The sequence below is a fragment of the Rhinolophus sinicus genome, linkage group LG16, assembly GCF_036562045.2.
Source record: "Rhinolophus sinicus isolate RSC01 linkage group LG16, ASM3656204v1, whole genome shotgun sequence".
Lineage (NCBI taxonomy): Eukaryota > Metazoa > Chordata > Mammalia > Chiroptera > Rhinolophidae > Rhinolophus > Rhinolophus sinicus.
The window spans coordinates 30,770,227-30,914,405 of record NC_133765.1 but is presented as its reverse complement, the minus strand read 5'-3'; the positions used below and the strand labels follow the sequence as shown (position 1 = coordinate 30,914,405).

Below are 144,179 nucleotides of genomic sequence, written 5' to 3'. Positions count from 1 at the left end.
GGCAAGACTGGGACAATGGGACACAATGTACCCAGCCTTGGGCAGGTGGAAAGAGGGAGGTCAGAAAGTAGACTAAACATGTGGTTTGTCTGCTCAGCCCAATGACCTCATTGCTCCTCTCCCAATGCCCTTGGCACCCTCCTCCCTTCCCCGCCTAGCAGGCTTGGTGGACACGAAGATGTGCCTTCCAGATCCTTCTTCAAGGAAGAACTTGCTGTCCAGCTGCAGGGAGTGCCAGCAGCAGATGACCCCCAGCAACCAGCCCCTTTAGGTCTTTCTCAGCTGCAGAGAGCCACTTTGACCAATGTCATGCCCTTCTAGTGGCAACTGAGCAAAAAGGAAGATATAGATGCCTGGCCAGTTTGGCCCAATGCAGGCAACTCAGTGTCTGCTTCCAGAAAACCCAACCTGAGACACAGACGCATACGTTCTTCCAATCTCCAACCTACTCCAGCTCCGCCTACACCAACTCTTGCCAAAAGAGGTAGCATACGTCTTTTGACATAGCATGCATCCCTTCCTATTTACCTGGAGCTTAATTCCATTTTGCATGTGCGATGAAGATTGCTTTTGCCATGAATCAGTCATCACTTCTTGGGGTGGTTTGGGCTAAGAAGAGAAACGCTAGCAAGTCGCTATTAACCCAGCACCTTGCACACTCTGTGTCATTTCATCTCCACAGCAGCTTCTAGCAAGATGAGATTATCCCTGTCCTACACAGAGGAAGAAACTGAGGCTCAGAGAGGTAGAGAGAGTTATCATCAAGAGCTTCAAGTCTAGTTTTCTATTTCCAAAGACTAAGCTGAGTAACTTGGCTGCTCAAGAACATTTCTTCCAGAAAATCTGCCTAACAGGTACTTCTTGGGGTAGAAACTTGGGAAAGTGAGGTCAGAGAAAGGTAGTTAAGGGCTCAGCACTGGTGAGAGACAGCCTGAGTTCCATTCCCATGTCCATCACACGCAAGCTCTGTGACACTGGCCAGTGATGTAACCTCTCTGAGCCTCAGTCTACTCATCTGTAAAATGGAGGTGATGATAGTTCCTCCCCCAAAGTATTGTTGTGAGGACTAGGTATTTAGTTCATAGAAAGTGCTCAGATGTTCTTGGTACATTAGAAAACCTTCATGTTGGATACAGTTACTAGAGAATAATTCTTGGAGACTGACTACTCCTTTAGTTCTCAGCCTGAAGAAGGCGTGAGTCTCAGTTTATGCATCTGTAAAGAGGGATTCTTTACAGGATTCTTATAAAGGTTAAGAACTAGTATGTGTAAAGGGTCTTGGACAAAATAGCTGCTCAATAAAGAGTAGTGAGTATAATGACTAGAGTCTTTGGTTCCTTGAAAGTCTTAGAAGGTACCAAAACTGAGTCTCAACTTTTGTTCTGTATTTCCAATGGACGGACAGAATTGTTCGTTTGCCAATGTTTTGGCTTCCCGGATTAACAAAAATGTGTTTATTTCACTTCGGGTTAGAATGTTTACAACTTGTCACGGAAATGTTGATTATCCCATGGTCAGTATGGCCTCAGATCTGAGCAAGAGGGGACCCTGAGCCAGGCTCCACACTTTGGACTACGTCATGGAAATAGAAATTCTAAGTCCCCTCTGATGCCTGGGACCCGCCAGGGCTGGCTCTGCTGTCTGAGCCGAGCACTCTGGGTCTGGATGGCAACCACACAGGTCTTGTTCCCTGTGACTTCCCGTTGTGGCTCCCTCTGACCCTCTAGCCCATGTGTGAAGCAACCAGATGCCTCAGGCAGCTCCAGAACTTGCACCTCTGGGGTTATTGCAGGGCCCCAAAGCTGGTCCCTGTTCCAGGAGGGCAGCTTGGGGTACAGATCATACCCACAGGCCTGCATGATATTTTTTTCATGGTGTCATGCCACCAGAACGGTCCTGACACACTGATTTTGTGTAACTCAAATTGTTTACATGGCGAGGGCCCTGAAAAAAATATTTGGCCAAGGCTCTGTGCATTCTGGGTGCAGCCCTGCCTGTGGTGGTCCGAATTTGCAAGGGTCAGTTGTGTATTCCTTTTTACATGAAGACAATTGTCTTTAATAATATTAAATAATAGTGGGGAAGAGAAATAGGTTTTTAGGGAATTCTGATTGCTAGAAAAATAATTTCAAAACACAAAATAAACCCAACAGAAGTAAAATACAGGAAATAGACTTTGGTAGTGAGAAGTGTGGGAACCTTTGATCTAGTCCACCAACCCTTTGCCCTATGGATGGGGAAACTGAGGATAAGGGTATAGAGCCAAGTTGCCCCAAGTGCCCATGGTTATCTGGCTAGATTCTATGCTTGTGGGATGCTTGAGACTTGCTAACAAGCATGAGTAATTGATTGATAATAAAACCAGTCACCCATGGCAGGAGATGGAGTTTATAACCCTGATGCTAATGGACCCCAGAGAAGCAAAGGGTGCTGGTAACCACTTTCCCCTCCTCTCTTGGGGCTAATGGCTTTATAGAGGTCATAAACTACTGAGTATTTCAATGATGAGAGTGACTTACCTCCCTTGGCCAAATGACCCACCCTGTCTTGATTGACATGTAGGCCTGGCATTCCGTAGAGTGGCAAAAAGCAACTTTCCCTGAGCCTGTGGTCTGAACCACAAGACCCAACCCCCTGGGAATTTTCCAGATGTCTTTGGGAGTTGTAAGCTGCTGCTTGCCCATCCTGACCTAGGCAGAAATAACTCAAATTGGCAGTTTCTACAACAAATACACAGCTTGCTCCAAACTCAATTCTCAGAGAATTATCCCATCTCTACACCAAACAGTTGGGAAGGCACGGAGACCACCACTGGCCTCTTCTAGTTCTGAGGCAATGATTCAATCACACCATCATTTATTCAGCTTATTTTAATAAATGTGGTAACCAGCCTCCAAGATGGCCCCCAATGATCCCTGCCACCTGGAAATGATGTCCTTGGGTAGGACCCTCCCACACTGAATAGAGCTGACCTAGGGAATTGGTGAAATATAGTGGAAACAACAGAGTGTGACTTCTGAAACTAGGTCATAAAAGATACTACAGCTCCCCTGGTCCCCTCTTTTGGATCATTTCTCTGGGAAAGCCAGCCACCATATTGTGAGGACACTCAAGCAGCCCTGTGGAAGATCCACGGCTGACATCCCGACTACATCCTCATGAGAGATCCTAAACCAGACCCACCCAGCTAAGCCACTCCCAGATTTCTGACCCACAGAAACTGTGCGAGATAATGTTTATTGCTTTAAACTGCTAAATTTGGGGATAATTTGTTACACAACAGATATACATTTTGTGCTAGGGCCTAAAACAGGCACTAGCATACAAAAATGAAGAAAGTAAATATAGCCTCTGCCCTCTCAGAGCTCATAGCACAGAAGCAAGTCTTATAAAGGTAGTGAAGTTAGGTGGCAGTGTCAAGATTGAATGGAAGTTGGGATCTGATATTAGTGCAGTAAAAATATAATTTTCTCTAGAAAGAAAAATTAAAGCAACAGCTTTCACTTTATATTTCTGTATTGTTTGGTTACCTTTTTACACACACATGTTGTTTTTTCAGGTAATTTCTATCAAGACATCTTCCCATAAATATTTCTCATGAGAATTTAATTGACACATTTTTGGGAAAGGATTTTTGGCAACACGTATCAAAAAAACCATAAAACTGTGCCTATCCATTGACCCAGCAATTCCACTTAAATTAATTTATTATAAAGAAATACGCAGGGACATAAAAGAGTGCTCACGGCACTGTTATTCATGAGTGAAGAGAAATTGGAAATGGCCTAAATGTCAACAATAGTAACTTTGTTAAATCACTACTTAATCACAAGCCATCCATACACTGGAATCTTATGTAACGATCAAAAATGATGATGTAGCTCTACATTTATTTTCAAGGAAATATGTGCTGACATAATGCTAAGTGAGAAAGACAAGTCATACAACAGTCTATACTGTATAACTCTATTTCAATAAAAAGCATATATATTTATGCATAAAATTATTGGAAAGCTAAACCACATGTTAATAATGTTATGTCTGGGTAGAGGGATTATGCATGTATATATTTTGTTTCTTTTGGCTTGTCTGTGTTCTTTCATTTTTATTTTAAATACGTGGATTACTTCAGGAATAGAGTACCAAGTATATTTTCATTAAGGCCCCAGAATACCCATTAATTATGCTCACCTCTACTGTTCTTGGGCTGTTTGTCCTTCCCTAGGCTTCCAGGGGGACCATTCTGACTAGCCTGTCTTCCCTCCCCTTGACCATCTACTGGGACTGGGGATACTGCTGGGTCCTGGAACACAGTAGAGTATAGGGTCCCCTTCATGGTGCCCCTAACGACCCCCTCCCTTCCATTTTCTATGGGGAAGATCCACCTCTCCAGAGAGCATTGGCCCGCTGACTAACTCTGGCAAGCAGCTTCTAACTCTGGCTCCAAGGGTGGAGCACCATGAGGAGACTGATTTACTGCCCACTAAGGACCCACGCAGGAAGCAGGCCGATGGCGTTCTCCATTCGGGATGGCCCTTGAAGGATTTGTGGCTCTGGCAGAGACGCTTTTAAAGGCCATAAAGGGAGTTAAGCGATCAAGAATTTTATCCGATTGAAATGAAAGTCAGCGGGGAAGAGGCTATCTATACCTTCAAACTTGGCCAAGGTCCACCTTTCAGTAGCGGGACTCTGGCAGGAAGATTGGCGTCCTATTGCTTACCTCAAGCAAGAGACATCCACCTGGATCACTTCCATCTCTTGAGTTCCCCAACACGGCCCCTGGTTCCGGCTGAGATGCTCTTCTCCCCTGTTCCCATGACTGGTTTGACCCCAACTAACATTTCAGCGGATATTCCCATCCTTCGATTTCAGCCCCCTCTAAATAGATCCATTCATCTATTTGCCAATAAGAAGTCTGCGGCAAGACACTGCTTGTTTGGATTTTATTCTGTGGACAAGGGGTAGTTCTTCTTCCTTCCAGAGTATTGAGTGTCACCTTCACTATGGGAACGGGGCTTTCCCTGGACCATGCACTGGGCATGGCACCGGGGACAAGCCCACTTGCTCCTACAGTTGTGGGGTTTTTCTTCTAGGAAGAGATGCTAGACAAGTAAATAAGCAAGGAAGACAATTTCTGGTGGTGATTAAAGGGAAGACATGTACTCGTAAGTTGGAGAATAACTGGAACTTTCATCCAAAGCCAGAGACGAACTTTCTGAAGAGGGGCATTTGAGCCAAGACCTAAATAAGCCTGAAGCTCTTAGACCCGAGGAAAATTTTCCAACTGCCTCACCTCAGTGGCAAATTTGGGCCAGTCCTGTTCAGCCCCACCCAGGCACAGCACGTAGGGGACTTCCTGGTCCTCTGGACCAACACCCATCTCAGTGATGTTCAGGACCCCACCCGCCATCCCCACCCCCTTCCATGTCACCAGCATCTGGGACAATGACAGGAGCAGTTGCTCAGAGGAGAAAGTCTTGCTGAGACCCAGCAACATTTCAGGGCCCCGTAGCCTGGATCGTCAACGCGTGGCACACTGGATGTGGTTGAAAGCGGGTCCTGGCTGGACAGCACAAGGAAGGATAGCAGTGTGGTCCCCAGCACTCACTGGAGAGGATACTGGACAATTTCATGCTGCTCAGATCCTACCTGGCTTGTGGATGTGCCCTCAGAAGAAGGTGGATCCACCCCCTTATGTCTGTTCAGCCTCTTCCAGCTGGGTCCTCTACCCTGGGCCCCCTTCTCTCTTTCCCTCCTCAAATCCTCTGCATCTTTTCCCCTCCCTCCCAGCTTGGGCGTCCCTTTCTAACTCAGGGAATGAAAGCTCACTCGTATTCACACTAAAAAGCAAATACACTGTGTATGAGTTCCCCATTAAAAGGTATAGGATTTTGGATTTCAAAAGCCAGGGCGAGATTTCATATTCCTTCATTTTCTACCAGCTCAACTTTCCCCCAAAGAAAAGAACCTTGCTCCAGTGAGGGTAGGAAGCGGTGAAACAGGGAGCAGGCACAATCTGAAGCGTAAGAGTAAATACCAAAATACCAAAAAAATATTTGACTTAGCGTTTTAAAAATAGTAGCCCACCACAAATACACAGCATCTGCCAGGCACAGAGTTTGGGACTAGAACCACCACAGGCCTGTGGACAAGGCCCTCGCTTTCAGGAGGCTCGGGAAAAGGAAAGGGGAAGAAAGAATGGCCAGCTGTGACGCCAATCCCACAGAGTCTGGGTCACCATAGGGGGCGCTCCAGAGCAGAGACCGCTAGACAAAAATGGCCAGGCCCTATGACCCCTGTCACACTCAGCCATCATGCCTTAAAAGATGTGGCCTCAGTGGGAAGCCACAGTAGCTCTCTAAGATGCCGCAGCTGGAGGCTGTGAGCTCCTGCACTGCTCACCTCTGAACAGGAAGGCACCTCTTTGACTCTCTCACACCCTAATGAGGGCAGTTAAATGGTGCTGACTAGATCAGAAGAAGACTAAATCACCGGGCTCTTAACGCTGAGACAGCACCCCGGACCAGGAGAATCAGTAGAGGCCTGAAGGCTCAGAGAGGTCTATGGCATGGTGATGAAGTGCTTAGACCTTAAAGGTGGGCTGTGTGAGTTCAGCTCCCAGCTCTGCCACCCACTACCTGAGGAGCCTAGAATGGACGGGTGACTTTGGCTTCCTGTGTAGCCTACCCATGATAATAATAGTACCAACCGTATCACTCTACTGCAAGGATGACGGAAGTTATCTTTTTAGAAAGAGGTGACTATTTTAGAAAGCGCCGAGCAAATGCCTGGCCAGGAAACATTATTATATTAGGTAAGTGTTAGTGAATGTCCAGGTTTTAAAACAAATGAGGAGAAACAGTGCTGCAGACAGAGGGCACAGCCTGGGTACTGGCCCAGAGAACGGGAACAGCGTTGCCCAGCATGGAACCTGCATCCGTGGGCTGAATCCAGCCAAAAGGCCGGTAGATTCCACTCACGCAGTATTTAATTTGTTTTTCAGGCGTCAATTTTAAGGAAAATTACATTCTTCGGTCTTGCCAAACAGCCCACCAAGACTGTGTGATTTTTCTCTAACCTCCAGATTGACTCAAAGCTGAAACACCACGAATGCTGCCCTTCACACATCTCTCTCCAGTTAAAAGTGCCATTTCATTCCAAATGACAAGATGCGGACACACATTCTTGCTGCCACCTGTAAGAAAAATAGGGTGGGCTCCTGCGAGGTCCCCTTCCCATCCAGGGGTCACATCCTCCCTCTCTCGTGATCCCTCCACAGCAGAAGCCCCGTCTGCCTTTCCCCGGGCCAGCCGGTCATTGACCAGCCCGGTGTGGCGGTGTGGGCTGAGGACTCCGCCCGTGCCTGCCCGCCCCTCACCGGCCATGTGGAATGAGTTGCTCCCGTTTTACTCCGTAGCAGAGATGGAAATATTTCCTCCACGTCTTTGTGGAGGTTTGCGTGTGTGTGTGTGTGTGTGTGTGTGTGTGTGCGGTGGCCTGAGGCTTAACTCATAGTTCCTAGGAGCTACTGGGCTTCTCCTTCCCAGGCCAAAATCACTGGGTCCAGGATGCCCACAGCACAGGAAGGAGACCGGATAAGAGGACTGGGAAGGAGAGGTAGGTCAAGTGCAAATAATTCATGTCGAAAGGAATTCAGTTCTACCTTCTGTAACCTTAGAAAGAGCTCCCTGAAGTAGCCCCTCCTCCGTGTTGTTTACCTTGAACCTGCACCTCCAGGAGAACAATGGGAGTAACCACCATGCTTTGCACGCTTGCTATGGGCACATATACTCCTTCTAGCAACCCACTGAAATAGATGTTAGCATTATTGCCCTCATCCACAGATGAAGCTCAGAGAAGGAAAGTAACTCACCCAAGGACACACAGCCAATAAGTGGCAGAGCTGACTTGTCTGACCACAAGTACAGTCCTCGTCCCATACCCTCTAAACCCACAGAGGAACATAAATAATTGTGTCCCTGTGATCTAGAACAGTCTCTTCACCCCAACCTACCAAATTTTACAGGTACTCTACTTGAGATGGGAGGGCAAGATAGATGAGTTCCTCACCCAGGCACACAGCTAGTCAGTGAGAAAACCCATACAGAAACAGGTGCAGCGGGTTGCAGCATACCTATTTATTCCCACTTTCTTCTTTAAGAAAGATAGAGTTGAGACCTGGTTATCCATAAAGGAGAAACGAACAAAATTGTGCAGCCAAGAGGCTGGATTCTGTAGTCACGCAGGGCTGTGTTTGAATCCTGAGGCCACCATTTACAAGCTGTGTGATCAGGGACCAGCTGCCTCAATTTCCTCGGGTACAAATGCAGGTAACAATAAAATCTACCCTAAGGGGTCATGGTAGGGATGATTTAAAACGATAAAGCCCGAGCGCCCAGCACAGTGCCTGGCACATGATAGTATTCCCAGTAAATATTAACCATCGGTATATTGATATTAACAATTAACGTTGGGGGTCGATTTTACTCTCGAGGCACCTGACAAATATTTGTGGTGAGACAATGACGTGCAGTGTATTGAGCCAAGAGCTATCAGTGACACAAACAAGAATCAGTTCTCAAGAAACTTTGTCGGAAACGAGAGCTCAGTATGTGACAAAGTCAATGGCAATTTCGTTCATGGAACTGGTCTGTGCGAAACGAAGCTTTCCCATCCCAGGTGGCATATTACATTGTATTTATCTGTTTACGAGTATATTTCTGTCTCCCTCACAGGGTTATGAAGTGCTTGAGGCCTGGGAATGCCCTTGACATCTTCGTAGTGTACTGTCAGTTCTTTCTCCAAAATACATCCGCTATTCATCTACTGCTCTGTGTTTCTATCACCTGAGCCACTCTTGCCTGGGTGACTACAATAGGCTCCTAATTGGTTTCCCACAATCCCCTCTGATCCCCATCCCCCCCATCATCCAGAGTTATGTTCAATGTGCAAATCACATCATTTCATTCCTGTTTCATCCCCCAATGGCTTCCCTTTGCATAAAAAAAAAAAAAAAGATTTGCAAAAGTGTAAAAAGATGAAATAAAATAGAAATGTAAATCAGAAAACAAAAACAAAACAAAAGAATAAAAATCTAAACTCCTTACTCTGGCCACAAGGACCCCATTGGTCAGGCCCCTGCCCACTTCTCCAACATCACCTCCTACCCTCTTAGCCTTGCTCACTTTGCTCCAATCCACTGCCTTTCTTGTAATTATTCAAAACACACCAATTTCATTCCTATGTCAGGGCACTTGCACTTGCCGTTCCTTCTGCCTAGGACATGCATCCCCCAGATCGTCCCATGAGGGGTTCCTCTCATCATTTATGTCTTAGCTCCAGGGTCAGCTACTCAGAGAGGCCTCCCCTGATGACCCTTTCTAAAGTTACATCCCCCATTCACTTGTATCATATTACTCTACTGGGTAATGTGCAGTTACCCTGCCCTTTAATGGGTTTATGTGCTTATGTTCTGCCTCTCCCCTCAACTAGAACATATGTTTCATAAGGGCAAAGACCCTCTCTGTTCTGTTCCCCATTGAATCCCCAGAACCTAGTCCAGTGCCTGGCACATAGTAGGACCATAAACTATTTGTTGAATGAAATAATGGATTGAGAGCTCCTTGAAAACAGGGACCATGTATTCTTCTCCTTTGGATTGCAAAGAGCTCAAAACAGTCTAGCATCCAGGAGGTGCCAAATTAGGGTATATCCCTCCTCTCAAGGGCACGAGGTAAAAGGTACACAAATCACTTCTGCTTATACCTCCATCAGCCAGGACTTAGTCCCATGGCCATATTTAACTGCAAAGGAGTCTGGGAAATGTATTGTTTATGCTTTAATGCTGGGTGGCTATGTGTCCAGCTAAAGAGTCTATTACTATCTGAAATGGAGAAATCAAATAATTAAGACCCTGTGCCACAAGTAGCAATAATTTTAAAAACAATAATTATAATAACAGTAGCTTACATCCATTGAGTATGCTAGGCACAAGAGTAAATTCTTCTAATCCTCACAACAATCCTTTGATAGATACCATTATTATCCCCATTCTACAGAAGAGGAAACTGAGGCTCAGGGAAGTACATGTGACCTACCCACAGTTGCGCAGCTGGTGAGTGGGGTGAAACCAGGACTGGACTGATTTGATAAAGAAGAAAAGCCCAGCTGTTTGTAACCCAAAGAGATGGGACATTATTACCTTCTGTCACTGGGGAGTCACTGAAAAATTAGACTGAGGTAGCTAAACTTATAGTATAACAGTCCCTGAGCTAATGGTCTTATGTGTGTTATCTCATTCAACCTCGGTACTATTAATATCCCCACTTTGGCTGTGTCTGTTTTGTTCACGGCTGTATCTCCTGTGCCTACAATGATATCTAGCACAGATAGATGCTCAACAGATAATTGCTGATTGTTGAAAAAAATTGCATCTGCAATTCAATGACTTTACGTGTCAGTATGGTTTCCAGTCTGTCTCCCTCACTGGACTGCAAATTCCATATAAGGCAGGGCATGATTCTTCTTATCCTTGCTGTGTATTGTTCCCAGTTCTAGCTCAGGGCCTGGAATACAGTAAGGCCTCGCTAAATGCCTGTTCAATGAATGAATGATCATCCTTGTCACAGAGAATGGAGAGGTTGAGAAGAACCTCTTTAAAATACTGTCCAGGGACCAATTCTTTTCTCCAATTGGAAACAAAACAAAAAATAGAGATCACGGCTCCAAAACTCATCCGGGATCCTGTTCAGAACTGGCAGAATACCACCAGCTGGTGAGGCTGCAAGAATCGTGAGGTTTCTTGGGTATCAAATGAGGTTGTGTGAATATGGAAACCAAACAAGTCCCTTTTGATGAGTTGGGTGTAAATAAATCTGAATCCCAGGAATTAAAAGCCTCTGGAACACACGATGGCTTTGGAATGAAGAAGGGCTCAGCTGGAATATCTGCTGGGTCCTTGAAACAAATTGTTTTTAAAACTACTTTCAGGCAAGTCCCTGAGCTCAGCCAATACCTGGGCCTGCCCCGACAGCAGATATTTTTTTTTCTTCCGTGAGTAGTTGAGCTTGGTTCCTTAGCAACCTGGACTAGGCTTTCCAGGCAGCCCCTGTGCATCTGAAAAAGACGCCTTGCTAACAGACATCTCCGGGCACAGCAGCAATTCAGCTAACAGTCCAGACCACCAAAGCCTTGGGGACAAAACACTCCCCAAAGTAGACAAGTCCAACCATTGAGCCAGGAAGGCAGAATTCAGTGCTTGACAAAATAAAGTTTAAAAGTGAGTTTTCATGACTTTGTCAGGCTGGGAAATTATTACTTCTTGATGAGAATACAGTAAGTCCTCACTTAATGTTGTTGATAGGTTCTTGGAACTATGGTGAAATGACATACAATGAAACCAATTTTACCATAAGCTAATTGATAGAAACAAAAGTGAAGGTCCTATGGCATCTCAACATTATAATAAAACGACTTGGAACGAAACCATGGTATTCAAGGACCTGCTGTGCTGGAAATCAGTGACCGCTGCCATCCATGCTCAGTCACTCACACTCCCCACCCCACATTACTCCACATATAAGAAATAATTATTTGCAGTAAAATACCTAGCAACTCCGTGCTCCTGCCTCTGTATCCTTCTCTGCCTTTCTTCCAAATAAACAGAAAATGAAGAACAGCTAGAAAATCTTCATTGCGCACAACTCTTTTGCACACTCTGTCCCCACCATACTTTCTTTCTTGCATTTCCTTGAATCCAGGAAGCTCTTTCTTACCCTGAACTCTTAGCATCCACTTTTCCCTCTGCCACCAATGCTCTTCCCTCCAATTTTGCACAAAACCTGAGACTTCTTCAAGTCTCTACCCAAATGTCACTTCCCCCTGGGGGGACTTCCCTCCACCTTTGCCCTTCCCAACTCTGATGTTTTCCATCATAACATTCACCAATATTTGTAATGACATATTTCTCCTTTTAACTTCACATCTTGCCCTCCCACTTGTCTATGAGCCCCTTGGGTAACGGGCTTGTGTGTTTTATTCATCAGTGTAGACTCCTCTAATTCACCCACTAATATTCCATTTAGAAGCCCAGACTCTGCCAACCAGAGAGGCTGGAATTCAGAGCCTTTGGAGGAAGATACAGAGACCCAGCCAGTGCTAATAGAGTCAAGAGCCATTCATCACTCCCCCACTTGTGACAGCTGGATGGATTAATAATCCTGGTTGGCCCACGACTAACTGGTAGACCCGTCTGGCCCAAGCTGTCCCTCTGCTTATGAATTCCTGTGGTGGCGTGGGTTTGAGTTTGTCCACCTCATCCTTCAAGCTCTACTCAAACCTCATCTCCTTTATAACACCGTTCCTTCTCTCCCCAGGTTGAAGTAGTTGCTCCCACTTTGCCTTTCCCAGAGTAAATACTGTCTATTCCCTGCATTTGGCAATGAATAATGCATGGGTTTGTAGCGGCCCTTCCAGTCTTGCCCTGAACTCTTACTTAAATCTTTCACATCCAATATCCATTTGTTCTTTTAACTGCTAGCATTCACTCTTTCTCTGGCTGTTATGTGGATAGTAGGCTTACAGAATAACAATCTTGTCTTTCTCCCCACAGTTCTGTTCTTCACACAGCACCCTGTGGTCTGATCGAAACATGTATGTGATCCCATCCCTCCTCTACTCAAAACCTCCAATGGCTCCCAACTCACTCAGAGTAAAACCCAGAGTCCTAACCACAACCAGCAGCCTCTACAGGAACTCCTTCATGCTAATCTCCCCACCTCAGCGCCCACCATTCTCACATTCCTTCTCTCTACTCCAGGAAAACTGGCCTCTGCTGTTTCTCCAGCGTGCAAATCATGCTCCTACCCCAGGGCCTTTGCACTTTCTGTTTGCTGTGCCTGGTATGCTCTACTCCAAATATCTGTATGGCTCACTTAACTCATTCAGGTCTGTCCTCAAATTCACCTTCTTAGAGAGAGACTGCTCTTGACGGTGCCTTGTCACTCTCAATTACCTTACCCTGCTCTTCTTTCCTCTCTGTCTTCTATAACTACTGATTTCTTATGGGCTTTTTTGTTTCCTTACTATAGAAGAAGGAGAGAACAGATACTGGAGGTAAACCAGCAATCTAACCACAGACATTATTCAAAGGAAACTGAGGTGCTGCTATCTGAAAACCATGGTAAGCATCCAAATCAATGTAGCCCACTAGAGCCCACTACTATGCTCACGGTGCTGTGGGTTTGCGGTTTCCTGTGGAACACCCTCATTATTAAATTAAGTAAGGGAACTACTTAATTTTGTGTCTGAATGTTTGGGCTAGATGTTGGTTTCTCCCCAAAATTACACTGTTCCCTAATATACAAGTTCCTCTCCCAGGTGTCTTCAGTTTTGATAGGACTGTCAGTCAAGGTTCCCTGTGCATTCTGGTTAACCAGTAGACATGGGACCCAACAAAGGGCTGTGAGAGCCTCTCTCTCCTAAGGAATGAACCCTGAGTACCATGAAACACATAGGGAAGGAAGTTGGAACCAATTCATCTCAAAGGTTGTATCCTAAGAAAACTGTCCTATAGGTTCTTGCTACCTAGATATTGGAAGCTTCCTACTTTCTATTTGTTCTGGATCTGTTGTTCACTTTTGTGTTTTGTTTTGTTTTTGTGTTGTTTTGTTTTTCAGATCCTGTGTCCTTATAATAAATTGCTTAGATTAGCCTGAGTCATCGACTGATAAAGTCTTTATAAATACTTATTTGTTTGATGTCATTCCAGTTGCTACCGCAGAATCTTAACATTTATCGGTCCATCTCTAGTCTGGAAGACAAAGCCACCCAACCAGGGAGTTCAAGAGAAAGGATTTTAATATAGGTCACTGGTTACAAAGGTGTTGGTAGAGCTGAAAGGGCAAACAGGCATCAGAGAAAACTCAGCGATTCGCAAGAGCAGGAAGCCACGACTGCCCTGGGAAAGGAGAGATCAAGAAGGAGGTGGTGTTACCAGAACCCAGGAGCTGGGGCTGCCTGGTGGGAGATGGGACCATCCATGGACCGACACAGCGAAAGCTCAAACCATATAGGAAGTACAGCTACTGCTGGAGTTGCCCCCATGCCCAGCGAGGCTCCTCAAATATAAAAGAGTGTGGAATATGGGAGAATGACCTTGGCCTCTCCTATCATAGTCCAATCTGCCAACCTCCCATTGGAGGCTCCCATTGGCTGAACCTAACCAGAAGCAAAGGACACTGGGAATTGTAGTTTGCAGTAGTCAGCCATCTGCTATATAGAAGTGAGCCGAGAAAGGGCAGGAAATGGACTGAGGAGAAACAGACAAGTGACTGGCACAAAAAGAGTGAAAGAGCCCTCTCTCTGATTGGTCACCGTTAATGTCCTTCTTGGCTTCCAACATGGCGGCCAAAGGGGACAAACTCAGATGGAGAAAGAAACAGGCACGTTCTGCCATTGCACTGCCCAGCACAATCCTGCCCTCCACCAAAACGTCTCTGTGTGGGCCCCTGACAGTCTCAGTCTGGGCCAATGGCCTGGCCACTGCTCCCCTTTCCACTCCCATAAAGTCCAGCAGGCCTGCTGGTAACCAAAGGCCTGGCTTTGGCTGTGTACCAAGTAACTGGAGGAGACAGCGCCACTCAGAGCTCTGGGCAGTGCCAGGCAGCAGAAACCAAGCCCTTTTCCTGTCTAGAGTTTGATGAATTCTCTACCAGTTGCTTCTACCCTCAGAATTAAAAAATAATGTTTGTGTAGCCTAGCTCATTAGCATGCTTCCCTGGTGACAGAGCCCCCTCCGCCTCTCTGTGGCAGGCCTACCTTCCCAAGTTCCAGCCAGAGCGCTTGCTAACATGCTCTCTGAAAGTCATTTTTGGACCCAAAATGAGGAAATGGGGCCAAAGCTCACTTTGTGGAAAGATTTTATTTCCATCTGAGTCCACTTCAAGGAACAGCAAGGGATTCGTTTTGTTAGCTTTTTTACCTCCAAAAAAATTGCTGGGCCTTTTCGAAGCAGATTTATGGAATTGCTCGGCAATCATGTTTCAAACTACGGAGAGCAGGAGCCCCTTCTTTGGGGATGTGTCCAAACTGGCTGGCACCACTAAATATAGGCTAAATGAAAAGCATTCAGTAAGCTTGGCGTGGGGAAACCTATTCCGAGGCAGGTTTACAGAGGTTGGTGCGATGCCACAGGGGCCAGTGAATTCCCCACATGCTGGTCAAATTGGAGACAATGAGAGGAACTCATTCAAGCTCAGGTAAGAAGACTGATAAGGACACTGAAAATGGAGAGGTTTCTCCCAATTATGTTCCTGAGACCAGTGGCTCCCCAACGTCAAGGCGCACTCAACTCCCGTAAAAGAGACGTCAAATGTCCAAAGCGATCTTCGGGGATGCTATTGGTCTCCTATGGCACACTTGAACATCTGACACCCTCTTCTGGGAATGTCCTAATGATTGCAGAGCTCGCCATGACAACTATGGCCATGGTTATATTTATATTCAAACCAGAGACAAGACAGACTCGCACCAGCATTCACACGAGCAGTAGAGTTGGACAACGCTGAACGGTGTGGCCATGGGCTCTTGGCCTGATGGAACTTATTTTCCTCATCTGCAGAATGGGCAGACGACCAACTTCACTGGGTCGTTGTGGAGGTTCAACCAGATAATGTCCCTAAGGCATCCTATACGGTGTGTGGCACATAGGAAATGCTCACTGCGTGGTGTCTTTTAAACTAATAATGAATCTGGGCAGTGTATAGGAGTAGAAAAGGTCCTAAGGTAACAAGGAAGGGAAGAGGAGAAACTCAAGGATGTCTGTCTAGAGATAGAAGCTGTGGTAGAGAGGACAAAGCGAAGTCCCAGCCAAGAAGGGGCTGGGAAACTGTATCAGTCAGGGCTCCGGTGACATCTCCTGGAAGGAAACAGAGGGCCGGCTCAAATGGGTCAACGGGAGAGTTTAATAAAGGTGATATTTATAACGATTGGGGCAGAATTTAGGACACCAGCAAGGGATGGGAAGCACCCAAGGGCTTGTGACATGGGGAAAGCTCATCCTGTCACCAGTCCTGAAGGAGCAAAGAAAAAAAATGTCATGAGAACCCAGAGAGAAGGACAGGGCTCCTGATCAGGCTGAGACTTTTGGTCAAGACACTGCCATCCCTAGACAACCTGGCAGGGAAGGCACCAGGGAAATAAGGATCCAACTCCACTGTCCTCCACCCCTTGTATCTCCTACTGGTGCCTCCCATTGTCTGAATCCACTTGGAAGCCAGAGACAAGAAGTCCATTGGTGGAGTCTCTATGGGTCAGCCACATTGGGGGCGAGGGGAGAGAGGAGCTGGAAGGGCAAATACAAGGCACCTGGCACATAAACCTAGTGGAATAATGTCTCTCTCCAGATTGCATTCAGCTGCTAGGCAAAGAGACAGAATGAGCAACAGAGATGTATCTTGTCGTATGCAAAAAAACAAACAACAAAAAAAAAACATTTAAAGGTAATGAGGACCACCATATTGCATCGCTCTAGGGCTGACCTAGAGTTCACAGCAGAGGTGAATGGCACCTCTGGAGTTAAACGACTGGGGTTGGCTGGGCTGGTTGGGCTGGCTGGGTGACGGTATGATGCCATCAGGGTCTCAGGATGCTTGTGTCTTTCTACTCTACCATCCTTAGCACTGACTTTCACCCTCAAGGTGGCCTCATGATCACAGGTGGCTGCTGGATGGAGAGGCAGCCATCGTATTGGAAAGAGGAAGAAACGAACGAAGGGCAAGAGCTCTCTGGAAGCTCCACTCAATAACTTCTGCTTCCATCTACCGCCTTTACCGCTCATATCTGCAAGGGACACTTCACGCTATCATTTCCCTTTTTGTTTTCAATTGGTTTTATTACTCTCCTAGAGAAATTTTTCTTTCAGATTTATTGTCCAATGTAGTTTCAAGGAAGTGGTTTCTTTTTTATTTATTTATTTATTTTTATTGGGGCACAGTGTGTTTCTCCAGGGCCCATCAGCTCCAAGTCAAGTCATTGTCCTTCAATCTAGTTGTGGAGGGCGCAGCTCAGCTCCAAGTCCAGTCGCTGTATTTCAATTTTTTAGTTGCAGGGAACGCAGCCCACCATCCCATGCGGGAATTGAACCGGCAGCCTTGTTAAGACCATGCGCTCTAACGAACTGAGCCATCCAGCCACCCCACTGGCAGCTCGTTATCTTCAATCTAGTTCTGGAGGGTGCAGTCACTGGCCCACGTGGGAATCGAACCGGCAACCCTGTTGTTCAGAGCTCACGCTCTAACCAACTGAGCCATCCGGCCGCCCCTCTAATTTATTTTTAACTTGGCATCATGCTACTTCCAACAACACAGGGAACTTTTATTAAAGACAAAAGAATAGTTATTGTCTGAGTTGGGAGTCAGAGGACCCAGGCTGTAGTCTGTACTCTGACCCTACTTAGATGGGTGACTTTAGGCAAAACGTGGTTCATCTCAGATTAACTGTTGATTCTGTGGCTCCCACGATAGCTTCCCATGCCGATCTTCCTCCTGCCGACTTCTAGGTCCCAGCACAGGCCTAGAAATACTAGCTCCATCGCTACCCACTCCTTTTGGTGTAGCAGGGATGGAAGAAAGGACAATGAACTGTTCACCTTCCAGTCTTTTCTCTATGTCAACAGGCACTATAGTTTCAAGCGTACAGCCAATTAGCAACAGACAGGGGTGTGTTGGAGGGCTGGTGCCATCCCTGTTAGCTGGATGGCCTTCAGCAAGTCCACTTAGCTTCTCTGAACCTCAGTTTCCTCCTCCGGAAAGTGGGGCTAACAAAAGCACTCGCCTAATGGAGCTGGAGAGAATGAATGAGATCGTGTGTGTAAGATTCTTAGTACGTGATAAGACACGCATGAAATGACAGCTCTGAGTACTGTAAAAAGAACATCCCTCCTCCCCACCAGGGCTGGCAGATTCTCAGCCTGAGAACATCAGGGAGAGAGAAGGGAATTGCACATCGGATAACAGGGTGCTGAAAAGTGTGAGCAGCTGCTGCAGCCAGGGGGGTGAGGCTTCTGCATCTATTTCTACACTCTTCTTACATCCCATCAGACAAGCAATGGGAAGCAACCAATTTCTGACCTGGAACACTTCCCATCCAAAATGTAAGGCCTTCATGTTGATATTCCCCAAAATGCTCTGAAAAAAATGTAGGTGTGTGTTTATTACAGAGAAAGTTTCCAAGTTCACTTTTTTAAAACTATAGGACTTGTCAAAGCCTTTAATATGCTAATAATATTTCTAAACCTTCCATAGGGGGTATCATATACAGTGTGCCCCAAATATATTTGCCGAATAACACCTTTTCCTAATAGTAATAATAACAATAACAGTAATAGTAATAACGATTTATTGAGTACCTACAAAGGGTTAGACCTTGTGCCAAATGTTTTACATTGCATCATAGTCAGCTATTATTGTGACAATGCTGCATAACAAACAAGCCACAGTATCAATGGCTCACAACAACAATATTATTTCTCACTCATTGTCCAGTGGTTAGCTGGTATGCCTCTGCTTCAGGCTGCAGACTGAATTCAATTCTGCTATCTGTGTCTATAACTCTGGGACCCAAGTTAAAGCTTCATCAACTACCCAAGGCATGCTTTTCTCATGGTTCAGGGCAGGAATACCAAAGAGCAAACCAAAACTTGACAAGCACATTTAAAGTCTCTTCTCTAATGAAGCCTGTGTTATGTCTACTCACATCCATTGGCCAAAGTAAGCCATAGGGCAGCTGAAGTTCAGAGACAAAGCGATTTGTTGGAGGTCACACAATCCTAGGCGTCAGACCTAGGGCCTGAACTATCTGAATCCTTTTTTAGGGTGGCTATACAAATGTCATTTGACTTTGATGTTCCTTAATTTCACATTTCCTTTAGTTCTTCTGTGACATTTGCCCATTTACTTTCAATGCAATGAAATGTTTTATGATGCTTTAGCCCAGAAGCTCACCTATAAACCCACAACATTTATGTACATACTTACATTATTAATATTACATGAGCCCTGTTCCTAATTTACTATGAAATCCAAGGTTGTCATCTTTAGAGCTGTGTCTCCCATAAGTAGAAATTGCACTCAGCGATGAAACAAGTAAATGTGAATTTATGGATGCAGGAGATCCCGTGGGGTGTTCACCCAGATGCTCTGAGCACACACCCTTCTTATGTATGCTGATGGCTTCCTACTGCAAGCATTTGCAGCTCTCCACCTGGGAGCTCCCCCTGGCCTTAGCACACAGGGTAGGCCAGCAGTCCGGGGAGCCAACACCTCCAGGAGTAGCCCTCAAATAATGACAAACTGAAGTTGGAGGAAAGATACTCCAGCTTCTGGTACCCCGGGGTAGGGCTGGGGGGAATAACTCTGAGACATGTTCTGAGAGCGGTCCCCAGCAGGACTGAGCCTCAGTTTTCCACAGCAATAACTTACTGATTAACACGGTCTGAATTGGCTGCTTTTCTTCCAAATTTCTCTGCACCCTGACTGGTGCTTCCTGGGCTCACCTCCAAAAGCAAAACAACACAAACATTACTGGCACTCAGATCCTTGTCTCAGGGTCTGCTTCCGTGGGAACTCTACCTAAGACAATAGATGAATATTATTAACAAAAATAGAGTTGGCGTTCACTACCTACTTCATAGTTGCTTGCATTTTTTTCATTCATGTTTTCCAAAACACGTTTTGCCTTTCTCAGGGGGGCATCGCAGACGCCCTGATACAAATTGCGGGTACTCTCAAGAGAAAAATGCACCATCACACAAAGGGCACCGTCCAGGACTCTGTGGCCCCAGGTTGATTTTTCCAATATGGGGACACACAGAAAGGAAGTAACGGGCAAGACAGCCTCAGGGACAAGAGAGCCCAGAGCGCTAACTCTGGGGAAAGCTCCTGGACAAGTGCTGAGTTCATACTCCCTTCCGTTTCTGGCTTAGCTGCATTTAGGAACATCATTCTTCATAGCTCTAAACACTAGACTAAGGAAGCAAACCCTGGTGAGGACCTGCTGTAGGAAATTCCTCATTCTGCGGCTGGGAGGGCGCTTATGGTTGTTTAGGTTGCTTATCTGCTGGCCTGGTGTTCACCTCTTCCATAGTTCCTTGACGCCTCGGCCTTCCACGATGTCACCACGGACATCAAAGGCTTCCCCACCCTTGGAAGTGACTCCTGGGTGTGTGGGTGGTGGGCGGAGGAAGCTGCAAGGAAGGCTCCAGCCTCTGGCCTCTTGACAAGGAGGGAGGGCTATTGCAGAGGCCAGAATTTCTCCAGCTAGAAGGGGGAGGGCAACACATTAGGATAAATCAAATACCCACCATCCACCCGCAAGGCCAGGCCTCCCTGTTTTCAGGTTCAAGCTCCCCACTCCACATTCATTATTCTGGCTTGGCAATATGATAGCAGGCATGGGGGGGAGAGGGGGGAGGAATGGGCTTGAAAAGCAGTCAGCCAGGCTTGAATTGGAATCCGGGGCTCAATGGAGAATGACTTTACTTGTCTACTCCGCACTTGGCTCAGCGGTAAAATAGGAAATTGGTATCTTTCTTGCCGGGTTGTTTTAAGGATCAAAGAGGAACACGAAAACCTAGTGCTGATGAGAACAGAGCACATAGTAGGTGCTCCATAATTGCCAACCTTTATAGCTGTTACTGTTATTACGACGTCCCCAAAAGGCCCCTGGCTGATTTCCCTTACTACATTTAATTCCATTTTTATGTTTTTCGCTCCTTCCCTTGCAACCCAGAGTAGGTAATTCATCTTGCTCCCCACCCCCTAAATCCTTCCTCGATTGAAATATTCTCCTGGGGTTTTCCCAGAGCCATGCTAGCCCCTGGAATTATCCCAGTGGCCCCTACGTGAGGCAATAAGATCTTTCTTTATAAAATAGACAGCCCTGGGGAAACACACACACACACAAAAAAACGCGGAAGCATTTTAGATGTGCCCTCTTGGTCCACTCAGAACAATATCCCCTCTATTGAGGCTGCGTCGTAAATATCTTACTTGCTTATCCTAGCCTAGGAAGTCGTTTCCAGGGCCAAGAGATTGCTTTCTTCCCACTTATTTATGGGAAGACTTTTAAAATTCCACTCTTTGGGTGTGTAAAGCCCATTATAGACATGGAAGATGGGAAGGTTTGACTAAAGCAAGTTACCTTATTGCTCAGTGCCTCAGTTTCCACATCTGGAAATATGGCATGATCTACTATTACTAATTATGAGGACTACTAATAAGATTATGTACTACCATTAATAATAATATTAAGAGTAACAACTCCCAGTTACCGAGGGTTCATTTAGTATGTTCAAGGCACTGTGCTAAGTGTTTAATAACCCTGTGAGATGTAGGGCATCACTATGATATGATTCCCATTTCTCAGATGAGAAAACTGAGGTTCAGGCAGGTTGCATAAACCCAATCAAGGTTATATGGTAGTAACAGATGGAGCCAGGATTTGAACTGAGGTCAACTGAGACCCAAAGCCTTAATCACCCCCAACAAATCACCACCCAGAGTCTGTTCCCATAGTGATCAAGGATCCAATAAGAAAAACCCACGGAGCGAGACCAGAGCCACTGGGCGAGATGGGGTTTGTGTTGTCCTTCTATTATTTTTATTATACGATCAGATTACCCTAGTAACTACCAGCCCCCGCAGCCCAAACAGGCGGTAACTAGGATTCAGTTAGTGTTACCGTCAGCCTTACCCAAGAACTAATAATACAACATCTGCGCCTTTTCGTGACCTTCCAGTCCCTTGGAGCTATGAGCAAGCTCATTCCCCTATAAAAACAGAGAAGCCAAATTGCTTGTAGAGCAGCTGTCTCCATTATCTGGAGGCAAGGAAATGCTGGTGGTAGCTCTCTTGGGATGCGGCCTGGTTTAGCTGTCCCTCTGTGAAAGACCTCGGGATGAGTGACTGGTGAGTTAATTCTCTTAGCCCCAGTGGAGGGTGGGCACAGGCTGCCTCCAGCCTTGGCTTCAGAACTTACATGTCCCCAGGGTCCTCTGAGAAGCTATAAGCTGACCTCCAGAAGAACTAGCCGTCAGAGCCTCTAATGCCCAGCTGGAAAGAGCTCCCCAGGGCCTGTGCTGGGCGGACTTAATTCCCTGTGCTCCTGGGCTGGTCAACAAAGTCTCTATCTTCCGTCTGCTCAGACTGAGACTAGGAGTCTGATTCCTTTATGTTTCTCTCCTACAAAGGGCGGTCCTGCAGCCAGAAGGCTCCACCAGACTTTCCTGTAGGTGCCTCATTCTCAACCATCACATCTCAACCCCGTTGTCACCTCCTCTGAGAAGCCTTCCCTGACCACTTGACCTAGAGTACGTTCCACCCAGGTATGCTCTGTTACATCACCCAGCTTATTTCCTTTTTACTCTGAGAAATTACCTTCTTGGTTAGTTATCTGATGGCTTATTGCCAGTGGCCCCCACTAGATTATAAGTCACAGGTTCCTTGTCTGTCTTGTTCATGGCTGTTTCCAGAATTTAAAACGGTACTTGGCATGTAAACGGAATTCGTCGAAGGAGTGAATTCAGCAAATGTGTAAGTGACCCGATGAGAGACGGAAGATGAGTACCCATTCAGCTGTTTGAGGAGAGGCAGGGCTGGTGAAAGCAGAACAAAACAGACAAGCCAGCAGCCCGCTGAGCTTCTGGAACCCTCCCTGCTTCCTCACACCCCACCCTGGCCATTTTCTCTGTCTCTACTGGGCAATCAGTTCTCCTGTCTGAGCTCCTGGAAAGAAAGAGCATTGTTTCATTTGGCTTTTCTCCCCTCATGAGATAGAGCAGGGCTGGGGCGTCTGACTCCCTGGGTTTAAACCCCATCACTCATGTGTGATTTTTTGACAATTTATTTGTTCTTGCTAAAGCTCAGTTTCCTCATCAGTAAATGAGTATCGTAATAGAACTTGCCTCACGGAATCAACGTGAGGATAAAATAAGACAGCTGTGTGTCGTCTAGGCCAAGTTCAGTAATTATAATATTAATTACTATTGTCACTAAATGTTTTAACATCTTAAATGTGTTCTTCCTACGTAAGTGTTTGAATATGTATAAATACTAGATAAATGTTTTAAGTGTCTGATTCTTACTATTAGATATTTCAATGTTTTAAATGTATTAGTAAGACATGTTTTAATGTTGAAAATGTATGGTTATAAAATGTTTTCATTTTTGATGTATTAATTTTAATAGCTGCTGAATAAATACATTTTTTAATAAATACATATTTTTAAATGAATGCTTTTGGTCTCTGCCTGTCTGATTCCCACCGCCTCCCCTTCCCTTCCCCTCTGGAAACTGATGGCTTGCACTCTGAAACTTGCACTATGACAGCTCCATTTCTGTTTCTAGTCTTAAACCCTTTTTCTTGAACACATGTTTCTTTCCTTGCAGACGGGTCTAAAATGAGCGTTCATATGACAGAGCAGCACGAACAACAGCTTTGAAGTCCAACAGATAGGGGTTCAAATTCTGACTCTGCCACCTATCTCTTTAAGCTTTTCTTTTATTATCTGCAAAAAGAGACCCAGCAAATCTATCTACCTATTAGGTCTGTTATGGGGGTTAAATGTGAGAGTGTATGGGAGAGGACTCAGTCAAGGGTGCACATATTTCTTGAGCACCTACTATGTGCCAGCCCCAGTGCTAGAGGCTGGGAATAGCTCAGTGAACAAGGTGGGCAGAGCCCAGCCCTCATGGGGCCTCAGTGCAGCAAGCTGGTGTCTTTTCCTTTCTTAGCACATGATTCCACTGCCCTGGATCCCAAGATGCTTAAGCCCTCGTCTGGCCTGTGGCTCTCTGCCTCCTCTGGTGTTCTTTCTTCTCCATCCAGCTCTCCTTCCTCTCACATGCTTTATCCAACTCACAGTGGCAGACATTTAGAGATTGTGCAAAGCTGACAGTGCCGGGCACATAAAACTAAAAAGACATGACCTTGGATGGTGGGCAACGAAGAGCAGAGTCCACATTGTAATGGCTGCCGTGTTGTGCTGCCCATTTCCTCCCTCGGGACTAAAGGACTTATTCCCTCACCTGCCAAGAGTGTTGCCAGTGGATGGCTCTGAGCTGACAGCCTCTGTGAAAATTGCCCTTGGCTGAAGGAAGCCCTTTCTTCCAAGGTCGCACCCCCTCCTTGGGGCAACCCACACCCAACAACTGGTCCATGCTGGCCTCCTCCCAACTCAGGACAACTTAGAAAGGCCATCCCAGTTCCAGCGCTTCCTATGGGGTGAGCTTTGGCCTTGTAATTACATCACAGCTCAATTTCTCCCATTGCCTCACATTGCTTCCTTCCCTCTCTTTCCATAGCTGTTGGTTCCAAGGGCCAATAAATATTCTGTACCCTAACCTTCCTCTCAGAGTCAGCCCGGCAATGAACACAACTTGCAACACCATCGTATCCTCAGTGCTGAGCATGTGAGCAGACTCAATATCTACAAAAAGTGTACCTCCAGTATCTAAAAAGTCAGAGCCTGTCAACGTCCTCAGAACTTGGTCTGTCTCTCTTTTTGCTCAGCTCTGTTCTTTTCCCTATTAGCTCTATTCCCAGTCTAACCTTCTTCCCATGTTGGCCTCCTGGACCTCCAGGCTTACAGCCACCCAACTTCAAAACCTGCAGAAAGAGAGAGCCTCCCTTTCCTAACAGTATCAGCAAAAGTAACAAGGCTGAGTCTTGTTGGCCTGTTTTAAACTCACAAGACCAACTCTAAACTAATCACACTGAATTTCACTAGGAAATGGAATCCTCTGATTGGCCAGGCTTGGGATATCTACACCCTAGGAGCTAAAGAGTACAGTCAACTCCACCTAAACCACAATGGAAATCAAAAATAGATGGATCTGTAAAGGAAAATTGAGGCAATTTTGCCAGAAAAATAGGAAATGAATGTAGGATAGTAAAAACTACAAGACAACCTTTACAGACTTTGTGCAAAGAAAGTCCATCTCATAACTTCAGTTATCCCACCTTCTTTCCATCACTCACACTTCCCAGCACTTAGGTCTTTCTGGAGACACTACGGTCTTCCCTGAAGGCATAAATGATGCTGTCGACCAAGAAATTTTATAGGCATTCTACCCATCAACTGACAGAAAAGTTTCAATAAGCAGGAATCTTAAAAAGTGCCTGCCAGCTTCCTATTATCCTTACAAACCCAGCTCTAATGTCACAACCCCCCGGAATTCTTTCCTGGATCATTCCAGAAAATGATTTTCCAACCACTCCTTTCAGGGTCACCTCCCTCCATTCCTCACTGTACTGACTCCATCAGGTGCCTTTATCAGATAATATTTTCAACCATTTGTTTATTTTAATGTCTCCTTCACTGACCTATAAAGATATACACAATGGAGCTTTCCAGAGGAATAACCTCCAGACAATAGAAACTAAATACGGACTTATTTATTCAGGCTCAGTTCTCCAACTGGTTGATGGGAGTTTGGCTAAGATGTGCAAAACCTGCTAAAAGAAGCATTAACAACAGTTTGTGGGATTTCTAGAACTTATCTCTTTGACATAGGTGAGCTTGATCTTTGGGTAACAACTGGTAACAAGCAATGGTAACAATTGCTTATGTTTGCAAACACTTGTGTATGCATGCCCTTTATCCATGTATAATACTAGTATTATCAGTAGTCATTATTTAATGTCTTATTTGTTAAGTTCATGGTGTGCAGCAGCCCCTGAGGTAAGCCCCTTACTTATATCATCATATTAATTTCATAGGACATTCAGAAGTAGCTATCACTTATTTCATAGTTGAGTAAGCTGAGACTCTCTCAGAGAGGTTAAGTAACTTGCTCAAGGCTGCACAGCCAGTAGGGAGTGAAGCCAGGACTCCAGTCCATGTGTGTTTAGCTCTAAGATCCTTGATATTAAGCATTAAATTAGTATGATGCTTGCTTTCTTACAAGTGAGGAAAGCAAAAAGGACTTACTTATCCCCACTTTACAGGCAAAAACTGGAGGTATAGACAGTTGATACAAAATTCACAAGAAGTCACCAGTATGTCCAAAAGGGCACAAGAATCAGCTAAGCTCCTGGAAGAGAATGTTCATATTAACTCAGAAAAAGAGAGTGAGGTTCAGAGAGCAGCAAGCTGGAGGAACACTCACTCTCCCAGAGATGTCTGGTTTCAGACACGTGTGTGAATTAAGCACTTGGCACCAAGTAGACGCTGGATGGACGTGAGCTGAAACTGAAGCAATGGACACCAGCAAGCACGGAGGGCTCCTGACAGATTGGATATTTCATGTGGGACCATTCATCCACATGATGAATGCAAGGCAGCAGGGCTGAGCCCTGGGTCCCACCAAAACCAGCATCCATGGGAGAAGCACTCCAAACCCCCAGCCCCCTCCGCATTTGGATTTGGAGCCAGCTCTCCCAGCACTGACTGTCTGGCCCTTCCCCCTCCTCCCTCAGCAATGAGCTCCGCTGTGGAACCTTAGCAAGTGTTTCCTGACCTAGCAGTAAGTACCTAACATCGCCTGTACTCACCCTGCCCACCCCCCTGCCCTGCGCACCTTGGCTACAATATCTACTCCTCATAAATCATGCAGCCATGTTAACTGTCTCTCAATCAATCTCTTCCAGGTGTGGGCTCAGACAGTCTCTCAAGGCAAGTGTCTCTCCCCTCGAGGCTTAGGCGTTAGGAGCCCCCTCGTCTGGGAACAGTTTAAAGCCAGATAGCCTCTCTCTCCTCTCGGGGTCTCTTGGTTCAGACTTGAGACCCCCAGGATCCACACAGACTGCAGAGAGCTTCAAGAAACCCGGGAGAGGGTCAAACAGACTCTGGAGGCCTGCGACGATGGTGTTTAGCAATGCCCCAGGCTTGGTAAATACGAGCCACTTGATTTTTCCACCAGCAAGTATTCCACAGGTAGGATGGAAACCCCAAAGCTGAGGCTTGAAGGGGAAAGTGTGGGGTCTTCCAAACCCAATTGTAAATACTAGTTAGTTTTAGAGAGTTGTCGACTCATGTTATCTGCCCCCTTTTTGGACATGTTGGTGGGTGTGGTAGAGATGATGCTGTGTTCATAAAATTCCATTGCAAACTTTTATTTCCCGGGATCCCTTGTGAGGCTGAAGACATGTGCTTGGGTCTTGGCCAATGAGAGGGAGACAGAAGTATATATATCCACTACTTCCAGGTTCAGCCATGGGACTCCGTGCACAATATCTATAATCTTCTGCTCTTTCCTCGATGACTTAGGATGCTATTTGTTTAAGATGGAGGGAGCCTGGATCACTGAATCACCACTTGGAGGAGAACAGCCCAAGATGGCTGCCCAAACCATATTAGACTGTGATTGAAAGTAAGAGTGTGAAGCCACTGAGTTTTGGGGATTTGTCACTGCAGCATTACCTAGCCGACCCTGAGTCGTACAATGAGATTCAGAAAAGACAATCAGCTTGCGAGCTATGACTACAACCCACGTATGTCCCACCTTCCATAACCCATCTTTACTTATAAATGCCACAGTGGCCGTGATAGCAGTCTGTATATCTGATGGCAAGGAGAATCAACCATTGGGAATACTCCTAGCTTATTGCAAATTGGCTACCGTGTTTCCCAGAAAATAAGACCTAACCAGGAAATAAGCCCTGGCGTGATTTTTCAGGATGACATCCCCTGAACATAAGCCCTAATGCGTGTTTTGGAGCAAACCCTAATATAAAACCTGGTCTTATTTTTGAGGAAACACCGTATCACTTTGCCCCACGATTAGACTGTAAATTCCATCAGGGAGTCATAAAGCAGTGGTTAAGCTTGTGGACTCTGCAGTCAGGCAGGCTTGGGTTAGGTATGGTTAATTACTTGCTATTGTGTCGACTTGGGCAAGGCTTAACTTTCACTTCCTCATCTGTAAATAGGGATAATGTGTGTAACAGATCGTGTTGGCTGCGTACTGTGTAGCTGTGGCTCCTAGATCCCCCATTCAAGACTGAAGGACCAACTCCCCCACTGGAGGGATTGTCAGCTGAGGGCTTAGCTTTCAGAAAGTCACCTCATCCAAGGTCACATCCTTTCCTGGGACAGCCTACATCCAATGACAGGTCCGTGGAGAGGTATAAAGGCCTGACCCCCTTGATCCTACTTGGGACAAGTCTGAAGCATCATCCCAGCCTCAGAGTTTGTGGCAGACAGACCTTAAGATGCTCTCCCCATTATCCCTGCCTCTTGATTCTCATGTTCTTGTATAATTTCCTCCCCATGAGAATGGGTAGAACCTGTGACTTGCTTCTTCTAACAATTGAACGTGGCAAAGGTGACAGATGTCACTTCTGTAAGTACATCATATAAGATAGTAAAGTCTGTCTTCTTAGCAGACTCTCTCTCCCTGGCTGGCTTCAATGATGCAAGTGGCCTTGTTAGGGAGGCCTCCTGCCAGCAACCAACAAGACACTGAGGCCATCGCTCCTCTAACCTCCAGGAAACTGAATTCTGCCAACACCCATGTGGGCTTATAAATAAGTCCTTCCCCCAGCTGAGCCTTCAGATGAGACCCCGGCCGGGTCTAGCCCCTTGATTGCAGCTATGTGAGAGACCCTGAACCAGAGGACAGGAGAAATTATACCTGGACTCAAACGTGTGCTATTTTAAGCTGCTCAGTTTGTAATTAATATAAGGATCTCTGTGGGTTCCGCTAAGACCTTCTTTAAGACTGCATTACAGTCCCCTTCCTCCTTCTGCCCATCTGCTTCCTTCTCTCCTCTTCCACAATTGCTAATCCCAAGAGCACCCCCTAATACATCTCTCGCATGCTAAACTCCATCTCAGGGTCTGCTTCTCAGAGAACCCAGCCTGTGACATCTATCCAATACCCACGTGTTCCCTTTTCCACGTTGCTGACAAAACCCTGAACTGTTGGCCAAATCATCCTCAAAGTGATCCTGTGTTTCTGGATAGGCTGGCCCCAACCCCTGAGTGGAATCCTACTTAGACTAAGCCTATTATGAAAATCCCATTCTCCTTGCTGGTGATCCTTTTAGGAAGAGACTACCCCCAAGCCAATTCTGACCAGTGGGACTTGAGAAGGTGTGTATCAGGGGCTTCTAGGAAATAGACACAGGAGCACAGCCTCTCCTCTGCCCTGGACATGGTTAGATCTTATTGTAGGAACTGCAGCTGCAGAAGGCAGCTGACACCCATCCATGCGGAGAGCAAGAAGACAGAAGGAGGCTGGATATTTGACTGGATTGTTGTGAAATGCACCAGCCCTCGTGCTGTCCTGCCTTGAAACTACTATGGGACATAATATGCTTTCTTTTCTTTTTTTTTAATTAAATTTATTGGGGTGACAATTGTTAGTAAAATTACATAGATTTCAGGTGTACAATTCTGTATTACATCATCTATAAATCCCATTGTGTGTTCATCACCCAGAGTCAGTTCTCCTTCCATCACCATATATTCGATCCCCCTTACCCTCATCTCCCACCACCCCACCCCCCGCCCCCCTTACCCTCTGGCAACCACTAAACTATTGTCTGTGTCTATGAGTTTCTGTTTCTCATTTGTTTGTCTTGTTCTTTTGTTGTTTTTGGTTTATATACCACATAGATGAATGGATAAAGAAGTTGTGGTATATATACACAATGGAATACTATTCGGCAGTAAGAAAAGATGATATAGGAACATTTGTGACAACATGGATGGATCTTGAGAGAGTAATTCTGAGCGAAACAAGTCAGACAGAAAAAGCAGAGAACCATGTGATTTCACTGATATGTGGTACATAATATGCTTTCTTTAGGACAGCTTTCTGCATTCAACCGAATCAATTTAATTTGCTAGTTCATAGGGTAGTTTGGAGAATTGAGTGACATGGAGCTGTGGCGATTAGGAAAACGCCCCTCGCAGACCCTCACCTATAGAGGGAGTCACTGACCAAGGGCTCAGCTGCTACACTCTGAAACCCATCCCCAGGTTTGCACCAAGACCACACTTAACCTTGGGCTGCTTCCAGCCAAGGACTGAGCACAGCAGGGACACTAAGGCAGGTGTGTTCCTGGGAGACGCGGGATTCTTAGATGGATGACTTTGGCTCAAGGACTTCCCATCGGCCTTGCTGAACTGTCCTTAGAACTGCAATCTGAGACTCTTCCTACCCAAACTTCCTTCCTTCCGTTCCCCTCTCCTTCACAGGGACAGACTTGCATGAGACCTAATGGCTCTCCCAGCCTCCTCGGACTCCCTCCCTGTTTGCCCTCCTACTGACATGGATGCCCTCAGTAAATGTCCTGCAGGTCCTGTGTCATCTAGTTCTCAAAGGATCTGCACTAACACAGATGAGCTGAGTGTACAAGCAACACACAATCAATGGTGACCATAGCAGGTACTATAGGGTCCCGCTCATCATTTACCTCTAGGGTCCAGCACAGAGCCTGGCACAAAATGACACTTGGTAAATAGTTTTTGAATGAATGATTGGATGGATGGATAATGGATGATGGATGGATGGATGGACGGATGGATGGATGGATGGACGGACGGATGGACGGACGGACGGATGGACGGGCAGACAGGAGGGTGGATGGATCGATGGATGAATGATGACAGTACTTCCTTCCTTCCTTGCTGCCTCATGTCTTTACACCAAGGTGTGATGTGTCTTAAACCCTGGCCCATCGGCCTAAGTTAATATGCATGGTTTTTTTAAGGACTTTTTATTTCCTCGATGTCCATGGCAACAAGAAACCTAAGATCCCTCTGGCTTCTTCCTTAATGCACCTGATGTCGCTGAAAATGGAAAATGGACTGCGAATGTACATTTCCCGAATGTTCCTGTCATCCACTGAGATTTTCCCATAGACTCACAAGCAAGACTGCCAGGCTGGGATAGCCTCCGTTCCCATTTAGACCAGGGAGGCAGAAGTTCCTGCCATCAGCTCTGCCATTGATTTGCTGTGTGCCCTTGTACCAGCCCCTGCCCCTCTCTGAGCCTTAGTGTTCTCCTCTGTCCAAGACGGGAATTGAACGAGGTAGTCTCTAAGCCTCCCATTCTCCCTGTCATGCCCAGTCATTCAGGATATGTTCAGCTGCAAGTAACAGATAAATACATCATAACAATATTAAAATATACTGTATTTTACAATGTCACTTAACAAGAAATCTGAAGGTAAAAATTGCCAGAGCTCCTCAACAATTTCATCAAAGAGTCAGACTTTCAATCTTTTCTCTTCACCATATTTAACTTGTTGGCTTCCAAGCTCATCCTTGTTGTCTCATGGTCACATGATAGCTGCCAGAGCACCAAATATCACACTTGACTCCAGTATCCAAATCAGGGAGGAAAGGGCCAACAGTAAGGTGTTTCCTTTTTTAAAAAAGGAAAAGTTTCCCTAGAAACTCCCCAACAGATTCCCTCCATGGTTCTTTTGCCAGAACTAAACCACATGGCTTGTTCTTCCTACAAGAGAAGCTGGGAAAGCAAGTACTTGATCGAAAAAAGGCATGGCATTGCCCTGGGCCTATGGCTGCCTTGATCAGGGTAAAAGAAAACAGGAAGAAACTGACAGTATCTGCTTGAAAGGCCTCAAATGTGGGTATCTAGTCATCTGTACCCCTATCTACTCAGAGAGACAAGACAACTGCGCATGAAACAATTTGAGGCTACGTATGGGCACTGATACCAGAAAATGGGGCAAAAACTGAGTGCTGAGTCAGTGTGGATTATTTGGGCTGTGGTGGGGGGATGTGGCAGGGGCGGAATCAGGGGTGTCGATTAGAAGGGAATGAGCATGAAGAGAAAGGAGATGCTGACCTCTCACGCTTCCTGGCTGGGTTGAGAGTCCCCACCTTTGCACTTACTGCACTAAAATCCCCCACCCTCCCTCCTCACTGCATCCAGAGTGAGCTCCCTTGCTGAAAACCTTGCCTTGGGTTTTCTGTGGTCTGAAAAGTAAAGACAAAATTCCTTACCCCAGTCTCCAAGGCCCCCTGGGGCCTGGCTCCTGCCAATCCCTCTGGCCTCGTCCCCGCTGCCCCCAGCTCTCCTGTGCTCTAGTCACATTGACTTTTCTTCCTGTTCCAAGAATTGACTAAGCTTGGGACCCACCTCCGGACCTTTGCATATTCTGTGTCCTCTGCCTAGAGAACTGTTGTCCCCCTGCTTTTGTTACTTAACTTCCACTTGCCTTGCAAATTACGACTTGAAGAACACTTCCTCTGAGCAGCCATCACTGTGTCCCCACACTACAACATAAATCAACTTAATGTACAGGTGCTTACTCGGAGTCTAACTTCCCCACTTCCCAAAACACACAAACTTGCCTTTTAGCTACAAGAGGGGCAAGCATGGTGTCCACATTTCTTAGCAAAAGCATAACAGAGTGAGTAAAAGGAGAAGCCTTAGAGCTAAGCTAGCTGCATAGGTTTAAATCTTAGCTATTCCACATGCCAGCTGTGTGACCTCGAGCAAGTTTCTTAACCTCTCTGTGCCTCAATTTCTTCCTGTGTATAAGGTTAAGAATAAAATCTACTTCATAAGGTTGTTTTAAAAATTAAGTGAGTTAATGTATATTAAAAGCTTAGCACAGTGCCTTACCTGGTATGTCTTAAGTATTCAATATACTGCTAATAATAATACATATCATTATTATTGTTAGCTCCACATTCCAAGTACCTAGCAAATGCTGGCACAGAGTAGGTGCACAACAAATACTTGTGGCATAGAGAAATAAATGTTTGTCTCACTGGAAGGGGAGATAATTATATGTCTTGCCTTCATCGCTTGGCATAGGACCTGGCACTTAGTTGATGTACAATAAATGGGGTGAAGGTGGGAACGACTCCCTAAAGAGGCCCCCTGCCCCTTCCTCCTGCCTGAGCCACCTTGACTCCCAGCCTTGCTACCTGCCTCAAGCCTTTCCCCTCTCCCTTCCTGAATCCAGGTGGGACTCCTCAGTGACTTGTCGTGGGACAGTCTCCCTGCCCCCCCTTCTCCCCTACCCTGCCCAGAGACACAGAACAGCTTTGATCACTGACAGGAGTCTTCCTGGAAGAAAGAGAGAGAGAAATATGGCAATTTAAGCTCCCTGGACATGACACTTATTAATAAAACGAGTAGCTGTCAGCCTCTGCTCCAATCAACTGTCCATTGCCTCGGCAGAGGTGGAGGCTTGGGGCAGCCGAAAAGCTAGGGGTGTGGGGGGACAGCGAGCGAGAAGTTGCTGCCTCCAGATATTAAAAACATAAATAAAACCAGGCCTCAGCTGAGAGAGGTCTGGGGCCCCTGCAATATCCGACCTCACTGGATTTTGACAGACTTAAGGGACGATATTCCCAATCTCCTCCTGTTTTCCCATTGTAATTGAGTTTTACTTATGCAATCATGAATACATTCTCCTTGCGTAAAAAAATTAACCTGACAGATAAGGCCGTAGGGACCCCACCTCCACCTTGTTCCCCTCAACATCTCCCAGGAAGTAACCATTGACGGCATTTAGGGTGTATATATCTTTCCAGAACCCGTTGTATGTTTGGCCTCCTCTGGACCTCACACAATAGGTTGTCTTGCTTTTCATGTGGATATATTATTGGTATACTCATATAGACTTTTCCGATGGGGTGGGTTGCTTTGTTTTGTTTTCTTCCGAATGGTCCCACCTCGAACATATGCTTCTGCAACTGGCTTCTTTCATTCAACGATGTGTGGGAATCTTGCCTTCCAGGTACATACAAATCAACCTCATTCTTTTTCACTGCTGCATAGTATTCCTGAAGGGAGCCAGAACCCAGTTATTCATCTCAGGCTGTATATTAAACCATCGAGGTGTGTTAGGGAGTGGTCCTTTATAAAATGTGGATGTCTGGGCCCCTCCTCAGACAAACTGAGTGAGAATTCTGTGGTCAGGGCCTAAGTATCAGAATGGTCTAATTCCCAGTGATTTTAACTTGCAGCCAGGGTCAAGACTTATTTATGTACCCAGTCCCCTATGACTGTATATTTAAGCTATTTCCAAGTCTTTGCTGAAAAAAAAAAAAGTCTTCTGGGCTTCACTTTGGCCCCTCCTCCCTGTACATCTGTGCTGGTATTTTTCTAGGGCAGGGTATCTCTACCTTGGCACTGTTATACCAACAGTATAACAGTGGGCCTGGACAATTCTTTGTAGTGGGGGCTTTCGTGTGCTCTGCAGGGTGTTGAGCAGCCTCTCATAGATGTCAGGAGTAAAACACACACACCACGACAATCAAAAATGTCTCCAGACATTGCTAAATATCCCCTGGGGTGCAAAATCGACCCTGCTCTGGAGTAGGGACCCAGAAGGAAAGTGGCCGGATTGCATGGGGCTGTTTCTTGGAATCGACAGTGCTCCAACGTGCCTGCAGTAATTCACAATGTCTCAGTTTCCAGGACTACCCTGCAGGCAGACATTCTATGCCCTGTGAGTCTGGATTTAGCATGTGGGCTAGAACCCTGAGCACCTCCACTGTCACACTGCTTCCGGCAGCCCCAAAGCCCAGAAACACTGTCATGCTTCGGAGTACAATTCTAGAATCTAGAATGTGAGGTCTGGAGTACAAGGGGATATCAAATAAGCAAAAGGAGGCACCCCTTCTTTCTTTTTTTCTTTCTTTCTTCTCCTGTTTTCTTTTCTGTTTTTAAGTAATTCTGCTGAGGGGAGGAGAGGATACTTTCCTCATCCTGGCCCCACCTCAAATTTCCAGAATCTACTGTCAGCATCTTTTAGGCCACAATCTCATGCCCTGGTCGCTCTCTGAGTTTTATAAGTGAGAAGATTAATGGACAAGAGGGAGAATGACAAGGTAAGCTTTCCTGAGAAATAGAGGCTTCCCAGGGTCTGTATGCATGTATCATGCGTGTGTGTGTGTGTGTGTGTGTGTGTCTGAAAGAAAATTAAATTCACAGGCTGGGAAGGAAGAGGAGGGGGAGAAGCAACAGGCCCAGCCGGTCATGTCTCTTTAAGCAAGATAAGCTGCCTGTCCCATCCATCTCTTTGACACTATCGGCCTGTTGTCTAAAGTACTAACAGTTCCCTCCTCAAGAGGAGAAGGCCTGACATGGGGATGCTGGGGGAGGGGAGGAAGTGAGACATTTTGGACAGGGCACACTGGCCTGCCCGCTTCCCCAGACAGCAGGGACAGGGTTTGTAGATTAAGGACGTCACCTCCATCCCCCAACCACCACAGGGTGGGGGGGAATGGGTTGAGGGGGGTTGGGCCTGGCCTGTTTTTAGATCAATCCTGAGTGCTGGCGAGATGGACCCGCCCTGGCTCCCTACCTGGGGCCCTGTTCCCAGGGGAACCACTTGAAACCAAAACTTGTTCTCAAGTGGCCAGGGGAGAGTGTGAAACCCAGGAAAGAGAGAGTGGGCAAAAGGGAAAGGCCTTCTATAGCTGCTCAAACCGACCTCAGCTCTGCCCCATGATCCTTTAACAACTTGCGTGGCTCTTACAATACTATGGAATGGGTGCTCAGAGATCAGGAAACCAGACCCAGAGAAGTTAAGTCACTCCTCTAGGGTCACACAGCTCACTAGAGGGATGGATGGGATTTGAACCTGCATTCCTCTGAATTTGAAAGCTGACTTCTTACCCCTTTAACCAGAGTATTTCTTGCCCTCCTCTGTTATGAGAAATCATGTCAATGAAAGATTGTCTGAATGGATGTACAGACATTTATTCTTTGCTCATCCAACAAATACTTTTAGAGCATGGCCTCTGTGCCAGGATCTGCTCTGGGTGCTGGTGAGAAAAGCCTGGACTCAATCGCTTACTGATGTCCACAAAATACTCCCCTAGATTAAACCAGACCTATAGAGACCTTAATAACCAGATTTCAACATTTTAGCTTCTGGACCACTTGATTTTGCCCAGTTGTGATTTGAGGTTTGGTAACATATCAAGGGAGCCCAGGAGAAACAGTCCTATCATATTTGTTACTGGGTTTAACATGGTGGTCTCCTCAAGAATGTCACCCAAAAAAGTACATAACGCGACATCGTCTTTACAAGAACCCAAGGGAAAATTCCCTCCTGGCTTTTAGCAAACATCCCCATTTGTTTGTCTTTTGCGAACTCTTTGGGCCCTTGTAACTAACTATAATTCTCTCCTTGTTTTGGCAGCGAGGAAGCTCAGAGCCAAATATACTTCTATGAACTACACAGGATGTTCCAGTTCTGAAGGCCAAGAATCAAAACATCCTAAAACGCCGTGATGTAAACCAATTTTTTCTTATGCTTCTGGATTCTGTGGATCAGTGATTCAGAGAGGATGGGGCAGGGCCACTCCATCTTTGTACCGTGATGTCAAGAGCTGGGGACAGAATGACTTGAAGCCTCTTCACTCCCATGTCTAGGGGTGAATGCTGGCTGTAGGCTGGGGGCTTCAGCTCCTGTCCAAGTGGGCTCTCCCCGTGGGCTCGTCTGTGCTTCCTCACAGCATGGCAGCTGCATTTCAAGAGTGCGTATCAACATTCAGGGGCAAGTGAGGCGGAAGTGGTGTCACCTCTTATGAAGACCTAGCCTTGGGAGGTTTTCCTACTGAGCAGGTCACCACCTGTCCCCTACCCTGGGCTTGGCCTGTTTTAGCTCAGTGCTTCATTCTGGGGAGTCTCACCACCCCTGCACCCACTCTATTTGCCAGAAGTAAGCCATGAAATCCAGCCTGCAATCAAGGGGCAGAATCAGACTCCACGTCTTGATTGGAGAAGCATGACAGTTCTGGAAGACAACACAGGACAAAAATATTGCTGTGGACACTTTGGGAAAAACCATCTGCCACCCAAGACCAAACGGAATTCACTGATATGTGCTAATCACTCTTGGCTTTATTGTTTTACGAATTGTTGTCTGTGGGTTGCATGTATTTTTGCAGCCAAAGAGTGTTTATGGAAATAGGCAGCAGACGGACATCTGTAATCATTGTTGTCTTCTGAGGGTTTGTTACATGCTGGGTGCTGTGCAAACAGATCTCTCCTTATGCCTTCATTGGTTTAATACACAAACAATCCTCTTATCAGTATCTGATAGGTGGAGAACCCAGAGTACAGAGGTAGGAGAAGTGTCCTAGATTTGGCCTAGCAGAGAGGTGGCAGAGGTGGGGTTCCATTCCAGGCAGCCTGGTTCAGCTCTGCCATAGGAAGAGTCACCCCACGTGTCTCCATTCTCATCATCTTCACTCCACACCAAGACCCTGACTTGACATTGTCACCTGAAGCCTCTACCAAATGGAGCGCTCTCCTGTCCCCAGGTATCTCCTCTGATCATGAGAATATTCACGGACCTTGGTGTATATATCAAATCAGCATTCTCTCCAGCTTAGATCAGCCAGCCTGTCAGGAACTCGGGAATTTGACAAAAAGTCTCCGAGCACCAATTTCCTGCCAGGCCCTGCGCTAACTCTCAGGAATCCCGACACAAGACATTTAATGATACATGGGACTGGGATTTATTGGAGGGCGGGGATCGTGGCATTTGGCTTTGTAGTTGGACACACTGCAAGACCCCAGCATCGCGAATGGAAGAAGTGAAAGGGTTTGTCTGTTGCAATAATGAAACCCTGGAGGAGTGACTACCCCTCTGAGCCTCCACTTGCTCACCTGTAAAACAGGGATAAAAATGGTTCCTGAACACCTCACAGCGCTGTATTGGGAATCTTGTCACTGAATAGGTCTCCATTTTTGCATCGATTTCTGAAAAGTTCAAAGACAAGTTTGGGGCCTATGCATGGTAATACCAGGGGAGCCAAAAAAAAAAAAAATGTATACACATGACTCGTATTCATCTTTTATTATTGGTATATATTGAATATTACAATTTTAATACAGTTTTTTTCCTTTCTTAAAATGTGTATACATTTTTTTGGCACCCTCCGTATATAAAATGCTTCGCATATAATCAGCTCTCAATAAACAGAGCTATAAAAGCACGCTGGGTCTTGAACTTCAAACTCAATTGGTAAAGGGGAGGAAAAGAGTATAAAAAGTCACTGGTCTTCTCCCATTCCCACCTCTGGAGGTGGCAGCCTCAATGCAATGGGATGGAAGGGATGGGGGGCTAGTGTTTCAAGAACAAATGGAAATCTCCTAAAAACATTATTTTGGAAACCCTTGATCTTCCAAACCAAGGTTTTCAGCGAAACATCTGAGTCAGTGGATTTAACCAAATGCAGTCAATGACCTTCAGAAGTTGCAACTCCATGGTGAGTGCCTGGTTGAGGTGTGTCAGGGTGACAGTGGAATGGCAGCCTCTTTGAAGAACATAAGAAATTAGCTCAGCTGACCAGGGGTGGCATTCTTTCTTGGCCTAATGAGCACCCACCTCTGTTTTTATTTTTGATGTAGAATGTGGCTGATGAGTCAGGGAGAAAGGAGAGTTGCATTCTTTGCTCTTTGCTAGCTCTTGGAAATAGCAAGAATATTTGGCCCTCCAGACAAACCCCAGCTCTGGGCCTAAAAGCTAAGTCCAGATATGTTATATATTTATTCAAGGCAGCAATTGGCCAGGAAACGACTATAAAACACACATTTTGAATAAAAGGGAGATTTATGGTGCATTTGCGAATCTGAGTCATATCTCTCAGCCTCCCCCAGGCCAGGATTCCTATAATCACTAACATACCCCCAGCTTGTACACTCGGTGGGCACAGAATTGCTTCCTTCTGGTCCCGTCCCCGTTAAAGATGTGATGGGGATTGTGCTACTTTATCTGACAGTCAGTAAATGAATTGCCGATTCATTCTGGGGGCTGGTTTTCTCCCTGGGAAGAAAAAAAAGTGGGGTCCTTTCATATGTATCTTTGATCAGTCGGGACTTGACAAATTATTTTCCTAGGAATTTCTCTATCCTTAATGCCACAGGGAAAAAATGGATTTACTCTAAAAGAATGGCTTTTATGTTTCAGAAATTAGAGCAATGTAAAAGCTTTTCTTGGGTCTCTCTCTCTCTCTCTCTCTCTCTCTCTCTCTCTCTCTCTCTCTTTCTCATTCTCTCCCTCCCCACCCCTTCTTACCCTTCAACTGTATTTTTCTCCAGGAAAAGATGGCAGGTAACATAGTTGGGAAAGACTACTGGCAATGGTTGGGTTTCTGGCTAAGTTATTTCAAGTGTATAAAAGTTCCTTGAAAATAAGGCTCAACTCCTTTATACCCTCAGGATTGAGAGAGCAAAGTCAAATCTTCTGCCTCAAGTTCCTCGTGTGATAGCTGGTTTTTTTCTCCCCTGTTTTAGGGACAGACTTTACCCCAAAGAATACCTGGATGGTGGTCCCACAGGACTCAACTCTACTACAACTACCTCGTGTCCATGGTTTAGAAAGGCACTTATCTGAAGGCAGACAACTAGAACAGAAGATCTGAGTTATTTCCATATTAAGGTTTTTATCAGCTATTTTAAAGAAAAGAATGAAAGGTATCAGTGGTACAGGGCTGCCATGAACAGTTGGGCATGATGTGCACTGCACAACTCCCAGAGGCACCATTCAGAGAGACTACAATTGTGCATGTTGTGCTCTGAGGGTTGCACCACATTCAACCTCTACAACTGTGGAGGGCAGCTTTGAAAGGGAAGTCACAGAGGTGAAGGGAAGCCTGGAGAGCCATAAGTATAATAAAGGGACAATCTTGGGGATCTAGGTGGAAGGAACTGAAAACGAGCTTTGTTAGAGATTAGACGGATGAGTACCATCAGTTTCAGTCTGTTTATTTCTCCACTCATGATTCTCTCCCTGGGGGAGAGACAGAAGAGATAGAGAAGAGATGGAGCTGGAGCTGGAGGTGGAGATGGAGGGAGAGAGGGAGAGATAGAGAGATACAGAGAAAGAGCGAGAATAAGCCTTTCCTGTGTCAAGCATTCCCACCCTCTTCTCTAAGGGGGAAACTCATGGATTAACAACTTTACTCTCTTAGTTTAGGTTTTCCTCAAAGCAGACCCTAGAACAAGGATTGGGGTGCAGTGTTTTATTCGGGTGAGTGAGTGGGAAATGAGATGAGGGAGGGAAAGAAGCCAGTGAAAGTTATGGTAGTGACAGGTCACGTCTGTGAGCAACTGGGACTGTCTTGCTGAAGCCCCTATGAGAGACTCTGTAAAATATACTCCAAATTGTCCCAGTCAGGGGACAGGAAGCTGGGCTGTGTACAAACCAACATTTGTCCCTCATTACTTAATTCCCTAGCCAAGCACACAGCTGAGGCCAGAGAAGAACTTCAAGCAGAGAGACACAGACACTGGAAGCAGGAAGTCGCCGGTGTGTGTGTGGTCACCAAAGCTGCAGGTGACCTGGAGAATGGGCCCGGGAGATAGCGCTGGGCAAACAGCATCTGCCCACCAAGGCTACACACAATGAGGGAGAGAGAACCCTCCTTAAGAAATAGGGGTGTCCTTGACTTGCTCGTCGAGTCGTGACCTCTGCTGAGCACCTCTGTTGAGTCATTTTATGAATTGATCCCAGACATAATTAATGAACGCCTTCAAAATGAAAATACAAGCAGACAAGACTAGAACGTTCCTGCCTCCTGGTCCCAGGAAAGGCCTGCAGTTAATGAAGAAGGCTGAGCTGTGATGAGTGTTAAGGAAAGAAGGGGTTCTCCCCACTGGTCTTGGGGACAGCAAAGCCTCCTAAGAAGGTCATGTCACCCTTAGATCTGTTCTTCAGTCTCTGTTTATTAACTGTGCAGGTGCCTCACTGGGCATATACTGTAAACTCTCTCCTTTAATCCCTAGTCTGGGCTTGCAAGGCAGATCTGATTATCCCTACTTTACAGAGGTGGAGACTGAGGCTTGGGAACTGAAGAACTTGCTCACATGCTAGAGGGTTAGCTGGGCATTCATGACCAGGAAGCCAAAAGGACTTGCCCTTTTGAGGCCATCAGCCTTCAGCCACAAAGTCACAAAACTTCCTACACTTTTCTGGAGGTTGAATGTTCCAAGGACTCGCCACCTGAAGGCACAGAAACTGCCCTAGCACATTCCAGCTGCCTGTCTCCCCCTGTTCCCCCCTCTCCTCTCCTGGGCCCATGGGAAAGGGCAGAGGTGACACGGCTCTGCCCATCTGCTACTTCAGGAGCTGGCAGCATGCAATGGCAGCCAAGCCACTCACAAGCGGAGTGACCTTGGATATGTCACCTAACCTCTCTGCCAAGGTGCTCCCTCATTTGTATCATGAGGATCAGATTGGCCCCTACCTCTCAGTAATGGGGTCACATAATATGCTGCTTGGTATAGAGACCCACACATAGGATGGGGTCAATAAATGAAAGCTGTTATTACTAGTTCCGCTACTGATATCAATAGCAGAGGGTCCATAGGTAACATATTAAAACGGCACTCCCGGCTGTCTCCCAGCCCCAACACCCACAGTTCTAGGAACAGGGACCAAGTTTATAAAATTAATCTATTCAGTAGGTTTAACATGAGTGGCTGCTTTTGACAGAGGTATGGGAATGCATCCTGAGGTCAGAAAGGACGCTGGATTGTCAGCCTTTCGGGATGTAGAGCGTTCTGTCCCCTCTTTGTTGTTACAGAGGATCCAGGCTTGAGTCTCTTACAAAGACGGCTATTTAACTCATCGTTGAGATGGTGCGTGCGTGGAAAGCTGTGTTTTCCTTATTGTTGAAGGTGATGATGATGGTAGTGGTGATATTTGCACAACCCCCAATGAGCTTAAGTCTATTATCAAAATAATAGAAGCCCATGGGGCAGATTTCCCAACAAGACCACGAGGAGAAGGAAAAGAGAGGAATAGCCGTAATAGTAATAATAGCCAGTACTAATTAACCTTTTTATTAGCTAACAGTGAAGGAGCCTTTCCTCTACACCAGGCACCTGTGCTCCGCGCTTTATACGCACGTTCTCATTGAATCTTCACAGACTAACTCTCTGGGGTGAGTCTCCTCATTTCATAGGTGATTAAATGGAGGGTTAAAGCAGTTACGTGATGTGCCCAAGGTCACAGAAACAGTAAGTGGCAACGTGAATTTTATAAGCCAGGTCAGGTAGAGAACAAAGGTGAGATTCTTACAACTGCCTTATTCCGTGTGTGCGTGTGTGTGTGTGTGTGTGTGTGTACACAAGAGAATAATAGTTCACCCCATGACAATAGCCCAACCCCTCAAGAGGAGTATGAAAGCAAGCAGCCATCCCAGAAACGGGAGAGAGAAGCATCCAGGCGTCTCCTGGCTTCTGAGGTAGAACATCCCGTGACCAGCCGTCAGCCTACTGGCACAGGTACCCAGGTCTGTCACTGACCAGACCAATGTTGCTCCTTAATGGATGGCCGTCCCTTCGTCCTCAAAAGAGAACAGGGTGCCCCATCTTCCTCACAAACTCGATTTTATCAATGGCCAAAAAATGAACTAGGTTTTATCTCACTAATTCTATTGCTAGTCACAAAGATCATTCATCTTCGTAACAAAAAATGAGAATTGCCCAGAGACAGACACACACAAAGGTAAACACTCACAGTCCCTCCACGGTTATTTGGTGTTGGACGGCCTCCCTGGGGTTTTTTCCCCCCTCTCAGAGCGTGAAGAATGCAGGTGCATTTAATAAAACTGGGACGCTGTTGCCCATGTTACTTGTAACCGACTTCTTTACCCATAATTTACCTTAAATATCATCTTCAAGGCATTTTCACAAACGTGTTTTTAATGGCCGTGTGGTATGCCATTGTATGAGTGTACACTGATTCATTTAACCAACCCCATATTATTGGATAACAAGGCTGTCTCCGGTTTCTTATGATTTAAGAAAATCATGATGAACTTCCCAGAAAAGAAATACTTATGGACGTCCCTGATTATTTCCTTAGGACCAATTCCCCAAAGTGGAATTATCAGATTAAATGACTGGCACTAGTTTAAGGCCATGAATATAGCTTTTGCCAAACTCTCCTCCCGAAAGGTTTATCTATATTTGTTCCAACAGGCGGTTTATGACATTTCCTATTTTCTCATTAGCAAGAAGTATCATTATTTTTAAAACATACATCTGCTGTATAAAATATCCATCTACTGTGTTCGTTCCTTTACTGGGCATTGCCACAGATACGATCTCACTTAAACCTCCCAGAGTCCTTTGAAGCTGGTAGAATATCTCAATTTAGAAAGACTGGGATGTAGGCTGCATGCTGAGTGCTGTCACACAGCAGCTGTGTGATGTTGGGGCGTGTTGCCAACCTCTCTGAGCTCAAGAACACTAATGATCTAAGTCTCTGAAAGTTCTGCTGATCCTTCTGCCCCATAACTCTGAGTCCCACACTAAAGTGTTCAGTGTTGGACCAGGAAGCCAGAAAGGTACCGTAACACCCTTCTCCCAAGTACAGAACAGCCTACCAGCTCGCAAATCCAGTCTGTCCTCTGCAGCTGTGGGAATAGCTGGAAAAGAGCAGAGTACGAGCAATAGGGCCTCAGTGAATAAGGGTTTATCTACCACGTAAAGTGGGCCCTGAACACATGCTTGCTGAACAAATGAATGAATGCAGACGGGGTGATCACTACACATTCATGAAGCAACATCTCGCTCCGCCATCACCGTGTCTGCTTTTGTCGCCCTTGTTTGGGACCCAAAGAGGTTACACTTGCATCTGTTAGGGAATTAGAGTGTCTCTTCCATGACTTATGAAACTTGCTGTGAACCAGTTTGGAATGATTTTCTAAGGGTGGCCATGGTTTGCCTGCTGGGGCATTAATTCAGTATTCCTGTCATGTTCTTATGCAAGACTAAGACTATCTTGTATAACTGGTCAATTCATTTGGAAGGTAATTTTTTCAAAAGTCACCTTTTTTTCTTTAACCCGTCAAAACAAATATCTATTTAGAGCACAGTCAGAAGTTATCCAGTGAAACTTTACTAATTAATTCTCTGTGGGAACAGAAAGGCCATTGACCTAGTTTTTCCATTGTACTTGGAAAAAAAAAAAGCCTAATTGTCATTTCTCTATAATTAATTCACGCTGCTCGGGGAATTCTTGGATTAGGAAAGGTCCCAGGGAGATATGATTAAATGAACAATTTGTAATCAACATGCCAGTTATTCCTGTTTCAAGGGATGTGACATATTGATGGTTCTTTGTAATTGAGTTTTTGTTTTTTTAAGCAGGGCTCATTTACTCACCATTTCCTCCTCTGTCCTGCCCCATAGGTGTTATAGGACCAACTCACAAATCCTAAATTTGTGGGTTTTAAGTAAATATCCATTGATGGTCAATAAAGTTTCTTACATTGGGATCTCTAAAACACTTGATTCCGGCAATTAATTCAAAGAAAGAGCTTCTTCAGAAAACCAAGTATTGGGTGTTACATATAGCGTGACTGATACCATTTTTTGATCAGGTGGAATTCCTGATGATTTTTTTCCCCCCAATGCTGACACAAATTCAATGAAAGCAAATAACTCCATTCCAGGGATATAAGCCAGGGGATAAATATATTCAGCTCTGTCACACTCAAGTACAGGGATTCTAAATACCTCAAAACAAGCAGGAGAGAGCAGATGGCGTGAAAAATTCACCTGCCAGACCTCATGGGCTCATTTGCTCCATGTAATTCCCCTTCTCTTCAGTCGGTAGAAAGAACAGGAAAAAAAAAATGGGTGTTCAAGTCCCTTGTACTTTTTTAAGCACATGGTATTTATTAGGCATTAATTGGCACACAAATATACGAAACGAGTACTGAATTCTCACCCTCCCCCCCTTAGCAACATAAAAAAGACATAATCGCTTGAAGACACTCACATAGAAACATATACTCACACACTCTCACGGACTTGGACATACTCAGCCTCGCATATTACCCTGTTCTCTTTATTAGGGTCAGTTAAAAAAAAAATTTTTTTTTCATCAAGAAAGCAAAGCACATTCGAAAGAAAAAAAAAAAAAAGAACGCAAACTTGGTTTTGAGTATCAATAAAATTAAAAGCTCTTGGCCAGCTCCCATGCTGGATTTCATTTCATGTTATTACTTAATTAGAACTCCTATTTATAAATAAATAGTACCAGTAAAATATTACATCTGAAGAACCCTGCAATAACGTTTTACTTACACACTTTTTTTATACTGTTTTCTGCTTTCCATAACCACAGTTTCGTGTCGGCGTTTGGCGATTTCTTTGGAGAGAACGAATGGGTCAGCAAGTCTTGCCTCTTCTTTAGGAATTGTGGATTTTGTTTTGCATCCAGTTGGGTCATCAGCAACAGAGGTTTGGAGGCTGGGGGCTGGCTTTGTTTTGTATCAGGACGAATATTTATTTTGGCTTTTTCACAACTCTTGTCAGCACAGAGCTTGCTCCTTGCTTATCACAGTTTGGCCCGCATGTAAACCAGGGCTTTTTAAGTTTTTCAAAGCAAGCTTTCCGGCCAGGAAGCTATAGGCCACGTTTTAGCGACAGATGGCTGGAAAGACCCAGAGCTGGGAAGACAGGAGGGCTGAGTAAGATATGATGCCAGATGGAGTCCAAAGTTATCCTGACTCCACTAGAAGGCAACGCGGGGCTCCGTGATGATGAGAAGGCAGGACACAATTGGAGAAAAGCTGGGACGTAGGGAACCTTTTCAGAAACATCACATGGCAGAGGTAGGTAATTTCTTAGTCAAGGGAAGGGTGGCGAATTTAGGTTTTAGGGGTGGTATATATGAAGGGAACCCCACACATATGTACTTTGAAACGTACTTGCCTCAGACCACCCCCAAAATAAGGGACTGGGTCCCGTTAAGAAAATTGAAAGAAAAAAATATATTATTATTTATTATATAACAATGTCAACATTAACACCAAGACAGGAAAAGACTCCGCATTAGGATAAAACACTCGATGAGGCCAGACTTTCTGGAGACCAAAAGAAGGAATCAGGGAGGACATCTGGAGGTGGTGTGAACGTGGCCGGCTGAGGAATGTGGTGGTCGTGTGGGGATGGGACTTATCTTTTTTTTGTTTGTTTTTTAAGTTTTGAGAAGAAACAACAAAGTCACATTTTTTGAATTGTGGTTTCAAGCTACTGATTAGATCAGTGTCTAGGGGGTCTCGAGTGCCGATGTGAACATGGGGTGAAATGAAGAATCTTGTCCGTGGGGTTCTCTCTGCTACCGTCTCTCTCCCTCTCTCCCGCGCTCTCACTCCTCTCTCTAGCGAATGTCTGTTAAGAAGCAGACCTTGCTTTAGCTATTCTCACTCCACTCTGGCACCATGCCAACCCCATGCACGGAGTGGTACTGGTGTGGGGACAGGGTCCGTGGTACGCCATGAGAGTAGAGGAACTCAGATGGTTGGAGGCCGCCAGGGGACTGCAGGCCAGTCTGAGGCCCACACTGCCTGACCACAGGCTGGTGGGCCACGGAGGTCTGGTGCTGGAACATTCCCTCTCCGAGCTGTGGGGAGCCATGGTTGGCAATGCCAGCCAGCCGGGGGACCAGAGGCCCCGAGGTGAAATGAGCAGAGAAGTGTTGGTAGGGTAGTCTGTCCATGGGCTGCACGGTGGTGACCGTGCAGCTGCTGTAGGAAGGCATGCTGGGCCACGTGTTGCAGCTGATGTCCTCCAGGCTGGGCACCGGCTCGCTGGGTGGCGCAGAGCTGGCATACATGCAGGCCTGCCGCTGGGCGGACTCTGTCCTGTAGGAGGCGCTCAGGCCCTGCTGCTGAGGATAGCCGGAGCGATAGAAGGGGTCCTCTTCACTAGGCGATGTCTCCATGTAGGGCTTCTTATAGGGATGGTCTGCAGTGGAACATTCTTCATCTGCTGAGACAGGAGGGAAGAGACGAATGAGGCCAAGACCAGCCACCCCACAACTAAAAGTAGCAACAGCCATGTGGCTGAAGGCCTGAGGCTCAAGTCTAGATGATTAGCGCCAACTTCCATTCTGATACAAAGAGGTGGACTGTCACGGTTAAGACCTTGGGGCTAGGACGGCTGGTCTGCTCAGTGGTTAGAGCACACTGCTCATAACACCTAGGTCGCTGGTTCAATTCCCATATGGGCCAGTGAGCTGCGCCCTTCACAGCTAGATTGAAAACAACGACTTAACCTGGAGCTGAGCTGCGCCCCCTACAACTAGATTGAAAATGACTTGACATGGAGCTGATGGGTCCTGGAAAAAACACACTGCTCCTCAATATTCCCCAATAAAATAAAATTAAATTTAAAATTTAAAAAAAAGTTTTTAAAAAATGACCTTGGGGCTATGGAGTTTTAAGCAAACAGTTTGACCTTTCTGACCTCAGTTTCTTTATCTGCAAAATGGAAAGGGTAATAATAGCATTTTTCTATACAGGGAATTACTGAGAATGAAATGGGAGAATGTATATTAGTCCAGAGCTCTGTACAAGGAAACACTCAATAAATAAGAATCATTATTATTATCTTCCCTCCTCCCGGGCATATGAAGTCCACAAAGGCAGGACATTGTCTGTATTATCCATTACTACATTCCCAGAACCTAGCTCATCCCTAGGAACAAAAATAACGATAGGACCCGCGATGACAATACACAACACAGAGTGTTTACTCTAGCTGGCACTGTTCCAAGTACTCGCCACGAGCTAACCCATCTAATTTTCACAACAACCCTATGGGTTCTATTGTGATCCCCATTTTACAGAGGAGACACGGACGTGTCTAAAGCGGACATGCAATAAAGATTTGTGCAATGGAGGGAAGGATGGAAGGACAAACAGACGGGAGCTCGAATGAATCCTCAAATCCTTTCCTGATTACGCAAGTGCCTAGTTAACATCTGAGTCAGTACAAATTAATGCGTCACTGTTGTTCTGCTGGGCATGCCACTCCCTTAGTTCCAGTGTAGGGCAGTGGACATAGTTCTGTCCCCGAAAGGGGGTCATCCTTAACCACTTTGGGGTCGCTGACCCCTTTGGGAACTAACAAAAGTGCTGGGCTCTCCCCTAGAAAAATACACTGAAACACAAAGTTGGGAGACTCGTACGTGCATACAACTTCCCTAAAATCCAAGCACTCCCTAAAATCCAGATTAAGAAGTCTAGACACATCTGGGATTGAATATGGCTCTTTGACTTAATATCTGTGGGACATTAGCATCTACCTGCTCGGAGACTTACTTTCATCATCTCTGAATCAGAATTAGTAATTCTTCTTCCACTGGGCAGCTAAGAATGAAATAAGATCAAGCGTGTAAATCTCCTGACATGACATCATGAAGGGCAGCTCTTGAGCAAAGACACCACCACCAGTCAGTTTCACAGCAGACCCATCTGTAATAACACACCTCCAGGTATGTCCTTCAGGGGAAGCAAACCTTGGCAATCCCTACCAAGGTGTAAACCACAACCCAGATTCATTCCTTAGCTAGAATTCAACCCCCAAACTGGAGATTTTCTTTCTTCACCTTCCAATCTCTTTCTAATCAATAAATGTCCAGAAATATGTCTATCTTTAGGGGGTGTGAAGGAAAATGAAACACTGGGACATTCCCGCCACTCACCGTGAGGGTTGACGGTGTGGGACTCAGTGATGGAAGGAAATAATAGCTATTATTTATTGAGGACCTCTGAAGCGACCTTACTCTAATCTCATAATAATTCCTCAAGGTGGCTGCTCTCACGCCTGTCTCACAGAGGCAGAAATGGAGGCTCAGGGAAGTGACCTACCCAAGGTCTCACAACTGGGAAGGAGCAGAGGCTGACATCAAAGCTAGGTCTGACTGGCTCTGCCTTCCACACCTTGCTGCCAGCTCTCTAGATACCTATCACGCAATGCCACTCACCCAGGCACCCAACAGATATGTATGAGACCCTACCAAGTGCCAGGTCCTGTGCCAGGTGCTGGCCACGGAGTGGTGGACAGGTTGTCCCGGTCCTGCTGTTGACAACACACAGCCTCGGCCCCTCTTCATCCTACCCCAAGCAGTGAGTGTGGAAGGCTAACCCTCTGTGATTTGGAGGTGGTCCTCAAATACAAAGCTCCAAGGCAGTCATTTCCCTCACAGGAAACCCTTTGACTTTGGACTGGATTATAAAACAGCTCCCCAGCAGAGGAAGGATAGCCTGGGTGTGGGTTCCACCCAACACCTCCATTTGTATCATTCTCTGAGTGACACCCACAGGTTAAGTCTAAAATCTCCCAAACAAAACATATCTATGCTAAAGTTTTACCCAGCGAACTGGGAGCAAATTTATTTCCAGCTAGACTCTTTCTGGGACACATCTGGGACCCATAGGATGCCCAAACATTTGTCCAAAAAAAAAAAAAGAAAAAGAAAAATACAGTCACTCTTCCAGGTGTTCTGTCTACATCATGCCAGATGTTTGAAGACATCCAGAAGAGCCAGTGACCACATAGTTCACCTTTCCACTGGCCGTTCTGTTAGCGTCTTGAAGACATTGCTACACTCAACTATTTTGTCCTCGTCACTTCCTCCCTTGGTTCCTCCCCTCCATTCTTCCTTCCACCCCCAGATCCATAAATCTGAATGTTTCCATTGTCGCTGGAATCGGAACTTTCGGGTTTTCCATTTAACCAGGGCGTTCCCCTTTTCAATAATAGAAAGTACAGCTGCAGGGTACCCTTGGCAAGAGAAAAAAAAAATAAGGCAAACTAACCATTCCCGAGTTTCTGATCCCCTTCCAGATTTGTTACAAGTAAAAAAGGAAGAATAATATGAAAAGGGCTGGAGCCCATTTTGGAAAATCGTAAAATTACACATTCCAGTCTTTAATACCCCGAAGATCTGATGCAGAGTCCTCAGAGAAGCTGGATGCTGGCTCATTGATGAAAGCAGGTCCTGGGCACTCTCAAATTCCTCTCGAACCTCACCACATTGTAAAGAAATTCCAATGCAAGCATCCAAATTTCAGGTTGTGATAAATGATTTGGATGTAATCTCTGCGTTTATTTTGGTTATGGTTCGGTTTCTTTTCATTGGGAGACCACTAACTGATCAACAGCAAAGACCTCTCTCCCAGCCAAGTCATGTTTACCTCCCACAGTTGGGGAAGGGGCTGTAGTCACGTGTCAAGTGCTTGATGCGATGAGGCCACAGCTCAGTTTCAGAGATTTGTGTATTATGTGTGGTCCTGAACCCAACGGAGTATCTCGGAGAGCAGTAAAGCTCTTCCTGATTCTGACCACCAATCACTGCATAGCACTGGGAAAAACCCTGGTTCCTTGCATTTTCGGGATGCTATTGATTCTGGAAAAAGTGGCTTTAATGACGAATCCAGAACACAGATTTTAGGGCACAGAGTTATGTCTCTGGCTCTCACTGGCTATGTGACCTTGGACGAACCACTGGGACCATTCCAATCTCAGTTCTTGACTGTACATGAGAATTATACCAACATTTCATGTTGGAATTGAGATAATAATAAGTGCAGTCTAGCTTCTGTCTATCTTCCTTGCACGTAACGTGTTTAAATCTTAACTGTCTAAATCACCTGGGTTATTTTACCTCTTTTCCCCCTCGGAAGATGGGACTGATGGCTCTGGCATGGTCATCCAATACGTGAAGGCATTTGGGTGGATTCCAGAGCTGGAACACTCACAGAGCTGCTTTCAAATCACAAATCCCATTGAGTTAATATTGTCACCATTCCCAAATGGGTCATTTCCCTTGGCGATTGAATTCATTCAGCCAGAGACCCTGGAGGTAGAGTGGTGAGCAGCCTCTGCCTCACTGAGTGACCTTCAGCAAGTCAGAAGTGGAACTGTGATTCAGGTCTTCTGACTCACCCAACAGTGGTCTTTCTGCTAGATGGCACTAGCCTTTCAGCTTTCGTGATACTCTTGTTCAAAAAACAGGATAGAGAGATGGGTGGATGGATGGACAGATGGACACGGACAGACGGATGAATGGATGAATGCATAGATGGATGGATTTTAGCTCTTAGCTTTAAGTAGAAAGGACTGGAACGGTATTGTGGGAATATCCTTGATTGGGAATCAAAGGACTCCAGTTCAGGTCTCACTTAGCCATTATCTGAAGCCATTACATTTATTTACTTGCTTATTATCTGTCTCCCCCAGTGATATACAAGTTTCCTGAGAGCAGAGACCTCTGCCATCTTGCCCTCTCCGTATCCCAAGTACCCAGCACAGTGCCCAGTACAAAGTAAGTGCTCAGTCAACATTTATTTGATGAGTACATCCCAGATCTGCCACTCACCAGCCACATAACCTTGACAATCTAACCTCACCTCTGAGTCCTCTGCTTACTCACTGCAAAATGGGGATGGAGGGCATCTCCCCTTGCTCAAAGATCGCAGTGAGGGTCCAGTGAAGAAAGCAATGTCAAATGGCTCTAAAAAGCACACAGGACTGAACAAATGCCCCTGCAAAGCCCTTTGCTATATCCAATTCCCCTTCCCCTCCCACCTCTGACTTCCTCTTGAATACCCAATGTTGTACATGGCTTTGCTGAAATCTTTATTTGGGTCACCTTGGGGTTTTAATGGGGTAGGGAGGGGTCGCCTGAGTGGGAGGGAGAAAGAAAGACAGACAAGTGCTCTCCCAGGCCCCTGGGTCCTGGCTGTGATTGAGTGGCATTGATAAAACACCTTCCCATCCATCGGGATAGATAGTTTGGAGACAGCTGGGTCCAAACACAAGGAGCCCTCTGGCCTGCCTAGCCCTTTGACATCTCATTGCACCAGCCTCCTGGCCTCGTTGGAAAGGAGACAGACAATGAGGGGAAGTCAGATAGCGAGTGGGGCAGGCAGGGGCCGAGGGGAAAACCACCCATGGAGTTATCACTTAACGGGAATCCCAAACTGGAAGGAAACCTCCGCTGACTCCTTATCACTCTACAATGGAGGCTGATGATGAATTGCTTTTTCTCGTCTCCTCCGAGGCAGGCAGGACAGACAGAGCTTGGCTGGAATGTTCCCTGGCCCTGGGAGCTTTCATTTGGGGGCGGACGGAGGTGAGAAGGACAGAGGTTTCTGGAAAGTTGAAAGGTGTCCTGCAGGGTGCATATGCCGTGTACCCCGAGTGCACAGATGGAGGTGTGGATTTGGGGCAGGGCCACTCACCAGCTGGGTGAGGCTGGGCAAGTTACTCAATCTCGCTGAGCCTCAGTTTCCGCATCGGAAAAGGAGGTCATTCTTCACCTTGTTATCTCCGGCCAGTCACTAAGTCCTGATTCCACCCACATCTCCAGCTCGTCTCCTCACTCCCAGGTCTGAGCCACCATCAGCTCACGCCCCAGAGTCTGCAACAGCCTCTCAACAGAGCTCTGGTGTCAAATCCAGTCCCTCCTTATCACAGCAAAGTGACTGCTTCACAAGAAAATCCTAATCCTGTCACTCAAGGCTTCGAACCCCTCTGATGGCTGCCCACTGGTGTTAGGATAAAATCTGAGGTCCTTCAAACGGCTCACGAGGCCTGGCATCATGCTGACCCCTGCCTTTCTCATAGCCTGATATCCTATAGTTTCCCTTCACCATGCTTCAGCCCCCCTGGCCTTTTGTTCACCCTATCCCATCTTCCAAGGGGCTGCACACGTGGTTGCCTGGACACCCACCGTCTCCTTCTTCTCCTACCCAACTCTTACTCTCAGCTCAGATTCTGCCCTGATCCCCCACTCTAATGTGATACCCCCATGTTATATTTGTTAGCTCTTTGCATCTTTCCTTTCTAGCATTCAATCACCATTGCATCTAAAAATGTTACACAATCATATGCAATTATAATATCTGGCCTGTTTGGGACAGTGTGAGCTAACAGGACAGCAGCTAGCTAACATTCCCTGAACACTTACATATGTCAGGTACTGTTTTAGGTGCTTTCTATGGATAATCTCAAATCCCCATTTTGCAGAAAACATAGTTGAAGCTCAGCAAGGTGAAGCAACTTGCCCCGAGCCACGCTGCTGGAAAGAGTCAGCTACTGGGATGTCCTGCAATGGGCCAGTCACCAACTCCAGCTCCCCAGTGGCCATCTGACACTGACCTTGAGTCCACTCAAAGATCCCACAAAGTACCCCGTGAAAGTCAACGGCTTATAGTAATCTAAAGCGGTTCACCCGTTTTGCATTCAAAGCCTTCCCACTGCACCCTCCAGGAGTGCACTTACAAGGATGCTGCTATAAATATTGAATCTAAAAAAGTGCCTTGATTCTTTTTAACTTCTTTTTCCTCTTCTTTTGGTCTGGCATTAATTTAATAGACAGAGCTCCCTAATTCAAACCTGGTGAGCTGGCAATCAGCACGTTTGACCCAGTCTCTAGAACACATCTCTAGTGGAGACTGAAATTTTTTGAGATTGTAGCTGATAAGCCAAGGAAACAGCATCGAGTGGTGGTTCAGGGCCCAGGCAGAGTCTGTAGCCCAGGCTTGGGTTCAAATTCCACCTTCAAGAATCACCAGCACAGGATTTTACTCTGCTGAGCCTCAGTTTCCCCATTTGTAAAGTGGGTTAATAATAGCACCTACTCCACCGGAAAGGTTGAGGTCTGGAACCTAGGCAAGGCACCCTTCAATATAATAGGAAACAGAATTTCCATGCAGGGACCTATGTTCCGTGAGACATTCTTAACCCCTGCTCGTGCCTGAAGAGGCAGACATGTTTGCAGGCATCTGGTCTCCAGCCCATCTGGCAGCAGACGTGCTGGGAGTTGGGCCAGGGGGCCTGTTGGGGTGATATTGTTCAGGCCTTTGAGATCCAAGGAGCTTGGATGGGCTTCAGGTAAGTCTGGAAACCTCAGCCTCACCCAGGTCAGTTCCCCAGCCCAGGCTTGGACCAGAGACTGCTCTTCCCTCATTCAAAACGCAAGATTAGTAAATGTCAAAGAGTCAAACTGCTAGTTTCCGCATGTCACCCCAGCTCCAGAGAAAGCCACCAAAGCGTCCATTCCCATTGATTCTCGTGAGTGAGTCTTTTTGTAACGGTCCAGACACTGGGCACTGGACTTCCAAAGGCATCGTGTTGTCTCCTGAGGCTGTGAGGTACAACAGGCCACTCTAAAGATTAGGATTTGGGCCTGTGGGAGCAAAATAGTGACGGCTTATTGAGTCAACCCTGTGCTAAACACGTGACATGCATGATTTCATGACATCTTCACTTCAAGCCTCTGAGGCAGGTCCACTCATGGGCCCAAATCGACAATTTTTTTTTTAATGGGGCTTAGAGGGGTTGAGTAACTTGCTCCTAATGATAACAACTTGCAAATGACAAAGGTAGGATTCATCCCCATTGTCTGATTCTAAAGACGACAGGCATAACCACTGGCCTCTAGGGCCCTCTCCCCCTGCAAAATGGGGGTCCGTTTTCTCAAGCCGTCACCAGACAAGCAGCCTCCCTTTCACTTCCTCCTGGGACACGCTTTCTGGAGTGATGCCTGCCACTTAGGCAACCATAGCTCCCACTTACTGGGTGCTTATGAGTATCAGGTGCTCTAGGGAACTTGGCTCCATTTACAAAGCAGGAAACTGAGGCACAGAGAGGTGTGCAGCTCACACCAAGCAAATGTTCTAGTAAGATGACCTCAACCACACCGCCCATGACCTTCGCTTTGCTTCGATTCTGGCTTGAAAAACATGCCAGCAGAAAATTTCCTTCCTTAACCTAGTCCCTTTGGACTCAGCAGACTCAGGAAAAGTCATTCATTTCTCATTGGGCAAAGGAAACTATCAGTGTCTCAGACACCAGCCTAGTAGATTGAAAGAGGGTATGCAAAGGAGAGAAAATCAGTTGTGATTTTGTGGTGGGGGGGGGCAGGGGGGGCCTGATTTTGATCTGGAAAGGAAAGAAGAGCTCAGAATCCACCTGGGAGAAACCCTAGCACATGAACTTCAGAGGGACTCCCAATTAGAAAGAAGTTCCCTGTAGTTTGGTTTGTGAGACCACCAGGAACATGGAGCAACCTCCCTGTCTGCGAGTGACAATGACAACACAAGCTCTGCTTCATCCTTTTGAGGCAATACTTCCTCTTCACCAGGTAACAAGAATGAGGAGGCTCCAGTTCATGAAAAGAATCTACAAGAATCTACAACATTCTGAAGTTTAAAAAAAAAAAGCCAGTTGCAAAATCAATACAGTATGAAATCAACTGTTAAAAGGAAAAACAAAATGATTTTTATTTGTGTGTGTGTGCACATGTGTAAATCAATAAAATAGGTCTGGACATGTCAGATAAGTTTTCCCCAACGAAGGGGCTAGAACTGGGGGAGAGACATGTGGAGGGAGCCTTTAGTTTTACTGGTATGGTTTGAATTTCTTGCAGTCTCTATGTATTTTTGTATTGATTACATTTTTTAAATAAATAAATGTAGCTTTGTGTCCTTTTTTTTTTTTCAAGGAAAGGAAAGAAGGAGTAGAGAAAGGCAAGTTGGGCAGGGGTTGTCACACTCACCTTTCCTCTTGGTGCAATGGTAAATTTGACCGTGCTCCTGGGGCAGTGGGTACGGGTTGGGTGGGGGCAGAAGGTCCTGGGAGGGGCCGGACACACCATTCTCACACTGGTACTGGGATCCCAAGTTAGATGAGGTGGAGAGAGCTCGAGGCTCACTGCTGAAAGGACTGTGGTTGGAGGCCACTTTTTGTCTCACTGTGCTCCTGGGAACCACGGGATATTCTTTACTAAAAGAGAGAAGATGGGAAATAACATTGATCGGTGCCCTGATACAGATCACTGCGCTGAGTGAAGCATGGGGGTCAAAGAATTCACCAGAAAACTCACAGAATGAGAAATGAAAGGGGTCTCTGATGAGCAAAGTGTGCCAATTTATACTCAAGTGCATTATCTGCCTTGGATATATATGTTTGGGCACTAACTTTTCATGCCTTATACATTAGGCAAGTAAGTTTACCAATAGTTCTATACATTTTCAGAAAGGTAAGTAAGCAGCTCCAGGTAAGAACCCCCTCTTAATGATCAATAAATACATTTGGCATTTGGCAATATTCCAACCTATTCTATGTCTTTGAATTCAAAAACTAGAAGAACTGAGCAGTCATTCAGACTTAACTTCTGGGTCTCCATCATTAAAGCAGGGCTGAGGTTTTTGTCCCCCATTAGTAAAGAATGGTAGCTAACCACATAGGACAGACAGGGGTGATCCTAGGTTACCCTAATCTGGATAATTTGCTGTTTGTGCCACAGAATTTTATTTCTTTTGAGCTGCTGTACTTGTCGTCACTGACAATGTTTAACTTCTCCATACTTTGGTTTTTCCCCATCTGTAAAGTAGGGGTAACAAAAATCCCCAGTTTAAAAGGGGTGATGAGAGATAAATGAGTGAATACATGTGAAACACTGGACAATACTTGGCACACAGTGAGTGCTTAACAAATGGCCACCATCATCGTTGCTGTCGTTAACATAATTGGTTTCCTTTGCAACCTATGCGTTTTATTTTATGCATTTAATCATATTGTCATATTCTGAGAAGTGACCCACAGGCTTCACCAGATTGCCGGAGAGGTCCATGGCACTTAAGAGGTTCAGAATCCCTGCCCCCAAAAGAAGTACGTATCAGTAGATCCCAAACTTAGCTGTGATTTTTGCCACGGACTCAACCAATTCCTCTTTAACTTAGTGTATGTTTTAAATTAAGTTTTTGCCCAAATAAGGTTAGCCTCGCTCTGAGCAATGATATCTGTGAAATTATGGGCTTGTGATGCTAAGTAGAGCTCTTCTGATGCAGCTAAAATATAAACACTTACCTATTAAAATCAAAGAGTCCACCTGAAATCATCTCCCATACAAAGAGCACTACATCTAACACATTTTGAAGGATGCTGTATTAGCCCATTTCATCCTTTCCGTGACTGTAGGAAGTGGGTACTGTTCTTGTCCCCACTTTAAAGGTTAGGAAACTGAGGCCCAGGGAAATTAAGCAACTTGCCTATTGTCACAGAGCTACAAAGAGACACACCCAGAAATTGCACTCAACAGTCCTCTAATTACTTCTGTCAATATTTAAAAAATAATATGCTTTTAAGGGAGAGAGGATTTGGGGTGTAAATCCCTCTCCCATTTCTCCCACCCATCAGGGGTGTTACAACCTCCACCCTGGGCCCCTGCCTTTGTTTGTCATGTGAAAGCACGTCAGAGTAGCCAGGCAGGGGACAGCAAAGTGTCTGCCAAGTTTCCATGAGGCTGCAAACACCCTCAGGACACCAGGGGTCTCTTAACAGAGCTTTCCCGTGGCATGGACCATCTCAAAACCAAAGCTGGAGCCATCCTGAGCAGCCACACCACTCAAAATCTCCCCCTGGGGCCAGGAGGCTGAAAGGAATGAAATTAGCTTTATAGTTCTCGCTTTGCGGCTCAAGCTACGTCATGGAAAATGAAGAAGAAAAATTATAATAATCATAAAACATAGCAGTTGTCAAATCTGACCAAAAATTCTATTTAGGTCTGCTTAGTTGAAGTACTGGGCTGTTGGAGCACAAAAAAGGGGGGGGGCAATCTTTTAGTTTTATATTCTTAATGGGGATGGTTATTATTTTTTAATTAAAGAAAATAACTCCCCAAAATGTTAGCTGAGGCAATTTACAAAAGAATGTATCAGTGGGCTCTGTGGAATTCTCCATTCCATCTTTGCCAAATTGCAAAATTATTCTCTGGAAAGGGCAAATCGTGCCTTTGATTACTAACACTCACAGAAATGGGAAAGCCATCTCATCCCAATAACCAGTTGTCCCTCACAGCTTGCTTCTCTCCAAGGAGCTTGAAGCATCGTTCCCACCGTCAACCGTGCACATCTCTCTTGGTGCCTGAAATAAAACGTCCGCAAGCCCATCTGACATGTGTCAACATAGGACCATGGAAGAGTGAACTGACTTTTCAATCAATCTGAGATGTTAGAGGCAATGGGAAGATAGTGCTACAATCAAACGATATCTGGGTATTTTCACCAGGCTCATCACTGGACCAATCAATGGGACACAGTGAGGAGCAATACAGCAAAAGTCTCTAAAGCCCTTGTGATGAGAAGATTAACTCTTTTCCTCTACAGCTGGACAGCATCATTGAAGAATCCAGGGCACAAAAAAGTTGAAAAGCCCTTGTGTGTCTGGGAAGAGGAGCAGCAACAGAGGGTTGGTGTTCATCATCATCATCATCACCACCATCAGCACCATCATGACCATCATCATCACCACCATCACCACCATCATGACCACTATCATCACCACCATCACCACCATCACCACCACCATCAGCACCATCATGACCATCATCATCACCACCATCACCACCATCATGACCATCATCATCACCACCATCATGACCATCATCATCACCACCATCACCACCATCATGACCATCATCATCACCACCATCATGACCATTATCATCACCACCATCACCACCATCATGACCATTATCATCACCACCATCACCACCATCATGACCATCATCATCACCATCATCACCACCATCACCATCATCTCCATCATCACCATCATCTCCATCATCACCATCACCACCACCCTTATTCTCATCTTCCCCATCATCATCCATTGTTCTGTAAGTCTCCTAATGTCCCAGCCACTATCCTGGTTGATTTACATACTTTCTCTCATTTGATCCTGGCAAGAATCAGTATGATTAGATTTACACTGAGGTAAAGAAATTGAGGTTCAGAGATGTTAAACAACTTGCCCCAGGTCACACAGCTAAAAAGTAGTAAAGTTGAGCTTCACCACAGGGTCAGTGCTACTCCAGAGCTCTTGCCAACTTACTCTTCATAATAAGGAATTGTTGCCTTCACAGCAACTGCTGGGCAACAAAACCATCCTGTGATTAAAAACCATTCTGGTGATAACAGAGTTGGATATTGGCTATACCAGTCAATGTCAAGTTCTACCAGTCAATTTGTCGATCTCACTATTTGAGGAACCTTTCATTTGCCAACTGTCAAATCCCACTGCTTTCTGCTGTATCAACAGCTGTCCCCACATCCTGTGGACACACTCTGCTTAATCTTGGCTCACAGGACACCAGCCGAGGGTCCTGAGCACCTAGGTTCACCCTGAGTGTCAGAGCCCACAGACCAGCTTCTCCAGGGCTCGGCCCCCTCTCACATTCTGTTCCACGTGAGCGAGTGCAATGAATGATGCCATTGTCGCTGGGCCTGGGTTATAAAACGTTACAAGGGAATATTGAAATCCGCAGCCAAACTGCACCCACAGCGTGCCGCCAGCTAACGAACGCCCCTGAGAACCTTTTTCCACTGCAGCCGGCTGAATTGGCCTTTTCACAAGAGCAGGTGGCCGGGCTGCTGGCATGCTGGGGGATTTTGTTGTTGTTTTGCCCTGCCGATGCTTACTCAATTTCTGGCAGCCTTTCTCAAACAACCAAAGCAGTGCACTGGGGCAAAGCTACGAACTATAACATTCCTGTTCTCGGGGAGCAGTCCTCCTCTTGCTAGCACTTTAAGTTATGATTAAAATTTACAGAGGGGCCCCACAATCCCGCGAGAGCTTTCGCGATTTATTAACTTTCTAATATGCTTGGGGAAGTTACTCTGATGTAACATGCGTGGACATGCAAGGAACTGGGGATGGTTCACCCCAAGCGGGATTTAGCTCAGTGCAAATAATAACCGCTCTCTCCTTCACGTCTACAATCGTTTTATTACTCCGTTCATGCCACACCAGCAAGCTGCAGAAGGAGATAGTAAATGCTGGCCATTCCATCTCGAGGGAACACAAAAAGTTACCTAAATTTGCCACTGTTGATTCAACCAGGGCTGTCTGATTTCAGGGGCACCAAGAAACTCACAGACACCTCCCTCTCTGGCCTTGACCACGCACCACTTATGACAACTTTGATTTGAGACCTTGGGGCCCCTTGTTAAATTTATAAATAATTTAAGGGTGGTCAATTCAAGTTGGGGCTCTGAGGTCAGGTTATGTGGATGGGCCTTACACCCAATGAACTTGGCCACGTGCTGCTGGCTCGGTTCTTCCTTTATCTGAGCCTCAGTCTTCTGGTTATAAAATGGGGATAATAAGATACACCGCCTTTTAGGGTTGTAAGATGACACCGTGCATAGAAAAGCTTAGCATATATTTGGGGCCCACTGCTCAACAAACACCAGCTTAAAAATCACCCATTTTTCATATTTTTAAGCAGAAGTTCTTGCTTTGCAAGGGCTTCAAATGTTCTATATTCACCCACCAAATACCTGACATTTAGAGCTCATCAATTTTTCTACGGAGCGGTCCATACTTGCGTCAGCTACTCAGAAGGGATTTGTGATTCCAAAAGAGGTTTTGGGCAACACTACAGAGGCGGCTCTGGAGCCATGGGAAAAGTCCTGGACCAGCTGCGTGGACAACGATTCATGACATAGCCCTTTGCCTCAGTTTCTCCGTTTGCAGAATGGAATAACAAGACCCGGGTCACATGTCATAGATGCAACCTCCCAAAGTAAAAGCTGGATGTGCACCTAGATTTAAAAGTTCACTGCAAACTAAACTTTTGATGGGTTCATGGTACCAGTATGTGGAATGGTGTTGCCAGGTACCTCGTACTGAATTGAAGAGCTCAGTATTCTAGTTCGGTCTTGTAAAACTAACAACGTTTTTCACAAATTTAACCATATCTCAGTTTTAGGAGGCTTTTCTTTTTTCTTTTTTTTAATGATTTTGGAAGGAGGGTGGGAAGGTGCAGAGAAGCGTTCAGAGGCTAAGCCTCCGTCCTTCTGGAAGCCAGAAGGCCAAAGGGGCTGGGACTAACTAACCTTCCTCAGACTGCTTCCCGTATTCAAGGGGATTGCGTTGAGGCATGTTGTGTTCTGAGGGGAATCATATGGGGGCCCCTGGTCAGGCAGAAGTAAGTCAAGGACCTCTGGATGACCTTCAGGTCAAATGGTGACCTTGGCAAAGTCACCCCAAAGCGACGACCCCTACAGGAATGCTAAATGTTCTGTATACTATTCTACAAGTCTGCCTTTTCCCCCAGGGAAGAAAGCGGTCAAAAAGAACACCAACAGAGGAATGGGTCTCTAGAAAAAACGATTTCTAATATGGGAACATTACCTATTGGGATGGGGGTGGTTGAGAAACAGGGCTGAGGGTGGGGATAGGTAGAGACAGGGAAATCTCTCTAGGGGAGTGGGTTTCAAATTTGGCTGCAGAGTGTAATTACCTGTAGAATTTTTTTGTTTGTTTGTTGGATGCTGGTTCCTGAGCCCATCCCCCAAACAGTCTGATGTTTTTGTTCTTGTGCAATGCAGCCTGGACAGAGGGAGTTTTAAAAGCGCCCCACGAGAAAGAAACCTTGTGCAAAAGAGTATATACTGTATGATTCATTGATATTAAATTCTATCACAGACAAAACTAACCTACAGTAAAAAAAATATCGTAACATTGATTGCTTCTGGTGGGAGGTGGAGGCAGGAATTCACTGGGATGGCGCATGAGGGAAATTTCTGGGATGGTGGAATATGTTGTATTATGATGGGGGCTTGGGTTTCACAGGTATGTGCTTTTATCAAGAAGTGAATGATATACCTGAGTTTTTTTATTTCACTGTGTGTAAATTCTACCTAAAATAAAGAATTGTGAACAAAAATTGAATTCTAGTTAACGATAATGCAGGCTGAAGTATATAAGGGTGGAATGTAGTCATGTCTGCAACTAAGGTTGAAATGCACCCCAAAAATGTAAGATAGATGGATAGATAAATGGATGTACTGGTGGAAGGATGGATGGATGGATGGATTGGTGGATAGATGTATGACAGACCAAATATACAGCCAATTGTTAATGGTAGAACTAAGCGGTGGGTATAGTGTGCTCACTGTACAATTCTTCCATGCTTTCTATATGTCTTACATTTTTCATAATAAAACATTGGAGAGCACTCACTCCAGGGACTTCTAATGTTCAGCCAAAGCTGAGTATTACATAGAGAAAAGGGTTCTTTTTTATAAAACAGCCCAGCACAGGAACTCTATTTCCAGAAAAATAAGATCACAATTACCTGCACGTCACTGCTCATTCTGTAGGGGCCACGGATTATCCTGGTGCCACCAGGGGACAAAGGGCAGCGTCTGACCCCACCCTAGAGCCACTGATTCAGAACCTCTAACGGTGAGACCCAGAGATCTGCTCTTTTTAAACAAGCCCCTTCCCTCACCCCCAGGTAACTGTGATATCTGCCCAAAGTTTGAGAAATGTTGTTTAAATGTGGATGAGTGAGTCACTGGCCTGTGGACACTGTCCCTGCAGAGCAGATATGCTGGGGCAGGGGGTCAGGGGAGAAAGGGGAGGGGACAACGTTGCAGATGAATGAGAAAGGGGAGGGGGCTTTTGAGCATTCATGTCTTTGCCAGACAACCATGAGCCACCATGGACTCCTTGGGACCAACGTCAACTTCACACCCAAACACAACCCCTCTCTTGTTTTACATAAACTGACACTTCCCTGGGGGAAATGCTGTGGCCAGCCAATAGCACAGCAAGAAGTGGGGAGTCAATGCCCTCTCCAGAACCTTCTCTTGGAAATCACTCCTCATTAATTGGGCATTCCGATTTCCTTTAACCACAAGCATGAGAATACAAGGGCGCTAAGTCTTCCATTTGAAAAATGACCATCTGCGGTTAGGAGCTGACTGTTCATTTAAAATCAGTAAGGAAGGCCTGGAGAAGGAAGGAAGGCGCCCGTGGAAGGGTTGTCATCTTTTAGGGGTCCCATGAATCCCAAAAAATTGTTTGATTTTTCTTTTGTACTTATATATTGACTTTTTCAGAGAGTCCCTTGCTTTAATTGGATTTTCAGATGGGGTCTGGGACCCCGATTAAGGAGCCACACCCTAGAGGAAGAAGACGGAGTAGGTGGTTATAAGTACTAGAGAGCCAGGTGAGAACGGTCCGTTTCCAGTGTGGGTGTGTAGGGACATCCCTGGACCAGAACTGACAAAACTGACCTATTCAGTCTAGGATATCCTGGGCTCTAGTTTTCCTCTCCACTCTCTGGTTGGGGGAGGCTCAAAATCCAGGCCAGCCGACGTGGAGCCTCGGGGTGCCCCAGCTACAGAGGCCACTTCCCCCCCAGTGCCTTGGTAACCCCGTAAAAGACTGACAAAGTATAAGCAGCCTCCCTTTCCAGGAGGTGCTCTGAACCAAACACAGACCCCCGAGTGTAACACGGCCACCAGCTGCTAGCCCCCCATCATGCTCCATAAATGTGGTGTATGGTGGAAAGCCCAGAGTTGCACATGGCCTTTCTGTGGTGAAATGAAGCAAGAAGGGCCAGGGGAACACACTCTGTGGTTGCCGATCTTACTCTGGGGTTCGTCCGTTGTTACAGAATGACCAGCAGCAGCCTGGTGGGGCGGGAGGGGGTTTGCTCCATCCCGAAGAAACCAAGCTCACAGCCAGGCCTCTGCACCTTGGTTAGCTGTGTGACCCAACCTAGCCTCCGGCTTCACAAGGGCACAGACCCTGTCTCACACCTAAATCACTCCAGTGTCGCTCTGGGCCACTGTGCCAGCTGCGTCTGCGCATGCCAGGGCAGTGTTAAAACATGCAGGCACACTCTTTGACTCTCCTTCTATCCAGAGGAGGGATCTCTACCCTTCCCCCTCGAATCTCAGCCCACTTGAGTGAATCTCTGGGGCTGTTCAACCAGCAGAATGCCTCGGAGGTGACACGACATGTGAATACAGGCCACATGGGTTCGCCTGGTTCTTTTAGGGGCAGCAAGCCAGCTAGCCATGGAAGGAGCCTTACTTTCCAGAGACCACCATGCTGGAGAGGCTGTGTGCACACGCTCTAGGGAACAGCCCAGCTGAGGTCCTAGCCGAGAGCCAGCATCAAATGGGGGTCACAGGAGTGTGCCACCTGAACGTCCAGCTGGTCATGCCTTCAGATACCGTCTGCCCCAGCCAACAGCTGACTGCAAACAAGAACCTCCCAGAGGAGTCCTTCCCAAGTTCCCGACCCACAAATCATGAACAAAACCAAAGTGCATCACTGTTACGTCTTGCTTCACCTCTCACACAGTGACAACGAGCAATGCCTACTCTTTTCACCACAAGCAGCATTTACAGAGCATTTCTGAGGGCTGGCAGATAGGAACTGAATGAAATCCAGTACTTTGATGGCCTCCGAGCACTTCACAAAAGGACTGAGTTTCCCTGTACTTCCTTGTCCCTTTAGTGGATGCACTGAGGGAAAGTGGTCTCTGGAGCTTTGCCTGTCCTAGATGTAGAGTCATACACAGAGCTGACAGCAGAGCTCGGAGCCCAGGCCTTCCCAGGTAGTCGAAGTGAAGTTTGGGAATAATTTGTTAGGTAGCAACAACAATCAGGACACACACATTACCTCATTTCATCTGTACAACAGCACTGGAGGTTGGTTCCATAATTATCCCCATTTTACAGATGAGGACATAGAGGCTCAGAGGAGTCGGGTTCCCGGAGCTACTCAGGAGGGTAGCCTGGACCCCAACTCCAGCACCTGCTTCTCCATCTGTGGGCCCTGCTACCCTTGGTGTCAATTCACCTTTGCATCCCAGCACCTGGCATATAGTAGGCCCTTAATAAATGTGTGTTAGCCGAATAACAAATCAACAGATCAAAAACTGAATACATGCAGGAGTCTCCAGGCCTCAGTCTCCCCTTCTGCAAAAGGGCTTGGAAGTCTGGGTGGACGAGATGTCCAGAATCTCGTTCTATCTCCAGAATCCTATGCTTCTAGAAGCAGCTCTCCTCCGTGTCACTGTCATAGCACCCCTCCAGCTTGCTTCCCGAGACCTTCAGAATCTGACCTCTCTTCCACACCCCAAGACTTTTAGAGCCCTTCCCTCTTCTTCCCTGCTCGCACCCAGAAAACCCTTCTTCCCCACAGATTCAAATCCCTGTCTTCCTGCAAGGCCTAGTACCCATCTTCTCCATAAGTGTCTCTCCACTCATCTCCCCACCTCCCACCCCCCGGGCCTGGCATCTTTGACCCCCAGGAAGTTCAGAACTTGTCTGAGCACATCTTAAAGACTGGAGCGAAGTTTGAAGAAAACAACGTTCTGCGAAAACTCAGCGTCTGGATCATTTCCAATAGCAATGAGGCTCCCACACCTTCGTTCCTAGGATGAGCAGGTAGGTGTATTCCCCAAATTTCTGTCATTTGTACATCACCTTGACAATGTGCGTCAAATCTTGATACCAGCCGTACTGCTATTTCGTAAATACAGAGGGGGCCCAAAAAAAGTATACACATTTTAAGAAAGGAAAACTGCATTAAAATTGTAATAGTCAATAGATACTGACAACAAAAGTTGAATACAAGTCACGTTTGACTTCTGCAAGGACAAGAGGTGCTCAAAGTGGTTCCCATCAGCGTCCAGACACTTCTGATGACGGCGAACTACTGCTTGCTTGAGCAACGCTGACCAAAGTGTCCACCTGTATACATATTTTTGGTACCCCTGGTATATTTCTTTAAATAATCAACCTTAAGTTAATTCCCCTTTCCTTCCTTCCATTCCTTCAAACTTAGTCTCATTCTAAGCAATAATGTCTAAGAAATCAGTCTCAATATGCTTGTGTGTCTGTGCACCCTCCAAAATCATTTCATTTGTCACCAGGGTAAGGGTACTACAATTTGGGAAATATTGATTTTTAGGATTAGATGTTTTTTTAAAACCACAGATTAACCTTTCAAAGTAATCCTGGCACTCATTTTAATTAGTCCGCGAGAGACAGGATTTTTAAATGATTTTATGTTCTTCTTTGTGCTTTCCCATAGCTCTCCCATTTTTATAATAAGCAGTTGTTGTTTCTGTAACTAGAAACCATAAATGAATGTTGGAAAATAACTAAGACACCATCTGCATTTTTCCAAACACAGAAAGTTAGGTGAAGAGAGATAGTGGGGTGAGTGCCCAGACGTTTGCCACGCTAATCCAAAAGTTACTTCTGTGGGCTAACTGGGAGTAACGCTTGGCCCGCCATAACCCCACCCCTCTCCCTCCTTCCCTTTGTTGGAATTAGAGGAAATTTCACCCCTCCTGCTTTTCTCCCTGAGCCAGCTGTCACCGGGTGTGTGTGGAACAGGAAACAGGATTAGAAGATTAACAGTGAGCCTGCCATTCCAGCCTGCCTGTTATCACAGCCGAGACTTCGGACAGCCACCTTCCCCACTTGTCACTACCTACTGCAACCTGGGGGTTGGGACCACAGCCCAGAATAAATTCTGACCAAGGGCAAAACTGAACATAATGGGGAGTCTTGCCCCAAATCATTTTATTGAACTTGGACTAGGAACCAAGCCTCCTCCAAGCATTCTCTCAAACCATCCTTACAAGAACCCTAGAGAGTGGAAGCTGTATTTATTGCCGCCCATTTTACAGATGAAGAGTCTGAGGCTCCGTGAGGTTAAATCATTTGCCCAAGGTCACAGGCGGATAAACGCAGAGCAAGGAGTGCACCCAGTTTTGCCTTCTGTTGGAACCACTCTGCTTCATTCCCTGTCCTTCCCAGGGGTCATCTCCAGGGAACTGAGCAAGTGACCCTGTCCACTACCCCCATCTGGTCATTGGTTAGTTCAGCCTTCTTGTCCCCCAATATGATGCCTCACACAGCCACAAAGACACACCTGGCTCTCAGGCTGAGCATTTTGATCCAACGTGTCAATTACTGAGTGCCTGCAATTACCAGCCACCCTTTCCTGCTGTCCATGTGCAGTGCCGACCCAGGGAGGACACCTACTCAAAGCCTCGCCAATCTGCAATGACGAGGGGACGATTAGGAAGGCCCATTCAGACCAAGCTGGAGGCAGCTGCCTAAATATCTAACCAGCTGTGTTTAGCATTGTAAGGGAGACCCCCGGGATCACTGACATTTGAGCTCTCAAACGCCTGCACTCCCCACCTGTCTCTCCTTCCATGTCTATCATCTGTCTAATCACCTTCCAAAGTGCAGGGCCCTAGCCTGACCCAGGAAATGTGGCCAGGAGAAGCTTCTTGGAGGAAGGGAAACTTAGCGATGGGCCCCAGACGGCCAAGTGAGGGATGAGGGGAGGAAGTCTGAGGCAGACCAAAGATGTTGTTCAAAGGCCCCCAAATAATAGAAAGAATAGAGGTTTGGAGAACGGCTGAAGCAGAGAGGGGGCCCTGGAGAGGGACAAAGCTAGGGGGAGCGGCAGGGCTTGAGGGGAAAGGCGTGGGAATCTGAGCCTTTGTCATGCAGGGTCTCAGCTCCTGCTCCCTGGTCTGTCCGCTTCTCTGCCAACCAACCAACCCCCTAGTGTAGCCATGCCAGTTATATTAGTGGCTAATGGCTAACGGGTAACAACTGATGGCCACCCAGCCACAGCTGATGGCCATCTACTACTTGAGCCAGCACCTTGCCACGTGAGACGGAGAGCCTGGAAACTGCTCTCTGGGACTCTGTCCCCACCTCTTAGTTCATTAATTCTCAGTTCCCACCTACCCAGAAACTGTGCCCATTGTGTTACTTGCATTTGGAATCCCGAGCACAAAAATACTGCCATCAGGTAATTTTCAGAATCCTCAATCATATTTAAGCAAGACAGAGTCTTAGCACTTGGCTTAGAATTTCTTGAACTTAGTTTCATTTTGATACAGATTGCTGAGTGTCATGCAGGGGCTCAGCTCCCGCTCCCTGCCCAAGAACACAGGACATGGTGAGGCTAAAAAGGAACACCCACGGAGCCACAGATAGGGGGTTCACACCACTATAGTCTCATTGGCAGCTGGGTTGGAGACACAGGGAGCAGGAGCCATACGATGCTTGACCTGCCGTCTGCTTCTCTGCCAACCAACGAACCCCACTTGCTAACTGCAACCCGCCATCCACACTTGCGAACCCCACTTGCTAGCTGCAACCCACCATCCGCTTCTCTGCCCACCACCCCACCCCCTAGAGTAGCCATGGCAGCTATATTAGTAGCTAATAGCTAACTGGTGACAGCTGACGGCCATCTACTACTCGAGCCAACACCTTTTTACGTGAGGCCGAGAGCCTGGAAACTGCTCTCTGGGACTCTGTCCCCACAGCTTTATACTGAGGGCAGTAGGAGGCCGGGGGTGTTCTAGGTATGGAGTAACTTTGTCTGATTTGTGTCTTACAAAGATGTCTTTGGCAGCTGCCTGGAGAATGTCCTGGAGGGGAATGGGACTGAAGTCAGTTCTAAATCAGGAGGCTGCAGCAGGTAAGGATGAGGTTGGCTGGAATAGGCAGTCTGGACAGAGAAAGGGGGTAGATTCTGAGATCCACTAAGAAGGGAGAATCAACAGGGCCTGGTGACTGGTTAAGTTTGAGGGCGTGATTTGCAACACCTTAAGTCCATTACCCCACCTGCCCTTGACCCTGTGGGAAACAGGGAAGAAGTGGCAGGTGGAAAACCCCTTCATTTGCAGGGTGGAATGGGGTAACTCCTTCCTAGTCCCTATCTACACAGCCTGGACCCTTACCTGCAGGAGGACTGAAATGAGACTGTCTTCAATGGCTACGCTGCCTGAATGACAGGTAACCGTGGGGTGGGAGTTTGGATACTGTAGAAATAAACACTTGGCACTGAGACTAGGGCCCTTCAGCTTTAGGTGATGTTTGTTGTCACCTTTTCCACTGGCCATGGACTCAATCCAGCTCCAATTTCAAAATGTAGACACTTAGCACCAACTTTTTTGTAAATGAGAGTTTAAGACCTTGGTTATTTTAGCCACAAAAAGCATTTTGCTAACCCACAATCATGAAGGAAACCAATTATGACTGCAGGTGTATACGTATGAATGTGGTGTCCGTGTGTATCCCTGACGATAATGGCATAGTTATTTATATTTTTATTAAAATATAGTTGATATACAATATTAGTTTCAGGTGTAAAACATAGTCAGTACTAACATATACCTAACAAAGTGACCTCCACACTGAATCGAGGAACCCTCTGTCATCCTACAAGGTTATTACAGAATTATTGAGTATATTCCTGTGAGGACAGAGTCCCAGAGAGCAATTTCCAGGCTCTCGGCCTCACGTGGAAAGGTGCTGGCTCGGGTAGTAGATGGCCGTCAGCTGTAATCAGTTAGCCATTAGCCACTGATACAACTGCCATGGCTGAGCTAGCAAACGCAGATTGCAGTTAGCAAGGGGTTGGTTGGTTGGCAGGGAAGCGGACAGCAGGCTGCGGATTGTGTGGCTCCTGCTTCCTGTGTCTCCAACCCTGCTCACTGCGCCATTTGTCACGCGGGGTGTCATGCGGGGTCTCTAGTCCCGCTCCCCGCATAAGAACACAGGATATGGTGAGGCCAAAAAGGAACACCAACGGAGCCATAGATAGAGGAGTCATACCACTATATTCTCGCTGGTGGCTGGGCTGGAGGCACAGAGAGCAGAAGCCACAGGATACATAGCCTGCCGTCCCCTTCTCTGCCAACCAACAACCTCTTGTTAACTGCTATCCACGCTTGCTAGCTCAGCCACAGCAGTTGTATCAGTGGCTAATGGCTAACTGGTTACAGCTGATGGCCAACTAGTCACAGCTGATGGCCATTTACTACCCGAGCCAGCACCTTTCCACGTGAGGCCGAGAGCCTGGAAACTGCTCTCTGGGGCTCTGTCCCCACAATTCCCTATGCTGTACATTACATCCCCGTGACTTGTTTATTGTATAACTGAAAGTTTGTGCCTCTTATTCCCCTTCACCTGTTTTGCCCTTTGTTTTCTTAAAAGTATGCGAAATTAAATCTGATAAGCCTGCTCTCTAAAAACAATTTCCATGGCATGAATTTCTAAACCCAATGTTAAAACCACAAAGCTGCGGCCTTTCTTCCTCTTTCTTAGGTTTTGTCTTCCTTTGAAAGAGTCTGTCTATCCACCTGCCCGACTTTCCTTTTTCATGTCTTCCAGAAAGGATAAGGAAAAGCTTCCTAAATGACCTCATTTTATTTTGAAACACGAAACCCTCCAAAAGAGGGGGGGAAAAAACTTTCTTGGTCAAAGGGATCAAGACGTATTTCTAGTTCTCTTGCCATATGGTAACTTATTTTGGAAGCATACCAAGAGGTAGAGAGAGTTTGACAAAATTGGCAATGCTAGTACAATCCTTTCAAATCAGACCAAATTCCCACTCTATACATTTGCTACAGACCCTTCTATTCATCATATCAGCAACTGTGACCACAGGATATGTAAAAATACCGAGCAATTTTTATCACCAGCTCTCAATCCCCCAGTGCCCTGGACGCCACATGGTGTCAAGTTTGTGCGTATTTCACCCCCAGGAAATCGAGCCATTAACTTCCCTTTCATTTACCAAGAGCTCTTGCCAGAAAGAAAATCATTCATCAGCTGTGACTTCTGGGAAGAAAGAGCGCGAGGACTTCACCAGAAGGACAGAGAGAGCGAAGGAAGAGGAGACCATGGCAGTTAGGCAGCGGGAGGCCACCAAATGCTCTCGTGCATTCTCCCCACGGGAGGCCCTCTCTCCAGGTTGCCTGGACGAGGAAAGCCCAGGTGAGGGTTATCAGAAAGTGGGATTCAAGAGGCTCATTCTCCTTCTTCTCAGGGGCTAACAGGGCCCCATTTCTCTGTGCCTGGTCTTCGGTGGGCAGGCTGACGGGTGGAGGAGGCGTCATGTGGCCGCTGGCTCACCTGGGTTATTTGGGGGGTACGCGGACAGGAATCCATTTTCTTACCTTTGCATTCTTGACATTCTGTGCAGCTCCATGTCATCGCTGCCCCGGAATCCTTTGGCAAAAGGATTATTCTCAATCTTTAATTGGGTGATCTGAAGGAAGGAGAGAGAGCGAGAGAGCTGGTTTTCACTTAATTGCTACAAGACTACCTCGGAACCTGCGCTAAGAATGTGTCGTAGGCAGGCAGCCTCTGGTAACCAAAAAAAAAGGGAATTATGTCAATGGGACCCCCCACTTCATTTGGGCGGAAGCTTTGGAAAAAAAATGTCCTAGATCAGGCAGCTTTGAAACAGGGGGGAAAAAAACCTAGATTCGGTTTGAAGATTAATTAAACTCATTGTGGGACTCATTACAGCTGGGTTTTGTGGGTGGTGGTGTTGTTGTTTTTAATTAAAGTTTACTGGGGTGACAATTGTTAGTAAAGTTACATAGATTTCAGGTGTACAATTCTGTAATACACTATATACACAATGGAATACTATTCAGCAGTAAGAAAAGAGGAAACAGGACCATGTGTGACAACCTGTTGTTGTTGTTTTTAAGCTTAGGATGCTGTGTTTCAAACACCAACTAGGCCTCCACAGTGGGTCCCCCCGCCCCGCCTTTGGAAACTTGTGCATGCCGGCGTGATGTTGCCATCCCGCAGGGTGGGGATCCCCATTTTCAAAATGTGACTACGCCTCATTTCACCATTTCACACACTTTGCTAGCTCAGGTGGAAGACAGTGTCTAATGAAAACACACTAATGAACAGAAGTATAACATATATGATAGCTAATGAAACGGCTTCCAAACCTCTTTACTTTTATAGGTAAGGGAGAGAGCCCTCTTCTTGGAAATGTGTGCTGCAATGTACAGAACTTAATAAGAGAGCGGGGTCTGTAGTTTGAGGCCCAGAACGTTCACGGAAACCCTCCTCATGTACTCTATTAGAGGGAATGAACAGTAGTAGCGGATCCAAGTGAAAAGAGGTGTCCATATAGTGTTGGCTAGAAGTCGTTCCTGAAAAGCTGCGTGTGAATTGAATTTTTATCAATCCAATCACTTTATAGACACCAGAACAGCAGTCATCAAAGTTCAGTCATTCAAGGTTCACCTTCACCATCACTGTCATGTCGATATAGCACCTATGTCTGCTTAATATCTTTATTTAAATCTAACCACTTTTTACTTAAATTTATTCCATACAAAATATTATATCACTTCTCTATATGTCAAACTTGAATCACTTGCTATTCACTACAAAGAAAATTGGATCAAATTCTCTCTACTGGTGCTCACAGAAAGCTCTAAACCCAAGGCTTCCCTTTTCTTTGTTGCCAGGGGAGATGAGACACTTTAGAGCAGTATTTAACACAAATGACTACTGAACTAAGACTCTCCCCCAATACTCGAATAGAAAGATAATCAAAAGAGAACAACTTTCTATGATTCCATCGTATTCAAGTAACGCCCCTGCCAAATTATCTCATCTACCTCCAGTAGTATAGTTATAGACTTTGAGAAACTGTGTACTAGGGACAATTAATAAGACACCCTCTAATTTGTCCATTTGTGGGTAGGGCATTCTGATGTGTTCTGTGTTCTGGAAGAGATTGCCTATTAAAGTCTTCTAACTCCAGGACTTTACAGTGAATACAAAATTATTACTTATGTATACGTTCACAATAAAAAGATATGTAAATTGAACATTTAAAAAAATGTGATTCCAACAATATGACATTTTAGAAAAGGCAAAATTACAGAGACTATAAAAAGATCAGTGCTTGCTAGGCTTAGAGGGGAGGGACGGATGAATGGGCAGAGCACAGAGGATTTTTAGGGCAGTGAAACTATTCTGTATGATACCACAGTGGTGGGTACATGTCATTACACACTTGCCCAAATCCATAGAATGGACACCGCCAAGACTGAACCCAAGTGGAAACTATGGAGTTTGGATGACAATGATATATCAGTGTAGGTTCAGCGATTGTAATAAATGTCCGCCTCTGGTAGGGCATGTTGATAACGGGGGAGGCTGTACGTTTGTGAGGGCGGGGGCTATGTGGGAAACCTCTATACCTTCTGCTCAACTTTCCTGGGAACCTAAAACAGCTCTAAAAACCCTACTAAAAAATATTTAAAAATATGTACGGGTATTTATGTGTATACACATTCCCTCCTGGTCGTTTTGTTTTTTTAATGTACCCCTTCCTGCAGCTTTCTGATTTTGACTTAACTCTTCAGAATGAGTAGAAAAGTCTATAAACTCCCTGTAAAAGACAGGGTTTGAAATGTGCGCTCCTGAATCCAGTTCTATTTTGAGTCTCAAAACTCATCATCTAATGGAGCTTTCTTTCCTACTCAGATTTTGTCACAATAAAAGGCATCCCACTTGACCACAAATCATTTACTTAAAGGGGGAATTCTCAAAAATGCTAACTGAAAATTAGATCATTGAGAAAAAGGGGTAGAGGGAATCTTTGCTCCACTCTCTATGTCGCCCGCCCTTCCTGTCACTGAAGCCAGTCCTTTAGACAAATGGGGACGTGGCATCAGCCCTGAAGTAATGCCCAGTTTCTGATGTCACTGCTCCACCAAGAGTTCGGCACAAAAAAATTACCCTGGAAAAAATAAAAAGGGTGGGTTTTCATATTTTATCACACAAAATCTTTTGCTCACACCATTCCTTGTACCTCATTCTTGCACTTACCATGTTTCCCCCAAAATAAGACCTAGCTGGGCCATCAGCTCTAATGTATCTTTTGGAGCAAAGATTAATATAAGATCCAGTCTTACATTATACTATATTATAATAAGACCCAGTCATATATTATAGTAAAATAAGCCTGGGTCCTATATAAGCCTGGTCCGGCTAGGTCTTATTTTGGGGGAAACAGGGTATCACCATAGCCTCCAAAAATATGATTGCATAGGCTAAGCGCGATTTGCTGTATAGACACTGAGGTGTATCGATCTTACATATGTCTTGCTTTGGAGACTGAGTATAGATGCCTAGAGAACATGAGAAGTTCCCTTAATAAACGTTAACATACAAGCTTAACTGCAGGTGAAAATGTCTATCTTATTTCATAATAAAAATGTTGTCTTTATTTCAGTATGTATGATAAACCTGTCCTTGAAATTCCCTTCTAATGTACTGCGAGTCAGCCAACTCATTCATGGGCACACAAACACACCAACAGATACCCTAGGATGCCTGAGTTCTACCAGAAGGTTCTCCTGAAACTGATTTCCATTTGTCATACAAATGTGCTCCCTCCAAAATGAGCATAAAACCGGATATCCGGGGGAGAGAGAGGGGTGGGGGGAAAAAAAACAAATATAAATGCCAGCTCCAACCAGTGAGACAGAGGTTGTAAAAATTAATGAGAATAATTGTTGTGAATTCTTGCTTTTGAAAAAAAAAAAAGAAAAAACCCTCACGAGGGCCAAAAATCTTAATTATGTCTCTCTATTAGGGGTTCATTTCCTGGTCCCAACCAGAAAGCTCATACCTCATAAATACAGGCTCCTTACACAATGATTTAAGCAGGAGGAAAATGCCTTTTAATGGCAAAGTGAGTTAATATCAGGGGATAGACATGCTCGCATACACAGCCATTGTTGCAAGAGCAGGGAAATGAAGTACCCACGTGACCTTTTTTTAACACCTAAATATTTCTAGGGATCGCTCCGGGAGCTGCTGACAACTGCAGTGAAAACCTTACAAAAACGTGTTTCACAGAGCAAACGTCGCTGGGGAAGATTCGAGTTTTTAAATATCTTTTTCAAGCTGTCAACCATCTGGGGAAATAACTCCCAAATCCAGCTTGGGATCGCAGCTGGGCTGAGGAAATATGTCGTGTCATTAGCAGCCTGTGGTACACGGTACGTGACTACAGCCTAAGAAATGAACTCTGCCACATACCTGCCTCCACCGGGTACCTGCCTCCAAGCAGAGATCATTGTGAAGGCACTGAGCCCTTTTGACCAAAAATGGGTGGCTCATATTTTCCCAAATTGTACCTGCAATTTAATCACACGGTTTGCTTTCCTTCCCTGCTCCCCACTGCCCCGCTCACTTATCCAAAGTATAACGTTGGGCAAATAATTCTTGAATTGACAACATGAGCAGCGAGTGAACTAACTAAACCCCACCTTTTGTGGTTTTTCAACCACAGTAATAAGAATTTATTTAAAATCTCAGTCTTTCAAATTCCAAAATAGGGAAGGAAACAGTTTTCCAGAGCCTGTATGTTGGATGGAGACGCCCTGTTAATAAATTGATCGGTGTAACTAGTCAGTCAATGGAAACACCACGGCCATTCTGTGCTTCCTCTGGGCCAGAGTCTGCACTACACTTTCCACGGATTATCTCATGTAACCCTCATGATGATAATAAATAATCCTCTCACTACCCCCATTTTACAGATGGGGAAAACTGAGTTAAGTAACTTGCCCAAAGTCAAATGGGTTTGCACGCTGGCAGTCTGCCCCAGAGTCCCACCTTCATCCTACGAGATGGTGAATAAGAGCTCAGATGACTTCTACCCGTGAAGTCAGAAGTCTCAATCCCCAGTCCAGGTGGGACAATAAAGTAACAAGACAGAGTCCACAAATCACACTCAGCCTGGCCCGCTGCTTTAAGTGACACATCATATATCCATGTGGGGAACATTTGCAGCAGCCCTGGACTTGAACTGGAAAACTGTACTGCTTTAGACTTCCTCCTGACAAAGAAAGTAGGTGCCTTTGCAACTAAAAAGTGGGGAAAAACCTCACATGGGGAGAGTGATGGAAACTTGTCTCCCGTGAAACCCCTCTTTTGGATGTCAGGCTGGCTAAAAAGTCCTGTAGGTACAGCTCAACTGGGCTTCCTGGACCAACCAATAAAGAAAAGGAGCGACTCCTGTGTATGAATCCTTTGTGTGGTCGTCAGATACACAAATATCCAAATGCGTGTTTGGAGACGCATGTCGCTAGACCCATGAGTATTTAGACACACACTCTCCTAGATTTTGCTTAAAACTCACGTGCACATACCCCATTGGGTAAGCATTCCTTCACTCACGTAGGTCATTGTAGAAGACATATTTTCAAAAATAGAAATTTGGTAGAGCAAACAGATATCAAATTATAATGTTGTACACCTGGAATTTATATGATGCTATTAAACCAATGTTACCTCAATAAACTTAATTTTTTAAATGAAGGGGAAAAAGAAGTTGGGGGCACGTTGGGTATATTCACAAGTGGTTATGGTGATAGTTTCCTGGCTATACACGTGTGGAACTTATCAAATTGTATACTTCCAGTATTGCAGGTTATTGCATGACAATTATGCCTCAATAAAGCTGTAAACAAAGAGAGCGAAAGCTCCCAGATTTAGCCCCCGTCTGATGGACCCCAAGACCGTAACCACACAGAGCTTAGGAATTTCCTCCAAAGGATCTGAGCACCCACGTGTTTCTTTAGCAGGTCACTGTCATGTACCCAGCACTTCCTGTCCTCTGTGTATAAACCTGGGCTCCCTTGGCAAAAATTAAATAAACAAATAAATAAATCTGACATATTTTTGGACCCACTGTCAGGTCTGGGAGCCTCTAAGCATATATATATATATATACACACACATATATATATATATTCATATATATATATTTTTATATATGGAATGGAGCGTCCTTGTTGCTATTTTTTCTATTTGTTTTTCCCTGTGACTGTCACCACAAAGTTAAACATAGGTTTACAGTTGCCGTAGAAAGAACAGGTTTCTAGCAGCCCAACTCAAATTAGCCTGAAATAGTTTTGCCTTAATGTTTTTGCTCTTGTTTGTTCAACAAATGGGGAGAACTCAGAAAAATCCTCGTTCCCCTTTAAAAAGTAATTGCACTTTGGGAAGGAGTAAGTTTTCTTCCGGAGGGAAGTACTCTCAAGACCTGGGTTCCCAGGTAGGCCTTGTGGCCTAGAAGGGACCAACCATCACAGCGTGGCCTGGTCACTGACAATCTGAATCTGGAGATGACCCACAGCATTTTGTAACTGCCCTGGCTTCACTGGGGGGGGAGGGGAAGGGGCTTATCTGATACCCAGTTTGTACTGGAATGACCTTCACTGGGTGATGGGCGGCTTTAGGGTGATCTCACGCTGCTTGGCCTCTCCCACCTGGCTCTACAGCCCCTGTAATTTCCTTATCTTGCAGGTGGGATAGGAGCTGGGGGGGGAGGGGCGTCACCATCCCATGTCCATCTCCTTAAGTTGTCCATGTGACCTGTCCTCACCGGTCCCATATGGAACCCCTCCTTTCCTCTCCAGCAGCCTTCTAACTCCAAATCACTGTTTAATACTCTTAACTTTGTCCAACCCCACAGTGGCAGAGGCTACTCCCCAGCCCCCATATCTTGCCTTTTCAAATTCCAGATCCTTTCATAATAAACTTTAGGAATCATTCAATCCTGCTCCCCCAATACAATGAAACCGCGCGCACTCAGATTTCTAAAGAACACATATGAACCATGACAAGTCAAGCCAAGCACTTTCTCCTAAGGAAGAATAAATGATACACACACCCCAAGCTGCGGTTATGGGGTGCCCGGTTCTAATGTTGCTATCAAGCTTTGAAACGCTCAAAGCAGGGCCTGGATTTTGAACAGCATGGGGTTTGAACAATCAGTCTGCTACCGACCGTCCCACCTCGATCCCAAAATGCAGCCACTTTCTCCCAAATAACCCATTGGCTATGTGCACGTCCCCCAACACACACACACACACACACACACACACACACACACACACACACACACCAAGCTGTGGTTTTGCAGGATCCTGTCTAAGTCCTGGGAGGTGGTCTAGGCTGCTGGTGGCACAGTTTGCTCAGTTTTTGTTTTTGTTTTAACAATGCAAACCATGCTTTCGCATGTGGTCTGGGCTCAGTAATCACTGAAACCAATTAGAGAAGCATCTGGAAAATCCAAGCCCAAGGTTTCCGGTAACTTTGCCACCTGCCCCGATTCAACTTGAAATGCATCCAAAAGGCAGAGTGGAGGGGAGAAAAGAGGCTGATTCCAACAGAAAAGTGGCCCCATCCAAGAGCACGGACGGAGTCCTCCAATAAAGTGATGTCTCTTCTCACTGATCATTTCATGAGTGCAGTGAGATGGCTTCTTGTTGTATTTGAGTGCATGAACATCTATGGTGGGACAAGTTTGTTTGTTTGTTTGTTTGTTTGTTTTGTTTTGTTCTAGTTGGTGAGAGAGGGAGAGAAGGGGGGAAGAGATCATGCCAATAGTACAAAGAGCTACGTTCCTTCAGCTGCAACTCTGTCCCAGCCCCAACCCCCTGGGGTAGAAGTTGGTGCCCACTGTCCAGAAGAATGAAGCCACCCTTGGCCTGGAGTCTCAGCAGGAAACTCCTGCAGAGTCACGCAAATGAGCAGGCAGCCCCAGGCACTCTGGTTCCTGGGCACTGGGCTTACCTTGTGATTCTGGTAGGAAGTCACCGCGATAAACGCCGTCTCAGGAAAGACGTGGGTGCAGAATGCAGTATTCTTTGAGCCAAATCCATTATTTTCGTCCGCTTTCACAATGTGTAATCTGGGCTGGTATTTGTGCATAGAATTGAGAATAATCTAAAAATAATAAAGAAAATGAGATTGTAAGAAAAATGAAAAACCCTTTGTTTCCAGATAAAACCACCGCTCTCCACCCCCAAAATTAGCCTCCTTATATAGGCTCTCGAAAAATAGTCTGATTTTTTTTCTCTCCTGTTTTGAAAAGGGGCCAGTGATTTCATTAAAAAGAAACATTTCAAAAATGACAATTTCCAACCGAAAAAGCCAGGGTAATATTCCAGGAATCTACCCAAAGCACACACGGCAGTAAATCAGAATTCTTAATAAAGTTTGCTTAATAAATTAACTCCCTGCGTAGGGCACTTCCCACCCCCAACGGGAGCAATGTAAGTCTGGAGTAAGGAACTGGCACCCCAGGCAAGCCTGGGAGACAATTTTGGAATGAAAGGGGAAAAGAGACGAAAAAAATAAACAATCAAACATACAAATAACTACCCCCCTAAAAAAAAATAAACTCCAAGAGATGCAAAGGGGGAGACCAAGTGTTTGCGGAACTGTAATTAAAATCACGGGCTTGGCCCATTGTTTGGAAAATGTGCAAAGTGGAATCAATGAAAAAAAGAGGATAAAGGGACAATGGGTGGGACTCTAAGACTGGTGAGATGGGGGCAGGGGGAGACAGCACCCTCCCCACCTTCACCATCAAACAAGGACCTGGTTGCCCTGAGGTTCCCTTTCTCCAACTTGAGCAACATTCCAGCCTCCATAACGGGCATTATCTCCAGACGTCGTGGTCAATGACAGAAGTGCTGCATCTAGTTTGGGGGGAATATTCTTTTTCTCCTCCCTTTCAATCTTCTCAGGGTTTGGGGCACTCCCAGGAACACGGAGGGTCTGATTGCTGTGGCTGTGCTGTGACTACCACCACTAGAATCAATACTGGGAGCCAGGGGAACCTCAGGGGAACCTCCAGGCCCTGCGCTCTGTCCCGAGTCATTGGAGATCAGCCTTCTTACTAATAAACTGAGTTTGTTGTTCTGAGGACACCTGGGTTTGGATGCTCCCAGGAGGCTGTGAACGCTACTATTTATCAAAACGTTCTGATATATACCCACCGAACGGGCGAATCGCCGCGTTGGACGGGCTGAAAGTCTGGCTTGCGTTTTCCCCAGGACCGCAAGCTGGAGTGGGGAGGTTGTCTCGGTGTCTTTGATTATTTGCATTGATGACCCTGGGGCAGGGTTCTCGGGCCAACCCTTAAGACCCGCCTGGAGGAGGGGGAAGGCCCCGTGGCTCCCCAACCCCGGGCGCAGGCTCTAATCTCGGGCCGCCATGGCCCGGCCGCCTCCCTGGCCGATAGCGACGCCGGCCCGGGCGGCGTGGCGACAGAGAGACGCAGCGGAGTCTCGCAGGCCGCCGCAGCCCCCGGCAGGCGCAGCCATCGTCCCGGCTTAGCCAAATTGCTTTGACGGCAGGGGACAGTGTGGAGACATCAGCTCGAAGGCGATCTAATGGCTCCTAATTTCATTAGGGCAGCTCGAGACTCCAAGTCCTCAGTTTGGTGTGGGAATGCGTGGCAGCTGGGGAATCGGGGCAGCTCAGAGCACCACTCCCTCTTCCTGGCTCGGAAAGATCTGCAACTCGCACGAGTGCCCAGAGCTTGGTTGTATGGCTGGGCGCCTTCCCCAGGTGTGCACCCCAGCTCGACAAAATCGCAGGCAGAGCCACAGAGGGAAAACTAGGAGCCCAAATGGGGCTGGAGGACCGTCCAGCTTCCCAGCACCAACGTCCCACGGAGGCCCCCCCACAATAGGGTCCCAGCCTCCAGAAAAAGGCCAGTCAGCCCGCAGATGCATGCCGGACCTTCACAAAACAGTTCCGTCTCTCCCCAACGCTTAAGCCAAAGTATGGATTCAGTACCCGCAGGTACGACCCCGTGGAGGTCATTTCTGCTCGGAGGTGCACCAGCAAGCAGACAAAACACCTGCTTCAAACGGAAAAGACAGGGGCATTTTTCGTAGAAATGCCCCCTCTGCGCCCTCCCGACAGCGCAGAAATGGGGCCGGCCTTCCTCTCTCTGCCCCAGTGGCAATCTCACCACCAACCACTTATAAAAAGCCACATTAAGAGGGCCGGGCTGTCCCCTTCCCCCAAAGCCCCCCGCAGATTCAGTGCTTCAGCCCTGAAGCCCCCACAGGAACAGCCTTCTCATTCCACAAACTGTCCTCCGGGTCAAATTCATTCACACCCATCCCCTCATGTCCCCAAATTGGGGACAGTGTATCTGTCCATTCTCTCTAAAGAGGCAACATGGCCGAACAAGGAGCACTTTGGGAATCAGAGACCTAGCCTCAAATCCTGCTCCCAAATACAAGCTATATGACCTTGGGCAAGTCACCGCCCCTCCCCTGGACTCCCAGTTACGAAGGCTGTGTGCTTCTGTTCTACAGTACCCCTCTCTAGGCTGTTAGGGGGGTTAAATGCCCTCTGACAAACAATGGTGGTAGAACCAGCAAGCTAAGGGTTCTAAGCACTGAATTCAGAAACTGTGTTCTGTCCTGGCGATTGCTTTATTTCCAACAAAGAAATTTAGGGACATTTTCCAAAAATCCATGTTTTGTTCTTCGTTTGTTTTTCTTTGGGGAAGGAAGAGCGACGGTGCCCTATGGGGGGGCTGCATACTCAGTATCCTACACATAGTCTCAGGGGGGGCTTAGGAGGCTCCTCTCTCTTGGGGCCAATGGGACTCCAGGTTTAGGAACTGGTCTAGGTTTGTTTGCTCTGGGCATGGAGAAGGGAGGGGAAAGTTGGGGAAAAAACAGATCTGCCCAAAAGTATCAAGCAAAAGGAGGCAGAGACACCAGAGCTCGCCCCTGGTGGGTTGGTTTGCCCATCTGTAAAAGAAGCTGCAGGTGACCTAGGGGTGGCCTTCTCGGCTGGAGCATCCCAATATTAAGAGAAGCTCTGAAGGCAGAAAAAGGTATATGGTTCCCACCATGATCCAGACTGGGTGCCATCTGTGCCGAGTGCCTGCTGGATGAGTGGGACCATGTTTTTTCCTACAGGCCTGAAACACAGACCCCCACTCCTACTCTCAGATGGGACTGGGGCATAGGCTGGGTTCCAAGCCTGAGCATCCAGGCCCCAAATGTGCAGCTTCAGTCACCCCATATCCCCCACCCCTCAAGAAAGGCTGGGAGTTGGGGCTGGCGACAGAACGCAGTGAGCCTCGTGTCAGGAGAACTGGGGTGGGGGGGAGGCTCACCTCCATCCACCCAGGAAAAGACAGACCAGAGTGTGAGATAATGGACCACAGGGAAGACTGCAGAGGGGCAGAGTCTGTTGGGGAGAGAGGTGGAGACCGAGAGGAAGGAGAGGAAATGGGAAGCTGCATTAGAAGGTAGGAGACCTAAGAAGAAAAGAAAGAGGAGAAAGGGGAAGAGAATGGAAGAGAAGATCCAGAAGGGAGGGGGAGAAAAAGACCAAGGGGGTGAAATGCAGCAAGGAAAGGAGAAGAGTGAGTGTGAGGAGCCCAGAAGAGAGGGGAACTCAGAAGAAGGGAGTGGGAGAGGGAGAGGGAGAGGGAGAGGGAGAGGGAGAGGGAGAGGGAGAGGGAGAGGGAGAGGGAGAGGGAGAGGGAGAATATGAACCTGAGGATGCCAGGCTGAGCTACACGAGGTACTCACATGCCCAAATGGGTCCAGGTGGTTGTTGGTGAGTTTGAGTTTCTGAAAGGAGACGAGCTGCCGCATCCAATGTGCCCCAGTGGCCGGTGAGTCCGGGTGCACGTACAGGCGGCCCGGCATGGCGGGCTCCGCTTTGCCCGTCACAGACCTAGACCAAGGAGAGATAGAACCACCCAGCCTTAGTGCACCGTGTAGTGTGGGTTGGTGCCCGAGCCTGGTCAGGGCGGCCGAATGTGAGAAACGGCCTGACCCTCAGGTCTCCCTTGAGCACCTGCAATGCCAGGTGCCCAGGATGCCTGACGACAATATCCAGAAGAGCTGCCCTGCCCGGTTCTTTCTTCTTCCACCTCATTCCTCCCCCAACACCAGGGGTGCACGGGGCCTCGCTGTCCATGAACAACCAGCGGGTTCTGGGAGCCTGGACGTGCAAAACAGTCTTGGAAAACTCCTCGAGCGTTTTCAGAGGGGGCTTCCTCTTTAAGCCTCTGCACTCTTGGCAGCCGTGGGAGCGATCTACCCAAGGAATGGGCCTCTTCTCTCTTGCCTGTTTTACTCAAATACCACGGGCCGATTTTGCAATTTCATAAAAAGGCATGTTCAAAGAGGGTAACTCATAAAAAGTAACCGTAAATGGTTTATACCCCCAAATACCTCCAGCGCTTGGTAACAATACCCTTTTTAGAAATCCACAACCTGCGGGTGCAGCAATAGATGTAGACACTTTGCTTCCTCTGAGCCTCAGTTTTCTCATCTCTAAAATGGGGGCTAATGGCTGCAATTTCTCCCTCTCAGGGAGAGATCAGGATGAGGCAATGGGATAGGCAGCAAAAGCTTCTAGTACACAGTAGGAACTCAAAAAATGTCTAGTGGGTCAATGGGGGAGTGCCCTCCTCACCTGCCACTCTGGTGCCTACCATTTATTATCTGCAAACTTGTATCTGTGGTCGTCGGCGGGGACGATGTCCATGAGAAGAATGTACTTCGTTTTGGGATTAAGGCCAGTCACCTTCACTTTATAACTGGGAAACATCCGCCTGGGAAAGAGGGAAGGAGGAAGGAGAGGGAGAGTGAGAGTGAAGGAGAGAAGGAGAGAGAGAGAGAGAGAGAGAGACAGAGAGAGAGAGAGAATTAAAGCCAATATTCTACAAAGTGTGTTCACAAATTTTAATGGAAGAAGCGATTCCTTTGAGAAAGGTGAAAGAGAAAAGTAGCCCCCACTCCGCTCTTGCCAAGATCCATCCCGGGTTTCCCTTGAAGTTATGGGGAGGAGAAGGGCCCCTAGGTGGATCTAGCAGGAAAATAGAAACCAGGAGGCTAGGGCTCCAAGACAACAGGTTTTGAAGTCGGCCTGCAAGGAACCTCCATTTCAACTCTTGCTAAATGCTCTTTTAAGAACCAGACACCTACTTTTTTATATGGGGGCAGGAGGTGGCTTCTTAGGTAAAAAAGCTGGCCTCCCCCTCCACCCAGCCAGGTGCTTTGGCAGAGATGGGCAGTGCTGCCATGTCACGTGGACACCAATGTGAGTGCGCCCTAGGGACTGCACACGCGTGGGTGCCCACACACCACCTATCCTGGCTTCCGTCCTCTTCCCCCAGAGGTTGGTGACCTCTGACATGAGTCTCTTGCAGGAATTTATTCCTAAATACCCTCACAACTTCTCCAAGGCCCTTGATACTCTTTCTTGGAGAGTCTAAACTCTTCCGCTCTCGGCAAAGAAACTCAAAACCCACCCGGATTTTGGTTTCAGAAAGGCCTGGACACAGAGAGAGAATCGGGTAGTTGGAAAAACGGTGGTGTCCCGGGAACTAAGCTGCTGTGCCCACTCCCTCTCCAGCACAGGCAGCCCCCCGAATTCCCATGCCTCCCGGGAAGAGTGCAGCCTAGAAAGTAAGCATTCTTAAGGCTGGCCTGGGGCTGAAGGGATTAGTTGCTAGATCCTGGCTCACTCGGGGATGGTAGGAAGGGTTGAGTGGAGGCCTCTCCCTTCAAACCTTGGAGCTGGAGCCTGGGTGTTTATCTGCCCCAGCGAGCACGCCCGGAGGCGGAGGCACAGGAGGCCTCGCTGGCCTTTTATAGTTAAATCCTCCCGGCTCAGGCTCAGGGAAGGAGGCCCCGGCCGGCTGACCGTGGCTTTCCTTCCTCGGCGGAATGGGAGAAGACCTTAGTTCTTTGATATAAACAGAATGCGCCTCCTCGTTCACCCGGGCCGAGCAGGGAAGCAGACATTGTTTAATTTCAGATAATAATAAATGTCACCGTTGTCAGTTTATTGCGGGAGGCTTTGGGCTGGAGAATCGGGGAGTCTGGCGAGGAGGCCCCACCCTCCCCCTTCACACAATCGGTGGCGTGGGCCTACCGGCCTCTCTGGCTTCACGCGCCTGCTCTGGGCCAACGTGGGGCTCTCAGCCCCTCAGGACGCGGAGGGCCAGTCCTGCACGCGTAGGGATGTGGGCAGGAGGTCCCCAGGCCTGGGCGCGCGCATGTACTCACGCACGGAGCTGCATGGCTCTCCCACCCCCTCCCCCAGAAGCCTAGCATTTCTAGCTAAAACTCAGCGAGCTTTTAAAAGGAACTTCAGGGTGAGTGTCTTGGCGAAACTGCCGTGTTTATCGGTGTCTGTATATAGAGCCCGGCCGAGCCCCGGTTCAGTTTCAAAGGCTTCGCCTTCTTTCTATAAACAATGAAAGAGGTAGCGAATACATTCAACGATTCAGACTTTGGCAATCGGGTGGGACTCTGGAACGGCTCCAAGGTCAGGGAGGGTGGGAAGGAGGGTGGGGGTGAGGGATGCAGTCTGAAACCAGGTCTCATCTCTGGATCCTCTCTGCACCTCACTGTTTTCCCGTTTTTTCTCCCCCCTCGTACGCCTTTTGCTCATTACTAATCCATCCACACAGCACAACTTCCAAAGCTCTTGACTCTTCTTATATAAGAGGTGGAGGAAATGCCCAGTTGGAAGAAATGCCTGTTTCCCCAGTTGGTTTCTCCAGGTACTTCCCCCACCCTGATGGAGATCACTGGAGGAATTCTCTGTGCCTCTTTAACTAGAATCCCATCAAACAAAATAGTCTCTCTCTCTCTCTCTCTCTCTCTCTCTCTCTCTCTCTCTCTCTCTCCCTGTCTCTCCTTTCTCTGTCCCCTCTCCTTTCTCCTGCTCTCCTCTCTGCTCCCTGATCCACCTTTTCTTCTCCGCCTCTCCCACCATCTCCCCAGGACCCCTCCACAGAGGTGACCGGCTCACCGTCCAGCTTTGGTTATGATCATCTCCGTGCCCACTTCGTGGAATTTCAGCCACAGTTCTCTTTCATGGAGAAACACCTTGATCCCTTCCATGCCCTAGACGAAGGAGAGAAAAGTCACACGGACAAACCCTGGGGCAGTAGGCCTTTGCTCCCCAAACTCCCCCCAAACACAGAGATGTCTCCTCCTTCCCTCCGGGGCCTGTGGGGTCAGAGGCTGAAAATTGCCCCCAGCCCACTGCAGAGCTAGCTGCCTGGGCCGGAGCACACCTGCCCAGGAATCCCCGTATATGTTTCATAAGAAGTCTCCTACACAAGACTATGGAAAACTCCCCCACCATCAGGGTGCTCCAGAATGTCCAGTGGGGGAGGACCAGGCTGAGGAAAAAATGAAATGAGTCTCAATCCACTTTAGCCAAGATGCTACTGAGAAAGAAAAAAAAAACCTTAATCTAAAAAACCCACTCAGGATATTCTCATGGAGACCCAAATGTTCATATGCAAACATACAGATATATGTGCGTGTTTATTCTCACCATGGTGGTGAAAATATAGACTTCGGTGCAATTTTAAATTGACAAATGTTTGTGTATTATAACAGGTTTCCACAGTCCAAAACAAAAACTAATTCTGAAAACCTCTATATTAATAAACCTTCTAGGCTCTCCTTACATGCAGCTTTGGTCCCGTCAAGCTGTTTTAATTACGGTCACAGCCTAAGTAAGCCACTTAACATTTCCGCTTTCAACTAAGTTATTTCACAAAAGCAATGCAAAAAAAATTATATACAAAGTCTTTACTTTGCCATAATCTATAACTGTCTAATGAGTGGATTTGTTTTTCTGTAAAACGAAAAAAAAAAATCTAAGTTTGGGAAACTGCATGCCCACTGCTCTCTCTGCTTCTCTACAAATAGACACACACTTTCCTGAGATGTGAAGGGCAAAGTAAAGACTATGCACTAGCCAGGAAGGACATCGAAATCCCCAAGAAGGGTTTTAGCTATGTCCAAGTATCGCTTCTGGTCAAGTCGCCCCTCTTCGTCCCATCTGACACCCGATTTAAAATCAGCAAGGTCTACAGGGGCCGCCTTGAGCACCCAGTGCGCGGGGCCCGGCTTCCAGCCAGGCGAGCCCGCGGCTCCCTGCGCCCTTCCCGCACTAGTCCTCTGAGCCAGCCCTCCAGGCCCCGGCGGCAAGACAAATGGTGCCCCTCGCGGGTCTGGGCGGCAGCGCGCGGAGGAGGCGGGCGGAGGCGAAGGCTACGGAAGATCTGAAGAGGGGTCAAGCCATCGCTCAAGCCGGCCTGAAACGTCCGCTGACCCGGCCCTTAATGAGGAGCTCAGGGCTGAGTCTACACCCTAACTAGAGCAGCACCGAAGGAAGGCTCTGGGTTCTTGTTAGCCGGCCCCAAACTGCCAGATAATTAAGGCTTCTCTAACACCTTAGACGTATTTCCCAAATCCTCTCGCCATAAAAATAATCGTCACAATAAAGCGAATTGGTATATGCTGGTATTTAGGGAGACAGGGTAGAGGAAGGTGGAGCTGAGTGGGGATGAAAAGGTAAAGGGACAATCAGGAGCAATGGGCAAACCCCCCTCTCCACAGGAGGGGCTTTGGTTTCTGCAAAGGGCCCCTAGGCGCGGGTCCTCTTACCTGCTGGGTGAACGCGGCCTGCGGGGACGACGGGCTCTTGCTGGGGGCCCCTAGCGCGCTCTCTGGTTTGGAATCGCAGGGTAGGTCCTTTGAGTCAGGTTCCAGGGGAGTGTGTGCCAAGCCAAAGCCCTCGTCTGCGTCGGCCATGGTGTGCCCGGGGCCCTGTGACCGCGCGGGGTCCTGCACTAAGGACAGGAAGGAGGGGGAGAGGGAGAGGGAGAGGGAGAGAGAGAGAGAGAGAGAGAGAGAAGGTTGGAAGCGCAATTCTAGTGACAAGAGGCAGCAGTTGGGCCCCCACTTTCCAGCTCCCAGCACCTCCGTTCCCAGTTGAAGGAGGCAGAAGAAGGTCCCATTATTATTATCATTACTGTTACTTCATGATCACGCACAAACTCTTGCGAAAGACCCGCGTCAGACCAGGAGGAGGCGAGGCCCGCATCTCCCCTGCGCAGGCTCCCCACGATAAGCCAGCTGCCCATCAAATTTGTCTGGACTTCTGGAAGAGCCAATAAAGATAAGGCCTGGGTATTTTTGGAAGCCATTGGGTACGGACCAAAAACAAAACAAAACAAAAACCTAGTGTCCTTTTGAAAATTTTTTTTTCTTTGTCGAATTACAGGAGGTCATCAGAACTCTGTTTATGAAAACTCGCAAGTGGAATAGTTTTGTGCAGCAGGCAAAATGTCTAAAATAACCCGTCTCTTGCAAAACCAAAAACACAAAGGGAGAAAGATTTGCAGATCAGTCCGAAAGAGAATTCGTGTTCATCTTTTGTCAGTTACAGGCCTTAAAATTAAAAGTCCTTTAACATTAAGAGTCCTCCCTTTTCCCCCAACCTTAAGGAACGTTAAAAACAAAAAAAGGAGCCGAACGAACGACCAGGCAGGAAAGCGCCGTGCAGCAGTTCAGAGGGAGACGCACTTCTGGGTGCCCGCGGCCCACGGACCGCGCTCTGTCTCCAGCCCCGGGCGCACATTCTCCTGCTTTCTCGCTCTCCAGCCCGGGACCGGCATTTTGTTGATCCGCCAGGCCGAGGTGAGCTTCTCAGAACTTCAGCCTTGCCTGGTCGCTGGAAGTGCAGGCCCAAGCTCGTCATTGGCGAGGACAAAATGGGTCCCAGTGAAATCCTGGGCTTCGGGCGTGGAATTCGCCGCCTAGGTCCGTCACAACGCAAAGAATGGCCAGGGTTTGCAGGGACAGGAGGTTGGAACACGCAAAATAACAGCTGCAGAGCTGTTCAAGCCCGATGAGGCTGCCTCCGGCTCTGATCTCCTTCCAATCTCGTGCACGTTCCCAAGTAGGGACATCCTCTCTCTCAACCCGAGAAGACTGAGAAGGGGGCACAAGGGATTGCCCCCAAATCTTAGCAGCCGCTCGAGCAGAAAGCTAGGTCCCACTCTGGTCTGCAGTAGCCAGAGACCCAGAAATGAGGCTGAGGCCAGCTGCTGAGGCCTGACTCCGAAGAGCTTCCCTCACCAAGCCCTGGGGGTTTGCGGGAGGCTGTGATGGGAGACCCGCAGCCCGCTCACAACAAAAGAAAGCGGGACTGGCTTCCGACACGTGCGCTCCCATGCACCACCAGTCACCGGCACAATCCCACCCTCATCTGGGTCCCAGGGAGCTCAGGGCTGGCAGGGGCAAACAAGATGAGGTTTGACAGAACCAGGCCGCGCGTCCTGGAAACCTCCATGCCGCTCCCCTGGCCACGGCTGCCTGCTCGGCCCCACGCACCAGGAGCTCCGGGCCGCATGAAATCTCTGCGAGCAGGGCTCTGCAGAATCCAAGATGAGGCTGCAGCCCCTCCAGGCACGCCTCCCAGAGCCCTCTCAGCCGGGGGCTCCCACCCGAGCCTCCCGGGCCATCTTCAGGCAAGGTTACCTCGCTCGGTGAAGCCGGTGCATTCACCACATCCCTTGTGCTCCTAGCAGGGAAGCCGGCGGCGAGGCGGGGGCGCCGGCATGGTGACTCCGAGTTTAAGCGGGGGGGACGGCGTGCCCAGACTAGTGGCTACGGCTGCCTACAAAGGAGCACCCACCGCTGGAGCCTCAGTAGCCACGGCCCACTTCCAACACACACCTCCTCCTCAGCTCTTCGCTGCTCTCCCTAAAGACTTCCAAGTTGTCAGGCGCCAGAAGGGCTCCAAAGAACGCAAAAAGAGCAGCCAGGAGGACACCTTCTTCAATAGTATCAACTCAGTGCCCTGCTCCTCCCTGGCACCAGGGAGGGGAAGTTAGGAGACAAGAGGGAGCCGTGGGAATGGTCCAAGTCCTCGCTGAGTGCCGCTTTCAGGGTTAAAGTTCCGGAATCCGAGGTAAGATTCTCTCTCTCTCTCTCTCTCAATCTCTCTCTCTCTCTCTCTCTGAGAAATACAAGCCGACTCAGCTGAGCTCAGTGACGTTGGGCCGCCGTGATGCTTACAAAGTCCTGGAATTGCCTATCCAACTAGCTCCCACTGCACATTGCCTCTCTCTCTCTCTCTCTCTCTCTCTCTCTCTCTCTCTCTCTCTCTCTCTCTCTCTCTCCCTCCCTCCCTCCCTCCCTCCCTTCCTCCCTCTCTCGCTCCCTTCCTCCTCCCTCTCCCTACCCACTCCCTCCCCCAACCACATTTTCCATTAGATTTCCCGAACACTCACATCACAACACGACTCCCAAACCCAGACCTGGAGATCACCCCCTCCTCTCCACCCCTTTCCCAGCGTCCATCCATCTCGGCTGCTCTGAGTGCGGCTCGGTGGCTGCAAAAAATCCTGCACAAATCATCGCAAACCCGGTCGGCTTCTGCCCGGGAAGTAATCTCAGTGACGCGGGCTGAGCAGAGAACGGAGTCTGAACGCAGGACGCGTGCACACACACGCTGCGCGCCTCCTCTGCAGCTTCGCCCGCGTTCTCTCTCTAGCGCTGACCTCAAGACTGAGAGCTGCATGACCCTGCCTGGCCCAGCCGGCCGCCGCTCGCCGCCCTGACATCTCTCCCCCTCCCCACTCATCACCCAGACTCTCAGTGACTCCGGGGTGAAGGCAGGGTGAAGGTGCGTTGGGATGGGGGCCGAGATCAAAGATACCAAGAAATCGCCATTGGCCCCCACCTAACCACCACCCCCAGGGCCACTAGACCTCCCTAGCAGGAGATGTACACAAGGCAGTGACCAGTTTTATTAAAATAATCAAACAGTCACTGGGGGCTGGCCGGGATTTTCATCTCCCATCGGCTCCGCTCCCAGCCCTCCCCCTACCTTAAATGTATTATTTTGAGGGTCGAGTTGAAGAGGTCAATAGAAGCATAAACACAGTCAGTAGGTCTTAGGCTGAGCAGACCCAGGTTGAAGCACCAAATACTGTTGCTTGGAATAAATGTCAGGGTTCCTGTTCTGTTTACTCCCCCCAGTCTGCTGTATCCCCTCACCCTGTTCTTTTCTGGGGCTCTGATTAGAGACTTGGACCTGCAGGGCAAGGTCTGGGTAGAAAGAAGGAGGGAGGAGAAGTGCCCTGGAGATCAGCCGCCACCCCAGTGTAACCCTCTGTGGCCTCTGGGACCAAAAATCCCAGGACAGGCCTGACAAATCGTTACAGAATTCCAAGGTGGACTCTCCAACCGTAAAAGTGGGGCAACCTCTGAGAAAACCAACCCAAGCATTTGCTACAGTTCTCACTCTACCTTCCAGGTTTGTTTTCAAACAGCCTTTCACCGAGGCCGTTTATTTATTTGTGAAAACACTCTCACCCTTCCAAAATGTCAGCTCAGAGGACTTTGGGCTTGCTGAGGAGGCGACCCCCCGGCCAAAGACGGAATGTCTGCATCTCTGGCAGAAGGAAAGGGAAATCCAGAAAGACCTCTCCAATCCCTTTAAATTCTCAGAGATTTGCAGGATAAAATAAATTCCCATAAATAACCTTCAGGCCCCTCCCGAGAGGGAAAAATCTGGACTCCCCCGAGTCAGTAAGATTCGCTTAAGTTTGTGGAGCCCAGATGGTGCGGGCCACCAAGCGAAATTGGGATTTTGAGACCTGGAGGGGGAATCTATTCATGCCAGGTGACACCCCAAGGCAAAATGCAAGAGAGTGCATTCTTATTTTGAGGGTGAACTAGCAGCAGCGCTGGGAGGAGGGATTCAGCAGAGCCGAGTTGGGGCGGGAAGGTAGGGGGTCAGGGGCAGGCAAAGAACTGAGAGAAACCTATTCCGCCCACCCCCAGCTCTCCAGGGCGACACTCACCTCCAAAAATCCCACCTCTTCTTTCCAGTGCAGAAGCCTGGAGTGACGCCTCGCTGGGGAGGGGCGACTCAGGTGAAGAGTTTGAAAAAGACCCCCAAAAGAGACCCCTTTTAGGCCAAACCTTCTTCCAGCGTCTGTCAAGAGTAGCATGTACCTCCCAGCTCGAAGTTGGTTTGTGGTCTTCGACAAATTAAATATTACTGTTTATTACCAGGCATACCCCAATAAAATAAAGAGGCAACCAGGCGATACCGACTATCTCACCAGCCGCTGCACCTATAGGACTTGGAGACGTCACGAGTCACGCAACCGGCCCGCGCGCTGTCACGCTCGGCTGGGGGGCAGTGGCGGGAGGTTAATTTCTCTCCGTCTTCGCCTATCAGTTCCCAGGTCTGCGCAGCCACAAGTCCCGGACGCCTCGGCCACGGGAATAAATAAAGAAATAAACAAACCCAGCGCCCTCTGGGGAAATGGGGGTGGCGAACTTCAGACACAAATAGAGCCAAGATCGATTTTCTTAGGGAGGGGGAGGAGGCCTTTTGGCGAAGGGAAGTGGGAGCCCACCTCAGCCCACGATTGGAAAGAAATCAAGTTGTTCCAGGGGGAACGAGGTCTCTTGCAGGAGTCAAGAGTCTTCTTCTTATTTAAAAATTATGTTTTCAGAGGAGGAGCTCTCGGCAAGTGAATATTGCGGAGCCAATGTAGCGGGTTATGTTTCGGACGCGATAACTCAGTGTCCCCTTGCAGACCAGCATAGAAGTAATTGCTGGGTTATCGCGGAGGGGAAATGAAACAGAGACATTGGGAGGAAGAAAGACAGTCGGCCACAACGTTTCTTGCTGAGAAAAAAAGTCACTTCTGCAAATGGTCCTTTAGCTAGGTCCGGGGATGCAACTCGTCTCAGCGCAGCCCGGCGGGGGCGGGGTGCGAGTGGGTGGTGGAGTGGGGATGACGAGGGGCGATTTCTGCAGAGAAAAATTATAGCGCCGGGGACTGCAGAGGAACGAGGCGCTATATTTTGTTTTGTAATAACGACTATTAATTTTTGTCTCATTGATGGGCATAACTTCTACGCAACCCCGTGGAGGATGCGCGCGAGCTTTTGCGCGCAGCTGGAACCGCGCTAGGGTCAGTTGGGAATCCTGTACTGCGTAGATGCCACCGGCGGCGCGGAGGAAACAGCTAGGCCTGCCCAGCACAGAGCGAGCGAGCGCTGGGCCTTCCGGAAGGGTAAGTTCCCCACCAAGGGGCCCCGAGGGAGCCGGCCCGTCGAAATCTGGACTTGCCCCCAGCTTTGGGGTTCGATCCCGGCTTTTGCGCGCCCCCAGCCCCCAGGGCTTTCCGAGGCTTGGCCTGGCTCCAGGCCTGCTCGGTCCAGAGTTGGAGCAGCGGCACAAAGTGCAGGAACGCGGTCGACCGAGCAGCCCCAGGAGGAGCTAAGGTCAGGCCCGCGGGGAGATCAGGCAGTGGTTTCCAGCGCCGGACGCGGACACCCGGGCCAGCCGGGCCGCACACTCTGCAGCTTCCAGCAAGCAGAACCCGTGTCCCCATTCTAGGCCGGGCCTCAGTGGCTTCCCCCAGCTTCGCTTTCGTTTCCCAAGTTACTCATAATTATCTTTTCCCCCCAATCCAAGGCCCACGGATATGGCGTTTGCTCCCCGATGCCAAGAGCGCGACGCGAAATCCTTTGCCCAAAGCTTTGAGATGAGTTCCTATTTGTGGAACACTGGGCCCTCCGTGCTGGGCCGGAAACAGAGGCCTCGGCCCCGCTGGGGCTGAAAGACGAAGGCGAAACCCTAAGCAGGGAGAGTTCCTTTCCATTTGACTCCCTTCTCTCAAATCCACGGTGCAGGGCCCCAAAATCAGCCCGCCCGCTCACAAAGGATTCCGCAAGCTCAGCTTCCCAGACCCGCTTTCCCACACGCTCCAGAGGCCGCGCCAGGGGGAGAATAAATAAAGACCTCAACTAGATTTGAGAATCCCCATTCTTTTCCTCAATCATTGGGCAGTAAACTGGAAAGAGAGGCTCCAACACGTAGCATCCCTCCCTTCTTTCGGAGGACTAATGTTTTTTTCCCACCCGCTCCCAGCTCGGTTTTCTCCCGAAATCTGTTTTCCTCATTTCAAAAAATTTCTGTCCTGATTTTAATACTGCAATGGATAAGAGAGCAGAGATTCCTATTTTTAAAAGTTAAAACAAAAGTGAGGGTTGATGGCTGTTGATCTTTTTTCTTCACTTTTGCTTTGTGTCTAAGAAAGTCGCATCCAAAACCACCATATTTCTTTCCTCTCAAAAGAGAACTCGCTTCAGAATCCACCCTTTTTCTGTTTCTTTCCCTATGTGTCCCCGTCTGACTCAGGTCTCCACTGAAGGAGAAAAGTAGGGAGAAGTGCAGATTGGACTGGGAAAATTAATAAGAATTATAATAATAATAGAAATGATGACAAAAGTAAACTGACCAACTCATTTTTCGAAAGAGAGAGTCAGGCTGAGGGTGGGAATTTCCCTCATTTCTCAGGGGGTCAACTTTCCCTCCTGCCTAGTTAAAACTGGCTCTATTATATTTTTTCCAGGATTTCAGTATCTCCCTTCCCAATGTTTTATTTGGTTCCTAGCTTCCCCATTTCTGACCGGATGTATCTAGGAAGAATGCTGGCTGTTGTGATTATTATTTTAATCTCCAATATTCTCCAGTATGTTCACCAGTTATCATTACTACTTATTTTACTCAGCATTATTCATGTTGCTATTGTTTCCTGTGCTTTGGAACTATTTCTTTCCCCTCCCTGAAGTTTTGGTGGATGATTTTCTTTTTTTCTCCTAGTCAGGGTCATGAAATGAGAAATGGAAGTGGGAACTTCTTTCTGGAGGCCCAGATGAGATATCAAGGCTGGAGGTTTGCAAGCTCCAGAAGGTGGTAAGACACCACGTTTAGGAGGCAAAGGAGTACTCTCCTTGCTCCCCACAATGCGAGGGTGTCCAGTGGGGGAGAAGGTCGAGGGTTTTGAGCTGAGAGAACCTGGTGCCGCGTACTGTCCTGGGGGCTGCCCTGAACCTGAGAACTCCGGCTGTATCTGCCGCCCAGAACCTGTAGAAAGGCCTTGGGGATGGTCACCATGTCTGCATGGTCAGCATATCCCCATAGCCTCAAAAGATGTGGGGGAAAATATACTGAATTCCAGGCCTCTGACCCGGTAAGATAGAGACTCAAGCTAATACCTCCAGGTCTGGGAAGCAGGCGGGGGGCATGTCTGGATACCCCCTCCCTCAACTGGAGGGTGCAGTGGAAACTTGGGAGCCTGCTGCTCTCCGGGGCTCTGGAAAGACAAATTTTCTTTGGCAAACGGAACGGTGTCGCGCTGTCGACACAGCAGACTATTTTTCTTGTTCCCTCATGGAGGGGGGGAGAAAAGAGAGCAAGAAAGAGAGGGAAATTAAATCCACACGTGTTAAGCTTGCTCAAAGGGCCGGATTCAAAACCAGAGATGAAACTAGGACTCCAGTTCTGGCTGCTCGCCGGCCTCTTTCCAGCCAGCCCCAGGCTCGCAGGGCAAGGCATCCCCACTGGAGAGAATTCGATCCGATGTTTCATAAAGCGCTTTATTTAAGGGGGAAAAAAGGTGATGGTTCCTCTCTGTCTACACTGCAGAGTCAGAATTCAGAAGCAGCAAAACAACAACAAAAAAGGAGGTAGGAATTGTGAGAAGAATTAACCCCTGTAAGAAAGCTCAGCTTGATAGCTCCCAATGAACCCAATGGTTTGTAACATTTACCCAATGGCCAAAATGAGCCAGACCAGTCGTTTTGGAAATTCCTAAGATCTGACTTTCGGACTTTGGCCTTCCTGGTTCAAGAGAACCTAAGAAGCTGTTTTATGCACGCTGGGATAGCTGGTTTAATCCGCACGGCTAACGCCCGCATCCCTACTCCTTCCTATCTTTGGAGAGAAACTTGCCTGGAGCTGAGGGTACAGGCCCCGCCGCGGGAGGAGCCCTGCTCCTGCAGGGAAGGGGTGGGGGGGCGAATGGAGTCGGCCACCCCTCCTGGAGCTGCGAGCGAAAACTCTAGTAATGACCTTGAAGGGGTGAAGGGAGGTGGGTGGGGGTTCGGGTGAGGAGAGCAGCCAAACCCCAAACTGGAGGGATCCGTCACCAAAACGATTGCTTGGTCGAGACCTCTAATTTTTCTTCCCTTTCAGCCCGGGCCCGCGAGCGTCGCAATGGGTCTCCTCTGGCCTTCGGGTCTCCTTTGGCCTCCTTGCGCTGGGTTTCCCTCCTTCCTGGGCAGCGGCGACAGAAGGGTCCGGAAGCAGGGACCGGGACGCCTCTCTCCCTGGCCACAATCACACCCGGAAAACACTAGGGTGAAAATGACAGGGGCTCTCGGTGGGGTGCAACCGACTGAGGGTCGCGGTGGGAAAGCTCCTGGCGTTGGTTTCCGCAAGGGCCCTGGGTTTCCTGGTCACCATGGCAACCCTGGAGTCCCTGCGAACAACAACCGGGCGCCCCGGGGACAATTGCTCACTTTTGCGGAGCGTTCTGAGGCCTGCGAGGCGCTTCCGCCCCTCGCTCTTGGCTTTCTGGAGGCCCCTACAAGGCGAGGATTGAAAAACTCCCCCTTTTTTTCAACGGAGGAGAAAAATCGAGGAATAGTGGAATCTGTAATAGGGCGGTTCGGGTGTTGAGCAAAAGCCCCCACTTAGCAGGGTTCAGAGCGACGACCTCGGAGGCGCGCGAATGCAGCTCACGGGATACTTACTGTCCTCGAAGCCCGCACCTCGAACGTGTCAACCGGGGACCCGGGATTCTGAGAGTCGCGGATCTCTTCTCACCTACTGCCCACCCCCACCCCCACTCGAGATTCCTCACATCCATCCAAGCAACGCTTTCTCCTACCTGGAATAGCTTCTCCTAGATAAAGAAAGAAAACTCGGACACTAAACTTTCGGCGTTAATGTCTGCACGGTCTTATTGAGAGAAAGAATAAATTACACTTCTTTTCCCTTTCGAGAAATCATTTTCGATTGTAGATGCAGTATAAATAACAGTAAGATAATATTTGGGGGTTGCATTGCTTTCTTCTTGAACTTGCGGGATGTGTGTGTGGGGGAATGCTTTTCTTTTGGGAGTGGACAGTGGACAATACAGGCTGATTTATCTGTTTCCATTTTGGAGGCAACCCGCTGGGAGAAAGAACCAGGGCGCTGACCAGCTTGGACTGCCCGACTTGGCGGCGATGGAGGGTCACAAAAGAGAGAGGCCCACGGAGAAAAGGGGTCCAGGCCTGGGTGCCCACAGAGGCCTTTGGCCCAGGGATGGGAGTGACTCCTCCTCTGGGGTCTTCCCCACCTTGTTTCACTCTCTGCTGTGGACCCCATTCATTTCCATGCTTATCAGGCAAGACAAAACTTAGCTTCTCTCTGATACTTCCGCTGGGCCATCTAATGTCCCCAAAAGCTCAGGTCTGGCCAGTAGTGCCTCCACCCACACCTTTCCCGTCTGAATCCCAGGCAGCCGATACAGGTTCCTTTAATATCACTCAAGACCCTTGTCTCCTTTCTTCCCCAAAATTTTGCATTAATAGCCTCAGAAGAGCCCTGCCTGTGTCCACACAGCCACAAAGAGAGAAATGTGGATATTTGAGACTCAAAAATCGTTAACATTTGAGGTGCAGTAATAGCCAACATTTACCAAGGCCAGGAGCTATTGCAGCATGGTTTCTGCTCACTTGCTCACTTAGCTCTCAATAGCTCTGTGAGAAGGTGGTTCCTGAGACTGGCCACCGTGCATGCTCTGGTGGGATTTGAACCAGGTAGTCTGACTCCAGAAGCCAGGTGCTCCTCTTTGACAAGGCAGGGCTTCTCTACCAAATCAGGGAAGGGAAGGGGAATGCGAAGAGGTCCGTTGGATTGGGTAAGTTCAAAGGACACTTTTTAAGCATCTAAAAACACACCCAGTTTAAAATGAAAGGCAATTGCTCCTTGAGTCCAAAGGGGTAAAGGCTTAGATCTCTTCTGTTTCTACACCCTCTCCCAACTCCCAGCAGGGAAGTAAGGGACCCACACAAAGGCCTAAGGGCACACAGCCCCAGATTCCTGAGCACTTAGCCAGATGAGAGGAAATATGGGAAGACGTCAACTTCTTCTCTCCAAACCTCAGCATTCTGTTCCCAATCCGGTTGTGTTCCCAAACCCTGGCGCACATTTATCACAGCCTCAAATCAGTACACATTGTCCCTTGGAGGGAAGGAAATTGGGTGAGTGGGATAGAGAGGGGAGAGGAGATGTGCCTGGGTGGGGGTTGTTGTTTGTTTTTTTTTTTTTTGAAACAAATAATGAGGCTCAGAGAGGGTGTGGATCCGCCCATGTCACAGAGCCTCTGCTGGAAATGCGCCTAGCTCCTTGCCATTCCCTAGGCTTTGTGCCTTCAGGTAGAGACTGAAAGGAAACCCCAGCCGCTTCCCCAGTGGAGTGTGCAGGCCGCTGTGGGCTCAGCCTGCTAAGGGTGCCCCTTGGAGGTGTGGAAGCTGCAGTCTGACGCAGCTGCCCAGCCTGCGGGGTCCCAGCTTCCCTCTCCATACTCGGGGAGAGGGAGTGTGGTAGACGAGGCCCTTCCATCTTTGCACCACTCAAGACCTAACAGGCTTCCTGGGGCCGCTGGAATCCCGCTGCCTCAAGGTTCCCGTGGCGGGTTTCAGGAAGGTCCCTGAGCTCTGGGGGTAGACAGGGGGGGTCCAGACCCGGCACTCAGAAGGACCAGCTCCTGGCGCCAGTCCTGTAGCCTCCCCAGCCCAACCCCCTGGCGCTTTCTGGCTTCTCGATCCTTCTTCCCCTCACCTCGTTGTCCCTGCTGCGCACACCTCCCCCACTCGGGCTTCCGCAGGTCCAATTTAAGAAGAGGAGTTCTTTGAAGCTTGGGGACCTTGAGATGCAAACCCTAGGATGAATGCCCAGATGGGAGGCTCAAGGGGTCCCCACTCTCCAAATTCCTCCCTGCAGTGTCCTCCACCAGCGCCCCAAGCGTCCTTCAGGGACTGAGCCTTCCTGCTCTACGCAAAATGCACTCCCTCTGATGCAGTCCCATCTCCAGGAGCCCTGAGGACCTCCACACTCCCTCCCCCAGGACGCTGGCGACCGACACCAGGCTGGTTGTTTGGGGGTTTCTCCCAGACCTCTCAGCACCAGCTCCTCACCAACAATAGCTCCCCAAGAGCCAGATTTACAGGTTCCTAGTGCGTCTGGGTGAGGGCCCAGGACCCAGGAATGAGTGCCGGACCCCAGAATACCTGAATCTGAGCTCCGGCCAGGGTCAGTCCTGCAGCGTTCCCCAACCTCCATGACTCCGTCTGTAACACAGCTCAAGTCTCTCTTACCCACTGGAGAGGTGGGCTGTGTGGCCCCTTCTGCGTGGCTGAATATGACATTACCCCCAAGTCTGTCTGGATGACACTGTGTCATTAGAGAAGGGACTCAGGTGCCTCTTTGCTGTTGTGTTACTTTGTGTGCGTGTCATTGAGGGTCCTTCCTGGAGGGAGGGTATTTTAAAATTTCTTTTTTCTGTGTACCTCCTTATGTGAAAACACCTGCGAGTCCGCGATGGATGCCTGGCGGCCCTGAGTACGTGTGGTGAGGGCTGGTGAGGGTCCGTGTGTTGTTGTGGAATGCCTGTGTGTATATCGCCTGCAAGACGGCCACCACCCAAACATCACCACAGGGTCAAATGGTGCCCTGGGCTCATAACCCAATGTTCAACTCTCCTCCATTTTTATTGGCCACTTTTATGATTATTATTTTTTACAGACAGCTCCAAGTGGGGGCCAGTGGGCCTGGGTCTCCTGGAAAGCAGTTCTGCCGTTCAGATGGGAGGCCAAAGGGGCTGTCACAGGCACCAGGGCCACCAGAGTCTATATTTAGAAACAAATTCCATAGTCACTTCCTGGGAACTGGGCGAAAGGTGCCTGAGAGCAGAGAGGACAATGTCATAAAAGAAACCCCCTCCATGCTTCCCAGAGCTCAGGGGAGGTCCCCACACTCCTGGCACATTGGAAACTCAGGCTCAAGAAATGGGCCGGGATAGACAGCTGGACAGAAGGCAGAGCACAGTTACTTCCTCCGCAGGCAGTTAAGGAGGTGGGGGAGTTCATGCACAAGCACAGGGACCCACTGGCCCATAGCACCCCACAGTTGTGTACCTGTTCCCAGGGCAGAGGAGTTGACTCTAAATCCTAACGTTGTTTATTTTTGGAAGTTGGTTCCAAGGGAGCAGGTGCTACAGCCTGGCTGCCCCAAGGGCCTGACCCCTAGGCAGGCTTTGAGCTTGTCCTCCAAGTCCGTGGGCCTGGTGGGCTCCCATGGGGTGAGCTACTCCCTGCAGCCCTATAGATGCCAGGGCAAGACCACTGGGGACAGCTCTTACCTGAGCCACTGAGCCCATCCCTCTACCAGCCCTGCACTGAAAGCAGCAAAGCTTCTGGCCTCTGCCACTTCCACGCCGTGGTGCTGGGAGGAAGCTGGCTTGCCTGAGCCCCCCATCCTGACCATCTGTCCCCAACGGGTCAAGCAACAAGCTGCCCCAGACCCAGCCACTTGGGAGTCACATGTAGCACACACAGCTATGCAGAGTCACCTGCTGCATGTCCAGGGGTGGCGATTCTGTCACACACACACACACTCACATCAGGCAGTCACCCACCACAGAGGTAGATGCAGCGGTTTGTTGCACACGGCACTGGCCATACTCATCATCACTGCTTCACAAGCACATACCCCTGATTCTGTCACACACACGAGTACAAAGACACACTCCCTCACTTGGTCTCACACAATTTTACACAGGCAAATACACAGCGGTTTAGTCACATACACATACTCCCGTCCTCATTGTCACACAAAGACACACAATCATGGTCACACACAAGCACCCATAGGCTCATGCCTGCACATATGTGGACATTAAGCCAGTCGCACATGCAATCCCAAGCCGTCATATTCGCCCACACTCACGCACAGAAAGTCACCCACACAATTACAGCCCTTCACCCTGAGTCACACCCACGAGCCATGTGGGCTTGCGTGCACACACATGCTGCCAGGCACGCTCACGTCCACATCTGTTCATCCTGGATTGACATTCAGTCACTGTCTGTGGGACCCCTTGGACCCTCACATCTCCTCTCCTGCAGCCTGGAGCATGGGTGCCCTCAGTCGGGCTGCCCCTGCCCAGCCTGGCAGAAGTAACTGGGTGGGCACGATCAGGGATCATTCACCAATGGCATGGGGTGGTTCCCCTGGAGAGAACCCCTGGTGTCAACAGCCCCACCCAGGCTGGGAATCACCAATTCTTGGGGAGGAAGGACTGAGGGTTTTTGTAGCAAGTGAGGGAGAAGCCAGTCTCTAGATACACCTACCTCTTCCTCAGCCTCCTATCAACCCCCCACAGAGGCCCCAGGGCTTTGACATGGACCCCTCCCAGGGGGTGAGACCCAAGTGGGCCCTTAGCAAAAACTAGTCCAGCTTTTTAATTTTACATATAAGGAAACTGAGATCTAGAGGTGCAGAGATAAGAAAGGGACGTGCCCAAGTTTTCCAGGACTTTGGAGCAGAGCTGGGACGGAAACCCCATCTTCTGCACCCCGTGCAGACCACACTGTAAGATTACTGGATACCCGCCCCCCACCACCACCATTGCCATCACCAGCCTTGCACCCACGGCTCAGTTCAGCCTCTAAGGAAGCCTGAGCTACTTGCCCCTAAGCAAAAATGAGGCAGCCATCAGATCATGTCCCATCCTTACTCACAACCCTCCAAAGGGCTTACAATAAAATCCCAGCTCCTTCCCATATCTTTAAGGCTCGGCTGGAGGTGGATCCCACCTGCCCCTCCCACCTCATCTCCCGCCCCCCCTTTCTGTCTCCACATTCTATCCACCTCCTCCTGCTCCTCATTTGCACCAACCCTTGTGCCCACCTCAGGGCCTTTGCACAGCCATTCCCTCTGCTCCCGGCTCTCCTCATAGGCGCTGCCTTCTATCATGTTTGTTATGTGTTAGTTTATTATCTGTCTCCACCTTAGCCTCTAAGCTGCTGAGAACAAAGATTGTGGCTGTCTTTTCAACACAGTATCCATCCCTTTCACATAGTCAGTACTAGATAAAATGTGTTGAATAAAATATATAAAGGTATTATAACAGATGGAGTCAGAACCAAGGATGTGGAGACACAAACAAAACATATATGTGGAATCAATGAAATGCACAAGACTGTAGAACTTGCCCCACTCTGTGCATGAATAAGATGTCTGAATGGTATAAGTTTGGAGGGAATAGAACCCAGTAGCATATTTTTGGCTTTCTGAGCCTCGAAGCCTGAGCTGCTTCCTCTCTCTGTGCCCCAAGTGCCCCCCTCCCCCCCCAAACCCGGCCATCCCTCCCTTGTCCTCTGGGCCTTTCTTTTGTCCACCCTTCCATCTGTTCCCAGGAACCTGGAGAAGGAACCAGTCGATAAGTGAAAGTAGTATTTTTATAGGCTGATAAAAACCATGCTTATCTAGAAAGCTCTGTCCCATCTCTCCAAGAGCCCCTAATTGGTCATTTGCCCAGTGCCCTCTCCACCAGGGCTATAGACACCCTGGGAAAGGTGAAACAAGCCACCCTCCCTGGCTTTCTTGCTTCTGTTCTGTTTCCCTCTGCCCTCCCCCTCAGTGAGGGCGGGCCCACAGGAAACCTTTGCCAGGAGGATTTGGGATCAGGAGGGAGGTGAGAAAGGATGGGGAAGAGGGGCCGTGGTGAGGGAGGGGTCCGGACTTCCCCAAGTGGGTTCACTATGCCACTATTTAATGGTGCCAACTATATTAAATTCTATACTCCAGCAGCCTCTTAAATCCATTTATGGCCCAAGCTAGACCCTGAGCTGTAATAATAATAAAAATAAAAGAAAGAATTTATGCACCCAGGGTGTGGACCCGTCACCGGCAGAAAAGAAAGAGCTGTTTCTAGCTGATCTTGCTGGCCTGCTGCCCACCCCCTGGCCTCCTGTTTCCCCTGGGTGGAGGCTCCCAGGGGAAGGGAGGAGAAATGGGCTTCTAGTGGGAGGGGAGATTTCAGGAGCCAAGAGTCAACTTAAAGGAGCATTTACTGGAGTGTCTCCTTTTCTCTCTGGGGCTCATGGAGGAGAACTTTCTTGTATTATATTTATATTTCTTGTATTATATTTAGAGTAGATCTAGATCCAACCTGTGGTCAAGGATTGAGGAGAGAGCAAAGAACTGGGTGGAAAAGGCTTAGAGAGATAGGAAGCTGGGTTTGGTGGTTCAGCTCCTACGTATCGCCATGGGTTCAAATCCAGTCACTTCCTGGTGGTGTGAATGGAACAAATCTTTTCACCCCTCCCAGTCTCAGTGTCTCCGTCTGTACAATGATTCTCATTAGAATACCAGCCTCAGGTGGTGGTATGAGGGGAAAAAGAAATGATATAATATATGTGAAACTTCTGGCACAGGCTTAGAGTAGGGCTTGATAAATGCATCTTTCCTCTCAAGGTGAGTAGAGAGACAGGGTTCACGGAAGACTGAGCCTGGGGTGGGGAGGGAGAGGTAGGAGAGGAGGGTGGGAACTGGATTGGCAGCTATAGGTGTAACTGGTCCCCTGGAAAGCGTTAGTACCAATCTACAGTATCTGGAAGGAAGAGCTGGCTTTGCACTGATCAAGGCTTCTGAGGAATGAGAAGCAGGGTGAGGACAGAAGAAGAAGCCTGGTCTGAAAGGCCCAGAGACACCCCCCAGCCTTACCTCTGTTTGCCTGTTGCAGCCCTTTCCCATATCTCTGCAAAGAACCTAAGATGTAACCACTGATTTCCAGCCGGGTTCCAGTAGGAGACAACCTTTCTGGGGCAGGAATGGTGTAATTGTTGGCCCCCGGCTCCCAGACCATCAAGAAACGCTTGAGTGGGTGGCTGAAAGACTGAATGGAGACTGGGACCTTTGGCTTTGTCATTCTGGCATCAGGTGTCAATGAGGCTAGAGCCAGGACCAGGAGTGAGACTGTTCTGTTTTCCTACTTGCTGTGGCACCATTCTCACTTCCTGATTACCTTCTCGTCAGGCAACTAAAAGAATAGACTTGGAGCCTATGGAAGATCTATTGCATTTAATGACGCAATTTTGCACACCACCTTATGCCCACACCTTTGGGGAGCCCCCTCTCACACTGACTCTGGACTTGGCCTCTGTGACTTGCTTTGGCCATGGGACAGTAAACAACTTGACACCTTGTGTATTTCTGCTCTCTTGTTCCTCTGCCTTCTCCATTTATAGCTGGGCTAGCCTGCTGTGGATGAGACACAAAGCTGAGTCAGCCCAGTGGTCCCAGCCAAGGCCATGGATAAGTAAGAAAGCCCAACCAAGGTCAGTAAAGCCACCTGACTGCAGCTGACCACAAACACCTGAGTAAGCCCCTATTGGCAGACCCATCGAGCTAACCCATAGATTCATAAGCAAAAATACATATTGTTGTAGCCACTGGCATTGGTGGTTATTTGTTATGCAGCATTAGTGTGGCAGTATCTAACTGATACAGAGGCTTGAGCTGAATCCAGCCCTGACTATCCTCACATTCCAGGTTTGGCCAAGGACAAGAGTTTTTTTTTTTGTTTGTTTTGTTTTTTTTTTAGGACAAGAGTTTTAAAGTTCCAGTTGCAAAATCTCAGGCCCTGGCTTTCATTTCAAAGGATGGTTATTTAAAGCATCAGAAATAGATTGGTGCTTCTGGCTTCCAACCATGGAAACTGGAGCAGATGAGGAGTGGGGAGAGTTCCTGTAAGGCCAGGTCTACACTGAAGCAATTTGCTGTTAATCGAAAACACATAGACCTGCGTTTAGTGAGACAGGATGAGTGATCCTTCTGAGAAACACTATGGTGGGTTTTACCGTAGCACACATTGTCATGTCACAGTGGACAGCGTCCATTTCCTCCTTGGTTATAGAACCCTGATTTTTCCCTGGGAAACAACCCCTACTTCACTCTCATTACCCAGTAGATGACCAATTAGCATATTCCATCCCCAGCCACGATGATTGGTTCAACAGTAGGCACGTGTTCAAATGCTACCCAATCAGAAGTTATTGTGGGACTTTTGCCAGACACCTTGGGAAGAAAAGGCCTCTTTCCACTGGACTTAGAGTTTTACGGATGGAAAGCCTCGTGTTGCTGGTCACCATTTTATTACGCCAGGGAGTACCTGCCCAAACAGGCAAGTGCCTGACACCCGTAAGACTGTTTTCTCACATGTAAGAAGAAGCTAATAATGGTGTCCCCTCATAGAATTGTTGTGAGGCTTTGAATGAGATAATACATGAAAAGTACCAGGCGAGTGATCCATAAATGTTAGCTATTGTGATTCATTTGGTGCAACCATTGGCCTAGATCTGTAATTGATATTTAACCTGTAACTCAAAATGAGCAGATATATAACAAGCATCTCTATGATGCTTTCCATGTGCACATGGATGCTGGTAAACATATTGCATGGCATACACTCCCAGATGCGCTAGTAAAAATTCAAGCCCGTCTTTTCAAGTAAAGAGACTCCTGACTCCAGCCAGCCATGTCCTTTGGCTTACTCTAGTGAGGCGGAGGTTTGAAAGGAGCCACCCTGAACTCTCCCTGGTCACCAGAGGCACAGATGTGGCCACAGCAGAAGTTTCAGTTTGCAATGAGGACCAGTCGAGTTTGGATTAAGTTTACCTTCATCACCATCCTCAGCGTCTCCCTTCTCTCCAGGACTGTGTTAAAATACCTCAGACCGAGTGGCTCAAACAACAAAAATTTATTATCTCACAGTTTTGGAGGCTGGTCTGAAACCAAGGTGTCAGCAGGGTTGGTTCTTTCTGAGGGCTGTGAGGGAGAATCTGTTCCATGCCTGTCTCCCAGCTTCTAGAAATTTGCTGGCCGTCTCTGGTGTTCCTTGCCTTGTAGACACATCACTCTGATCTCTGCCTTCCTTTACACATGGCGCTCTCCCTATGCGCGTGTCTGTATCCAACTCTCCTCTTTTTATAAGGACACCAGTTGTATTGGATTAGGGCCACCCTAATGACCTCATTGTAACTTAATTACCATTGTAAAGCTCTATCTCCAAATAATGTCACATTGAAGTACTGGGCGTTAGGACTTCAACATATGGATTATTTGTGGGGACAATTCACCCCATAACAAGGGGGTCGTATCTTCTGTGCTCACCCACAGAGTATATCCAGACCTGTGGGCACGTTTCCAGCATCCGTTTAACTAAAATCCACAGCCGTGGGCCACAGGGACGTCATGAGGGCAATGCCTACATGGCAGGCATTCTGAAAAAAGAAGAAAAGCAACAGGGAGCTGATCTGCCTCTTGCTATGTGACCCTTATGAATGATTGAGCCTCTCTGAGCTTCCACTTCCCCAGCTGTTCCACAGGCTTGATGGGAGAGGGAAAGTGTTATAAGAATTACATGAAGTCACACATGGGAAACAAAGATGGCGGGCATGTCACTAGCGAACAACGTGATATGCTTTAGAGCCCATCCATCTGGGGTCCAGTCCTGGCACTGACAATTACAGACGGTGTGGCCCTGGTCAGTTAACAAACTCTTTGAGCCTCAGTTTCTTCACATCTAAAATCAAGGTAATTTCAGGACTCACCTCGTCATATTAGGAAGATAGTTAAATGACAGTAGTAAGTGTCGGGTACAGTGCTTACAACCTATTAAGTGTTCAATAACTGTTAGTGATTTCCCCCCCCAATTCTCCCCCCTGATAATTGCTTTAATCCCAATTTTGAAGACTAGATTAAATACACACACTATGGTATACATCCTGGGAGCCGAGACTTGAGCAAGACAAGTCATCCAGAATTTCTGCTGCAGATCACCCGACTCGTCTCTGCGGAGAGATGTGACCTGTTTCATGAGCAGATGAGACCTCGTCTCATGCTGTATTCTCCAGGAAGTGTCTGTAATGTGGTAGCAACTGAAGCTGAGATTGTAAAATAACTTCAGCAGCTCCAAGCCCAAAAGCAAAGGTGTTGGTTCAAACACCTAGCGCTATCTAGGCACTGTTTTATGACAATACAGCTGTAGGCTGTCCCAGTCCCATTTTCTACCACCCACCCACCCCCACCCCCATAGCTCATAAAGCAGGCATGCTTCGATTTATGTGACGAGACAATGAGTGAATGTGTGTTGACCCATCATCTCCTATGAGACCGCAGTAATTTACCTGGAACAACTTACATTTCAATGATGAAAGATATTTACACAGCCCGCATGGATCACGGTAACAACATCCTCTTTTCCCAGGAATATTAGTCTCTGTTTATTTATATCAAAGCCTTATTTCCCTCTTCACACCCCTAAAAAGAAAGCAAACAGTAGGGGGATGCAATATACCAAGAGACCCCCAGGAGGTTATTAAGCACTAATGGGGGGCGGTCTTACTTAGAGCTGACTTATAGTTCCTCTCCTGCTGGATTATGAAGGCAGTTCAAAGGGTGGCCCGAACGTCAAGGTGGCTTGCTTAAGGGTTGGGAAATCTTAAATAGGGCCTTTCATCTCTGTGACCACATTCTAGCTGAAAGTCATTACCATCTGCTTGGAGCTGGGTGGCCAGAGGGTCGAGCTGGTGGTCACTCACACCAGCTACAGCCCAATTTCCACATCTCAGTAGCCCTGGACAGTTGCCTGGAAGGGTGTATTCATGTGGCCATGCATGGATTCAGTGACTATTTCTTTAGACGCCAATATCACAATATTTCCTGGCCCGTGCATTATCCAACATCTCATTTCACTGATGAAGGAAAAGGGATCGTGAAGTTTTTAGCAGGCTCTCGTGTGATGTGAAAACAAGCCAATACCTCCTGGCCAAGGGCTTATTGAGGGGTGAGAAAGGGATTCACAATGTCAAAGCCCATTTTCAATGGGGCTCAGTAACTGAACCTGCTGTGAAGGGCATTGAGGTGTCGAGGTTCAGAGCCTAGACAGGCAGACTTCGTTGGCCATGGGTAAGTTACTAAACTTTTCTGAGCCTCAGTTTCCTCTCCTGCAAAATGGACCTACTAGAACCTCCCTTCTGGGATTGCTGAGAGGATTAAAGGATTAAGTAAGATATTCATGTAGAACACTTAACACACCACTGACAGAGGGCCACCAGATGTAGGGAAATTACCGTTCTTCCTCTCTGTGGTCCATGTGTAAAGCTGAGAAAACTTGCTTCTCTTAACCCACAACAAAGGGTTCAGGCCTTTTAATGGGAAGGAAAGTCAATCCTGAATAGGTTGTTCCTCAGCCTCAATGACTTTATCTGAAAAGATGAAATTGTGAACACCCACCTTGTAGGGTTATTGTGAGGATGACAGATAAAGCTTGTGAAGTGCCTGGCACAGGGGAGAAACACAATAGCTGGAGATCAAGTATAATTAGAATCATAAGTGGCGAATCAGATCAAGAGCCCCTGGGACAGAATTTACTGAGCCTTAGTTCACTGCTATTCCCTTAACACACCCTTCAGCTCCAATATCAGCATTTACTTACGGCCTCAGTGTTCGAAGGCTGAGAACATCCTTTCCACCCATTTCCCTGGACCAATTGAAAGAGATTTAACAAATGGAGATCTGAGCTATACCTGGAATTCATTTCATGCTCTAACCCCATCTTATTCCAAAATCAACCTCCAGGGCTGCCAAGCAGGGGCTTGTAATTTATGTAAATATTGACTGTGTGTCTACTATCTACACTACTCTTGGTGCTGAAGTTAGTGATCAAAGTCAATAAACATCTCTGTCCTCAAGAAGCTCATATTCTAATGTCACGCTACTCAACCGCAAACAAATAAGGGGCTTGCACTACTCAACGTTAGCTGCCTCAGCCCCAGCTTTCTCTCAAATGTTATTCTAGAAAGGATCGTGCAGGTCTTTATTTGCAAAGGAAAGGGTGAACTTTACCCACATAGAGAGGTAAATAGAGATACATAGACACACACAAATACATAGCTGGAGATGCAGAAAACGATTTGAGCACAAATGCTGTGTTGGCCATTTTGCTAAATATGCGACTGACTTTAACGCAAATTTAATCCTCACAGCAACCTAGGAAATAAGTATTGTTTATGGATGAGAACACTTGAGGCTCAGATAATAAAAGTGATTTCACTCAACAAAGAATCACTGCAGAACTCCACCGTAATTGGTGTAAGTGCAACCTGTGAGTAAAACCTCAGTTATTGGAATGGATTAGAGAATATGAAGTAGATTCAGACAAGGTGGAATATGGAGCAATGGTAATGGTTTGAGTGTAAATGGTTAAATAAAGGGAAGCAAAGACTTTTATGTTTTTACAAGAAGACTGCCTTCCTGAACACATCTTAAGAGGGACCCAAATCTGTAAGCAGATTTATGGAAGCACATCTAGCTGAAGATGACCTAAAATGCCCTGTGGGCTGTAAGGTAGCGTTGAAAAAGTCACATGGTCTTTGAAAACCCAGCACCCATAAAAGTTTGGCCAATGAGCGTCATGAAACCATGAGCCAGTAACACAGGAAACTTGGATGGGCTTCCTTCAAAGCCCACTTCTATGAGTTCACAGAAACCAAAGGCTTGGAGCAATGTTATATTAGGTGTCTAATGAAAAAGCTATCACCTTCCAAAGGACTAAACATTATGCTTGCAAAAAAGCACGTGGAAACATCAGACAAACTCAAATAGAGGGACATTTTCCAAAACAACGGGTCCGTACACTTCAAAAATGTCACGGTCAAAAAAGACAAAGAAAGCCTGAGAAATTCTTCCAGATTAAAGGAGAGCAACATGTGGCTCAATGTAATGTGTGATCCTGGATTGGATTTTGAATGGGTGGGGGCAGAGGAGGCACGACACCTATGAAGACTATTATTACTGGGTCACGTGATGGAAATGTGGATTTGGTAATAGTGTTGACTCAATATTGTATTTTCTGATTCGGGCACAGTGCTGTGATTATGTGAGAGAACATCCTTGTTCTTAGTAAATACTTGCTGGTGTGTTTAGAGTAAAAAAGAACTATGTCTCTAACTTATTCAGATGGTTCATTAAAAATTGTGTGTGTGTACATATATGTACATCAATGTGTGTTTGTATATACATACATATGTGTGTATGTATATATACTACACAGACACACACAGAAATCATACGTGAGTGTGCTTTAAGCCTATTGGCTATAAGCCCAGAGCATCTAGTGACTACTATCTGGAAACATCTTATCTGATGATGAATCCAGCAGAGAGGAACCAGAGCCGAAAGATGAAGGGGCATTGTTGAGGTCCTTGATCCAAATGTGCCTGAAGCCAACACGCTCTCAGACTTCCCAATTTAATGAGCCAATAAAATCCTCCCCTTTTAAATCAATTGTTTTTGCTCGAGCCAGTTTGAGTTGTGTTTCCGTCAGTTGAGTGAAGTACTTTGAGAAAGGCCTGGGCCCTGATGGTGACTGCATTGCTCTAGTATCGGACCACTCCGGTGCAGGCACTATGCTAGACGACAGGTGTACTAAGATGAGTAAGACCGAATCCCTGGGTAACGGTGTCAGCGTGGTCCAATAGGGAGATGGACAGATAACAAACTAGTACAATACAATGCCATCCAATCTTTTTCAACTTCTCCTGGCTTGAAATAGCCTCATCTCTTTTTCCCACCTATGCAAATTCTCATTTCCTTCTGGCCTGGAGGGGCCCGCCCAAGTTCATCCTCCTTCGGGAGCCTTCACTGAGCATTGCTTCCATTGGGATCAACCATCAAACATCCACTTGTGTGAGGAACGGTATATGACACTGCATACCCTACCTTGCCAACTGCGTTCACAGCTTGTGGGGCATGAAATGTGTAGAGACCTGGTATGTAATAATCATTAAGGACTGTTTTTGGAATTCATTATATCATATAAATAGCCTCCTTGGTGATTGGAAGAGCATGGGGTTGTGAGGTGGGGGTTAATGACATCTGCCAAGAGAGAGTAGCTGAAAACAGATTCTGAGACAAACATGACTTTCTCAGGCCTGAGAGACCCTCAGAAACATCAGACAACGTGAACCACATCTTGAACTGTGACGCGGGGCCAGAAGCTCTTCACAATACTTCAGCCTGATTAATAATGATTGCCTTTCACAGAATTCTAAAATCTTTACCTAAAAATTACGATGGGTTAGAGTCACTGGGGATTAGTCACCCTTCTCATGTGATAACCACATTCCTGGATGACAACATTTCTGTGAATTTGCCAAGAAGGCAACAAGAAAGCACTGCTTCGATCCAGTTTCCACTATTATTTTTTGTGGTTTGTGTCATCATCTTGGATCTAAATGAAGCCTGAGTCTATGTCTGCATATGGCTAATCACGGGGACGATAAATTAGGCCCTCCCATGAATATATACTCAATATGCTTTATATTAATTTGTTAGGGCTGCCATAACAGAGCACTGCAGGCTGGGTGGTTTGAACAACAGACGTGTATTTTCTCATGATTCTGGAGGCTAGAAGTCCAAGATCAAGGTGTTGGCAGGGCTAGTTTCTTCTGAGTCCACCCTTCTCCGCTTGCAGATAGCTACCTTCTCCCTTTGCCTTCACATGTTTTTTCCTCTGTGTTTTGTTTGTGTTTTCATGTCCCCGTCTATGAGGATACCAGTCATAATGAGTTAAGGTCCACCTGTATGACCTCACTTTACCTTAATTACCTCTTTAAAAGATGTACCTCCACATACAGTCACATTCTGAGGTACCAGGGGTTAGAAATTCAACATGTGGCTTTTTGGAGGACACAGTTCAGCCCATTGCATGCATTTACTTACTTGTCGAAAAACTCATGAGGTTCCAGGGCACTGTGCAAACACTTTATGTGCCTGCTTTATTTCATTCTCACAATAAGCCCATAAAGATGGCACGCTCATCCCCATTTCACTGATGGGGAGACTGAGGCTCAAAGCGGGTAACTTGAACAAAGTTGCATAGCTATGAAATGTTAGAGCTGAGGTTTAAATCAGTTCTGACTGACACCAACCCCTATGTTCTTAACATCACCCTAAAGTGTCCCACACTCTGGACACTCTCAAGATGATTTTAGGTGAAACTAGATGAACTTTAGGGGGGAAAAGGTAAATATGTATACATTCATTTTAACATGTACTGTGTTTTAAAAAAGACTAACCCACCAAGTTCATGATTCCTCAGGACGAGCCCAAGGTAGATATTCAGGTTTAGCACAGTGGATAAAAAGGAAAATAGAATAGATAATGTTCAAATGTGGCAGAAACGATAAGGTGAGCTGAACAACAACTGAAGTATGGGGAGTGATGCGTTCTCAATCTACAAATTCGTGCAAACACATTACAAAGCCACCATAGTCCATTGCTTGTCAGCGTGACACCCATACACATCTCCTGAAACCATATTTTATCCCGACGCTAACAACACTAGCAAACTCTATTTCTTCCTAATATGATACAGCTACACTGCATACGGGAATACACCTGGTTAGGCTCACCCTTTCCCCACCCGAGGGTACAAACTCTATTTTGGTCTTTGAGTAATGTCCGCTCTCCGTTCTTCTCCTAGACAATCGATAAAAACAGAAGACATTTCTTTCATCATTTGCCTTCAAACTCTCTCTCTCTCTCTCTCTCTCTCTCTCTCTCTCTCTCTCTCTCTCTCCCCCCTACCCCCATCCCCTCTATCTTTCCAGCCCCATTATTCCCACATCATCAGCCTTTGGAAAACTAAGCCAGCCATTCTACCACCAGGGCTTGGCTGAAGGAGCAGGTTGGGACCGCCGGTGAAGCTCACTTCTGATTTTCTCCCTTCCCCCAAGGATAGGGTGCATTGTTTTCCTGCACCCGGCAGCAGCCAGCATCTTTCATCAGTTCTTTACCATGGATTCTGCGGCTTTATTAGCAAATGAAAATGGCCCAACTCCAACTGACATCAATGGGGTCTCAGCTACGAGCAGGTCCAGAGCTTTTCCTGTGGCCCCAAGCTTCAGACAAACCAGTTTGAAGAGAAGCCAGTTGGCTTTACTCAAGCTACCAGTGAGCTATTTTTGACATAAAAAGAAGCTGAATTTAGCTGATAACTGATTGAAGAAATTTTAAACACAACTCTGTATTTGGGGGTTTTAACGTCTTGGCAGCAGTGGCAGAGAAACAAAGGAACGATACTGAATTTGGTCAGGCACCATGTTTTGAAAACAACTAATTAAATTACATCAACTAACCAATTGTTTGCAAAACAACGGTTTGAGCGAGTTGCATCTGTGTATTTTTCTCTCCCTCCCATCTTTCTACTACTTTCTATTACTACTTTCTACTATTTAAGTTTGTGTAGGAAAACAAAGCCTTAATATTTTCATGAATGAGAATTTGGCACTGCAATGAGAAAAATTCTGTAACGCACGAATATAATGTGGACCTTTTAGCCCCCAATTTCTAAAGTTCAGATAATGTTTTCTAAAATGTATAGGATATGGATGCAACAGACAAATGGTTTCTGAATGTCCATCCAAATCTTAGGTACAGAAAATCATACCTTTGTGTCTGCTTCAGATCTTTTATTTTCAATCATTTAAAAAGGATTCATCCAATTCACATCCCTACCACCCACCCCACCGTCTACCCATCTATGTTTCTTCATAGCAAGAAGATATAATTCTTTTTCCTTGAGATCTGGAGAAATAGACACGCAGAAAGATTGAGGGATCTGCCCAGAGTTGCACAGCCATCATCAACGGGCCCAGAATGGTCCAGTTCTACTTGAAGTCTCTGCTTCATTTTGTTCACTCTGGGTCGTTTGATGTGGTTTGATATAAAAATTTAACAGAAGTCCCTGTTGCTTATTTTTAAGCCTATAAAATAATAACAACTAAGAGGCATTGTTAGTTGGGTCCTAAAGATCATTTTTCAACTTTGGAATGTGTCTCATTGATAAGAGTCTGGCCAGCCTTGCCAGAGTACAATGCCACAGTAATATTCTTATTACAAACTATAACAGCTACTAGTTATTGAGTGTTTACCACATATAGCTCCTTTAATCTCCACCTCAACCTTTACAAGCCAGCCCTTATGTCTCCATTTTACAAAGGAAGAAACCGAGGGTCAGCAAGGTGAAGGCTACCCAACATCCCATGTGCACACGTGACATTGAAAATGTTTGGTAAAGCCAGCCGTGCATACACTCAAAGTCCCAGCATTCTTCCGGGCATCAATTTGATAGAAACTCTTGTACATAGAATAATAACCGGCACATATGAAGAAACAAGCACGAAGATGTTCATTGTATCATTGTTTATAGTGGTGAGAATAAAAAGGAAACAACCTAAATATCCATCAACAGAGAAAGTGGCCTTGGATTGGTTACTTAACTGTACGCCTCAGTTTCCTTACCCAGATAATGAGGACAGCAACAGTACGTTTCTCATAGATTTGAGAATTAAGTGAATTTGTTACATAAACTGCCTGGAACAGTGCTTGGCACATGGAAAATGCTATGTATGTGTTAGCTACGATTATTATTCTACAGATGATTGCTATGTAACAATTAAAATGAACAAAATCTATTTATATAATATTTGAAATTATGTATTATATCTATTTACCAAGACAAATTAAACTCAGAAATATAATGTTGAGTGAAAAAAGCAAATTGTAGAACTGTCTACACAGTATGAGGTTCATGCAAATTAAGGAATACAAACTGAATTTTTGCGTCACTTATGGAGAAGTGCATATTTTATAAAAGCCTAAAAATGTGGACTGCAGATAATTACCAAAATTATGATAATGGTTACCTTCAAGGATAGGAAGAGACAGGGGATGAGGTTAGAAAAAGGAAAAGCACTTCAACTTTATAACATTTTACTTCTGTTGTTAAAAAAAAAAAAAAGATTTGACATGAATATGACCACAAGTTAATAGGTGGGGTTTTTTCTGGGTGTAAGTACACAGGTATTAGAGATATTAATCTATGTACTTTTCTGTATTTAAATAATTTTTTCCAAGTGTAAAGAAAAAGCCCACAAAATTTTTGTTTTTGTGGCTCTGAGAAGCCCACCATCACCACATTTGTGATCTCGTTACCCTCCTAATTTTTTGGCTTTTTCCTGGTAGAAAAGAGGAATAGATTTTACTTACTAATGAGCAAAAACAGAAAAGCATCATTTACCATCCAACTGTACGACGGTCTTTGCAAAGAACTATGAAGTCACTGTCTAAACATATCTCCAGGGAAGAACGCAGCGTTAGCTGCTGTCTCCATAAGGTGCAGAAAACTTCAACCGCACACCTTAAACCGCAGACCCCAGCCTGAGAGAGCCCTCCATTACCAACCTGCAAATTCTCTCCAAAGAATGCAGGGGAAACACCTTCTACCAAAGGTAGAATATTTCCTGCCAAGATATGAGTCAATTTAAGTAAACAATGCTTGAGCATACTTATAAAAGGGGATGAATTTTTACCCAGAAGAATGCATTTAAAAAGGCAATGGATAATTTATAATTCCTGCAGCAGCCTTAAATTTGTAAATACCACCCTACTTTTTAATATGACCACAGACATTTTCAAGTTTACGCAAATTTCCTTCCTTATTGAGGTCTACCCACATGCAAAGTAGCCAGATTCTGGGTTCAGGCATTTGCTTCAACTGCTGATATCACACACACACACACACACACACACACACACACACACACACACATAACAGAAATACCAATTCTACTTTGTACAACCATCCTCTCATTTTGGAAGAAACCAGGCTTAGACAATTTTAGCATCTTCCCCCTTTTTCGAATGTTTCAAGCTGTAGGATACTTCCTCTGATGGTAAAACCTAATTCCTCAATTATTTTTCGAGCCACAGTCTAAGATTCTATGACCTACATCAGGAAGGAACCCAGGGAAGGAGAATGGGACAGCAAGACAGAGTGACTAGATCACATTTATTATTCATTCTAATATTAATAGCTACTATTCATGTATCCTTTCTCTGGGTGAGGTACAATCCTAAATGCTTTGCATGTTTTGTCACATTTAATCCTCATAGGAAACCTTTAAGGCAGGTACTAATATCAACCCCATTTTACAGATGAGAAAACCAAGGCAGAGAAGTTGAAGAACTTGCTCAAGATCACAGAGCTAAAAAGTCATGGCCCAGTGGATGGATCCAGGCACCTGAACTCTCTCACACAAGGCTACATGTTGAGTCTAAAAGGTTACCATTCAAATAAGAAGCAATTAACCATGCATAGATTATATCCAGAAATATACAAGAAAGGAGCCACTTTTGGAATTGCCTGGGAAGAAGGAAACTGGAGGTCTGCCGAAAGGGGCTGAGCTGGAGACATATTTTCACTGCATAATTTTAAATGAGAGTTTGAATTTACGTTTCGTACTATACAAGCATATATGAAACTAACACATATTGTAGCATCTTGAACATGTAGTGCCCTGGACATCTTAGACACTCAAGAGCCATGCTGACTTGGCTCTGAGTTAGTCCCATCTGCCACAAGCTAGGATTGCTGGTATTTTCTCGGGTGTTACTCTGGTGGAAAAGGAATGCATTTGAAGTTTGAAGGCATCACACGCAGAAGCCCCATTCTCAGATAAGAGGAAATTTGGTAACCTCCAGCTCCTACCTTTAAGGGCTCTGCGCCGGAATCTGAGCGCCACATCCGATCTTAACCGGGACATTTTCTGAAACCATATTCTCACACCCCATTACCTTTCAGGGCTTAGAGCTGGCTCCGGGAATGAGGACTCACTAGGATTTATGGGAACCGCTGTAGGAGCTGTAGAAAAGGACAGACTTGGGACCAAATCCTCTTGAAGCATCGAGTCCACGGGTGGGTTTCCTATGAGCAGCCGAGACATGCCTGACTCCCTTCTGTCTCCAACTTCCAGTCCACCTCTCGGTGCCTTCTGCTACCATGTCTTCTGGCAAAACTATCTGCATTTACATGAGAACCGCTCCACCTGCCTTTGTCTGGACTTTAGCTGTTCTCTCTCAAGCATTTTGTTTTCACATATTCACTTGTGAGTGCTGCGAGATGAGATGGAAATCAAGGATAAGACAAGGGTTAGAGGAGTTGGATAAAGGGGGGAAAATGTGGAAGGGGAGGAGGATGCTGAAATAGAGGTTAGTGAGATTGTAGTTATTCCATTTAGGGTAATAGACTATCTGGGTTTGGAAACATCTTCCTAAGTATGTGACCTCGGGCAGCAGATTTGCCTCTCAGAGCCTCAGTTTATATACCTGTAAAATGGGGCTACAGATGCCTCTTGGCAAAACTGATGCAAGGATGAAATGAGATGTTTTTAAAATGGTTGGCTGCACCCCTGCACACATGGTGAGGGTTCACCAGATGGTAAGCATCCTTCTGAAAGGGAAAAGAGAAGAGAAGGGGGCAATCTGGGGGCTGCTGGGGAAAGGACCATGAGGACCACAACCATTTCCTATTGTTTTTTCAATTCAATTAAGAATTTCCTTTGGCATAGGTAAAACGTGCAAGAGGCAAAACAGCAGGAAACGGACAAAAGAGTACACAGTGAAAAGTGAAAATTTCTCCCTCAACTATTCAGTCAACTTCCTAGAAGTAACTGGTGACAGGGTGACAGGGTCTTTTCTGTACACCCTTCCACAAAGCCTATACATGAGCACATGTTTCCTCTCGCAAACGATAGCAGGCTATGCAAACTGTTCTGCCCCTGGCTTTTAATTTTATATTTTTACGTATATCCCACAGATCTGTTCTTATCTGTACGTACAGAGAGCCCTCAATCTTTTCCACTGCTGCATAATATTTTACTGCTCTTTTTACCATGATTAGTTTCAGCACATCCCCATTAATATCTATCAAGTGGTTTTCCAACTTTTGCTGTGACAGCAGTGCTGCACTGAATGTCCTTATACAGATCTCCTTTTTGCCTGTATATGTTTACATCTGTAGGATCAACATCTCGGAGGGAAATTGCTGAGTTAAAGGGGTATGCTCTCCTATTTTTGGTGGATGTGCCACATTGTGCCCCCCCCATATTGGTTGTAACCATTTACCCTCTCCCACACCCTCATTGGCACTGTCTGTTAATTAAATGTTTTCATTTTTACCAATCCTCTTACTGGTTTCTAAGCTTCAAGAGAGCTCAGCAAACAATGGCTTAAAAAGCAAGACTCATGCTGCTGAGGTCATTCCAGAAAAGCCAGACATAAAGGGCTGTGGTCAGGAAAATGAAGAGGGAGGCTGCTACCAGCATTTCTTTCCTGAAGCCACCTCCTGGATCCCCACACAAGAGCACCTCTTTCTCCCTGTTTCTAGAAGCACAAGTCCCCAGCATGGGTCCCAGGGGAGCGTCTCCCTGCAGGAGGCTACGTTTGCCCTGGTGTTGCCACTGGCTCAGAGATGTCAACATTTTCTTCCTGTCTGGTCTGAACTGCAGGCTGAGTTTCAGGCCTGGGAGGAAATGACCTCTTATTAATAAGGAAGCTTGGGAAAGGTAGATGGGGTGGAGGCGACTTACAGGGGCACAGTGGTCAAATGTTAATATTCTCATCACCTAGGAAAAGGGGCAAGGGTGGAGAATTCCTACACTCTTTGTCAAAGCAAAGAAGTGAAATGGTTAGAAGATGGATGTTGGTGGCTCTGAACAGCATATTATGGAACATGAAGCTTTTCATTCAGGTATATTTATGTGATTTTTATTTACCTAATAAATACAACAATGGATGAACAGCTGTTGAGAAAGGGGAGACCTGGGCTCAGAAAGGGGGGAAAAAAAGAAATCTGTCATCCAGGAAGGGAGCTAGGTGGTCCCAGCAGGAGTTTAAGCTTGGGTGGTTGTTTGTGTTCTTGAAATTCATGCTAACTCTTGGCGAGGTTTTCTCCTGGGCTCTCAGGACAGACCAAGATGAGAATAAAATGGGCAGCAGACACGCACAGACCCTGATATGTACGTGTGGATGATAACACATAGGACAGACTGCTGATAACTGGGTATTTCCCCCAGATATTTCGTTCACATGAACAATCCTGCTGACTCTGGAACCTTTGAATTGGTATTAACCTTCTAGCCCGGTCTCCTCTCTAATACACCCAGTCCTGGAGAGGCTGGTGCTAACTGAACGCAGGACTTCTGGATGCTGGTATTAAAGGTGCCTCCCTTTCTGATTTTCTCCAGGCCAATGTAACCTGTCTTTAGTTGGATTTTCCATAATCAAGACAGTTTCAGTTCAACTGCTGCACATTCTAAGCCAAGCAGTGGAGAACTCAAGCAGAAGGAAAAGGAAAGGAGGGAAGAAAATAAAATAATAGGTGGGTGTGAGGGGGTAAGGGGAAATGCAAATCGTATAAATAAAGAAAAATACACCAGAGAGAAGGGGTGGGGCTTGGAATCCTGCAAATGTGAGGAGAAAAAGAAGGGAAAGCAAGAACGAAAATTGAGCATATAATCGGAAAGACGGGATCCAGGAGGGAAGGCGAAAGCAGAAAGAGAAACAAGAAAGGGAAGAAGGAAGGTGGGAGGGAGGAGGGGGAAAGGAAAAGAAGGAAAGAAAATGATGAAACAGGAGGGAGGGAGGAAGTTAAAACTTGGAGGAGAAAGAAAGCAGAAGAGACCCAGAGGACGCTGCAGGATGAGAAATGGTCAAGACAGCTTCCGACTGGCAGTGTTTCGGAAACTCTGTCCAAAGCACTCCCTTTTGCGGCAGCACATACGTCTAACCTCTTACAAGCTTTTGCTTATGGCTAGGCATATAAAGGCATTTTCGATTAAACCTAATTAGACGAGCTAAAAGGCCTCCCCGGCGGGGCTGGAAGGAGGAAGCAGGGCCCCATCTCCCGTGACCCAGGCTATGAGGACATCGGGGCCCTGCGCACCGGAGGCCAGGACCTCGGCCTGGTCCCTTTCTCTCCGGCTAGCGAGGCCACCCGGTTTGGGACAGAGTCTTTCCCAATGTCCAGTTGCTCAGGCGCGGGGATGGAGCCCGCAAACGGCCTCGGCGCATCGGTGCGCGCTGCTCCGGCTCCAAGTCTCTTTAGAACTCACAACCCGCCTTTCTCGAGCCGCCGCGCTTAGGCCTCTTTACAACACAAACCTATAATTTACACATTTTGATTCCGCCTGTAATTTCGCCCTCCGAGCTCCGATGCCATAAAACTCGTGGGGCCTGGCAAAGGGACCCCCACCCCACCCCACCCCCAAGGCCCCAGCTCTCCCAGAAGTTCCCTGTACTGCTTCAAATAATCGCGTGGAAGGCGGCCAAGAATAACTAGAAAATAAACACAGCTCCCCCGGCCCTCAGAGCGCAGGCCCTGGGTCCCTGCCGGCCCCACCTGGCTCTCGGGCCCCGGGGAGGCGCTGAGGCGGCACCGAGAGCTCCGTGCTGGTCGAGCGGCGGGTAACCCTGGAACCACTCCTGGACCTCCATTCAAAACTGGTGACCCTGCGCTGGCTGGCCTTTGTCCCCGCTGTCTTTCCTAGCGGGAACATCGTCTGGCTTCCGACCTCTGTCCGAAAAATGAACGACAATAAAGAACATACGCGGACTTGAGGGAGTTTTTTCTTCTAAGCTCCGGAACTTCCCGAGAAGATAAGAGATCGCGCCCTCATGCTTCTGTTAACCCTCGAGGACGTCTCCTGTGGGGGTGCGCCAAGGACTGTGCAGAAGTGCCAGGGCAGAGGGAGTGCCCAAATGTATGTGTGTGTGTATAAAATGAAGTGTATACGCGATAATGCGCGTGCAAAGAATTGTGTGGGCGCGAAGATGAATCTGTCCGCAGATAATTATGCATAGATTTCCGTGGCTCAGAAGATGCAAACAACACATGCAAACGATTAGCGATGTGCAAATAATTCCGGGCCCACGTGCAGGACAATTTGGGGTGCGCAAGTATGTGCGTACAATTCTTGGGGCAAATTGTTCCGTGTGCAAGCGTGTTGGTGTTCGCACCTACGTTTCTACCGCTGCAAACAATTGTGCTGATGTGTGATATCTTTACAGAGCCGAAGAAAAAGGGCCCCCAAAAATCGTGTCTCTAAGGTTCGTCAGGGTGCACATCTGCGAAATTGGCTAAGTCCCGAGAAGCTGCGCGTGGAAGAAAAAATTGTCTTGCTTCCCACGGTGCCATCTCCACGCAGACTCTGCCTACTCCCGGAGCCCAAGGAAAGCAGGGGGTGGAAGAGCGGATAGGCATTTTGGGGTCCTCTCTGTGCCTCTCCCAAACTTCCGGCTCTGAGAGGTCCCCGCATTCAGGGCAGTGGCTTGCGTTTACACAGCGCTGTGCGGCGCATACGGTCACGAATTCCCTCCCACGTGCGGTCTCCTTGCTGCCGCCACAGAGTGCCGGGACCCTGCCAAGGTCTCCCAGTGCCCCGGAACCTCCTAAAACCTTCTTGAGCCCGGTGCAAGCGACCCAGACCAGCGTCACCGGGAGAAAATTCTTGCGTTTTACCAAGCGCTCGAGCACACTGCAATACCCCAGTTGACAACCACTGGGGAAAAGGTGGGGACAGTAAGCCCATGTGTCCCCCACGGGCACTGTAATGGCGAAGCATGCCCCAGCTAAAGCAGTCCCTCCCAGTACGCACACGTGTGTCCAGAATTATAATACAATATAACACATCGTAATATTGGATGTTATGCCGCATTTACCTTCCATTAGGATGTGTATATTGTGTTAGGCTGTGCTTATGTGTTTGTTACGATGTGCTGTGATATTGTATCTCTCAATCTCACTACCATGCCCCACGCACCTACTCGATTACTTGACCCGCACGGTGACCCCGGAAGCAAGACTCAATTCTCCCACTGCACGCAGGAGGCACAGAGAGGGACACTTGCCCAAAGTTATCCAGCTAGAAAAGGGCAGGGTTTGGGTTGGAACCCATAGCTTGGGGACTGGCAGTAAAGGTGAGAAGCGGGCATCCCCCCACACAGCTCGGGTAGAAGAGATGCTCCACCACACACGGCTGTTTCTGGAATAGCCCAACAATATAGATTTATTTTATGACGCTCACACCATCTGGCTGAGATGGGCGGCTGCCAGTCGACACTCTGCCACCCTCTGGCTGAGAACTCAGCTCCGAAAGGCCTGTAGCTCCACTAGCGGAGCTCAGACCCCATCTTGGCCCAGCCGTCCCCTCCTCCTGCCTCCTTTATTGAACGACCTGAGGAGGAAAATACTGTCACCCTCCTGTCCTGGTTCACAGATGAGAATGAAGTTCAGAGAGGTTAAATCGCTTGCCCAATGTCACTCAGCAAATGATGAGAGGTACAGTTCAGACATTCCAACTGCAGAACCCTTGATTTTAACACCTACATTCCCAGCCCCACCTGAGGTGTCCAGTGTAACTGGACTCCCAAGGTAGGTGGGGGACCGCCGGCGGGGAAACAGATCCTAGTGACACTGTTCTTAACATTTGGGACTTAGGAACATCCTTGGGGTGCAATAAAAACAAGGAGGAAGAGATCCATGAGCTTGGATTAAAGTCTCTGGAACCACGATTGAGGTCCAGGGCCTGGTATGTGATTGGGTTGGAGCCCCCCCAGGCTTCCTAGGGGACAGAGGATGGATCCTTCACATAGCCTAAATTTCTCTCCTCTTCTGTGCTGGCTGGAAGGGGAAGGCGGGGGACGCCCACGCAGACACAGCCACAGGACACAGTTTGACCCCCTGCCTCCAACTGTAAAAGTCAAGGGGACACTGTCTTCTCTAGACACTCAAAAATGTCCCCTACAACTAGGGAGAGAACAAGAACCAACCCCAATACCCGAGGAGCCTCGGGGAGGGGACTTCTCCGTCTTGGTGTTCAGACTTTCTTGCTTCCAAGCAAAGGTGGACACTGGTAAGATGAAGGGCAGGAGAGAGGACTCAAGACCCGTCGTGCCTGAATTATTCCCCCTTGCCCCCAGCCGGCCATACGTTTTCCTTTCCAAATATCCAAATCCCTGGGTAAACCTTGTGTTCTGCTCGGGTAGAACCGGCCTCATCCTAGGGCTCTGTCGGAGGTACTAGACGCCGGGGAAACCCTCTCCCTTGCAGGGGCTCTCCAGGAAACGGAAGGGTCAGAAATTGGCGCCTCCGGCAAACCGATATCCGCTCCCGGTGAGATCTAACAGACGTTTCCGAAGCTGCAAAAGTCGACAAAATCGTCCCAAACCCTGGCCCGACTCTGCCGCTGCCCAGTTCCTCCCGCTGGGTTTGAGGGGCAAGCGGCTGCCAAGTGCAAGGAGAGAGATGTTTAAAACAAACAAACACAGGGTTTTTTGTTTTGTTTTGTTTTGCCTTTCAAGATAAAACACGTGTATCTACACCTTCCTTGAAAGAATAAAGAAGGGAACTAGAAAGTTTTCCGGAAATTTTGGCCTTCGCTTTCCCTCTCCCATATACACTTAATTATCTGGACATTTGGGGAAAGGTTAGAGATTTAGTGTCTGGGTGGCTGGAAGCAGCGCTGTGATTTTTCTATTTCTGTGTGTATGTTGGGGAGTGCTGTCTGTGTGTATGGGGGGGGAGTGGGTACCTCATTTGTGAAACCTGGTGCCAATTTGGGGACTCTTCCCTAGGCAGGGAAAACACCTTGAAACCCATAAAGTCTGAGAAGAGGCCAAGTGGACCGGCCTCACCACACCCATTTCTTCCTCCCTTCATCCCAGCCCTGGGGGCGTCGGGGAAATTTGGCAAAAGAAAAAAAACTCCAGACGTTTCTGGAAAATTCAGGAGACGGTGTACCCTTCCGAGTCATAGCTGGAGGACTATTTCACCCTTTGCTAACAGAATCTGGACAATTGTCCCCGTAAGAACAGATTTTGACCGCCTGGCAAATCCAGGAAATTCTGGATAAGTCAGTATAATAACATCTGGGTAATTGGAAATTTCGCCTGGATAATTCAAGAGACATATGATGGGGGAATTTGTAACGAGGCAGCGATTTCGAGCCAAGATAAAAAGTTTAGTTGGGTTTTTCGTTTTGTTTTAATTCAAAACGCGCGGTTTTGGCTAGAATTTCCGCCTCCACCACACTCCCGAGGCACTGAGAACTACATCGTGATGGACACTTTCATCCGAGGCCAAGCCCCCCTGGAGCAAAGCCCTGGCTCGGCGGGGCCGAAGTGGGGGCCACTCGGAGGGAAGGGTCGGTGGGCGCGCGCGGAGCACATTTGCCCGCGCGCACCCAGAAAAGATGACATAAGTGGCGCTGACGAGTGCTGCCCGGCTTGAAACGCGCTTAAATAAAGGGTCCGCCGGCAGCGTGGGCCGGAGGGATTGCCTCACACTCCGGAATCGGGCCCAGACACGTTTAGAAATGTTTTGCTGGACGCCTGCCCCGCGAGGGCGACAGCGGCAGCCGGCGGCCTGGGCGAAGCTGCGCTGCGGGTCACAGGCTGGCGCTGAGTGGCGGCCGCGGTGAGGCAGAAAGTCTCCTGCCTTTGCCTCTGTGTGTGTGTGTGTGTGTGTGTGTGTGTGTGTGTACACGCGCACCCTTCACGTTTGTGTCCCCCTTGGGGGCAGGGCTCTGTCTGCAGCACCCCAGCTGTGACCAGAAAGGCGTTGAGGAAGTGAACAGACAAGAGTTTGGCACCGACTGAGGCACTGTTGGTTTTAACATCGGTTTCCCCCGTGATCCGAGGGCTGCGCGGGGCAGAGGTCCATCCTGGTCACAGCTGGGTCCCCAGAGCCCAGAAGGGAGCTTGAAACTAATGGGATATTATTTATTGAGTGAATGAAGGAATCCAGAAATCAGGTTTTCAATCCTATCATAATCCCTTCTGGGACACTGAATGTCTCTCTCTGGCCCACGTCCCCTCATAGAATAACAGGGCAGTCTTGTGGTTCCTGCCAGGCAGTCACAACTCAGTCATAATAAGTGATAACCACAATAACATCTGACACTCATTGACCACCTACGCTTTTCATCAAGCTTTATATTTAATTCCCTAAGAACTAATAGGGGTAGGTACCCTTATATTCCCATTTTACAGATGAGCAAACCGGAGCTCCAAACAGCTAATAAACTAAGGCTGCCTAGTTCACTCAGGGACTTGATGACTGTGTGAGTCCCGTGCTCTGCAGGCCAGCGTCACTCACGCGTGCTGAGCCGGTGGCCCCCAATTTCTCCAGACTTACTACAATTCTCCACAAGTCCTTCCAACAGCACTGAGGGTCTGCTTCTTCCCTAGCTGTGTATCTATCTGAATCCAAGCAGCCCAGCCAGACTAAGCCAGGACCCTTGGAGGAGGCTGTAACCAGCTCTAAACTTATAGATCAGGGCTAGGGCCCATAACTGTTTGGGCATCTGTGTTCACTCGCCCTTACTCTGGAGGCGAGAAGAGATTCTGCCCAAAGCCACGCATAAAACTACTTCTTGGAATCCCTAAAGCCCCTAAGAACCTAAAGTGTCCCCAGGTCACTGCAGAAAGGGTCCTGAGAAAGGTCACTCCAGGGGCGGATGTGACGGATTTAAGCCCTGCGCCTTCACTCTGTGAGCCCCACCCGCGTCTTTACGCACCGGAGCAATTGCGCCCCGCGCGTTGGCGCAAAATAGGATCCTGCCCGCTGGTCTCCAGTCCCTCCAGGCTTCGGCCACTGCACACTAGTCAACGTAATGAATGGAGAGAGAAAAGAGGGGAGGGGAAGGAGGGGGCATTGTGAAGGGGGTGAAATATCTTGGAAATAATACACGGAGAGAAGGAAATATGGACAACAGTTTATCAGCACCCCGCCCCCATTGCCCGCATGTTTAAAACCCCTAAGTAATTTTAGATCGTGTCTTCAGTTAATATATCTCTCTCCCTTTCCCGCGGGCTGACAGGGAAGCGCCGTTGCTGCAAGATGTCTGCAGAAAAGGGTCTTTAAGAGTTTCCACATTGTTTAGCTACACAAACGTGTTTGTGGTTCCCGAGGTCCTCCCCCTCCCCCACCCGCCTCCGAATCTCATTTCACTTTATGACTCCAATTGTTTGAGGATGCCCGCGCCACATAAATCCTGCTTCGAGATTAATCTTTCTGCTCGCTCGCGCTGGGCGCAGTGATTTTTTTTTATTTTTTTTTTCAGTTCTTTAAAAGAGGGCGCCGGGCGGAGATTTATTAACAAGGAAAAATAGTTTATTTTTATAGTCGACCTCGGAAAAGTGGGGGTGGGAGCAGGCTGGGGAAGGGGAGTCGTTCAGATGGATAAACAATGAGGCTGAAGGGGCCGGGGTGTTAAAGACCACTTCAGCTGAGAGTGGGCTGGCGACTTGAACTTTTCTCCTGGCCACTCGCAGCTAGCTGTGGGTGCCCCGCTAGGGGTGTGTGGGACCACGCCAGTACCTTCGAGCTGTATCTGTGTGTCTGCTGATGGAGTGTGTGTGTGTGTGTGTCTGTGTGTGTGATTGAGGATCTCACACACTCCAGAGGACAGCTTCTTCAGCGACACGGTGCCCAGAGGGACTCCCTCAAACCGGTCTCTCTCCCCCAAGGGTTGTGATCTTTTTCCTGTGGAAGTGAAATCACTTTGCCATGACTACATGGATGGCCATCAATGGCCTGCAGAGCACTGTATGCTCTTCGCAAAACTGTGTATGTTGGTGTCTTTTTCTAGAAAAAAATTCAGTTTTCATCAGCTTCTCTGTGGCTACTTTGTCATCCAAAAGGTTAAAAACCCACTAATGAAGGAAAAAGCTAAGCTGGGCCTTTCACCTTCCCATGCTGCTGGCAGCTGCGCACTCCACCCGGTTTTGTCCTTCAAATCTGTGTAGCATGTGCCATTAAGGACTAACAATGACTAGAAGCCACCACCTTAATCTGGGGTGTTTTGGAGGCTGATTTTGACTTCATCTTGGACCCATGACACTTAGGATTCTTAGGAACATTAGGTTAAGAGACGAGGGTCCTGAGTGTTGCTTTCAGCCTCCTCTGTGCTGTCTGACCTTGAGCCAGTGGCAGTTCCTCTCTGGACCTCAGTTTCCCTTTAAACTTCTCGAAGGGGCATTTCTAAGGGGTGTGTGTGCGTGTGCGTGCGTGTGTGTTTCCTTTCTTGCAGCCAGCTGCCTTGAGGCTCCATGTAGGAGAAGACCACAATCTGGAATGTTCTGCCACGCACTAAGGTTAGGGTTTTGAGATCCTGGTGAGGAAGGATGGTTCTTAACCTTTGGGGGAATGTACACCCTACTGGGAAGCTGATTAAAAAGTATCCTTTCTCCACACCAAAAAAGGAAACAACAACAACACTCAAATAGGCGATGTTGCATGCAATTTGCTGGATCCCTGGACAGATGAAGGTCCCCTGCTTAAAGCGAAGAGATGGAGCATAAGCCCTGGCCAGTGCCTTAGGGAAGGGCCCCAGCAAGCCTGGGGGCTCCGGGCCCTGTGTGCCCACCGGTCAGAGCCACGCTCAATGCTCCCAGCGAGCAGAGTAGAGCAGGGTGAAAGGGTGAGAGGAGTCCTCTCCTCCTTTGATTCACAGACCCGGGCGCAGCCGGAGACCGCCCGGCACCGCGGCGTCTGTCTGTCTGCGCGTCTGCCCGCGGGTCCCCGGCTGTCCCCAGTGAACTCGAAGCGCGCCGAGCGCGCGCGGTTGGACCAATGCGAGGGCGCGCGGGGAGCCGACAGCGCCCTGGAGAAGACGCGCTGGGGGGCCAGGTTCTGGCCGCGGTCTCCCAGAGGCCCCGACCCGAGCCGCTTGTTTGGGATACTGGAATTAAAGGCCTCTGAGACGCCTTTGGCTGAGGTCTGCAACCCTTGTCGGAGAATCACTGGCTCCCGGCATCGTTCCTCCCAAACGTCTTTCCCGAGGCTGCGGACACCTGCTCAGAGCAGAAACGGTCCGTGGTTCAACCTGCTTGACCCGGGCGCCTTCTGGGGGAACACACACCCCAGCCAGCTGGGCTCCCTGTTGACTCTCCCTAGACAGTGTCAAATTTTTCTAATACTAATAGACCACCAAAAAATAAGGCTCTTTCTATTTTTATAACGCTCTGCCAAACCATCATCTTACTAAACCCCAACGATCCACTTAGTTGCTATTAGAATTTCTCCCTCCAAGAGGGAGGCTAGGCCCAGAGAGGTTAAGCAGCCAGCCCGGGAGTGCACAGTAAAAAGCAGAAAGACTGAACGGAAACTCAGGGCTTCAGACTCCAAATCCCTGTCGTTTTCTAATGCACCACAATCACCTTCTACTACAGGTCTTCCCATCCCAACACGCAGGTACCCCAACATGCATGCTGGCAGCGGAGTGGAAGACTGTACAAGGCGTTATCAGGGGAGGCTCAGTTGTGGGCAAGTGACAAGACACAGCATCTTTACCAGCAACTGGGGGTGAACAGCCCTCTGCATCCCAGCACCTCGTCTCCCACTGCCCTCCTGTTATCCCCATCCTGACGCCCTCGGCGCGCGCCATGAAGTTGCACTGACCCCAAAGCATCCCTGCCTTGGCTCCCACCTCTACACCCCGTCTCCACCCTCCCCACCCCTTCGCTCATAAAATGCCAGCCCAAAGAGAGCAGTCCCCTGAGCGTGGAGGCGCGTCAACCGCTGCACACCCACCTGATGCCTTACCTGGTCGCGGGTGGCTGGGCGAAGATCTGCACTCCGCGGAGCCTACGCGCTGGCGCGGGCGCCCCAGGACGCAATCCGCTCCATCCAGCATCCACTGGCCTCCAGCCGCGTTTCCGGTTGTAGCACTGGGCGCCCCCGGAGTGGGCCCGATAAGCTATCGGCCGGCCCAGGAGGGGCGGTCAGCGGCGAGCCAGGGCACCTCGGGCCGGCTCCCCACTCCGGTCCGGCTGCCTGCCAGCGGCCGCTAAGGACAGCAGCGAGATGCCTGCCGAGGTGTTTCTGGTTACAATCACCTCACACACAGGCCCGCATTCCGCCCCAATCCACCCCCCCCATCCTTACCATTATGTCTGAAGTCACACCTTCTGCCGGGCCTGGGGAGCTTTGTCGGGGTGGGGGCGATGAGTGCTTGAGAGTTGGGCCAAAATTGTTAATCTATAGAGCTTCCAGCAGGTCCGTAAAAAGGAATATTTTTGGTGGTCAGAAACTCAACAGTGAGTAGCTATACGGCCTCCTTCTCCTATCCAACGGGAGCTAATTTTCTACCAATTCATCCAGCACAGCTGTGCGTTCCTGATTATTTTCTGGAAGGGCTGAGGCATACAGTTTAATGGATTGATTTGTTTTCACCTTCAGAAAATGGAGGGCTTCAGAGATAAGAAAGGATTTTCAAGAGAAAGCTAATCTTGCCTCTTATGCAGTCTAAAAAATAATAGTGATATTGTAGTTACCATTTATTGAGCCCTTATGTGTTTCCATCCTTTGAAAATGTCTAGGAGGTGGGAAGTATTATTTTGCCCATTTTGCAGATGAAGAACTGAGGCTTAAAAAAGGTGATGTGATGTCCCAGAGTCACAGAGCTGTAGGAAGATCAGCCCCAAATGGCCCTCAATCTGCCTCACCCAGGCACTCAGTAGGTCTGTGATAAAGGTTTGGGGAAGTCTGGATGATGGAGGGAAAGGATGCCTTCACTAGCTTGTCTTGGGGTGCAGCCTGCCACTCAAAGGACAAGCAGTCAGACCCCAAAAGGCCCCATACCATTTCTTCCCCACTCCATGAAATGATTCATGCCCGTGAAGAATTCCAAACAGAATGTCCCTTGATTTGCCCTGAGAATGGGGCTCAGAGGGGTCCAGCCTGACTCACTCTGGATAGGATGGAGTCTGGTGCTTTCCCAGGCTTCAATAAGAATTGCAACCAAACCATTTGGGCTTCTCTGCTAGCCCAGTGTCCCAGGGGTGAAAGCTTAGATTCCAGCCACCCCTCTCCAGGCTGACAGTCTGGTTTCTCTGTTTGGTCCAGCCTAGGAGCTGGAGCCTTCTCCATACCTCTGGGGTCACTCCAGGCTTTGTTGAACCTCCCCCCATCTGGAGAACAGGGCCGCCCAGGATCCATAGAGCAATTAACCTCACCCACCCTCTCCCTACCAGTTTCCTTAAAATAAATGTGACAAACGTGCGCCTAATGATCTGCGGAGGGAAGATGTATATGCTTCAGGACCGTAACACATGGCTCCCTCCCTCCCTGGTGGAGCAGCCGCCGCACTTCAAAGAACAGCCGGTTGGTGATATTACAGGGGTTTCCTGGTTTTCAGGAAACAAACAAACAATCAACCAGGTTCTCTAGGGGTAGAATAACAGCCACAGACCCTCACACTAAAAATGATGATGATAATGATGATGAAGATGAAGATGATGATGATGATGGGGCCAATATTTATTAACTACAGGTGTCAGGTTGGGTGCGAAGAGCTTTGCAGCCCTAACTCATCTGTTCTTTGCAACAACTCTAAGAGGAAGACAATACAACTGTCCCATTTTACAGCCAAGGACCATTGAAGTCACATGTCCACACCGCCATGTCTAGTGGTAGAGCAGGATTTCAATCAGATCTGCTAACCTTTAAATAATAATAATAATAACAATATATTTAAAATAATAAATTCGCATGATTATCAAATAAGAGATGAATATGACATGCAATGACTCCCGACCAGTACTTCTCTGGTTTCCTCTCCTTGCCTCTCCCCTGCTGAGCTCCACCGCTGAGACCCAAGTTTGCGTGTTTTTTTGTATATCTTTTTGTTTTCTGCCTCCTTTTAAATTGCAAATGGAACTCACAATACAAACTGCTCTGCACTTTGCATTTTGATTATTGGGTTAACTTGAGGATGCGTTTTTTTAAAGCCTGGGCTTTTACTCACTGATTACTGTAGGTAAAAAGAGATTTTTGCCAAGCAAACACACCAACAAAAAGGGCGTTGATGAGGCTGGTTTCCTGTGGAACGGTGCGCGATCAAGTTCTGCTCAGGGTCATTTTAGCTGCTCAGGGACACAAACGGAGGGAGGGAGAGAGGAAGAGAGGGAGGCAGAGAATGGAGAGGCAGGAGCGAGGAGGTGGAAAGCGCAGGCATCTCTTACATTCCAATCAGAGATAGCAGATGTCCCAGGAACAAAACATGCTCATCCGCTCTTGGCACAGGGGTGTCACTAGACTTGCATTTCAGAGCAAGAGGTTTTCAAAGCCTTAAATGGTCTCTCAGAGTCGTGGCAGAGCTGTATCCACTCTCCACTCTGTGTGGAGGGGCAGGCTTTCAGGGTGGAGGGCTGAGTGACATCAGCCCCCGCTGGACACCAGGAACTGGGGGGTGAGGCTGGCCTATTTTGGGCCTGGCTCCCCATGTGGTCCTCCCTGCCAGGGTGCAGTGAAGTTTAAGGAATCATCCAGTTCACACCATTCCTCACCCCCAGCCCCAACACAATCACCACTTAATTTTTGTAAATCTCCCTTTCTATATGTTTTGGCTCAAATCACACAGGCAAAGGGATTTTCTCAAATGGTATTTGTGTTCCTATGGTTTTTAAACACAGAGTGCCTTCTTGACAAACCCGTGAAGCTCCAAAGGCTGCTAGGCTATCTGTCTCCCAAGTGGCAGGTGGGCAGGGCCAGGGCCGGTGGAATCTGCTCAGGGAAGTTGGAGTGGCCAGCGTGCAAGGCAAAGGGTAAGTCCCTTGGAGAAGAGTTCCTGACGCACAGTATCTGCTCCTTGTTAGAATAATAATGACCAATGGTTTGGTCTGCGTCTCACTGTCTCCTGGGCCACAGTTAATAGCTCTCTAGCAAAAGATAATAATCCATCCATTTACTCTCGATCTCTTCCATTTCCGTTTTCTCTCACTCCTATTCTCTCTTTGCTCCTCTGTGACCCTTCCTGCTTTCCTTCCCTCTCTCCCTCCCTCCTTCCCTCTCCTCCTTCCTCCCTCCTTTCCTTCCTCTACTTAGCATTCTCTTTTCCCACTATAGCCACGTCTCCCCCTTTACCTCTCTGCTCGGACCTCTATTATTTTGGGAAGGAGAATTATAACATAATGAGAAATACATGCCAAATCTCTGGGGTCTTCCAATTCTGGATCTCTGGGGAACTGATCTTAACTGAAACAGCAAGTCTTGTTTACTATACTGGGGGGACCACAAATGGAAACAACCTACTGAAGGTGCCTTGGCAGTTTGCAGTTCATTTTAAAGGTGCACACATGACTGTTTGCCTTCTAGAAAACTTGTCTAAAGAAATCACCAGAAATGTGGGCAAATATCTGTCTATAAGAATGTCTATAGCAATGAAATATATAACAACAACAACCACCAAAAAAAAAAAAAAGTTAAGCGCTTAGATACACAAAAATAGGAGGTTGGTAAAATTATGCCTTATCTATAGATGGAGAGTTTTGTAGCCACTACAAATCCAATTTTTGCTCTGTAGCCACTAAAAATCCATTTTTAAGTGAGAAAAGTAGATTTAAAATAGTTCGTATTTTATGATTCTATTTTCTTTATATGTATGTGTGTCTGCGTGTGTGTATTCCCCATACATTAAGAAGACGGTGTGTCTACATCAAGATGTTAACTCTGGGAGGTAAGATCACAGAATTTTGCAACGTTTGTGTTTTTCTATCTTCCTCTCCCAAATGTCTATGTTTGAAGCTGAGTGATGACAGTATAGTGTCTTTTCTGCTTCAGTATATGTCTGACTGAAACTTTTCCATAATACAGTCTTTTCAGTGTTTACAATGATGCATGGTTATTTCAGAAGTGCTAAAGACATAGTTCAAGTTCATTTCCCCTTTGGGGCTCTTGTTTTAGAGCTTCCACATAGCTCCCTTTGCCCTTGCAGCCAGGACTCTGGATTCTGGGGGTTCATAAACCCAATTACACCCTGAAAACCAGAATGGAGCCATGGTGAGAGGAGGGGCTGCTGCCCACTCGGGCTTCACTCCTGTCCGATAATGACCTGGCCAGGACGGCCGGCGAGGACTGGAAAGGGGGTGAAGTCAATTAGGTGGGTTTGCAATAAGAGGTTGTTCGGAGAGGCCAGGCATTAACATACACAGGCTTGTGGCCACGGGGAGCGAGAAGGAGAGCCTTTTAGGCCTGGGGGACATTTGGTTGCTATTATGAATGAACAAACCCAGGGAAACTAAAACAGGAAAATGGCAGAGTTGGGCATCTCAGTGGGCTGGAGGGAGGCCCAATGACCCTGGGGCTAAGTAATTCCAAATGGTCTTTGAAACCTTCTGACAGTGGAGCCACTGAGACCTGGGGGCCATGGGGAAGCAGGGCAGAGGTCCCGTTACAAAGGGGCTGAGGTTCTAGGCACGGAGCCATTTTCGAGGTTAATGATTGCCCTCCCTTGCCGAAACCCTTAAAGGAACCACCAGAAGTAAGTGTTCTTACCCACCAGCCTGCAGAAAACCTGCACACTGGCTTTTGAGAGAAGGGAGATGAAGTGGAAATTTTTCACAGCTGGAAACAGAATCTGTCAGCTCAGCCACCAGCATGGCAGCCTGTGAGCTCCCGGGGCTGGGTCTTCCACTGGTTCTGCGGGGTCAGCTTGGCTGCAGTGCCTGGAACACAAGAGGCACCAATAACCACTTGATACACGAATAAATTGATTGATTCGTCCATTAATATTGTGTGGCTTTGTGCAGAATGGCCCCACCTTTATTGAAGTATTGCTCGCAGTGTGTATTTGGGACCACCTGCTGACCCATGGCTGGACGGATGGATTACAAGCACTGATTCCTCGGCCTCACCCCAACCTCATGAACCAGACTCTCTGATGTGTATCACCAGCTATTTTAACACTCACCCCAGGTCATTCAGATGCCCCCACAATCTGAGTACTGCTGTAGTAGGTGTCATGGCCACTCACGCCTAGAAGAGGGAAACAAGTTGTGCAAAGTCATGCGACCATAACTGAGACTCCTACCATTTAGGCTGTGTTTTTTTTAATATAGAAAAATATCACAGGTAAATATTATACTTAGCTTTAATTTCAGATTTATTATGTGTCGAGAATTGTGTCTATATGATCTCATTTAATCCCAAAACAGCTCCTTCAAGTAAATAGCATGCCTGTTTTACAGGAGAGGAATTGACGCATAGAGAGGTGGAAGGGATTTGCCCGGAATCACACACCTTGCAACAATAATGGCGGTAGCAGCAACCATAGCAATATCTGTTTATTGAGGGCATCCTGGGAGCCAGGTACTGTGCGAAGCATAGGTTTTTAAACAATTTTCATTCAACCCATGTAATTTAGCTTTACGTGGACGATTTCATTTCATTCCCATGACTTTATAAGGTAAGCACCATTACTATACCCATTTTATAGATGAGGAAACTGAGGCCTAGGAAGATTCACATCTCCTGGCCACAGAGTTGAGGAGCAGTGGTGGCAGGATTTGACCCCAAGTCACAACTTCTAAAAACTTCAGGATGTGATGTAATGTGGGGGCTCAGGCTGCTTTCTAGTGATAACCCAGGACTCTCTACCCATTCGCTTACACAGCTAGCCGTTTTTAAACCGCAGGCCGGCTTTTAGCCTAGTAGACTGTGCATAGAGGCTCCAAGGTATCTGGGGGGCAGAGATGACATAGAACAAAAATTAGGCATTCTAGACGTTAGCCTTGAATGTCTGTGGGTGATCTCTCACTCAGTTTATCTACCGGTTAAAAATGGGGAGATGGGCCCCTGAGAGTGGTCCAACAAGGGTTAAATAGGAGGTGGGTAAAGTACCCATTAAGGAAAAGAACAATGGACCAAAAGTTGAAGACAGCCCAGTCCTGAACGCAGAGCTGACCCCAGCTCACCAAGTGCTTAGGCAAAGCAGTGCCCCCTCTTTGGGGCTCCGTTTCCAAGACTGTCCCACACCCTGAGACCCTTTGTTCCTGAGCCCTGTCTTTCCTGAACTTCAGTTCAAGCTCCCTGTGAGCCCTTTTTGACAGCTCAGATTTTATAAGAAAATAATAATAATAATAATAATAGTAAATACAAGTTAAGATTCGGGGATAAAAATGCTCCAAAATATAAGTGGCCTGGGGGAGTTTTCCCAGTCATTAAAAAGGGAAAACCAGCCGCCCTAAGCAAACAAATTCTCCTCTCACTGTAAGTCCAGGTTATCAATCGGAATTCTGATGACTTCGGGGCTGACAATTTTAACAACCACTTAAGTCTTGCCCTGTGCCTTTTATCTGAGTGCTACACAAACATTGTTAAACACACAAGCTGAGGCCAGGGAAAATGGTATCATCCTGGAGGGGAGAAGACCCAGGGAACTGAGGTGTCCACAGGCCATCCCCTCCCACTCTTCCCTCAACAGAGCTAATCAATGGCCTGGCTAGGCTTAGAATTAATAAGTCTGGACTCTTGCACTTTTGACCTAGCTGTTAGATAACAATTCCTTGAGGTAGGCTGTGGGTTATTAGGCATGGAGAGTCAATGTGATAAATAGATGTCATTTTATTTATCTAAATTTCTGGAGGAATGGTGTTTATTTTAAAAGAGAAGAATGTAATTTATAAATAATTTATTTGCACAGTATGAGTTAAAACATTGAATCCTTATTGGAGAAGAAAAAAAATAACTGGAAAGATTCTTTCGTTTACCTAGCCTTCAATTTTTAGCGTGTCCACTATGTTATTAATGAGTCATAAAAACTGGAAATGTTAAACATTAAATGATTTGGAGCAGAAGAATTGATAGGTCTTGCAGAATAACATGTACGTGTACTGACTGTGTAAATAAAGTGTGTTGTATGCCAAAAAAACGAACAAACAAACCTAAAAGGTATCTCATTCTTTACTGATTTAAAAACAAAAACAAAAACTGGACTCTTTATACCTGGGTTTTTCCTCATCTTTTTTCAGTCTCCTTAATGCCTGAGTGGCATTTTGATTCGTTGTTCTAATATTTTTGCATTGAATCTCATGGTTGGAAATGGCGTTCTCATTTGCCACAGATCAGTTATAATTCTGCAATGATTTTTAATTCTGCAAAGTCGGAAATAGCCTAACTAATACCTAACTGAGGATGGGATAAATGAATGATGATACCTCTGCAAAATGGAATATATGCCTGACATCCTAATATTCTAGAACTTTATTCATGTAGTCTCTTTCACATGCAAACAGTCTCTCTGTCTCTCTCTATTTCTATCTCTGTCTCTATTAATATCGATATTGCTATCTCTATTTCTATCTACCGATCTCTTTCTCATCACTGAGTAAATGAAAAAACACAATCAGGTTACAAAATAGTTTGATTGCAGTTTCTTAAACATGTTCAAATGTTTAAGAAATAACTTGTTATCAAAATAACAAGTACACATGCCCTGTGACCCAGCAATGCCCCCTCCAGATGCATTTGCAAATTTTCATAATGATATAGCTACAAGAGTAGTCTTTGCAACATTGTTCAGAATAACATAAGATTGGAAACATTTTAAATGCCCAGCAGTAAGGGTCTGGTTAGATAAATCATGATTGAATCTCTACAGTGGAACACTACACAGCCATTAAAAGGAGGGAAAGGGGGAGCCATCTCTGAGATACATGGCTAAAGAGAAAGCTAAGACCCATAACACTGGGTCAAGTATGTGCCAGTGTGTACAAAAGAGGAGAAAGAGACCCAAAAAAGGTAATGACAAGAGTTGCTCTGGGCTGGGGAACGGAGCTGCAGGGCACAAAAGTGGGAGGCAGATTTTTTTCACTCTTTGTACTTTTGTAGCTTTGCAAATGGGAACCATGTGAATGCTTTCCTATTAAAAATAAATGAAAGTATAAATAGCCAGAGGACACCTGTGAATCTCTATGCGTAGAAGACTGTTTAAAAAGACACATAGATTTGGTTATCTCTGGGTGCTTTGGTCTGTGGGTATTTTTATACTTTTCCCTCTTTCTCTTGCCCACGTTTTCTGATATTTATGAAATGCACATAAAAAGAGTTCTTTTGTAGATTAAAAGAAAAGAAAGGATGAAAATGACTTTCCCTTCTTCACTCTCAATGATATGAATTCCTTAATATATGTATTAAAACCTCTGTAAAATGACTGGGGGTGGTGGGAGACAGGGGGAAAGACTAATAAAAAGAGGTTTACGGGCATTTGGGTGGGAAGAGAAGGATTTCCAGATGCATGCAAGCCAAGATTTGAGAAGAGGGAAGAGGGGGCCCTGTGCCAGGCTGGAGTGAGATGCACTTTCGAAGTTTATGGCTGCCCTGGGTCTTCCTGCTAAGAAACCCCAAATGCTCAGCACGCACGATGATTGCCCGTTTGGAAAACAGAGAGAGGGGAGACGGAGTCAGGATCCCTTTTCAAGGAGAAAGAAAGTCAGATGTTGAATGAGGCCCCTCCAAGGTCATCTAAGACCACGGAGAAGAGATTCTGAGTTTCCCTTCCTGGTGAGAGTCCCTTCCTTTGCTGTGATAATGACGACAAAAAGAATACTTCTTTGCAATCCAGTGCTTACTCCATGCCAGACTCAGAGCAAAACACTCTATGTGTATTATCTTGCTCAACCTCATAGGTTGCTGTCAGGATTAAACAAGATAATACCCCTTGAGCAGTAGACAACCCTTAGAACTGACCAGGGCTACACTCTCTATACTCTCTTGTCAGCAGGTTAAATCTAAGAGGTAAATGTGGCCACCTATGACAGAGGCTCCATTAGTGCCTGCTCGTGTCTGTTCACATTTTCCTTTACAGCACGCTAGTGGACCTTCCAACTGCCAGCACCTGAAATTCTTTGCCTGAGGACTTTCTCTAGCCATTGGAGCCTACCTTGCTTGCTGATGGGCAAATTGGAATTGCCACTTCCACCCCAGGGCAGCCCTCAGTCAATGATCAATGGAACAAGGGTATAGAAATACTCCAGCTTCCTTGCCCCTAGCATGGGTTACTCTGGGTGCTCGGTTGGCACTGTTCCCCACAATTCCCCAGTGGGGTGAAGCTCCACGGAGGTGCCTTGGTTCACGGCGTACCCTGTATTGGCTCCCTCCCTTTCTTGCCCCTCTCCCCCACTCCCTTAGTTTCTCCTGGGATCACCTCCCAAATCAACTACTTGTACTTGAAATCTTGTCTCTCTCAGGGTCTGCTCCTGGGGACCCAGACATCGACTGTGGTCCCATCTTATGCCCTTTTAAAAAATCTGCTCTCTTTTGCTTCCTCTCTTGTAATACATAATCAATAGAGCATTTGATGGGTTTCAAATCTCATTCACATCTCTCTTATCTCAACTGAACTTCCCCCATTCTGTGAGACAGCCTGCAGTCATGACCACCCCGCCCCTCCTTTTACAGATAAGGATGCTGAGAATTAGAGAGGGGGCAGAGCCCAAATCCTAGCCTTTTTTAACAAGTTTATACATTGCTTCATACATCTTTATTTATTTGTTTGTTTATTTTATTGCGGAAGGGGAACAGGACTTTTATTGGGGAACAGTGTGTCAATCTTAGTTGTGCAGGGTGCCGTTCAGCTTCAAGCTGTTATCCTTTCAGTCTTAGTTGTGGAGGGTGCAGCTCAGCTCCAGGTCCAGTTGCAGGGGGCACAGCCCACCATCCCTTGCGGGACTCGAGGAATCGAACTGGCAACCTTGTGGTTGAGAGCCCACTGGTCCATGTGGGAAATGAACCAGCAGCCTTCGGAGTTAGGAGCATGGAGCTCTAACCGCCTGAGCCACCGGGTCGGCCCCAGATCCTAGCCTTTTGATTCTATATACTCACCCTGAGTCCATTATGCTATTCCGCCTATCCCTTCTCTCATAAGAATACCTCATATTTATATATCACTGCATATTTTTTCTGGAGAAAAATCTCATTCAAAGTTCTCTGTATTTTATTATTATTGTCATTATCATGTAGGGATGAAGAACCCGAGACTCATAGAAGTTAAGCCATTTGTCTAAAATCGCGGACAAATAGGTCTTTTGACTCCCGGGCCAGTTCTCATTCTGTGAACTAAGCACAATAAAGTCACAGCAGCGTGAGGAAGGCAAGGGTCAGCCTGCCCTGGTGACTTCTCAGAATACTAGGATGTTGAGCCTTTATTGTGATGCATTCCCCAATGGTTTGGCCCATCCTACCAACCCCATTGCCCTTGTCTGTGATTGGTAGGAATATACCTGTGACCCAACTCTGGCCAATGACATACAAGGAGAAGTGTGCGAGGAGGAGGGGGCTGTGGGAAACCAGGCCTCCCAGTATTGAGGTCCTCGTGTTGTCTTTGTCCCTTGAATCTGGGTTGGCCCTGGGATGGACTTTTGACTCATAGGCTATGGTGACAGTGATGCTGTGTGACAGTGATGCTGTGTGACGTCATAAGAAGCCTTGTAGCTTCCAACTAGATCTCTTACTCTGGGCGAAGCCAGCTGCCATGTGACAAGTCTGATTATCCTGAGAATGCCATGGTGTGAGCAAGCCCGTTAACCACGTGGAAAGGCTACATGGAGAGAGAGAGAGAGATTGAGAGACAGAGAGAGAGAGAGAGAGAGAGAGAGAGAGAGAGAGAGAGAGAGACCTGGCCACCTTCCATCTGTTCAGTCATTCCAGATGGAGTTCTAGACAAGAAGCCGTCTTGGACACTGAAATGAGTTGACATTCAAATGACTGCAGCACCAGCTGGGATGTGACTACAGTCTCTATCAGATGACAGACCCCAAACGAGAACTGCCCAGCTAAGCCCAGTCAACTCAAAGAACCAGGAAAGGGAAGCTTCTAAGAAACAGACATAGAGCAAGATGCTCCCCCACCTCCTTTCCTCTGCACGTGTCGGGTCTAGATGCAGGCAACGTGGGGACACAAGAGACCTAGTTGTTGAAGGCAAGGTCCATACACCAAAGATGGCAGAACAAAGAGAAGGAAAGAATCTGAGTCTTTGATGGTGCTGTAGCACTGTTCAATCCACCAGCCCTGAAATCCACCCTACCTTGGACTTCTGTTGGGTGAAATAATGCCTTCAGTGTTGACACCAGTTTGGGCTTTGTGTTACTTGCATAGAAAGCTTCCCAATTCGTCCTTAGCTCTGGGCTGGAAGGGAATAGAATAGAAGGGTTAGGTAAAGTCAACATGGGTTTCAATATGGGCTCTGATACTTCCTAGCTGCATGGCCTTGGAAAGCCACTTAACTTCCTATGAACCTCAGCCTCCTCATCTGTGAAATGGGGAGAATAATTCTGCCATCGCATAGGATTGCTATGAGGAGTCAATGAATGGATGTATGTAAGTGCCTGACCCACAGCAGATACACTGGTCCTGTAAGCCATGGTTGTCACTAAGGAAGTCCCCTGGACTTCCGACACCTCTTCAGAAAGGGAGTAGCTTGGGAATGGCCCCAGAGATCACCAGATGAAAGGTCTCACCAGAACACAATGTGTTCCTGTCATCGACCTGGGGTTTCCGAGAGTCTGAGGTCCACCCCGGCACATCAGGACCCCAGATGCCTTCCCTCCACACACCTGGTTCTTCATCAGCTCAGGGGCAACCTTCCCTTTGAAGTTGGCCTGTCACACCACCTGCTCCCAACTGGTTTGAAATTGAAGTTTAAAACCAAACCAAAGTTTCCTCTTCCTCTCTCTGTTCTGTTTAACTTTCCTCCATACACAGAAGCTTGTGTACAGTTAACGGGCAGAGGAGCAGGGGAGAAAGGCGACTGGGAGGTGCTCACCAGACTTTGTTTAATTAAAACAAATGGTGGCTCTCCTGGGTGTACAACGTCCTAAGCGGTTTCAGTAGAGTGGAGGTGGCACGCATGCAGAAGTGGATGTGACCGGCCCAGAGCTCCCCCCTCTCTGCTTGCCTTATTGGAAGAATCAAAAATGGAGGGATCATTTGAGAATGTCTCAGGTATTTCAGGTGTGAAAGCAGGAATCCCAGATGCAACTGGATCCTACAATTAAAAATTAGGGAATAAACAGCCATAAAGAAGAATGAAATCTTGCCATTTGTGACAATGTGGATGGACATAGAGGGTATTACATTAAGTGAAATAAGTCAGACAGAGAAGAACATACATAGTATAAGTGAAATACAGTGATGCTGGGAGTCCGTGTAAGCTATGCGCCTCAGAGTTAACCCACCTAAGGAATGGGACAGCTGGAGGATTTATACAGCAATTTCCAGAACTCATTGGTTACAGGCTGTTCACAAGGAGGCGGTTGAATCCCCAGCACTTCTTGGCCCTGATAAGCAAGAGAGTTTCCAGGCACAGAAATGCAGGCACTGAAATGATACAGGCGAGAAGACAGGGGTGGGGTGAGAGAATATTCAATAGAAGTCTCTAGAGCTCACTGGTATTTACTGGAAACACAAAGGATGGGGGAACACGTGACACCATCAGGGCATTACATAACGATAAAGGGGTCAATCCCAAGAAGACATAACAATCTTCAACATGTACGCGCCTAACAACAGGGACTTCAAAATACACACGGCAAAAGTTGATAGAACTGCAAGGAGTAATGGACAAACCCACTATTACAGTTGGAGAATTCAGCACGCTCTATGAGTAGGAATGGAGCCAGCACGAAAAAGTCCATAAGGACATAGTTGAACTCAACAATATCATCGATCAACTGGATACTATCAACATTTATAGGCTAGTTTATCCAACAACTGTGAAATACACGCTCTTCTCAGGCTCACATGGAATGTTCACCAAGACAGACCACACTCTGGGCCATAAAACACACCTTAACATATATAAAAGAACAGAAACCACACAATAAATGCCCTTAGATCACAATGAAATTAAACCAGAAATCAGTGGAATTAAACTTGAAAAATAGCTAGAAAATCCCCAAATATCTGGAGATCCAACAACATACTGTAAATAATAACATTAATAGATTAAGCTTATAATAGATTAAACACCACTTCTAAATAACACATGAGTCAAAGAAGTCTCAAGAGATATTAAGAAATAGTTTGATGAAATTAAAATACAACTTACCAAAATTTGTGGAATTTAGTGAAAGCAGTGTTCAGAGGGAAATTGACAGCATTGAATGCATATATTTAGGAAAGAAGAAAGATCTAAAATCAATCATCTAAACTTCTATCTTAGGAAACTAGAACAAGAAGAGGAAAATAAAGTAAGTAGAGGAAAAGGCATAATAAAAAATTAAAGCAATAATCAATGAACTTGAAAATGGGAAATCAATAGAGAGAAGAAATGAAACGACACACAGGAAGCAAACGACAAATCCAGAATCTATTATTTATTTCTACAATAAGTCAATAGCATAAAAAAAGAGTTGTGTTGGAGATGGGGCGCTGTTCTAAATGAAAAAATATCTAAGAGGCATATCAACCAAATATAATATGTGCACTTTATTTGGACCCTAATTAGAAAAAAACAACAACATGAAAACCTTTTTTTCATCAATCAGGAAAATTTGATTCTAAACTGAGTATTAGATGATAGAAGAGATTCATTGTTAAATTTGTCAATGTGATAATAACATTGAGGTGACATTAAAAAAGAAAAAGTCCGTGTTAGTTAGAGGTGCCCACAGAAGTGTGTAAGGATGAAAGAACACAATGGCTGGGATTTCTTTTAAAATTCTCCAGCAACAAATTTTAAACAAAAACAGGGTCTGACCGCCCCTCCCCCCAGCTCTTTACTTTTCCTCAACTTAATCCTAGACCTGTCAGATCTCGTGTTTATTTAAAATTTAAATAAAATTTAAAATCCTACATTATTTTGTATTAATTTTGATTTTTTAAAAAATTATTACATTAAGATACTATTATCTTGATGACCGAGTTTGTTGGTGCCCCCTTAAATTCTATGGGAGTGAAGCAACAACAGTCGTGGCCTTGAACTCAAGTGGCCTTATTCCCTGCCTTGGGGCGGCCCTCCTTGGGGGTAACCAGAGTTGGTCACTGTTTTCTAGGTAATAACCCACTGAAGGTTTCACCACCATCCACTCTCACCACACCTAAATATTTAACACCCTCTTCCACCCTTCAAGGAGCCATAATGGAGGACATGGGCAGTCCAAAGTTAGGACATGGTGGCTTGTGGTTAATTAGGAGTCTCGCCAATGGGGAACACATTTTTTACAATCCCTGCCTTGAATGGCAGGTCCACCCTGCGAGGCTGCCTGGAGTTTTGCTAGTGTTTTCAAAGCAGCTTAAAAATACCCATAGCCATTCCCAGGGCTCCTGTCCACGGCTTACTCTTCAAGCCCTTACCTCCACCCACTTCTAACCTGATGGAAGCCACCTTCTCCTGCCACGACTCCTACTCCCACCCCCACCCCCAGGGGGGCGCCTTATGGATTCTCAGGGATTGATTCCCTGCCCAACTGCCAGCAGAAAATAGAGACAGCTGAGTCTTTCTCTGACTGAGCACAAATGCGATGCTTCCTCGCTCTCAGGTGCAAGAGTTCTTGTTCAATGTGTGGCATTCTACTTCACATGTTCCTAAAACCCTCTTGGAAAAGAATAAACTGTCACACTGGGAAGAGCCCTAAAGAATAAGTGAATCCCATGCCTCTTAACTCTTTTTAGGAGGTAAATGATTAAAGCTCTGGGAATCAGATGGATCTGGGGTTCAAATTCCGACTCTACTGCTGTGGGTCTTTTGATAAGTGATTAACCTCTCTGAGCCTCTGTCTCTTATCTGTCAAATAGGGATAAAAATAGTATCAACCTCATAGGGTTATTGAGACAGTAAGTGAGGTGATTACCTGTGAAGTGCTTAGCATAATTCTTGGAACAAAGTAAGTGCTTAATACATGCTGATTTCAGTGCTTATTTTGGGGGTCACCTGTACCTCTTTGAGGATCTATAAAAAGCTATGAAAAACCCCTCAGAAAAATATACATCAAATGTTTGTACTCTTTTACATTAAAAAAGAACTACATATGTTTTTAAAATGAACTGAGACAGGCATTTTATATTATTGTTGTTTATATTACTATTAACATATTTTAATTTGTGAAAAAGGAAAAATAATAAAAATACCACAGGAGTATACAGTAAAATAATTGAACAGACGATGTGTAAAATAGAGGGAAAGCATTCACTTCCTACCTCATAACAGAGAGGTCGTTCTGGTTCCCAGCATTTCCTCCACCAAGTGGCTAGGCTGACGCCCATGGCTTGGATTCTTGCAAAGCCAAGAGTAGTCACGGTAAATACACGTCGTTATCCTGTTTGTTCCACTCACCAAGATAGACTAAATTCTTCCTCACGTTGCTACGCAGGCTTCATACATATTATTTTTAACCATCACTGTTTTCTTCTGATTATGCAACTGATACACGCCTTCATATATGGATAAAGTGAAAAAGAAAGTGTCATAATCCAGCCCTAGAGACAAGCATTGATACATTGGTATACATCCTTCCAGAATTTGCTCAGTGCAGTTACAACGTGTGTAAGTACACATACACGGTGTGGCAGGACATCTACAGAGAGGCGGTTTGTCACATGGCTGCAGGTAGGAACGTCCACATCCCACACACCTGGTTTTGCATCCTGGCTCCATGTCCTTGAGTGACCTTGGACAGTCCTCTTAACATCTCCCAACCTCATTTCCTCATCCGTAAAACAGAGAAAGTAATCATAATAACTAGCCTGAAGAATTGTTGCAAATCTGAAATGAATTGATGCATGTAAAGGGTTTTTCCACCTGGCCACAGTTGACATCTGGGGCTGGATAATTCTTTGATGCAGGGGCTGTCCCATGCATTGTAGGACTCTTAGCAGCGTGCCCAGTCTTTACTAGAGGCCAATAGCAAGCCCCTCTCCCACCAGTTGTAACAATCAAATCTCCAGACATTGTCAAATGACCCCTGAGGGGCACATGACTCATCCTCCCTCAGGGAAAACCACTGCCTTCCCACAATACCTGGAACATAGTAAGTGCTCAATAAACCCTCCCTTAAATAATCATCATTATAACAGGGTACCCCTCTACTGAACATAAAACATTCAATTGTTCAATTAACACAAATCGACTGGTATTTTAGCTGTCCATGAAGGAGTCCATTTTTTAATCTACTCATAGGCTTTTCAGACCAAATCCTCAGTTTAACCTCAGATGCAAACTTCTCCTTAGAAGAGCTTTTCATCTGTACAATATTAAACTACTGGTGAAATACTCCATAATGATAGGATTCAGCTAATTTTATTGGCCCTAACCCTCCTGAATCTCTCCTTTCTCTGCCCCTCCCCCCACGCAGGTGAGAGACAACGTGGAGCCCACAAGGAACATGCTCCTTTTCCCCGCTGTATACACCTAATTTCTCGTCCCTCGTTTTGCATTGATCGAGGTGTTTTGCCACGGAGCTCTAGGAAGATGGGATTATGTGTGTGCATGTATTCATT

At 47.1% G+C, this 144,179-nt stretch overlaps 1 protein-coding gene and 1 long non-coding RNA gene across 6 annotated transcripts; one reads left to right on the top strand and one right to left on the bottom strand.

The window, feature by feature from the left end:
• Positions 1-44,614: 44,614 nt before the first annotated feature.
• On the bottom strand, positions 44,615-91,091 carry TBX5 (T-box transcription factor 5). Of its 4 annotated transcripts, none has more exons than XM_074321406.1 (9): positions 90,942-91,091; positions 86,731-86,910; positions 85,076-85,170; positions 82,746-82,865; positions 81,832-81,979; positions 78,050-78,202; positions 70,591-70,682; positions 55,327-55,553; positions 44,615-46,745 (listed from the first exon to the last, which is right to left on the bottom strand). In XM_074321406.1, exons 1-9 carry the CDS (start codon positions 91,089-91,091, stop codon positions 46,168-46,170), a joined length of 1,743 nt encoding a protein of 580 aa, XP_074177507.1. In that variant the 3' UTR covers positions 44,615-46,167. The 4 variants fall into 4 exon arrangements, with proteins under 4 accessions (XP_074177507.1, XP_074177508.1, XP_019589688.1 ...); XM_074321407.1 differs by having other exon boundaries at positions 44,616-46,742; XM_019734129.2 differs by having other exon boundaries at positions 44,616-46,742; positions 86,731-86,915; positions 90,942-91,089.
• Positions 91,092-91,889: 798 nt separating this feature from the next.
• Positions 91,890-95,958, top strand: LOC141569180 (uncharacterized). Of its 2 annotated transcripts, XR_012492632.1 has the most exons (3): positions 91,890-92,171; positions 93,767-93,859; positions 95,141-95,958. It is a non-coding gene; the product is annotated as an uncharacterized LOC141569180 (long non-coding RNA). The 2 variants fall into 2 exon arrangements; XR_012492630.1 differs by lacking the exon at positions 93,767-93,859 and having other exon boundaries at positions 92,033-92,171.
• The last annotated feature ends 48,221 nt before the right edge of the window (positions 95,959-144,179 follow it).

What these genes read in the sequence shown, in the direction of transcription:
- TBX5 (XM_074321406.1), bottom strand. Translation starts at nt 91,091, where the DNA reads ATGCTACTCTTGACAGACGCTGGAAGAAGGTTTGGCCTAAAAGGGGTC. An exon ending in AAGAGGTGGGATTTTTGGAG is followed by an intron (nt 86,911 to 90,941) that starts GTGAGTGTCGCC and finishes TCCTTAGTGCAG; the next exon opens with GACCCCGCGCGGTCACAGGG. An exon ending in AGGCCGCGTTCACCCAGCAG is followed by an intron (nt 85,171 to 86,730) that starts GTAAGAGGACCC and finishes TCCTTCGTCTAG; the next exon opens with GGCATGGAAGGGATCAAGGT.